Source organism: Heptranchias perlo, chromosome 29 (assembly GCF_035084215.1).
Source record: "Heptranchias perlo isolate sHepPer1 chromosome 29, sHepPer1.hap1, whole genome shotgun sequence".
NCBI classification, from domain to species: domain Eukaryota; kingdom Metazoa; phylum Chordata; class Chondrichthyes; order Hexanchiformes; family Hexanchidae; genus Heptranchias; species Heptranchias perlo.
In genome coordinates, this window is record NC_090353.1 from 19,830,676 (window position 1) to 19,945,491 (window position 114,816).

The 114,816-nt window shown below is 41.9% G+C and overlaps 2 protein-coding genes across 2 annotated transcripts; both read right to left on the bottom strand.

Moving 5' to 3' along the window:
- Positions 1-38,082: 38,082 nt before the first annotated feature.
- Positions 38,083-95,962, bottom strand: LOC137299478 (mucin-16-like). Its single transcript, XM_067968239.1, has 45 exons — positions 95,797-95,962; positions 95,311-95,481; positions 94,838-95,008; positions 94,347-94,517; positions 93,865-94,035; positions 93,375-93,542; positions 92,916-93,074; positions 87,745-87,915; positions 87,255-87,425; positions 86,765-86,935; positions 86,273-86,446; positions 82,907-83,095; positions 81,754-81,897; positions 80,822-80,982; positions 80,665-80,732; positions 78,918-79,087; positions 78,393-78,419; positions 73,133-73,293; positions 72,928-72,995; positions 72,203-72,372; positions 72,011-72,037; positions 71,207-71,361; positions 71,010-71,077; positions 68,751-68,920; positions 68,552-68,578; positions 62,567-62,721; positions 62,411-62,478; positions 60,217-60,386; positions 60,027-60,053; positions 59,248-59,402; positions 59,089-59,156; positions 56,231-56,400; positions 54,331-54,357; positions 51,969-52,123; positions 51,810-51,877; positions 51,057-51,226; positions 50,869-50,895; positions 48,867-49,027; positions 48,690-48,757; positions 46,743-46,912; positions 46,129-46,301; positions 45,832-45,899; positions 44,919-45,079; positions 42,814-42,926; positions 38,083-39,068 (listed from the first exon to the last, which is right to left on the bottom strand). The coding sequence occupies exons 3-45, from the start codon at positions 94,932-94,934 to the stop codon at positions 38,976-38,978; spliced, it is 5,325 nt and encodes a 1,774-aa protein (XP_067824340.1). The 5' UTR covers positions 94,935-95,008; positions 95,311-95,481; positions 95,797-95,962; the 3' UTR covers positions 38,083-38,975.
- Positions 95,963-103,324: 7,362 nt separating this feature from the next.
- On the bottom strand, positions 103,325-112,360 carry LOC137299594 (mucin-2-like). Its single transcript, XM_067968451.1, has 18 exons — positions 112,168-112,360; positions 111,681-111,851; positions 111,189-111,362; positions 110,700-110,870; positions 110,213-110,383; positions 109,723-109,893; positions 109,231-109,401; positions 107,762-107,932; positions 107,270-107,440; positions 107,089-107,154; positions 106,784-106,954; positions 106,297-106,467; positions 105,810-105,980; positions 105,318-105,491; positions 104,829-104,999; positions 104,342-104,512; positions 103,852-104,022; positions 103,325-103,530 (listed from the first exon to the last, which is right to left on the bottom strand). Exons 1-18 carry the CDS (start codon positions 112,358-112,360, stop codon positions 103,325-103,327), a joined length of 3,036 nt encoding a protein of 1,011 aa, XP_067824552.1.
- Positions 112,361-114,816: the final 2,456 nt, after the last annotated feature.

Here is a 114,816-nt window from a genome sequence, read left to right on the forward strand (position 1 = left end):
TCGCCTAATGGATAGAATGAACAATGAAGAGCCTGATGGTGTCTTCTCACCTTCCTTTTTGTACATCTGCCAATTGACTGTGGAATTGGTGAAAATCTAGCCCAATGTGTTAACACATAGGCCTAGAAATTGAATAGCAAGGGAAAACATGTGCGGGGAGAGCAATGCAGGCAGCACGTAAAATCTGTGCTGTCTGCTCATTTCAATAATTGCTGCGCGCAGCCAGCGCTACCCACGCTATTCATCGGCTGCACGTATGAAGTGTGGGGGGGGTGGGTGTGGTGATATCGGGAGGCCATAATGCTACTTAAAAGCAGCCATCGCTTCTTAAAGGGGAGGTGCATTCTGCCTGGAAGAAGTCTATAATGCATCCTTGATTTGAAATTGCTGAAGCAGGGAGAGAGTGGGAACCAAGGTTCTCTGATGTTGCAGTGGAGGCCTTGGTGCAGGAGTGGAGAGGAGGAGGGAACATCCCATATTGCCAGGAACAGGAAGCCCGCCAGGCATCTGACACAGAGGCAGTGGGAGGACAATGCCAACGAGGTCAATGCCAGGAGCATTGATCCTAGCACATAGATGCACTGCCGGAAGAAGTTCAATGATTTGACTAGAGTTGTCAAGGTAACTGCACCACTCATTAATTGCAGCAGTCACAGCACTCCCCTCCCTCACTCCTATTTCAGGAGAACAGCGTCCACGACACCACACAACCCTGCCACGGCAACCTCTGCAAGACTTGCCAGATCATCGACACGGATACCACCATCACACGAGAGGACACCACCCACCAGGTACATGGTTCATACTCCTGTGACTCGGCCAACGTTGTTTACCTCATACGTTGCAGGAAAGGATGCCCCGGAGCATGGTACATTGGCTAGACCATGCAGACGCTGCGACAACGGATGAACGGACACCGCGCAACAGTCGCCAAACAGGAGGGTTCCCTCCCAGTCGGGGAACACTTTAGCAGTCAAGGACATTCAGCCACCGATCTTCGGGTAAGCGTTCTCCAAGGCGGCCTTCGAGACACACGACAACGCAAAATCGTCGAGCAGAAGTTGATAGCCAAGTTCCGCACCCATGAGGACGGCCTCAACCGGGATCTTGGGTTCATGTCACGCTACACGTAATCCCACCAGCAAAAAGGGGGAAAAAATTTATATGTTTTTTAAAATTCTCTCTCTCTCTCTCTCTGCCATTTTGAGTTTCTTTCTGCCTGCCTGTGTAAAAGACACAATGTATATCGAGTGTACTGGGACGTGCTGTTCTCCGTGACTGGCCTGTTTGAATAACAACGACACCTTTTGATTGGTGTGATGCTGTCCCAACATCGTATAAGATATGCGATTTGAGAACCTTTTCATTCATTCATCTGACGAAGGAGATAATCTCCGAAAGCTTGTGATTTTAAAATAAATTTGTTGGACTATAACCTGGTGTTGTAAGATTCCTTACATTTGTCCACCCCAGTCCATCACCGGCATCTCCACATCATCACTTAGGTGTCAGCGTGGCTCAGTTGGTAGCACTCTCGCCTCTCAGAAGGTTGTGGGTTCAAGTCCCATCCCACAGACTTGAACCCAAAATCCAGGCTGACACTCCAGTGCAGTACTGAGGGAGTGCTGCATTGTTGGAGGTGCCGTCTTTCAGATGAGACGTTAAACCGAGGAACTGTCTGCCCTCTCAAGTGGACGTAAAAGATCCCATAGCATTATTTCGAAGAAGAGCAGGGGTGATCTCTCGGTGCCCTGGCCAAAATTTAACTCTCATCCAACATTACTAAAAGTGATTTTCTGATCATTATCACGTTACTGTTTGTGGAATATTGCTGTGCACAAATTGGCTGCTGTTTCCCGTATTACAACAGTGACTAAACTTCAAAAGTACTTCATTGGCTGTAAGGCACTTTGGGATGTCCTGAGGTTGTGAAAGACGCTATGGAAATCCATCTTTCTACCAACACCCTGCACTCTGCTGCAATCAGTACAGCACACTTCACTTAATATTCTTCAGTTCATCCTCACACACAGCACTATTGCAAACTTCACAATCACAACTCATATCTCATGCACACACACTGCCAGCTATTCAACCATGACAGCCACATTCCCCAAACATCTCAAGATTCTTACTAAAACACTTCCCTCTTTTTTGCAGGAGAACATGGCGTATAACACGAGGCAAGAGGCTGCCACCGGTGGAGGACTGGCATGTCCACACATCCTTTCCCCCATTGAAGACACAATACTGGCAGTCATTGGAGGGGCAGAGTGGAGGCCATGGCCACTGGTGACGCTGGAGGATGCGCCAAGCAGGGTTTCTTTATACCTAATCCTCCTTGTCTCTTCTGACTTCTCACTCACCCGACATACTCTGTATGACAAGCTGCAGATGCTTTCAACACACACTTCTCCCTCTCTGCTCTCCCTCACACCACAAACAAACCCTTGCCCCATTTTCATTTCAGCACCTCAGCCAGTGGAGGAAGAGGAGCAGAGTGTACATGAAGATGCACCGTCACTTGATCTGACTCTGGCAACCACCAGCTCAGACACTGAAACCACACGGACCTTAGAGGTTAGGTTAGAGGAGGGATCTACATGTGGTGACACACCGGGCACAAGTGCGCAGGAACTAGGGGGAACAGGTGCCAGCTTGCCGAAGGGAGAGGTCGCTCACCAGTTCTGCTGCAGAGGACTCAGATGCAGACTTCAATGGGCCAGGCTACCAAAGAAGGTTAATGGACATACACCAGGAAATCCTTGGTGTACTGGCATGCCTGCTAGAGAGTTTGCGCACAATGTCGCGGACCATGGATATGCCCACCTCCAACTTGACACAAGGCTTTGCACAGAGCATGGAGTCCAGACTGCTGCAGCCCAGGCCAAAATGCTGCAGTCTGCAGCCAGGTTCTCTAAGCCCAGAGCTGCCCAAGGTTATCCTTCAAGGCCACCTGGAGTGTCCTCAGTGGAAGCTCAGCAGCCTTCCACCTCCAAAGCTGTAGCCACTGGGGAAACACTTCGTAGGAGGCAAAGTTACACGAAAGGCGGCACCAAGGGAACACACAAGGGTTAATAGAGATTTTTTTCTGTAAAGGATGAGATTATTTATTTAATAAATTTGGTTTTGCATTTGGAGATAGTGAAGTGAAGTTTAGACCAATAAGTGTGGAGTGAAGGAAAGCAATGCGATGGTGGTTGTAAGAAGAAAGGTAATGATTGTGGGACTGTTGGTAAATGAGGAATGGGAGATCTGACTTAGTTGAACTGTCCCTTGATGAGTTGGTCCCTTAGAGCTCAAGCAGACAGGGCTCTCTTGGTCACTGCCTCTCCTCCTCCTCTTCCTCCTGAACATTCATTCGCAGGTAGAGGTAAGGGCTGGTCCCTCATGATGGCAAAGTTGTGGAGCTTGCAGCACATGACCACAAATCTGGTTACCCGTTGATGGGTATGCTGCACATCTCCTCTGGATGTTCCTTGTGGCAGCATGCTTCTCATTATAGGCCTGCTGTGCAGCTGTGTGCAGGTTCCTATCTGGAGTCATGAGCCATGTGTGGAGAGGATAACTCTTGTCGCCCAATAGCCAGCCTGTAACTTGGAGGCGTGGTTAGAATAAAGGCAGCACAGAGGACTGGCACAGAATGAAAGAGCTGTGATTGCTGTCGGAATAGCGGGCACTGACCTAAATGATGTGCTGCCTGTGGTCACAAAGCAGTTATACGTTGAGGGAGTGGAATCCCCTACGATTGATGAATATTCCAGGATGCTGATGGGGAGCACGCAAGGCAATGTGCATGCAGCAAATGGTACCTTGCATCATGGGGAAATCTGCCATGCGGGCGAAACCTAGTGCTCTCTTGTTCTACTTCTCCCTGTCAATCAGGAAGGGAGTGTGAGGGCTTCTCATGGTGTAGAGTGTCTCGGCGACCTTCCTGAAACATTAGTGTACTGCTGATGTCACCTGTTGCAGCCTGAAAGAAGTCCGCCAGTTGTAGCTGCAGCAGGGTGACATAGCTTAGTAACAACCTCCTTGGTAAAACATAGATGCCTCGTATATTGCTCCTCAGTCAAGTTGTGGTAGGAGAAGTGCTCTCTGAAGAACCTCTGTGGATAGGGCCTTCTGTTGAGTGCCCTCCTCCTCTTCCCTCTTCTGGCAGCTTGTCCAGGTGGTGGTTTTTTCCTTGCTGCTCCCAATTATGCTCTATTTCCAAAGGCAGCCCTACCAGACCACCCATGTTTACAGCCAGTCAATTTGTGGGGCAAATAACAAAAGGAGTTGCAAAGCACCCAAACCTCTCTCTATGTAGACAAAGTGAACTTGGAAGAGTGCGGGAACTCAGCAAAAAGCATCTGGAACTCAAACAGTAGTCAAAAGTAGTAAATCAGCAACTAAACTGTAAATACTCCTTTAAATAGAATTGGCCAGGGGGCCTTCCTGCCGTGAACCAATGACATAGGTAGGAAATGGGTCGATGGCCTTTAGACATAGTTTCAGGAGCTAGGAAAAAGATTAAAGGTGGTAAACTTTGGATTACTCCCAGTGCCACGTGCTAATGAATACAGAGACAGGAAGATATAGTTTCAGGAGCTAGGAAAAAGATTAAAGGTGGTAAACTTTGGATTACTCCCAGTGCCACGTGCTAATGAATACAGAGACAGGAAGATAGTGCAGGTGAATATATGGCTGGGGAATTGGTGCAGGAGGGAGGGCTTCAGATTCCTGGGGCATTGGGACCAGTTCCGGGGAAGGAGGGACCTGTACAAGCTGGATGGGTTGCACCTGAACAGGGCTGGGACCAGCGTCCTCACGGGGAGGTTAACTAGTGTTGTGGAGGAGGGTTTAAACTAATTTGGTAGGGGGCGGGGAGCCAAGACGTAGCAGCAGAGAGGAGAGACAAGGTGCATAGAATACTAACAGGCAAAAAAGCAACAGAATAAAGAATAGGAATAGAAAGAACAGGAATTAGATGAGGAAAAAAGCAAAGCAGACTGGCATGGTGTTGGAATGCATGTCTGTTAATGCAAGGAATGTTACAAATAAGGTTGATGAGCTGCAGGCACAAGCTGCCACATGGGGTTATGATATAGTGGCTATAACGGAGACCTAGATTAAATATGAGCAGGAATGAGAACTAAACGTTCCTGGCTACAATGTATTCAGGGGGGATACGGAAGGAAAAAGAGCAAGGGGAGGCGTGGGGGGTGGAAGTATTGATCAAGAATAATATTACAATTCTGCAGAGGGACGATATACGAGAAGGTTCAAAGACCAAATCTATTTGGTTAGAGTTAAGAAGCAGAAAAGGAGCTGTTACATTGCTAGGTGTTTACTATAGACCCCCAAATAGTGAGAAGGAGCTAGAGGAGCAAATCTGTAGGCAAATTTCAGAGAAATGTAAAAATAATAGAGCAGTAATGTAAGGGACTTCAATTACCCTAATATAGACTGGGGGAAAAAGTGTAAAGGGCAAGGAGGGTGACGAATTCCTAAAATGTGTACAGGAGAACTTTCTTAATCAGTATGTCTCTAGCCCAACGGGGAAGGATGCAGTGCTGGAACTAGTTCTGGGGAATGAAGTAGGGCAAGTGGAGTGTTTCAGTGGGAGAACATCTGGGTAATAGTGATCATAATATAATTAGGTTTAAAGTAGTTATGGAAAGAGACAAAGAAAAATCAATGGTTAAAATACCCAACTGGAAGAGAGCCAATTTCAGTTATTTGAGAAGGGATCCAGCACAGGTGAACTGGAAACAAAGATTGGCCAAGAAAACAGTAACATGACCAATGGCAGGCCTTCAAGGCAGAGATAGATCTGGAAAAAGCCAAGTATATTCCCATAAGGAGGAAAGATAGGACATCCAAAGCTAGAGCTCCCTGGATGACAAAGGAAATAGAGGTTAAAATAAAACAGAAAAAGGAGGTTTATGATAAATGTTAGGTACAGAATACAGTGGAAAACCAGGCAGAATACAAAGAGTGCAGGGGGAAATTGAAAAAGGATATAAGAAGGGCAAAGAGAGAAGATGAGAAACAATTAGTGGATAACATAAAAGGGAACCCAAAAATCTTTTATAAACATTTAAAAGTAAAAGGATAGTTAAAGGAATGGTGGGGCTGATTAGGGACAAAGAAGGAAATCTTCTTGTGGAGGCAGAGAGCTTGACTGAGGTACTGAATGAGAACTTTGCATCTGTCTTCACAAAAGAAGAGGATGGAGTTAATGTTGCAGTAGAGGAAGAGGGAATAGATACTGGATAAAAATAGTTAGAAAGGAGGTGCTAAATAGGGTGACATCATTCAAAGTTAACAAGTCACGGTCCAGATGGGATGCATCCTAGGTTGCTGAGGGAAGCAAGGGTGGAGATAGCAGAAGCTCTGTCCACAATCTTTCAATTCTCCTTGGATATGAGAGTGATGCCAGAGGACTGGAGGATTGCAAATCTTATACTCCTATTCAAAAAAGGGGAGAAGGATAAACCTGGTAACTACAGGCCAATCAGCCTAACATCAGTGGTGGGAAAACTATTAGAGACCATTGTCAAGGTCAAAATTAATTCTCACTTGGATAAGCATGGATTAATAAGGGACAGCCAGTATGGATTTGTTAAAGGCAAATCGTGTCTGACTAACCTGATTGAGTTCTTTGATGAAGTATCAGAGAGGGTTGGTGAAGGTAGTGCAGTAGATGTTGTATATCTTTCAAAAGCATTTAATAAAGTACCACAAACAGATCTATTCGGAAAATAGAAGCATATTGGTTATCGAACAGGAGGCAGAGAGTTGGGATAAATGGTTCATTCTCGGACTGACAACCAGTAAACAGTGGTGTTCCACAGGGGTCGGTGCTGGGTCCCCAACTCTTTACAATCTATATTAACGATTTGGAGGAGGGGACCGAGTACAAAATTTGCAGATGATACAAAGATGGGAGGGAAAGTAGAGAGTGAGGAGGACATAAAAAACCTACAAGGGGATATAGACAGGCTGGGTGAGTGGGCGGAGATTTGGCAGATGCAATATAATATTGGAAAATGTGAGGTTATGCACTTTGGCAGGAAAAATCAGAGAGCAAGTTATTTTCTTAATGGCGAGAGACTAGAAAGTACTGCAATACAAAGGGATCTGGGGGTCCGAGTGCAAGAAAATCAAAAAGTTGGTATGCAGGTGCAGCAGGTGATCAAGAAAGCCAACGGAATGTTGGCTTTTTTTGCTAGGGGGATAGAATATAAAAACAGGGAGGTATTGCTGCAGTTATATAAGGTATTGGTGAGACCACACCTGGAATACTGCATACAGTTTTGGTGTCCACACTTAAGAAAAGACATACTTGCTCTCGAGGCAGTACAAAGAAGGTTCACTCGGTTAATCCCGGGGATGAGGGGGTGGACATATGAGGAGAGGTTGAGTAGATTGGGACTCTACTCATTGGAGTTCAGAAGAATGAGAGGCGATCTTATTGAAACATATAAGATTGTGAAGGGGCTTGATCGGGTGGATGCAGTAAGGATGTTCCCAAAGATGGGTGAAACTAGAACTAGGGGGCATAATCTTAGAATAAGGGGCTGCTCTTTCAAAACTGAGATGAGGAGAAACTTCTTCACTCAGAGGGTGGTAGGTCTGTGGAATTTGCTGCCCCAGGAAGCTGTGGAAGCTACATCACTAGATAAATTTAAAACAGAAATGGACAGTTTTCTAGAAGTAAAGGGAATTAGGGGTTATGGGGAGCGGGCAGGAAATTGGACATGAAGCTGAGTTCAGATCGGTCAATGCCCTGTGGGTGGCGGAGAGGGCCCAGGGGCTGAGTGGCCGGGTCCTGCTCCTACTTCGTGTGTTCTTTAGTTTTGTGGTTGGGATCAGATCAGCCATGATCTTATTGAATGGCGGAGCAGGCTCGAGGGGCCGATTGGCCTACTCCTGCTCCTATTTCTTATGTTCTTATGTTAAAGGGACAGTGATAACTTGGGTTTGTAATTGGCTAAGGCATAGGATGCAGAGAGTAGTGGTGAACGGATGTTTTTCTGACTGGAGAGAAGTATGCAGTGGGGTCCCCCAGGGATCGGTATTAGGATCATTGCTTTTCTTATATATAAATGACCTGGTAATAGGGAGTACAAATTCAAAGTTTGCGGATGATACAAAACTTGGCAACGTAGTAAACAGTAAGGAGGACAGTGGCAGACTTCAGGAAGACATAAACGGACTGGTGAAATGGGCAGATACATGTGAGATGCAATTTAATGTGGATAAGTGTGAAATGATGCACTTTGGGAGCAACAACATAGAGAGGCAGTATAATGTAAATGGTACTATTTTGAGGGGGAATGCAAGATCAAAGAGACCTGGCGGTGCATATTCACAAACCTTTGAAGATGGCAAGGCAAGTTGATAAGGTGGTTAAGAAAGCGGACGGGATACTTGGCTTTGTAAATAGGGGCATTGAATACAAAAACAAGGAAGTCATGCTAAACCTTTACAAATCACTGGTTAGGCTTCAGCTGGAGTATTGTGTACAATTCTGGGCTCCACACTTTAGGAAGGATGTCAAGGTCTTGGAGAGGTTACAGAGGAGGTTTACCAGGATGATACCAGGGATGAGGGACTTCAGTTATGTGGAGAGATTGGAGAAGCTGGGATTGTTCTCCATAGAGCAGAGAAGGTTAAGGGAAGACCTGATAGGAGGTATCCAAAATAATGAGGGGTTTTGATGGAGCAAAAAAGGGAAAAAATGTTTCCTCTAGCAAGTAGGTCAGTAAACAGAGGTCATAGATTTAAAATAATTGGCAAAAGAACTAGAGGGGGAATGAGGAGAAATGTTTTCACACAGAGGTTTGTTAAGATCTGGAACACACTACCTGAAAGGGTGGTAGAAGCAGATTCCATAGGAACTTTCAAAAGGCAATTGGACATGTACTTGAAGAGGACTAATTTGCAGGGTTATGGAGGAAAGCTGGGGTGTGGAACTAAATTGGACAGCTCTTATAAAGAGCTCTTACAGGCACGAGGAGCCAAATGGCCTCCTTCTGTGCTGTAAGATTCTGTGATTATATGATTCTTTGACCGTTAGTGTTACCTTGTGCTGACCGAGGTCAGCATGTGGCAGCTGAATCACTGAGGCATCCTGCACACAGCACAGCCCCCTCATCTGCATAATTTTCTGCCTCCTTTAAATCTTGCCGCGTGTGCTCTTGATGTGACTGCTACCTCCTGCACCAAAATGGTGACTGCTCACTTATGGTCGGAAATGTGCGCGCATCGTACCCACCATTTGGGTCGTTAGATGGCTGCATAGCACCTGAAATATGGGCGCTAGGCAGCCAAATTTATAGGCCATAGATGACAAACAACAGGGATATTAAAGGAGATAGAAAAATAAATTAAAATAAAAGGAGATTTTCAACAAAAAAGCAAGTGTAAAGTTTACAATTGAGATCTTGTCATGTAATTTACTGAATTTATATAAGCAATGTGGCACTAATGGAATTGATTTAACTGCTAAATTTGTCATGATCTATCCACCAAATAGAGTTGAAAATCACAGTCTCCATATTTTTATCAATAGAAGATTATCATAGGAGTTTTCCTGAATAACAGAAGTCACTATTTGGAATGTAGTGATAGAATTCTATCTTTAGAGATAACCATATATCATAATACCACGGCACCTCAAAGCCAATTTCTACAACAAGCTCAAAGAAATTTTGCATGAGAATTTAAGTTCTGTAGCAAGTCTGTAAATATTGGATACATCAGTACATATATAGGTAGTGTGATTAATATAATTTTATATATCTATTTGTATATTGAGAACCACTATTGAAAATAAGCTTAGCTAATGTTTTAATTTCAGACAACACTATGGATAAAGAAATATGCTGTGATGAGCCTGATTAAACCATATTTCTCTTTATTAGCATTACATTATATTGAATTGTTTTTATTATCAAGGGAAAATAGTGCAGCATTGTTCAGTGCTCAATTGATGGACACCTATGAACGTATATTGTTGTTTCCAAAATCTTTTTATGGATTTGGATTGTTACTAATGTGAAGATTTACAGCTATAAGATATTTTCAGACCATTATGCTGAGATTTGCAATCATTAAGTTGTCTGTCTTTCATACTGATTCATTGCCTGACATTTAGCTGCTAAAAATGAAAAAATAACATTCCACTCAAGGGAGCAGATTGCTTGCGTGTGTGTGTGTGTGTGTAAATGTATTCTGGGATTTTTAATGGTGCTTTGAGGATTGAATTTTGCAACTCTGCATTATTCTGCTAAAATTTTAAAGGAGAATATAGAAATATATATATACGGAGGTAAATACATCGGTCAATATATATATTCTTTTACCTATGTATTTAATTTTTATTCCTTACCATTTCTCAAGCTGAGAATATAAAGTAAGATAGTAAGCAAGATGTACCAGCTAGAGGTAGATATCATGACCCAGAGTTTCCGCTACATTGCGCTGGCTTTTTCAGCACAAAACTTCGCGGAATTTCGATTTACGCTGGGTAATTTGAGTTTCCATGATGTTTTGAGCTGGCTCAAAAATAAATCGGGCTGAAGTCGGCCCTGCCCACAAAACTGGCCACGCCCCACCTGATCGAAACAACAAGAAACAACTCAGCGAGTTTCCACCGATTGTGCCCGCCTGCGACCATTCGAGGAGGGTCCTAAAATTAAGCTCGTTTTCTTAGGTGCCTGCACACTAGTAGGCACATTTTAAACGTTTTTAAATATTAAAAAATATTTAATTTACTGAGAAACTGACTCGTGTACACTAATGAAAGTAATAAATGCTTCAGTATAATTTTTAAAAGTCATTTTCAGTGATTTAAAATCAGTTTACTTACAGGTGGAGGACTAAACACTCTAATTAAAAATGCTTATTGTTTATGATAATCATATTTCCAGCTGTATTAATATAACTGCACCAGTTTACCACTCTTAAATACATCTTAAATACATCAATGAATATTTTTGATTGCAAAAAAAACGAATAAACGGTCATGCTCTGTTAAGCTGCTGGATTGCGCTGATTCATGGATGATTTTATGTTTGTGATTATGTGAATGCATTTTAGCGGAAACTTGCAAAAAAACCCAGCCAGTGCAATTTTCAGGCGCAATTTGCGCCCTAATGCCGATTGCGCCCAATGCGGAAATTCAGGACCCTGGTATTTGGCAGCAATGGAGAGGGGGGATGGGGTTTATCTGCACTTAATGGCAGTCCCGTGCTCTGGTAGATATGGGGGAGAGTCCTGGGCTTTGGTGACACTGTGGAACGATCCTAGGCTTTAGTAGTGGTAGGAAATGATCTGGGGCTTTAATGGAACTGAGGTAAGGGTCCTGGAGCTGAACAGTACTGCTGTGGGGCTGCTGGAGTTTGGCAACATGAGGTTCCTCAATTTCTTTGCCTCTCGATCCTTCCAGGGTGTCACTGATGACATCTCCAGGGTGTGTCAGTTGTCTGTACTAAGTGTATAAGGCAGGTGATTACATGAACTTTCCTCATGACGACAATAGCCAGAATGAGTGGGCAGTGGGTTTCGCCTCTCTGGCTGGCTTCCCACGGGTGCAAGACTCAATCGATTGCATTCACGTGGCAATCTGAGGACCACCACATGAGCCAGGAGTCTTCATAAACTGAAAGGGCTTTCACTCCATCAATGCACAGTTGGTGTGCAACCATTAGAAACAACTTATGCAGGTGTGTGCCAGATTCCCTGGCAGCTGTCATGATGCGTTCATTCTACACCAGTCCAACATTCCAGACCTCTTCCAAACAGGAGACAGACTTAAGGGCTGGCTCATTGCAGACAAGAGATATCTCCTGCAAACTTGGCTCATGATACCTGTGAGGAACCCCACCAACGAGGTGCAAGAGCAATACAATCAGAGCCACATGACCACCAGGTGTGTCATTGAACAAGCTGTAGGCATGTTGACGATGCGCTCAGGTGCCTGGATAGGTCTAGAGCAGCCCTTCAATACTCACCAGCGAAGTTGTCCAGAATCATCGTGGTGTGCTGCGTCCTGCACAACAAAGCACAGCAGAGAGGGTTACAGGTGGAGGAAAACGAAGGCGCTCCTCAAGCATCCTCTGCTGGCGGAAACATTGAAGAAGAGGATGAGGAGGACAAGGAGGACGACGAGGAGGAATATGAAGATGCGGCACCCATCGCCAGACCAGCCGCGCAAATTGCTGTGCGGGATGCCAGGGATGTCCTCATCTCTCACAAGTTCTCTTAATAACTGTGGCAAAAGAGAGATATTGAGATACTCAGGCCGGCTGGCACATCCACCATCACCAACCCCCCCTTTCCACAGAACAGTCCTTCAACCATGCATACACCCATTGCACATCCGCCCAACGGGTACCATCATGTATAGGGATTCATCATGAAGCAAATGAAAGGGTGTGGAAGTGGTGCCAATCAATAAATTTAATGTGAAAATCTAAAAAAAAGGAAAGTTAACAACGTAACATTTCATCAAACACCCTTGTGCATACCCTTGGTGAACCACAATTGCTTTAACTTACGCTTCCTACCGCTTCTACGTGGTGCATCCCCTGTGGCTTCAGTAGAGGTAATGGCTGCTATGATCCCTGCCCTGACTGCTGAGATGCCTTTGGCCTACAACCTCTGGGTTTTGGAGCCCATGAGACTGCTCCACCTGCACCTGTGCAGGGGCAGACTCGGTTATCGGGAGAGGAGGCAGCATTACGGGTACTGGTTGGGGGGGTGGGGGGTGGCGCAACGGGTGAGACGTGGGAGCGCTTTGAGTGGAGTCCCCACTTCCATGTCCCCTTTCACCATCACCCCTCTCTCGGGCCAGCACCACACCACTCCCATCACTCTGCTGGAGAGCAAATCGGTGCACATCTGTGACACATTTTAAGGCCACGGAAAAGGTATCTGTCATACTGTTTAAAGCGGCAGACATGCTGGCTTCCAAAGTATGCACAGCCGAGGTCATGGGCTGAGAGCCATGCTTGAAGCTCAATCGAGGCGGCCACTCTCTCCACTGCAGACATTCTCGCAATTACCTGCGACAACAATCCACTAATGTTGGAGTTGGACTGCTCCATCCTCTCCACTATTGTGGAGAGAGTGCGTGGCATATTCTCCAGTACCTCGCAAAAGTGCAGCTGTACCTCAATCATTCTCATTCTCAATGATGGCCCCCAGGGAGGGGCATCTGTGTCCAGCTGAGCAGAGCTTGGAGCGGACTTTCTACAGCTGCCCCTGCCGCCAGTGTCTGCTCATGCTCACTTGTTAGTGGTGAATCACCAGGTGTCAATCCAACTAACCGGCTAACAGGACCCACCGACGTGCCAGTATCTGCATTGGTGCATGGCTGTATGTCCTGTGACGGTGCACCCTCAGAAGGAATGAGGTTCTGTGAGGAATTGATGTCATCCATCTCTGCACATTCTTCTTGTACACAAGAAGGCCCTGTAAGACAACAGAAAGTGATATGAATTAGTCATGGCAAAGTAACAATCTTGCCAATCACCGTACTCAGGATTCGCATAGTTCAGCCTTTGATGAAATAACGTCATCATGTGTGTGAAAGCTGTATAAGTTCTGTCACCGGGCATATGCGGATTCCTAGTCTCTCTATCGCCGATGGATAAGGATGCAGATGTCCCATTTATCTCCATTGCCTTCTCCTCTGCATCGGAGAGCTGGAAAATTTGTGGAGGGCCACCTCCAGCTCTCGCTATCTTCCTTGTGTTTTGCACTCTCTTCTCCTACCAGGGATGAAAGAACAGACCTGTGAATGACTGAAGGTGACGTATTCGCCCGATGGATGCAGTGCATATGGATCATATTGCATAAGTATTGGGGTGAGTGGCAGTGGTGGCTGGATAAATGGGGAAGTGAGGAAGTGCACAAAAAGTGAAGGATGGTTGCCTCTGAAACTTAAGTGGGTGTGAGGAGTGATGTGATGCAGTATGCTTGCCAAGGCAGAGCGAAGTGGGGGTGGGGGGTGGGTGTTGTACACCACAGGACCGCTTCCTGAACTGCAGCCAAGACTTAGGCACCGTGCTCCTGCTGCTCACCTCTTCTGCCACCTCCAGCCACACCTTCTTGGTAGCCGGACCAGGTTTGTTCCTCCTATTGCTTGGGTAAATTACCTCCCTCTTGGTTCTCACTGCACACAGCAGTCCTTCAAGTGAAGCATCCGTGAACCTGGGTGCTGTCCTTGCTCTCTTTCAATCCATAGCTTTTATGTTTGCCGCTAGTCTATTCTCATACTCTCATACTCTCTCTTTGCCTCAGTTATTTCCTTTTACACTTCTCCTCTGCACTTTCTATATTCAGCCTGGGTCTCACTTGCTTTATCAACCTGAGATCTGTCATACAGCTCTTTTTCTGCTTCTTCTTATTCTTTAGCTCTTTCGTCATCCAGGGAGCTCTGGCTTTGGTTGCCCTACCTTTCCCTCTCATGGGAATGTACCTAGACTGCACCCGAACCATCTCTATTTAAAGGCTGCCCATTGTTCGATTACAATTTTGCCTGCTAATCTTTGATTCCAATTTACCCGGACCAGATCCATTCTCAACCCACTGAAATTGGCCCTCCTCCAATTAAGGATATTTCTCTAGATTGCTCCTTGTCTTTTTCCATAAATAATCTAAATCATATGATACTATGATCACTGTTGTCCTCCTTAAAATCTTTTACCATCCTCCTCACTGTTTGCCAAACCTGCTACATATGTGTCAACAACAAATTTTAATTCTCTATTCCAAGTCCAAATCATCTATAAATAGAAATCAACATTGGATCCAATCGTGTCTCTGAGGTACACTACATCCATCTAGATTAGTGCCACCAATGAGTGTCACAATGGGAATCCCCATTTCAGCTTTAGGGATATGAGGACCAATGGGCATCTGCAGTTATATGTAGCATAGGACTGGCGTAGCCAGTGACAGCACCAGTGAGCTGTGGCCTCATGCCTGCCTTCCCCTTCTTTCAGTGCAGGCCTTATAAGGGTGGTGGTGTGGAATGGCACACCACGCAGCACCTCCTCCACTTCAGTAGCCATCAAACAGGAGGTCAGGTGCTAAACTGTTCTTCAAGTGCCTGCAAACCCATGCCTACACATTGGGTTTCCTTTACCTTTATTTTTTCCTATTACCTCTCAGCTCTTTCCCCTTTGGCAAAGGGTGCTAGTGGGTTGAAATGCCATTGAGGTTTGAGTTCTGCCACTTCCCTTTAATTGTCCTCATCCCTTTAAATTTCACCAGCATGCGATTTTCTGATCCCACCACTAGGCTACTCTTCTGCACCTGTCCAAACACGTACTTGGAGCTGTGAATAATTATATAGAAATGGCTTAATAGCAAAAAAGTACGTCCTATTAGCATGTTACCATTCTGGCGAGATTTGCTTCAGTTCTTAATTATTTAGAACTGACTAACACAAAATTTAAGAAGATCAACCCCTTGGTCTCTGCCTTTATGGTAAAATATTCTTGGGGGAGGGGTAAGAAAGAGAATTTGAAGAGGGAAGATAAAAATGCATGTTTCTTGCATCTCTTTTTTCTGGAAAGCAATATATTTTGTGCAGACTACAGCAAAAGCTAGACTTTGGACTTGGCCTGCGAATGTGTTTGGATGTTTTGTAAAGACATGCAACACCTCCAGATCAGTAGCAGTTCAGCAAAGGGGATAGCAAATTATTAGTTAGGACAGGTATTCATGATAATACTTCTTTTGGTTACCACACCTAAAGCTGGCACTTCATTTAAACCAAAGGGAAGGGCTCCATTGGAAATGAAAGCTAAATGTGTGGTGTGTTACAACCTCTTTTTTTAAAAAAAGCATTAGTTTTGATACCTTATTGGAACTGTTGGCTGTAGTGTGAACAAATATTGGGAAGATAAAAGTGCACATTTCTTGCATCTCTTTTTCTGGAAAGCAATATTCTGAGCACGCTTGCCGTTATTAATGCACAAATCAGTCAGCAACCTGTAGCGAGGAAGAGATACCCCAAGAATTGAGAATCGCCACAAGTTGCTGGCCAATTTGTGCCGCTGTTCACTTGCGAAAAGGGCTTCTGGCGCTTAACCTCCCTGTGATTTTCATGAAGTTGCTGCATTTGCACATTAATTGCCCATTAAACATGCCACAGAAAGTTTAGTAATTAATAGCGTAGGTACCCTTTTAACGATGTGATAATTGTTACTGACTACCAATTAACCTCTCTTGCCCAGAAAATAAACAATTATAAGCATAGAGTCGCATTCCTTCAGGTTGTGATTTGTTTTAGGAGATTTTAAAAATGTCAAATTTTAAATTTTTACATTATTTTTCTTTCTTTTCCTTTCTGTCTCTTTCTCTTTATGTACCTGATTTGACATTGAATTCACCCACTCTAATTCAACCTCCTTCTCAGTCCTTCCTCAGTTTATTTCTCAATCCTTTAATCTTATTGGTTAAGGAGATACACAGTTAGTCCCGTTCTTCACCAAGGTCCCAATGCCCTGTTGCCCTCACTGCACCGTTATCAGCTCACACTTCCAGCAACTTTGTGGGCAGAAAACTTTAAAAGCTAAACATGCACAAACAAGTTTAATTAATGGGGCATTCAACAAAATTTGGCCCATTATTTTAGCATGTTATCACAAAAGTAAAATTTAAATCATAACCGAAACAGAAACTTCTTATGAGGACAACTCAAGGTTTAAGATTCATAAAATGTCATTGTCTGCAAAGCAATAATTTGTAGTCCACAGGAAAATAAAATGTACTTGGGATGGTAGGAATTAATTTTTTATACCATTACAGACATCTTAATATTTTCATTAGGATTCCTTGTTTAAATCACGAGAAATGGGTAGAAACATTAATGTACTTTGTAAAATTGTCATAAAAAATCTGCAGAAAAAAATTAACAGAAAGAAAGAGAGAAATAAAAGCACCAAACTTCAGGCAGCAATTAAACATATAGGGTCACATCTTAGTAATACCAGTATTACGGGAAATGCTAACAGGTAGCCCAGAACCTGGATTGCAGTTGTCATTGTTTAAAAAAAAACAGATTATCTAGTCAGTCATTCATTTGCTGTGCTCATGTTGACTATTAGATTTAATGCACTATAAGCACTTTGGGGAATTCTGGGTGTATGGGTGGATACCTGGAGACAAAGGCTTCTCTCTACAATCTGAGCTGATGATACTTGTGCGCTTTCCCATAAAACCTCTGGAGCGCTGGTACAATGAACCCATTCCACCAGTCATCATCGAGCAAATAATATAAAGGCCAGTAGTTATGGTGCTGAACTAGCAACCCAAAGGTCATGAGTTCAAATCTGACACTGAATTCGGATTCTTGAAATCGGTGATAGGAGGAAGAATATCTGCAGTACAGTCGGCCTCAAATCTCCTGGATAGTGATAGTTAGCCGTATTTTGCACTGTTTCGATGTACAAGCAGGCCTTATCATGGATGGCAGGGAGGAAGAAGGTGACCCAAATCTGCAGGGTCATCAGGCAGACCAGCAAGTGCTGCATCAACATGAAGGGAATGTTAGGGAAAACCCATTGCAGACTGCAAGCGACCTTTATAGACAACTAATGACCATCTGTACACTGCACGAATAGTCCTGCTTACATCTTTCCCCTACCCATCACAAATATGTCCCCATCTGTAGACTCTGCTCTGTGTGCAACACAGCCCTCATTCATTTTGCCTCACCCAAACCAGTTTCAAATTTGCAAAAAACATTCTTGTTATGTGCAGTGACTTGAGTGCAACAACCTTTTTATTTCTGACCCTCCTTATGACTCATGTGCTTATAGATTGATAACACTATGTTTCCCATGAAATCATTCTTAATTGTAATCTGGTTCTTATAATTGCTACCTGAGGGCTAGGAGTATGTGAGGTGCATGGCTGCTGAATATGATGTTGTATCTTGGGACTGACCGGGCCTATGTATCATGGCAGCTGAGTCCTAGGATGGACCTGCTCCAGGCTGCTGGCCATGCAGTCTTGCGACCACATGTGCATACATGTGAGGGGGCTGGCCGGGGAGGGGGCTGGCTGGGGAGCTTGCATGTGCTGCTATCCTGAGAGACAGCAGCATCGTGCCAGCAGATTCCTGGCATGGCATGGATACTGCCTGGCCACTGATCAACAGGAGGGTTGATTTAATATTTTTAATCAGATCCTGAAAGTCCCAAGACATGTTTGTCTTTAGTCCTGTTCCAAAAGCTTGAAGACCAAAGAGACTAACTTCTGTCTCTCAAGGCCTCAATGACAGCAGTCTACATACCCATGGAGGACACATTGAAGATCTTTGGGCCATTGTGGTGGCAGAATCTTCTGCAGATCTGCCTGGGACATGCCGCAGGGTGCACTGCAGGGCTCTGAAGCCTTCCCTCATGGTGTCACTTACACTAGCAGTAGCCTACTCCATTGTGTCTGCTAATCTGCCAGAAATGCTGGGAAAGAAACTGTCATGTGAATAAGAGACACTCTAATCTCACACTCCACAGTTCCCTCTAAACAAAATTTTGATTGGACAGAGGCTCTGTGCACTTAACAAGAATTTGTCTTAATGGCCTTAAAGGAACACAGCACATCATAAATATAATGACATCAGATGTACAGTGCATGTGTAGCATGTGTGTGAAATGCTGAATGTTTTTGCAAAAAGCTTTAGCTTTTTGTTTTAACTAAATTGGTGATCAAATAGATGTGACCATTGAAATCATAGAATCATAGAAAGGTTACAGCACAGAAGGAGGCCATTCGGCCTATCCAATCCGCGCCGGCACTATGCAAGAGCAATCCAGCTAGTCCCACTCCCCCTATCCCCATAGCCCTGCAATTTTTTTTCCTTTCAAGTACTCATCCAGTTCCCTTTTGAAGACCATGATTGAGTCTGCTTCCACCACCCCCTCGGGCAGTGCATTCCAGATCCTAACCATCTGCTGTGTAAAAAAGTTTTTCCTCATGTCACCTTTGGTTCTTTTGCCAATCACCTTAAATCTGTGTCCTCTGGTTCTTGATCCTTCGACCAATGGTAACAGTTTCTCTCCATCTAATCCGTCTAGACCCTTCATGACTTTGAATACCTCTATCAAATCTCCTTGCAACCATCTCTGTTCCAAGGAGGAGAACAACCCCAGCTTCTCCAGTCTATCTGTGTAACTAAAGTCCTCATCCCTGGAATCATTTCAGTAAATCTCTTCTGCACCCTCTCGAAGGCCTTCACATCTTTCCTAAAGTGCGGTGCCCAGAACTGGACACAATACTCCAGTTGTGGCCGAACCAGTGTTTTAAAACGGTTTAGCATGACTTCCATACTTTTGTACTCTATGCCTCTATTTATAAAGCCCAGGATCCCGTATGCGTTTTTAACCGCTTTCTCAACCTGCCCTGTCACCTTCAACGACTTGTGCACATAAGCTCCCAGATCTCTCTGTTCCTGTACTCCTTTTAGAATTGTGCCCTCTAGTTTATATTGCCTCTCCTCGTTCTTCCTACCAAAATGTATCACTTCACATTTTTCAGAGTGAAATTTCATCTGCCAAGTGTCCGCCCATGCCACCAGCCTGTCTATATCCTCTTGAAGTCTATCACTATCCTCCTCACTGTTTACTACCCTTCCAAGTTTTGTGTCATCTGCAAATTTTGAGATTGTGCCCTGTACACCCAAATCCAAGTCATTAATATAGATCAAGAAAAGCAGTGGTCCCAGCACTGACCCCGGGGAACACCACTGTACGCCTCCCTCTAGTCCGAAAAACAACCGTCCACCTCTACTCTCTGCTTCCTGTCCCTTAGCCAATTCTGTATCCATGTTGCTACTGCCCCCTTTATTCCATGGGCTGCAATCTTGATGATAAGTCCACAGTGCAGCACTTTATCAAATGCCTTTTGAAAGTCCATATACACCACATCAACTGCATTGCCCTCATCTTCCCTCTCTGTTACCTCATCAAAAAACTCTATCAAGTTAGTTAAACACGATTTGCCTTTAACAAATCCGTGCTGGCTTTCCCGAATCAATCCACACTCGTCCAAGTGACTGTTAATTCTGTCCCGGATTATCATTTCTAAAAGCTTCCCCACCACTGAGCTTAAACTGACTGGCCTATAGTTGATGGGTTTATTCTTACACCCTTTTTTGAACAAGGGTGTAACATTTGCAGTTCTCCAGTCCTCTGGAGCCACTCCAGTATCTATGGATGTTTGGAAGATTATGGCCAGTACCTCCGCAATTTCCACCCTTACTTCCCTCAGCAACCTAGGATGCATCCCATCCAGACCTGGTGACTTATCTACTTTAAGTACAGCTAGCCTTTCAAGTACCTCATTTTTATCAATTCTTAGCCCAGCCAGTATCTCAACTATATCTTCCTTTAATGAGACTCTGGCAGCATTTTCTTCCTTGGTAAAGACAGATGCAAAGTACTCATTTAGTACCTCAGCGATCCCCTCTGCCTCCATGAGTAGATCTCCTTTATGGTCTCTTATCAGCCCCACCCCACCTCTTACTACCCTTTTACTGTTTACGTGCCTGTAGAAAACTTTTGGATTCCCTTTTATGTTGGCCGCCAGTCTATTCTCATACTCCCTCTTATTTCCTTTTTCACTTCCCCTCTGAACTTTCTATATTCTGCCTGCTTCTCACTTGTGTTATCAACCTGACATCTGTCATACGCCCCTTTTTTTCCGTTTATCTTACTCACTATCTCTTTTGTTATCCAGGGAGCTCTGCCTTTAGTTGTCCTACCTTTCTACCTCGTGGGAATGGGCCTAGACTGTACCAGAATCATCTCCTCCTTAAAGGCAGCCCACTGTTCAATTACAGTTTTGCCTGCCAATCTTTGATTCCAATTTACCTGGGCCAAGTCTGTTCTCATCCTATTGAAATTGGCCCTCCTCCAATTGAGTATTTTTACTTTTGAGTGGTCCGTGTTCTTTTCCATGGCTATTCTAAACCTTATGATACTATGATCGCTGCTCCCTAAATGCTCCCCCACTGACACTTGCTCCATTTGGCCCTCCTCATTCCCTAGAACCAAGTCCAGCAATGCCTCCTTTCTTGTTGGGCCAGAAACGTACTGGTTAAGAAAGTTATCCTGAACACATTTCAAAAATTCCTCCCCCTCTATGCCCCTTATATTATTATTGTTATCCCAGTCTATATTAGGATAGTTGAAGTCCCCAGCTATCACTACTCTATAGCTTTTGCACCTCTCTGTAATTTCCCTGCAAATTTGCTCCTCCATCTCCTTCCCACTAGTTGGTGGCCTATACAATACACCCAGTAGTGTAATGGCACCTCTTTTATTTCTTAACTCTAACCAAATAGACTCTGCCCTTGACCCTTCCAGGACATCCTCTCTCTCCAGTACTGCAATATTCTCCTTAATCAATATTGCCACGCCCCTCCTTTCTTTCCCTCCCTATCTTTCCTGAACATCTTGTATCCAGGAATATTTAGTACCCAGTTCTGCCCTTTTTTGAGCCAGTTCTCCATTATCGCCACGACATCGTATTCCCATGTGGCTATTTGCGCCTGCAGCTCACCAACCTTGTTTACCACCCTAACCCTAACCCTAACCCTTGTTTACACACATGCACTGCAAACCAGTCTTAGACTTTCTTGTACTCTCTCAGTCTGATCCCACCTAATACTGTACTATTACTTTCTCTAGTGCTATCTGTCTCCCCCGATCCTTTGTGACACTTGTTTCTCCTTTCCATTGCTACATCCTGATGCCCATCCCCCTGCCAAAATAGTTTAAACCCCCCCCCCCCCCCACCCACACACACAGCACTAGCAAACCTCCCTGCGAGGACATTGGTCCCAGCTCCGTTGAGGTGCAACCCGTCTGGCCTATACAGGTATCACCTTCCCCAGAACTGGTCCCAATGCCCCAGGAATCTAAAGCCCTCCCTCCTGCACCATCTCTCCAGCCACGCATTCATCTGCTCTATCCTCCTGTTTCTGTACTCACGAGTGCGTGGCACTGGGAGTAATCCAGAGATTACAGTCAGTCACATTCAATACCAGGGTGAATGAGTTGAATGGTATGGTAGCAACATGTCAGAAATGGGCATTCAGTCATAAGGCTGCCTCTAGCTTATACTGACTTGTATTTGAATCAATATTGGGGTGATATGGCTGCTACATAACATGATGATTATTAGAGTATGAGACATGATATGTTGTTGATGGACAAATTGAATATTAATTGGGATAACCTGACCGTGTCACATAATTGAAATGGTACAATATACTGCAAGGATAGTACACATGCCCTGTATAAATGGTTTGTGTACCGTATGCAACAAATGACAAACATTCACAAATGTACGTGGTGCGTTTTACACAGGTAGCAATACTAAATTCAATAGCCCCAAATGGCCTTAGCTATGTACTTTTTTTTATCAACTGTCAAGAACAGTATAATTAAAAGTGCTGTGACCATACCTGACCTCCTTTTGCACTGCTCCATTCTTTTTACTATACAGACTTAGAGAACTAACAACCCTTTGGACACACCTGCTTCACACTGTCAGCTTGTTTTGTAAAGTATTTTCTGGAAAAACATGTTTGAGATATTATGACCTATCAAGGGAGTAGCACCAGCTGCCTCTCCCTTTAAAATAAAAGAAACAATATAAAGGGATTTACAACTTTGCTGGAACTTTCTCATGCATTGGTAGAATGCCACAATATGCTGCATATTCTACAGATAGCCATTGATTAAACATTTTGCAGCAGGACCAAAAAGTGTGGTTTTCTTCTTTCCGCACTGTTCTTTTACAGGAGTAATATTGTACAACAATTTCCAGGTTATATATTTGATGCTAATAATTCAAATGATCTGACCTCACAAAATTGCATGCAGTTAGCTTAGTATGCTGCGAGTCAGGCAGCTAGTCTTTGCTGGGATCACAAAATCAGGACTAGTAAAAGAGCTGAGCCCTATAGATCAGAAAGGTTCCAGCTTCATTCCTCAGTATGTGCTGGTTTCTTTCTGGTCAGGGTGTGATAGTTGGCCTCACTACCCCAGCTGAGTGGAAAGTCAGCCAGGATTCCACAGTCTATACTGAAAGTACTTTGGGAGGACAGGACTGGGCTTGGTAGTGATTCATCCTTTGTTCAAATAACCTTCTGACATTCATGGATAAAAGAAATGCAGTAGATTTAGTGTATTTAGATTTTCAGAAAGCATTCAGTAAGATGTCTTACAGGAAACTTGTAAAATTTCAGAAATCACTTATAAGAGGAATTGCAGCAGTATGGATAGAAAATTGGTTGACAAAGGTTAGAGAAAGATTAAACATGATGTACATTACAGATCAATGCTGGGTCCACCTTTGTTCTCAATATATAGATATTTTTGGACTTGGGCATAAGGAATATGATATTGAAATTTTCTAATGACTAGAAAATCCATTGAAGTTGGGTATGATGCTGGCAGTTATGCTTGGATAGCACCTGCTGCAGAACTGCATCACTGACTCCATTGAAGTCCATGAGGTCAGAGGATGGGTCTGCAGGTATGAGCTTTCATCAGTTTTGGGGTGCATCTGCAGCAATCAGTGCCCCCTACGAGGACCCCGTAAACACCAACAATAGCTGGCCAGTCTGGAGGACGTGCTAGGTTCCCCCTCCTGGAAAGAGAATCTGAGTGCCTAAGAGACCCTTTTATGAACTGACTACTTAAAGCTTCCCCAAAATATTTATGCACCCTCACCTTCGGGGATCCAGACCCTGGACCTCAGGTGGGCCCCACATCCATCGGGATCAGGCAGCTACGCCTGGTAAGACTAGGCGTGCCTGCAGCGGTGGTACACTCAGACTCTGAAGGCCTAGGAGCAGGAAGTCCTGATTTGGGAAGTCCCCATCCCTGGCTCCACCCCCTAACACCGATGGCTTTGTATGAGTGTGCAGAAGTCTACCCCCACAAGGTGATTCTGAATGTAAGGTTGAGACCAAGTATATCACAATGTATTGTGGGACTCCGCTGGATTATCCATGCAACTTCTGGACCTATATCATTCGAACGGAATTGCTCATAAATATGGGAAAAACATTTTAACAACATAATATCGCACACAATTAACTGTCACATGCAAATATGACTAGGTTTATTGGCAAGCCCAGGTATAGTTTTGCACAATGTGTAATATGATTTTGTTATGATAAGTAACAAACATAGGTGTGACCACTCAGTATCAACACTTAGTATTTTGCATTAGTGCCCCAGGTAAAAAACAGATTTAATGCCACATTTTCCAAATGTCCATTCCTAATTATGAATCATGTAATTGATTAGTCCAATACTGCAAATATCCAAATTGTGTGTTTCAAATGTCTCTAACTACTTGTGGTTTGAGGAATATCAGAAAAGTCTTGAGCTTGGGTTCATGGGGCTTTTCAAAGCTATCATTCTAGCAGCTGGATAAACGGGTCCAACCAGTTAATGCTGATGTACCTTTGCAAGCAATCAACCATTGGAACTCCAAGAGTGAAGCTTAAGGCTGACTCCCTTATGTGTAATAAAGAATGCCACATTTTGAAGCTGGGCGGGGATGCATAACGTATCAGAATTATTTATGACTGAAAGCAAAATTGAGCAAATAGCATGCTAGAACTAAGGGGCGAATTTAACCCTTTAACCATTTAACAGTGGGTAGGCAGATAAAATTGCCCAAGTTACTTACCCGCCCTGGAGACGCTGGGAGCTGACAAGTTTGTATTTTAACTTGCTCTGCTCAGATGGCACCTAGGACACCCGCCTAAAGCCAGTGGGGTCCTTTTTAAAACGTGCATGTCGGCTATTGATGATGTAATCGGGACCCAACTTCAATTTTTACTGGAGGCCTGAGCGGGAAATAGCAAGGAATTTCCCACCAGGCCAATCCAGCATGGCAGTGGATCGGCGCCAGAAGAGGCCGTGATCTTGTACCCCCTCCTGATGGTGGGACCGCCCAGCACATACCTGCTCAGCAAGTGTACTCCGGGCCATACAAATCAGTGCCACATCCTGACGACATCTCACCCAGAACAGGTGGGAAGTCGGCCTGCCGGCATTTAAATGAGATACGGAAGTTAAAATACACCAAACCTTTTTTTGGTTGCAGCGGGTGAGTTTTGAACTGACACCAAAATTCACCCGTGGGGGCCCCCAAGTTAAAATCAGAACCTTTTTGTAAGTCCCCATGATGGAAAAGACAGGACAGTGTTAAAAACCTGCGTCATTATTAGGATCACTAAGATAACAATAAATTTTGGGTGGGGGAGCGGTGCGGGAGTAAGGAAGGTTGAATGTAACTGTGGTACATGAAGAGAATACACTGTGGGGTGGATAATATTACAGAGGGAGCCAGCTCTTTGGGTGCCACGTGCACTTGTATTGCTATGAGGTGACCTTGCACAGTTATACAATATCAGCTCCTTTTCATAATATTGCAATGATTCCAAAGCGTAGAGGGTGAAGCAAATTAAGCTTTATCTGGTGCCAGCAGTTCTTGAAGGGATGCTGGCTGACTTAAATCTGTGACTCTAAAGTGGGGTAGTAATGGTTACAAGAGTGTCAGAATGACCTACAACATCCTTCCAGGTTGCAATTTAGAAGGTACTGCATGGAGGGGTTGTTCTTTTTTGAGATGAGTGGCAGCCCCTCTGAAGAGTGGTGCAACAGCAGTCTGAATGGAGGTAGCAGAAAGAATGAATTCTGTCCAAATCCTGGGAGCAGACAAAAAAAAATGTTGCTGGTCTTGGAAAGGTTTTTAAGATAAATGTTTTCACACTTTGCTTAAGTTTACAATGTTGTCTTACAACACATCTTCGCAGCACTTCACTGCATGCTTGGTGGAGCATCATGAAAAGAGAATGTACAGCACACTGGCAGTTGTTTACCAACACTCCAAATGGGGTGGAAGAGAACTTGAGGGTACATCTGACTATCACACTGGCAAGGCCAAGCCTATGGTGACTGCTAGCTGTATATGCCACTTGCAGCAGGTGGCATAGCTTGGCATCTGACAGCCTGCTGACCCAGAGTCAATGTAGCAAGTTCCACCTGGCCATTGTAAGTAGGTGTGGCTCTGCCTATAAGTGTGAATTGGAGGATATTGGCAACTGGTGCAGCCTGATTTGTTTGTTATCTCTCCATTGCTCCTCCTTTTCTTCCTCCAAAAACATAAGTAAAAAAAGATTCCAATTGAAAAACCTATTGTCCTAATATTGTGGGCATATCAAAAAATGGCAGTGCCAGAGCACTTGGCATAAATTCACCTGACCAACTAATTGGAAACAGGAAAGAGACAACAAAAAGTTCAGAATTAGCCTCAGAATGCTGCTACAGTTCTAAATATAGGGCTTTTCAAGTGCAGTAAACAGCATATCCGAGAAACCTTGGATGCCAATTTTATATAGGCAGGGAGGTGACTGAGCACTGTGCCAGTGTAAATACTTAGAATTTGTTTGGATATCTAAATTACATCTTTGGGGCCTAATTCTGTTGATAGTAGAGAACTTGACTAGAAAATTGAATGTGGAATGGGCAGATATCTAGAATAACAGACTGCTGTCAATTTTTCCCATTGGTTATAACCACTTTATGCCCATTAATCAGCCGCAACTGACCAGAAAAATCGACCCTCTCATGTTATACGTTTATAGGAGGAATACTACAGAAAGCAAAATCATCTGTTGGTCTAGAAACTAATAGCTGCTGTCAATTGCGCAGCCATGGGCAAGACAATTATAGTCAATTGTTGCCTCCCTATAGAGACTGAACCTTCAGAGACACTGCTGATCTAATGCCCCTAAGTAATTAAAGTGTGGTTGGTGTACACTTTCAGGTTGTTGTCTCTTACATCCTGTTAATCCCTTAACACATAAGCAGTGTATAACTGAAATGTACTATTCATGTACATTTATATGTAGCTTCTAATTATTGCTAGCCACATTCTTGGCTTCAGATCTTGGCTGCAGGCAGAGTTCATAGAGCTTCCAGAAAGCTCGAAATGACTAGTAAAGAGAAATGGCTGCAATCTGGTTTTGTTAGTTTCTCTCAGAACACTTTGTATGAAGACAGAGGATACCACACCTCTGTTATGAAGCAATGTTCAAAAATTCCAATTACCATGGTTATTATCAGGGTGACAGCTACATCTGAGAGTGGGTGCGGAGACTTATCTTGACCTATGAGTTATTGTTAGCAGTACGGCTTCTCATTTTGTCTTCACACTTTCTCACCATTAGTGGGCATTAAGCAGTTTTCTTTGCATATGAATGTGCATAACTTACATATTTCATTTGTCCACAATATATTACATTTCAATATTAAAATTCACATTTATCTTAACCATTACATAATATTACAACATTTTACATCTCCATGCACTTTCTGTTTATAAAACCTAACCTTCTATTGTCATGTTTTTGTTGCAATGTTATGTCACCTTTTTCCTTTATAACTTCCTTGGTTCACATTTATAATGCAAGTTGGCTATGTAAACCTGTCATGCTATAATTACACCTTCTGGCCAGTGGTGGCACTGCAGTGCTTCAGTTTTGCATCTCCCCGGCGACCTGCCTGTATTGCAGAGAAACTCCAACACTCCAATCAATTCTGTTCTCTGCTCCCCAAATTGCTGTAAGTATTTTACATTTTATACTTTTATCTCCATAAGCTGACACTTACCTTTGCCTTTAACAACTTTTTTGTCTTTGCTTTTGCTTTTTGCATCTCAACACTTTACAAATGGGAGAACATCAAATGTGAGTGATAGTAACACAGTTCAAAGGCAATTTAAGAATATCGGCATTTCTCACCAGTTCATGCATTGAACTTTTTACTTTATGAGGGAAATGTAGGCCCACAAATTCGGCCATGCAGCACCCGTTTGTAGGGTGGTAAATGACCTACTAAGCACCTTATACGGTGGGCAGGAAGCACATGCATCACATGCCATATTGGATAAGGTAGATACACTGGCGGCAGGAGTGCACATCTCCGACATTTAAAGCGCAGAATCATTTATTTAAATTAGGGTCCTGCGCGTTTTCGATTTTCTAATACCCTAGTGCTTCACTCACCATATGCTGAACCCGCACAACACAATGTGATGCTAACTGGCAGGAAGGCCCCTAAACTTAACTGAATGTGGAGCCAGGAGGAGCAGGAATGCCCCGGCCTCCGCTACCCCTACCTTCTATCCCCACCCCCAGCCACTGCTACCTGCCCGATCGCCTACCGCGATCTACAGGGGTCAATGTTTACTCATTCCCAATTAGTAGAATATGCAGCATACTGTGATATTCTGACAGTGCAGGAGAAGCTTCCAGCAAAATCTCTTCAGAATTTTAAGTAGATTTAAAACCTTTCATTATGTTTTAAAGCGAAAGGCAGCCGGAGCCAATGCCTTGTTAATTGATACATTCCACAACAGGATCTTCCAAAAAACACTTCAGAATCGTCCAACAAAGCAAGCTAACTGTACGAAATGCCTGTCCAATGGGTTGCTAATGCTGTACGTGTAAACCATCCTATTCCATTTTTTTAAAAATAGGGTGCTGTAAGAAATTCTTCTTCGAACAGCAGGAAAAAAGACAGAAGTGATCTTAGCATTTACAACAGGTACTAGTCTCGGATTAGAATATGATGCAGGGTAGCAAGAGTTATATTAATGTGAAAAATTGCCCAGGTATGTCCTGTCCACAAAAAGCAGGACAAATCCAATCCGGCCAATTACCGCCCCATCAGTCTACTCTCAATCAACAGCAAAGTGATGGAAGGTGTCGTCGACAGTGCTATCAAGCGGCACTTACTCACCAATAACCTGCTCACCGATGCTCAGTTTGGGTTCCGCCAGGACCACTCGGCTCCAGACCTCATTACAGCCTTGGTCCAAACATGGACAAAAGAGTTGAATTCCAGAGGTGAGGTGAGAGTGACTGCCTTTGACATCAAGGCAGCATTTGACCGAGTGTGGCACCAAGGAGCCCCAGTAAAATTGAAGTCAATGGGAATCAGGGGGAAAACTCACAAGTGGCTGGAGTTATACCTAGCACAAAGGAAGATGGTAGTGGTTGTTGGAGGCCAATCATCTCAGCCCCAGGACATTGCTGCAGGAGATCCTCAGGGCAGTGTCCTAGGCTAACCATCTTCAGCTGCTTCATCAATGACCTTCCCTCCATCATAAGGTCAGAAATGGGGATGTTCGCTGATGACTGCACAGTGTTCAGTTCCATTCTCAACCCCTCAAATAATGAAGCAGCCCGAGCCCGCATGCAGCAAGACCTGGACACATCCAGGCTTGGGCTGATAAGTGGCAAGTAACATTCGCGCCAGATAAGTGCCAGGCAATGACCATCTCCAACAAGAGAGAATCTAACCACCTCCCCTTGACATTCAACGGCATTACCATCGCCGAATCCCCTACCATCAACATCCTGGGGGTCACCATTGACCAGAAACTTAACTGGACCAGCCATATAAATACTGTGGCTACGAGAGCAGGTCAGAGGCTGGGTATTCTGTGGCGAGTGACTCACCTCCTGACTCCCCAAAGCCTTTCCACCATCTACAAGGCACAAGTCAGGAGTGTGATGGAATACTCTCCACTTGCTTGGATGAGTGCAGCTCCAACAGCACTCAAGATGCTCGACACCATCCAAGATAAAGCAGCCCGCTTGATTGGCACCCCATCCACCACCCTAAACATTCACTCCCTTCACCACCGGCGCACTGTGGCTGCAGTGTGTACCATCCACAGGATGCATTGCAGCAACTCGCCAAGGCTTCTTCGACAGCACCTCCCAAACCCGCGACCTCTACTACCTAGAAGGACAAGAGCAGCAGGCACATGGGAACAACACCACCTGCACGTTCCCCTCCAAGTCACACACCATCCCGACTTGGAAATATATCACCGTTCCTTCATCGTCGCTGGGTCAAAATCCTGGAACTCCCTTCCTAACAGCACTGTGGGAGAACCGTCACCACACGAACTGCAGCGGTTCAAGAAGGCGGCTCACCACCACCTTCTCAAGGGCAATTAGGGATGGGCAATAAATGCTGGCCTCGCCAGCGACGCCCACATCCCGTGAACGAATAAAAAAAAAGTCGCCACATTGCCCTTGTGCAGGAACAATGGTGGTTACATTTTTGTGTTTGGCCAGAGCGGACATAAATGTTCAATATAAATCGTTCCCAGGCAGGCTACTGGACATTTTTAAAACATGGGTTCACACCTGGCTATAGTTGCATTTCATCTTGGATGTCTCTTCAACTTTTCTTGCCTAAGTGTTCTTTGGGTGACTTTAAACTTAAATTGCACTGCACAGCCTGCATTGATACAAAGGCAAAAATCTATCTGGTCTTTAAAATACATTTGGCTATATTTTCTGCATTTAGAAATGGGAATATTAATCTTCCAATTTCTAAACATTTTAAAATTAAAGTGCTTCTGACCTCTGTTTTCCACTCATGGAGATAATTTTAACCCCCAAGAACGGGTGGGTTGGCGGCAGGTCAGTAGCCAAAATTGTAGATTTCATCAGCGGGACCACAGCCCGGCTCCAACCGTCCACCTCAGGGTTTAACCCAGATGCGTTTGGATGCATCATGAAATGCCTTTAACATAACCTGCATAGGTTTCCCATGGTTTCTCAATCATGCCAGTGGTCTCTCATTCTCTCAGGCAAACGTTTGACTGAGAGTTCTTCTAGTGTTGAGACTGAGAATTCTTTGTTGAGACTGAGAGTTCTTTGTTGAGACAACTTTAGGAAGACTTTGGAGCCTCACAAACTGACAAGATTAGAATGGGGGGCGCAATGGATATAATCGAGAGGGCATCTGAAGAGGAGGAAAATGAACGTCCACGTCAGCCACATCGTGCTGTGTTGGGATCTGCAGGTGCACAAAACAGAGGTGCCATTTAGGACCGAGATGAAGAAAAATTTCTTCACTCAGAGGGTTGTGAATCTTTGGAATTCCCTACCCCAGAGGGCTGTTGATGCTCAGTCGTTGAGTATATTCAAAACTTAGATCGATAGATTTTTGGACACTAAGAGAATCAAGGGATATGGGGATACAGCGGGAAAGTGGAGTTGAGGTAGAAAATACAGCCATGATCTTATTAAATGGCTCAAGGGGCCATATGGCCTACTCCTGCTCCTATTTCTTAAGTTCTTAAGACAGAAACAGAATCCATATGGATTGAGACAAAGGATAAGAAGGGATCGATCGATCGTGTTAATAGGTATATTCTACAGACCACTCAATAGTGGAAGGGAAGTGGAGGAAGAAATATGTAGGCAAATCTATGAAATGAGTAAAAAACATTGAATAATAATCATGGGAGATTTCAACTACCCACAAATAAACTGGCAAAAAGAGTTAGGGAAAGGGGAATGGAGTTTTTCAGTGTGTACAGGACTCCTTTCTTACCCAGTATGTGAGAAGCCCAACAAGAGAGGAATCACTGCTGGATCTAGTAATGGGAAATGAACCAGAGCTAAGAGGAGTAAGCGTAGGGGAACATCTAGGCAAGAGCAATCATAACATAATACAGTTTAAAATAATAATTGGGAAAGACAAGGGAAAGTAAGACAAAGACCAAAGTAATTAAAAAAAAGCTAATTTTGAGGGGATGATAATGAGCTAAGGAAGGTAAACTGGAAAAAAATGTTGACAAAGAGATAGAACAACTGTGGAAAATATTTAAAATGGTGATCAATAGAGTTCAGGAGAAATATACTCCTCTAAAAAACAAGAGTAAACTAGCCAATAATGAAACAGCATGGATGAATAAAGAGATAAGGGTAAAATTGAAACTAAAGAAAAAGGCATACACTAAGTACATAGACAATAAAGGAGAGGATGACAAAAGGGAATATAAAAGAAGTAAAAAAAATAGGAAAGTAAAGAGGAACTATGAAATTAAATGATCAAGGAATATCAAAAGAAATAGTAAAGTATTCTACAGACACATCAATAACAAAAGAAAAACCAGGATAGATATAGGGCCACTAAGGAATACACAAGATAAATTCATAGGTAATGACAGTGAAATAGCAGAAATATTGAATAGTTACCTTGCCTCAGTATTTACCAGGGAGACTAAAAAGGTGGGCATGACGTTAGAAGAAGAGATCAAAAAAGATGTAAAAACATTTAAGTTGGGGGGAGATATTTGATAAACTAATCAAACTTAGAGAAGATAAAACCCCTGGTCCAGATGGATTGCATCCTGGCATATTAAAAGAAGTTAGGGAAGAGATAGCAGAAGCACTATTGCATATATATAAAAAATCATTAGAAAAGGGTATACTGCAAGAGGACTGGCAGACAACTAATGTTATTCCTATATTTAAAAAAGGACATAGAACAAGTCCAGGGAATTATAGACCAGTTGGCTTATTGCTGATGGTAGGAAAGATAATGGAATCTTTACTCAAAGGTAGAAAATACAGCCATGATCTTATTAAATGGCTCAAGGGGCCATATGGCCTACTCCTGCTCCTATTTCTTAAGTTCTTAAGACAGAAACAGAATCCATATGGATTGAGACAAAGGATAAGAAGGGATCGATCGATCGTGTTAATAGGTATATTCTACAGACCACTCAATAGTGGAAGGGAAGTGGAGGAAGAAATATGTAGGCAAATCTATGAAATGAGTAAAAAACATTGAATAATAATCATGGGAGATTTCAACTACCCACAAATAAACTGGCAAAAAGAGTTAGGGAAAGGGGAATGGAGTTTTTCAGTGTGTACAGGACTCCTTTCTTACCCAGTATGTGAGAAGCCCAACAAGAGAGGAATCACTGCTGGATCTAGTAATGGGAAATGAACCAGAGCTAAGAGGAGTAAGCGTAGGGGAACATCTAGGCAAGAGCAATCATAACATAATACAGTTTAAAATAATAATTGGGAAAGACAAGGGAAAGTAAGACAAAGACCAAAGTAATTAAAAAAAAGCTAATTTTGAGGGGATGATAATGAGCTAAGGAAGGTAAACTGGAAAAAAATGTTGACAAAGAGATAGAACAACTGTGGAAAATATTTAAAATGGTGATCAATAGAGTTCAGGAGAAATATACTCCTCTAAAAAACAAGAGTAAACTAGCCAATAATGAAACAGCATGGATGAATAAAGAGATAAGGGTAAAATTGAAACTAAAGAAAAAGGCATACACTAAGTACATAGACAATAAAGGAGAGGATGACAAAAGGGAATATAAAAGAAGTAAAAAAAATAGGAAAGTAAAGAGGAACTATGAAATTAAATGATCAAGGAATATCAAAAGAAATAGTAAAGTATTCTACAGACACATCAATAACAAAAGAAAAACCAGGATAGATATAGGGCCACTAAGGAATACACAAGATAAATTCATAGGTAATGACAGTGAAATAGCAGAAATATTGAATAGTTACCTTGCCTCAGTATTTACCAGGGAGACTAAAAAGGTGGGCATGACGTTAGAAGAAGAGATCAAAAAAGATGTAAAAACATTTAAGTTGGGGGGAGATATTTGATAAACTAATCAAACTTAGAGAAGATAAAACCCCTGGTCCAGATGGATTGCATCCTGGCATATTAAAAGAAGTTAGGGAAGAGATAGCAGAAGCACTATTGCATATATATAAAAAATCATTAGAAAAGGGTATACTGCAAGAGGACTGGCAGACAACTAATGTTATTCCTATATTTAAAAAAGGACATAGAACAAGTCCAGGGAATTATAGACCAGTTGGCTTATTGCTGATGGTAGGAAAGATAATGGAATCTTTACTCAAAGATGTAATAGAAAAACTAGAAAATGAAAATATAATAATCAGCACGGATTTCAGAAGGGAAAGTTATGCTTAACCAACCGTATTGAATTCTTTGAAGAAGTAACGGCAAGAGTAGACAAGGGTAATGTAGTAGATGTAATATATTTGGATTTTCAAAAGGTCTTCAATAAGGTACTGCATTGTAGATTCATGACTAAGGTCAGAGCATGTGGAGTCAGGGGACAGGTAGCAGAATAGATAGCAAGCTGGCTACAAAACAAAAAACAGAGAGTCGTGGTTAAGGGTGGCTACTCAGACTGGCAAAAGTTGGAAAGTGATGTTCCACAGGGATCGATGCTGGGACCACTGTTGTTCACAATTTACATTAACGATTTGGACTCGGGAATTGGCAAATGAATTTCAATATAGATGTGTGAGGTGATGCATTTTGTTAGGAAAAATAAGGAGAACACTGCTTGGATAATATGGGGGGAAAATTGGTTAAGGGTCTGCTCTGGGTGATGTTAGCATGATGCGCTAACACCCCGCGCCCGATGGACCCTGGGCAGGCAAGACGCAAGTTTGGTCCCAAGGGAGCACTTACCTGCAATCGGCGTTCCTTTCCAGGCCTTGCACATGGAATCAATGCAATTCGCACTTTCCACCACCACTGGAGGGAGCTCCATCTCTTAAAGGGAAGATGTTTCTTCGAAATCTCTTAAAGGTAGCTTGTACCTGTTATTTGCTGAAAATAAAATGCAGTCTACTGTCTGCATGGAGTCTGAACAGAAATCAGACATCGTACTAGTAAAACACAGATGCAGATCCCATCCCTATGTTTACACATTGATGAGTTATGTTAAAACATTGAATAAAGGTTGCACATTACTTAATCCCACATCCTCCAATCTGCACTCCAGACCTCACCAATCTGCCGATCTGAGTTGGTACGCCTGCGAGAGCGCATGCACCAAGGTTCTCTGCTGATGCACTAGGTACCTTGGGTGCAAGAGGTGGACAGAAGGAGAGACATCCTATATCTGCAGTGGGGGCGGGGGGTGGGGGTGGCAAGAGGCCCTCCAGACATATACTCAAAAGACAGTGGGAGGCAGCGGGGGACGAAGTCAATGCCAGGTGCACAGCATCATGAACATGGATACAGTGCAGGAAGAAGTTTAATGCTTTGACATGAGTGGGCAAGGTGAGGTCAACTGTCATGTGGCATCTGCTACCAACTGCACCACGCACTACACCCCCCATCACCCACATACCAATAAACTCTTTCCATCAGTACTCAACTCTTCCAATCAGATGCATCCTCCTGCCCTTACACATTACCACTGTTACAAGCCGCCCACCCACAACTCACAGGCCACACACACTGGCAGCTATTCACCCATGACAGGCACACGCCTCGCTTTCGTGCAGGAGAAGGGGGCACATATCAAGAGGCAGCAAGTGGCAGTGGCATTTAGCCCCAGTGAGATCATGGTGGACCTGTGACCTAACTCCATATACCCGCCTTAGCCCCATATGCCTTAATACCCTTGGTTCATAGAATTCTATCAATCTCAGATTTAACATTCACAAGTGAGCTAGCATCAACTGCCATCTGTAGAAGAGCGTTCCAAACGTCTCCCACCATTTGCGTGTAGAAACATTTCCTAACTTCACTCCTGCACGTTCTGGCTCTAACTGTTAGGCTACGTCCCCGCGTCCTAGTATTGAAGTCTAGGAGACATCCAAAAACGTTTACAAATGTCTTGGCAGCCGGAGGCAATAATCCAGCCACTAACCTGTAAATCCTGCATGGTTCCTTTAAATAGCATCGATGGGGGGGTCCTCTAGGCACTCTAAGACACGTTCAGATGGTCGAGGTTAAGACTGTGCGTTGAGTTGAGTGTTAAGTCCCAAAATGGTGTCTAACACTTTAAATCAGCGTTGCACACTGATTGAAGCCATTTTCTCCCTACTTTACATGATTCCAGCGTTTCTTATCTGCGCCTGCGCAAACTCCTATACCAAGATGGCATCTGACGCACGTCACGCGGAGGAAATTTGCGTGCGCATCCAAAACGCCATCTTGGATGTCGGAGAGGCTGTGTAGCGCCGAAACAATGGGCACTACATGGCCCAATTTAGCGCCCTAAGAGTCTATAAAGGGTAGAGGAGCAAAGGAATCTCAGAGCACAAATCACTAAAAGTAGTGATGCAGGTTAATGAAGCCATAAAAAAGGCAAACCAAATACTGGGGTTCATCTTTAGAGGGATAGAATTAAAAAGCAGAGAAGTTATGTTAAACTTGTATATTACTTGTAGACCACACTTGGAGTATTGTTCACCATTCTGGTCCCCATATTATAAAAAGGATGCAGAAGCATTGGAGAGGGTGCAAAAAAGATTTACAAGGAAGATACCAGAACTGAGAGGATATACTTATCAGGAAAGGTTGAACAGGCTGGAGCTCTTTTCTCTCGAAAAGAGAAGGCTGAGGGGTGACCAGATAGAGGCCTTTAAGATAATGAAAAGGTTTGATAGGGTAGACGTAGAAAAAATGCTTCCACTTGTGGGGGAGACCAAAACTTGAGGTCATAATTATAAAATAGTCACGAATGAATCCAATAGGTAATTCAGGAGAAACCTCTTTACCCAAAGAGTGGTAAAAATGTGGAACGTGCTGCTGCAAGGAGTAGTTGAGGCAAATAGTATAGATTGATGTAAAGGGAAGCTAGATGAGCACATGAGGGAGAAAGGAATAGAAGGGTATGCTGATAGAGTTAGATGAAGTAGGGAGGGAGGATGCTCAATTGGAGTATAAACACAGGCATAGACCAGTTGGGCTGAATGGCATGTTTCTGTGCTGTAGACTCGATGTAACTCAGAGTTTCCCAACAACAGTGACTATGCTTCAAAAGTACTTAATTGTCTGAAGCACTTTGGAATGTCCTAATGTTGTGAAAGGTGCTATATAAATGCAATTTCTTTATCAAACAAATTATATTGATTGAGATGTTTGAAATTTGTATGAGTCCATTTACCATTTATAGAGGAAAAGCAGGCTCCCTTTATGGCTATTGTACTCATTTCAGAAATCAGAAACACGGTGCATTGGGGCAGAGACTTGGTGTAATGGGCCGACATCCACTGTTCCTCTGTACTGCAGCCCAAAAATAGGTGCACTTGTCACGCTAAACATCGGAGAATTAGCCCTATTTTCTGTTCATAAGATAAGAAAATATAGGGCCAATTTTCTCATTTGTACCTGGGGAATGCCCAGTTCCTAGGTGCAAAGTGTAGAAAAAAGGTGTGAAGATGTGTGATGCTGGGCCTCTGCCGCCTTTGCTTTACCAGGAATTTATGAGGTTTTCCTGGATGGGGCCAGGTTGCTTGTGCCTGGAGCAGGCAGAATAATTGTAATGGCATTTAAATGGCACTGGATGGATGCCCTTTTAGAGAAGTGCCCAGAAGAAGCAGGTGGTCAGCCTTGCCCTAGTCCCGCTCAGATTGGAGGTTCTGATTGGGGCTGGTGGCATCATCAACAGGCAAGTTTCCTCTTTTTTTAGCTACCGCAGAAGACCTTTAGGGCTGGAGGCCTTGTGGCTGCTGCAGTCATTGGCCACTACCATTGTTGCAGGCCTCTCAGTCCTGCCCCAGCAGCTGGATTTCTGCCTGCTCCAATTCTCAGTGGGGGCCATTGTAAGGGATGAGCCTGCATTGTGGGTTATCCTAGGGCTAACGCCTGGGTGAAAGGGGGAGGAAAATTGGGTTGTTATCTTCATTCTGATTACTATCAATTTTGATTAAAGAAAATGTGTAATTCTAATATAGGTTACAAAATTCAGCATATAATGTGGCTGTTAAAAAATTAAATACAAAATACAAAGCGTAGTTTATTCTTGGGTTTCATTATGTGACAAGACTTACAAAAATAGAGAGCTTTGGAAATGTTCAGCACCCAGAAAAATAAGGTTTATATAAATACTTTGATGTATTTCTTATATCATCTAAATTATTTTTAAATTGATTGTTTTTATAAATATATAATGGAACTATCAGATCACAACAGTAAAAGTTACTATCAAAGTGCATATCCTTAAGGTCTGACTGGTGACAATAAGTTACTGCAACTGATTCACATAAGAAACACCCATGATTCAGAAACACTCAACTGTTTGTAACTTTTGAGAGCATTTTGTTTGACTTTAAGTATAACTGAACATTCTGTCACCAATGAGAATTCTATTTATTCCTTGTGTGTAGAATCTTAAATGTATCACTGAGGAATGCAGAACATCTGAGGTGTATACTCTTTTATTTAAATATGTGAAAGTGAATTGTGCAATCACAGCACTACAATAAAACACCTTAGTAGATTACTTCCCAGCTATTAAGGAAGCTTACAATGAATCAGCAGCACAAAAAGATCATCTAGAAACTCCAGATAAATCTTTGAAATGTACATTATATCCAATTTAGATACAGAAGCTTCCAGTGCTATTCATCACTACTTTGTTCATTTCTTAAAATATTTAACAAATCTACTGAGTGAAATCATTAATTTTGCCTGATATTTATAACAATCATTATTTACATTTTATTATGCTTTTTCTTTCCTGCTTTTGGGCAGAAGAATTTAGCTTTCAGTGAAAAGCATACATCCTCAATTTTGAGCCCAATATTGTAGGTCCCACTTGTAATCTGTGCATCTGCCGCTGAAGGGGTTGGTGTCCTGCTTTGAGGGCCACTTCCCTCTTTCTGGGAGGTGTGTGACAGTCACAATACCCATATCTAATTTTTCAGAAGAATGAAGAATTTGGGCCCCTTTCCAGGAAGGCTGCTTTCCTTATGGCAGCTGTAAGGAAATCGGCCTGTCAGCATCTGACGCCTAACGTCTGCCTTCACAAAAGTTCCGCATGCACGCTTCATGCAGGAAATCCTTCAGGTTCACACCTCAGAATTCCCCTCTGCCTGCCGCTATTGCACCCCAGAAGCCCCGAAAGCATCATAGACAGGCCAACAGACATATCTAAAAATCAGAGGATGTGTAAAAATAATTTAAGTTTTTACTACAGTGCATTTATTTCAGTTTCAAGAGAGCTCTGGTTTTAGTTTAGTACATAATTACTTTAAGCACTCTGTAATTTGCATGATTGTTATTTCTTCGAAATATTTCTTATCAGTGGTATTTCTGATGTGGAAAGTAGATTCCAGCAGGGTTTTGCATCACGCTGTAGGATCTGTGATACTTCTTTTTCAAACAAAATGCAATCTGAAAGTTTAAAATGTTATCTGTTAGTAAACATACTAGATATTACAATTTGTTATGTAACATTATATAGCTCTATAAATAAAATTCTGTTACATTATCTGAATGTACCAATGTGAACAACAGCTGCCTCTCTCATCAACCGAGTACAGCTCAGCTCTCTATTCACTTTGGTTTGTTAAATAAAGGTGACCGTATTCTATTCTGCAGATTGTACTTTTAAAATTGAATAGCTGAAGGGCAATTTACTGTGACACACTCGTATGAGTTTTGCTGCTCGTGTTCATGGAGGTAACTGTTAAAAGGCTCCAAAAACTGGAAAATCAGTGATCACAGTCAAAGATTTAATGCTGATCCCAATTTTCTGCCGTTAAAACATAAGTTATCAGGAATAGGATTTTGGCATTAGTTCAACACCCACTGCTCATTCATGCCAGTTAAAGACTTAGGAGGTGATACTAATGTTGATTAGTGTCTTTTGCCGCTGGGCAATATTTATATACATGGCAACAATGCAAGGCTCCAGGTGTCAATGGATGCTATGGGGATAGACGAACAATTTAAACGGCAGCATTGCCTAATGCAATTACTGGGCAATCTTATGCATTGGTCAAAGTGAGATTTTAAATGTTTTTTTTCCAGCTTGACGCCCTTGAAAATACTAGGCTGCGATAGGTGCTTGAGGCCGACTGCAGCCATTTTCATCCCCCTCCTCCCCCCAGTGAGCTTCGTAATGGATGCAGAAATCCTGCCTGGAGCTCACATGGAAATATGAAAAATGGCCTGACCCAAGCAAATCGGCCAGGGTTAGGAATGCAACTACGGGGCAGGCGGAACACACACCCCGAATTTATGTTGGGATTCTGCCGGCGCGGAAAATCCTGGCCGTGTTCTCTCCAACAAAAATGCTGCAACGAAGGTGAATGTTAGAATTTCGACAGCAATCGAGTGTGGCAAGAGCTGGAGGACAGGTGTAAGCGAAGGCTCATAACCACCTATATAAATTAGACCGGAGGCCCAGGTCCAACTACCTGTCATAAATAAACTGTCTTTCAGCTGGAGAAGCTTTTAGCAGGGAACTGACTGAACTTGTGAGGAGTGGATTCAGTAGTGAAGTCACCTGACGAAGGAGAAAGCCTCCGAAAGCTTGTGATTTTCAAATAAAACTGTTGGACTATAACCTGGTGTTGTAAGATTCCTTACATTTGTCCACCCCAGTCCATCACCGGCATCTCCACATTCAGGAGGACAGACCTTGTCGGCTGTAAACCTGACCTGGCCCCACTCCCAGGGAATCTGAAGAGCAGCTCATGTGGTATATTGTGAATCTCATTATATTTGTCATAATACATTTTCATTATATTCATTAATTGCAACAATCTAGAAATGTTATTTACTTTTTAATAACTAGTCAGTTTCTTTGCAATGAAGCAGTTTAATTTTAAAACGTGTTTGAAGTGCCAGTGTGTATTTTCAGCAGTCCAATGCATCATTTCAGAATGTGCACTGCTGACAGATACAGTACTATAGAAACCTTTACACTAATAGTTTATCCCAATTCATATCCAATTCATTCACTTTGGAGAAAGTCAGAGAACTGGTACTTGAAACATATCTCTGTTTAAAATTAAAGTCATGATGTGGAGATGCCGGTGATGGACTGGGGTTGACAATTGTAAACAATTTTACAACACCAAGTTATAGTCCAACAATTTTATTTTTAATCCCACAAGCTTTCGGGGGCTTTCCCCTTCCTCAGGCGGTGTGGAAATGACATTTTCGAATCCTTCGCATTTTAAGATCACAAAACAATGCCTGGTGATTACTGCCCGTTGCCAAGGCAATCACAGTGAGCAGACAGAAAGGTGTCACCTTATATTCGGTGGCCTTTTTAGGTGACACCTTTCTGTCTGCTCACTGTGATTGCCTTGGCAACGGGCAGTAATCACCAGGCATTGTTTTGTGATCTTAAAATGCGAAGGATTCGAAAATGTCATTTCCACACCGCCTGAGGAAGAGGAAAGCCCCCGAAAGCTTGTGGGATTAAAAATAAAATTGTTGGACTATAACTTGGTGTTGTAAAATTGTTTAAAATTAAAGTGCTGGTGAGTGGGGAAACCAACGAATGGAGGAATCATGAAACTGCTGTAATTTGTGTCAATTTATTTATTGTGAATATAACTAGTTTTGCAGTATTTCCTTTGTGAGCTGCTGTTGGCATTTCATGGGAGCGGGGCTGCCTCAGGTTGGTAATTCGCTCACTGACAGGTAAATAATGCCAGTAATGGCAAACCCTCCCCATCTCCTCACCCTCAAACCTAGGATGTTTTCTGACCCACTTCCTCAACACAGTAAGCTCCTTTGACTTTTAAATAATCGAGTCCCACAGGACATTCAAATGCTGCTTCACCCAGATATTACATTCATTTCAACTACTCTTAATTTGATTTTATGCTCTCAGTGGCTAACCTAATGTCCTTTGATGTTCCTCTTATTGGTTAAGTAGCTGTTATGCAACTTGAGAAGTGTGAAACCTGCCAATTTGGATTGATGAGATTTCCAGCATTAAATTTCCCTCCTAAAAAATGAATATTTCTCCCAATTTAATCATTCTGGTGAAAATTACCCCAAAACAAACCCTCATACAACCAAAAGCGGAAAATAGTCACAAACAGCATTAGTGCTAATGGTCAAAACATGAATTTTGATCAAAACTTCCAGTAACAGGAAAAAACTGAAAATATTGGAAATTTAAAACAAAAACAGAAAATGCTGGAAATATACAGCAGGTCAGTCAGTATCTGTAGAGAGAAAAGATAGGTTGACATTTCAGGAGTGAGGACGTTCTTCAGAACTTTAAACCATTAGATGAGCAAGAATTTAATAGAATTAGAACAAAGAAAGGAGGAGGAGGAAGAGAAAAATGAGCGTTCTCTAAACACCAGATGGAGGAAATTAAAGGGTTGAATGAACTGCAATAATCTCCAGTCTAGTATACTACATTCACTGTTCATGGGCCAGTCTCCTTTGCCTCGGAAAGGTCAAACAGAGGTTAGGTGACTGTTTTGATGAAAATCTTTGTTCTGCAAGTATGATCCTGACCTCCCTGTAGCTCACCATTACAACTCCCACTCATATTCCCACTTTGACCTCTCCGTATTTGGGCTCCTACACTGTTCCAACTAAACTCAGGAATAGTATCCCATCTTTCTCCTGGGCACTTTGCAGCTAATCTCTAGCCTGAATATTGACTTTAGTAACTTCAGACCTTCCCTATATTCTTTAAAGTAGGAGGTGCTGGTGATATGATGGGCTCTATTGGTGTCCCTCCCTCTCTCTCATTTGCTTATCTTAGTTTCCGGTTTTGAAGAAAGGCTCTATCTGGAACATTGACCTGTCTTTTCTCTCCACGGATGCTAACGGACCTGCTCGGTGTTTCCAGCACTTTGTTTTTGTTTCATATTAAGGGCAGGCTTTTCTTGAAATATGCTACTTCTTCTTAAGAAGAACTAATAGATTTCATTCTGTACTTAAATTAAAATAATAATGATCAATAATTATGTGCTGTTAAACCTTGGAGACGAATGATCCTTGTGACTGATTTGACCAATGATCTTAAAAATATCATATCTAGGTCATGGTCTTGGTCATACACTCCATGAATTATTTTCCATTATATGCTGCACATTTCTACACTTTAGCACTGCAATGAGACACTGCAAAATATTGAAAAATCAGATGTACTTACCAATAAACACAAGAGGAAGAGTAGAAATAGAATGAGCAGTATGCCCAGCACGATGAGTATGATTCCCCAATATGGTATTTCTATTTTGTCAGTAGTGATGGGGGCTTTAGCTTCTGCATAAAATAAATGCAGAACAATTAATAGTGAAAATGTAATTGAATAAAATCTTATCACACCTGTAATGGATAATAATTTAAATTGGTGTGTAGTGTTCAACCCAGTTAGGTAATGGTTTTGGAACTACATGGGGTAATTCTGCGATCCCGTGCTTCCAGTGGGGTCACCCCAGCTGAAGGGAGCAGGAGTCAGAGATCGAGCTACAACACCATAGCTCTAATTCTCTGAGCAAGGTTCCCCACTGGGAATGTGGGATCATGGAATTTTCCTTTGTATGGCCTTATTTGAATGAGTTCAGATATACAGTATGTCAGAAAAATGTTTGCAACTCAGTTTATCACAAATAATAAAAGATTGCTTTGAAAAGATTGTTCAATGTCAACTTTAGCTGAATCCAAACTGACTTACCTGTGTTGTTAGATTGCTATGGTAACCAGCTCCAGTACCATAAATCTAAATATGATGGACTATATAATACTTTCTAAAATAGTTACAGACATTGTTATACCACAGATATCATCTCAGGCCAGTACCTTTATAGCAGAAGAAGCAGCCAGCTGACTCAAGTTATACTGCCAGGTGCTTGTCAAGCTCTGCCCAGAGATAAAGGAGCTCTTGGCATGCATATAAAAAGGGTGTCCAAACTATTTGGGTCACATGTGGCCCACATGCCCCATCAATACATCATATGAAGCACTGTTGCCTTGTTGGTGGATAAACACTAAATCATAACACCCAGATCTGTTGGTAACCGCAGCTTGAGATATCAACAAATTAATGGAACATTGATTTAAACTTTACATGACCCATGAGACAATGTGGCATGCACCTAGGTCGTCCAGAACAAAAAAGTTAGCACACGCTTGGCATATAAGGACTGGCCAGTTAAATTTTAAGGTGAACAGAAAGCTGATGGGTGCAGAAGCTCAGTGCTATCATTAAATACATTCAATTAAAAAAACTTGGTTCTGCGCAAAGCTGAAGCTATACTGCAACAGGTGTGAAACTGAAGCAGCGCAGACTATCACCTGGTCTTGCAATTCTCATTTTCAGTAGGATAGGAGTCAGATTGATTCCTGAGTTATAATGCTGCTCTTTTGCAGATGGTCATCTAAAATTATTTTGATTTTAATTTTCCTGAAAGCAGCAACACGTAAAATATACAAGTTTTATTTATAATTGATTGTATTTCAACATTTCATCTATTTTTCAGCAATTATATTGGTTATGACATTATTTTGAAAATTCTTTTTAAAAGTTGTTGATAGGCTTAGCATTTATAATGAATAACTGACTTTGCCAAACAAATGTTTATTGCTAATTCCCTCAAGCCCAAGACCTCAAAAGCTAAAAAAAAATTGATATTACCAATCGCTGGATAGCTTTTTCAGAATCTCACCCTTGGCAAACAAATATGTCTTTACAGAGAATCTATAATCACTACCTTCGTAATAAGCTATGTAACTCAATAATAGAGGCCGAAATTGAAATTTGGCCAACTTGTCAGGAAGGGGACCGAACTGGGGCATGCCGACTTACCTAGTCCGAAGGCAGGCCGGGAACGGCACAGACTTGTATCCTGAACCTGTCGGCCGAAGTAGGGTGACAGAGTTTCCTTGGAGGTGAACTGGAGGCAGTCCTTCAAAGCTGCGTTGGCTGACTTCAAAATGATTAGGGGTGGGGGCCTGATTCTCTTGATCCCCCCCTCCACTGGCTTTGCCACTGCTTGCACCCAAGCTGGGAGATGCTACAGCTCCTGATTATTAACTCCTTACTTGGAGCAACTGAGATTGAGAGCTCTGTCTGTGTGGTATTAAACAATCCTGCTCAACACCACTATGTGAACCGATTTCCCCCCCCCCCCAAAAAAAATCACTTCTGTCCACTTTTTGCAGAATAATGAAACAGCCCAGATTCTCGTTAATTAATAATCAACATGGAAAGATGGAAATCTTTAGAAATAAATGCAACTAAAGTTGATACTTTACCCACTGCCAAACTGTTATTTCGCAACTGGTAGATTTTACCAAGCAAGTTGGTTCCATTTGTTCCAGTGGAAAATTCTGTTCTGACTTTTTGTACCGTCACTGGTTCATTTGCAGCATTTGGGTTGAAGTAGCATGTGCAAATACTTTTAACTGATCCAATTCTATTGGAAAGAATGGAGGAAAAATTGATTGTAGAAGGAAACCATTCATAACCTAAAATGACCCGACTAACTTGAGCACGCATATAATGCCCTAATGTTACATTCAAGATTCAGTGATTCAGTATATATTACAAATGTTTACATATCAAGTTAAGTTTGAATCAAAGTATGTTGTCCTTTCAAGACTATTCAAAATATTTGTATATGTACAGCAAATATAGTAATAGTTGATCTATAATTTTCACTGCATCATTATGTAATTTACCCTAGAGAAATTCAGGATTCTATCACACACCACAGCACAGTCTGAGGTCACATTCTGGGATTAATTTTCATGTCTGTTACACCCCATGTGACACAGTTCACAGGGTATAATGACTCAGAAAACTGTCTGAAGACCTATAACTCTGGGTCTACACCCCTTTTATGTGAGATGCACATTTTCAGGGATCCTGGAGGTGGGTACAAGATTTTTTAAAAAAATTAAAGTAAGTAACAAATGCCAAGTACTTGATATCTGAACTGAAACAGATACCAGAGATTGATCAGCAACATATGACTAAGGAATTGTTTAACTGTCAGTATGTAATACTATCTACAATTGAATTTAGCTCCTGGCACAAGTTTAAAAATTGCATTAATAAACATAGTTCACGAACCAGTTTTGGATTCTGTTAATGTGCTGGATCGCTGAAAGGTAATTTCTTTGTTTTATCTCAACAGCACCCAACATGCAAAAGAAATCCTCTTACCTCAGTCCTGTAACTTTACAAATGCGGAAGCTGTCCTTTAAAGAGCTGTTCTTGAATAATCCCGCGAGCTGCAAAAGATATACAATAGTAAGTACAGATCGCATACTTTTCAAGAAATGTGAAATAAATCTTACAGAAAATGTAACAAAGATTTATAAAGTATATTTTTAACAAAAATGCACACATTAAGAACTGAATAATGCTTCACTTCGAAAATTTACTTGAAAGTAATTGATGCATCTGGCCTCCTGCAAAACAGGCTTAAATTTCAAGCAGTGACTGGAAAATGGTCCTTACCATTTTGGTCACATTGGCAACTATGCTTTGATATTCAGGGGAATTTGGGTCATTAAGTTCTTCAGTAAAATTTCTGTTTATTATTGTGAAGTTAAGTTCAAATGATAGGTCTCCTTCTCGTAATGCAGGTATAGATATAGTTGGTGTTGTAGTTGGTTCCAATTCTTGATAACCTGAAATTAAGATGTGAAATGTAAATATGTTGCCCAGGGTTTCAGCGAGAATATCACTTATTATTGAATATCTTAAGTGTTCCAGTTTCAAGATTACAAATCGATTCATAATTCAGTTATTGTTTTCCTGAAAGTGGGAAACAGATCGTCTTTTCATTTCCTAGGAGTAATCTACAGTGAGCCCTTTATTATCTCCCCTCTCATTATCTCCATCTTGATTATCCATAAAAACTTAGTGTGGATAATTGGAGATCAGCAGGAGTAAGGGCTGCCACCGTGTTATTCTGTGTAACACTGAGGGCTTTGGAGTAACCATGGCTCATAACTACAGAAAACTATTTGGGGCCAACCTAATTTTAAGGTTTAGCTGTGAAAGGATTGCAATGTAATAGTGTTTTGCTGTTCAAGTTATATTATCATTTAATTTGAATCAATACGTACCATTTACAAAGAGGCTGTTTTTGTTCAGTGAATATGCTCCTAATGCAGTGATTTTCTTAGTGTTTTCTCTGAATTCATTGTAAGCAGTGACTTTATCAACTCCTGGAACAGTGAGATCATTTTTAAAAGAACATAGTGTTTCAACTTTAGTATTGCCTCGATTTGCAGGACTGTGGAAGGAAAGGGAACATAGAATTCATGAAAATCATTACAAAATGCAACACTAATTTATTAGCACTAAAATATTAATATTTCTAGACATTTTGCATTAATACATAAGGATCTTTTGTAAAGTAACTAAGATCACATTAACTGTTTATAAATATTACAGAATAATGCTGAAATAAAATGTAGATTGATAGATTAAAATTGGTCCATTGAAGTGGGCAATGGCTATTTCAATATTTAATTAACAATAGAATATAAAATATGATTTGTAATGAGGAAATTATCTTCTCCTGAGCTAGAACTGGGAAAGACAAGCAGCGAGCAGAAGTTAAGATACTTTACAACTTCAATGAGTAGAAAATTAAAGCAGCCTGTTAGCGACATCAACAGTCTTCTTAAAACTGATTTTCCTCTGGTTAAATATTAATTAACAGTTTTGAACAAATAATTTTTTATATATATTAAAAGTCGTAAATAGCAAGAGGCAAGTTGCTTTTAAAATCTTTTCCTGACACTGGCTTAAAGATTTTCTCCAAAGATATAGCCCTAAAAATCTACAGCCATTCTGGCGGACTCCCGCCCAAGACCTTCCACTCACCTTTACAAGGCCCTCGATGTAAGGGGGCGTGGCTAGGACAAGGGCTTCCTAAGTTGGGAGTTCCTGCTCCCTGGCCCTCATTTAGGACCTGGTGCAGCATCAGCACTGTACACTGGTCCCACCCACGCCTAACTCACTGAAACCAATGTAATTAATTTTTAAAGCAGCTCCAGACACTTAGGGCCATCAGGGCTAGAATCAGCTACTTCCCGGGGGGACCCACCAACCCCCCACCCAACCCCCCACGCCCCCCCCCCCACCCACCAGGCCAGCAAGCTTCTATGGTCATACCTGGCATCTTTGGTGGTTATTGAGGCCCAGCCCTGGAGCCCCCCCCTACGAATTCTGGCGGGGTCACCTGCAGAGTTCAGTGGTGTGACCCATAATCATGCCCCCGTAGATTTTTGGGGCCTATATTTTTCATTATATACATATATCACACATGTGGTTTCCGATTATGCAGTTGCCTTTCTAATAATTAAACTGAACAGCAGATGAACCACTTATCGTTTTCACTATAATGATGTCATGCACAACACAGCAAAGTTTCCATAGCACAGTTCACATCTCAGTGTGATTTACACTATACACTGAGAGTGAAGGGCGAATGACCAAAATTCATTTCTTAAGTATGTTTACATGATGATTATGGCCATTATTTTCATTCCGAAAATTGAAAGCTTTAATAAACTGAAATAAACAAACGTTTTAATTGTAGATGATCGCTTTGCTGAACACCTCCATTCTGCAGAGTGTGACTCCGAGATCCCTGTCCCTTTTCATTTCAATTTCCCCTCCTGCTCCCATTCTGTTTCAATGAAACTCAATGCACGTGCAAGAAAAACAGCTTTTCTTCCTGTTGGACATTTTACAGCCCTCCAGCCTTAATATTGATGTTTCAGCCATTTAACCACCTTTTGTTTTCCACTTAAGCACCTTTTGTGTGGGGGTGTGTGAGTGTGCGTGCGTGCGTGCATTTTTTAAATACTCGTCATCTGTAATATCTTCCACTTCTGACACGGGGGCCTCATTTGACTGAATTGCTGAAAGTTTCCAGCATTTTCTGTTTTTCTTTTAAACACATTAAGATATTTATTTTAAAGACATCACAGTCCTCAAAATATGTTTCTATAGAAATATTTTGATGCAGACAATGAGCAGTCAATAGAAATTAGTTTTACCTGAAAGATACGAGTTTACAATTTGAGAATGTTTTCTTTATCTTGCTCTTTCTGTACAGATTGTTGAGCTACAAAAAAAAATCAACAGTGAATGTTTTAGAGAGAGGAGCATCAATCTACTGATATAAATCAGAATGTATTGATAATCAATAATATATAATTCCAGAATAAACTTACCACATTAATAACATTGCTTGATGTAGATGTATACTCAGAGGAATTAATATTTTGTAAATCTGATGTGAATGTCAAATTATTTATTGTGAAAGTGACATTAAAATCAATGGGTCTTCTCCCCTCATTTGGTTGTAGTGTCACTACCACAATGGGTGCTTCAGCTACAAGGAAAAGGAGAATAAATAGTTACACAGTGTATACAACAGAAATCAGGCATTATGTAATAAAAAATTTCCTAACTTCATTAATTATACTTGAAATAAACGGTTGTGTCTCTAAAATAAAGTCTTGCCCATTACCTTCTTGAACTCTGGGCCTAGAAATCAGATCGCGCCCAGAACCGGCCGCACAGGGGGCGGTGCGCTATTGTTACTATTGATTTGGGCAGCATGCAATGTTTCTGCTGCCTGATCATTTTAATCAAGCAGGCGTGCAGCCAGCATGACTCACACTACTCATTGGCTGCATGCCTGTAGAGGAGGCTGGATATCGGACTTCTATGGCAGCCAGAACCTTTTAAAGTGCACTTTGGCTGCAGACACCAGGGGAACACTTTTGCAATCAGAGGTATGGTTGAAGCAAGCGCTGATAGAGCACAAAGGTTCTCGGATGCTGCCTTGACTGTGCAGACAGTGGACAAGGGGAGGGATATCCTCTTTCCCCCCACCCTAGAGGCAGGAAGCCTCCCAGGCACTAAATATGTCGGCAATGGAAAGAGATCGCAGAGTATGTTAATGCCAAGAACCTAGCACCCAGGGCGTGGTTGCAATGCAGAAGAAGTTCAACAACCTAACTAGAGTTGTCAAGGTAAGAATACTGCTTTCTCATTCTCTACTCATACATCTGTCACTTACAGCCTCATGAATCACTTGACTCCCCACCCTCATTTTCCTTCACTCTTCTACAATCACTGCATCACATTTCACTACACTTCCTTCTCCTGATACTCACATACTCACCACTATTCCAGCCCTCACTTACCCACACCTCACATCTTTCACACTGTCTATCAGCTGTTCTACCGTGACAGGCAAATTGTCCAAACACTTCACAGGACTCTCACTTACACACTTCCTTCTTTCTTGCAGGAGAAGGTCCGCACACAACTCAAGACAGCAGGCTGAAACTGGAGAAGGAAGAGCCTTCCTGCAGTCCCTTTCCTCCCTCGAAGAAAGCGTTCTGGCTCTCATGGGCAGGGGCAGAGCCGAAGCCGTGGTGACTGGCAACACTGGAGGAGATTTCACGCAAAGTTTCTTCATGCCTAATCCTCTTTCTCCCTTCTGACTTCTATCTCATTCCACAAACTCTGCATGACAAGCTGCAGATGCTTTCATCACCCACTTCTCTCTCTCTGCTCTCCCTCACACCACAAGCCAATCCTTCGTCCGCTCTTTCATTGCAGGTGCTGAGACTGTGGAAGCTCCTGTGCTAATGGAGGAAGAGGAGGCGAGCCTTCCTGAAGATGCACCATCACTGAATCTCACCCCCACAAGCATCAGCTGAGATACTGGCACCACATCTACTTCAGAGGCTAGGTTAGAGGAAGTGTCTACACATGATGACTCATTGGACGCAAGTGTGCAGGAGCTAGGGCAAGGGGATACGACACCACAGGTGTCAGCTCGCCGGTGGGCAAGATTGCATACTAATTCTGCTGCAGAGGACTCAAATGTTGACTTTGATGGCCCAGACTACCAAAGAAGGCTCTTGGGCATATACCACTCAAAATAAAAAACAAGATCACAAGACTGCCAAGTATAAAGAAGCAACTGCTACAAGTAGCATCCGTTAGCTCCCAGCTCCTGATTATATTTGTGCCTGATTACTGAACAATTGGATATTTCATCAGTAATCCAATAGCTCTGAACCGCAGAATGCATTCCCAATAAGGTGGGTGTATTTTAATATATATAAATAGTGATTAATAAAGGATTTGTAATGTTGTTGCTCACTATAATGAAAAGAAACATTAATGAAAAACAGAAACAGAAGCCGTACTCACTGGGTGAAGGAGCTGATTCATGGTAACCTGAAAAATCAATAGCATGTGTTATGTATGAAATGAGCCAGGTGGAAAATCAATATTAAATAGTGGAATAAAATTAATGTGTATGATTGAAATATTTTTGATTAAATTAGATTTAGAATTAAATCTAATGGAATAGAATATCTCCTTTAAATGCTAAATACCATTTACGTAGAGGCTGTTATTGTCTAGTGAATATGTTCCGAAGGTGGAGATGCTCTTTGTGTGGTCTCTGAACTCGTGATACACAGTAACTTTATTAACTTCCTGAGGAGCAGAATCATTTCTGAAAGTGCAGACTGTGTACACACTGGTGTCATCAATATTTGCTGGGCTGTAAAGTAAACAGATATACAACTAAGTGAATCAGAAAACATTATTTGAAATTCTAGTAAGAGCCATAAGCTTTAATGGTTTGTGTGCATTAATTTAAAATATTGGGGCTGAAATTCACAATGTGTTATATCTAATATGTCTGTCAGCTGTGTGTTAAAGTGAGCTGGTCTGAAGTAGTAAATGGGGTTAAATCATGCTGATTGACTGACGGTTGAACATTTAGGGGGTTAATTACACGATTAACCCACACTCGTTCATTGCGTTGCAGACAGCACGTTAAATTCGTGCTGCCTGCTGTTTTACATGATTGCTGGTGAACCAGCACCACCAGCGATGTTCATTGGCTGCACGCATCAAGGGGGCCTGATATCGCGAGTGGCTAGCACTACTTAAAGGCAGCCTGCACCTCTTAAAGGGGAGGTGCATTGTGGCTGCAAGAAGAGCAGACTGCGTACACACTTGTGCTACCAACATTTGCCGGACTAAGACAAAAAGAAAAATAATTGTGCTTATCAACTCAACAATAATTTGAAAATTGTCTTGATTAAAAACTGATTAAGTTTAATATCAACATTCCTTACCTGAAAGAGAGAACTCTGCAACTTGAGAATGTTCTGGTGATATTGCTGTTAGTAAACAGTCTGTTTAACTAAAGGAAAGGAACAGGTACAGTTTTAGAGAGAAAGTAATATATTTAATTAAAATATATGTTAGTAATAATTATTAAATTGTCAACTGACCTGGTAAGCAATAATATTTGATGCAGATTTGTGCAGTGCAGAACTGGAATCTTGTAGACTTGCTGTCAGGGCCAGGTTAGTTATAATGAAGGTCACATTGAAATCAAAGGGCTTTGCTTGCAGGTTTGGAGTTGTGGTCACAATTGATGATATCGCTATCAAGAAACATAAGTAAAGCATTAATTTGTGAAAAGAATAAATGTTAACATCCCTGTAACAGCATTATTTGGACTGCAGAGAGTGGAGACAAAATAAACCAAGAATGTAAACCACATCAGAATCTTCCATGCTTTGGAGCTGGAGCTTCTTGAGCTTTGGAGGAACTGCTTGGTCATAGGCTAGCCCAGTATTTTCTCTCATAACATGTCAGATGGTATATAGTCAATCTTGTCCCATTGTCTTGGATCTGAGTGGTTCCCTGAGTGCACACAATGTCCTTTTGTGCTAGATGAGTCCCCCTGTGATGTGGTGTAATATCTTACTTAGTGCAAGTGCATTGAGAAAAAGCGTACTATCTTTAGAAAAAAGATCCACAGCAGATCATACAAAATCTGAAATCTGGGGCCCGATATTAGGAGGGAGGCGGATTGCCAGCAGGGGGGTCGACTGGGCGCGTGGGTAACCCGCCCAGTAAAATCGGTGGGTTCCCCACGCGGTCGTAAGTAAATTGAAGCCACTTACCTTGGCTTCCGGGTTTCGTGCTGGAAAGCTGCGCAGCGGGCAGACTGCGCACCCGCATCATTGGCTGTCAGCTGGAGGAGCCCCATTTAAAGGGACAGTCCTCCACTGACTGATGCTGCAGAAAGGAGCCAAAATTACAGCATGGAGAAGCCCAGCAGGAAGGCTGCTCCCATGTTAAATGCTTCATTCCAGGTCCTACTGGATGGGGTGAGGAGGAGGGGGAGGATAGAGATCTTCTCCACGGCGGATGAGTGGAAGTGACCTGCCTCTGCCACCACGAAGGCCTGGCTCGAGGTGGCAGAGGAGGTCACCAGCACCACCAACATATCACGTACCTGCATACAGTACAGGAGGCGCTTCAATGACCTAACCAGGTCAGACGAAGTGAGGACACTTACTCATTCCCCTACACTTCGTCTGCCCCATCACCACCCCCACCCCACATCTCCTTCTGCACTGCCAACACTAGTCTATCACATCGCTCCTCACACCCACTCAAAGCTCATCCTCATCTTACCTGCACTTACTCACCTCCCCAGCACTCATTCCACCACTACCACTCAACCCAATCCTCATACAATCTCATGGCTCTGTCTCATACTCACCCTCTGATGCATCTCTTTCACAGTCAGCCTCACCCCACCTGCCACTACCTGTGCTGCAGCCACAGGGCATGCATCACGTATGTGTAGTAGGAAGCGTAAGGCAAACGTGTCGGGAGCATGAAGGGGATGCACAAGGGTGTTTGAGGGTTTGTCATGGTTTTTACTTGTATTTGATTTCTGATTAACTCACATTACATATTATATTGTCATCACTACTGCCACGTCTTGGCCATTCTTGACTGGCTTGTGCAATAAGGCCCTTTCATGAGGTTCTCCATGAACACCCTTGATGCCACCCATTGGGTCACCCTACAGTGGGTGTATGTGTAGTTGCACGACTACTTTGTGCAGCTGCCTGTTGCACAGCACTGTGTTGTGTAGCTTCACGTGGCGGAGGTGGACGGCATGCCTGGCGAGGCTGGTGATGTTGCTCGTCCTCCAATGGAGAGATGAATGCAGCAATGGACCCCCCCCCCCCAAATCCTGATGGTGTGAGTGTGAGGGGGTCCACGAAGTAGGTAAATGTGTTTGGACAGCAGAGTTTAGGGTCTGATTTAATAATTTGGAGTGTGGCAGGCAAAACTTTGTCTGAGGTGACAGAGTGCGCTGCTGCAATGAATGAGGGTTTACCCTGCACCTGTTAAATGGAGCTTTGCAGTTGCCACTGGCTGCTGGCTACAACACGTCTGTTTGAACAGGGAGTGTTTCCCCCAGCGTGGGAAACACGCTCTGGGTAGTCCAAAATCCGAATCCTCCTAAAATCTCCAACTAATGAGGTCTGTAAATGACCTCAAGTACCCAGATAATGATCTTAAGTGGGATCCCGCTGGCTTTGATTGCTGGTAGGAGTCCCGCATGCGGGGGCTGCACGCGCACCGATTCGTGTCATTGGGGAACCCGGAAGTGGGCGGGTTGGAGCCAGGCTCCGGACCCGCTCCGGGAATCCCCAATTTTAGGAGCCCCCCCGCCACGAATGCACCCGCTCGGCCATCCAAAAATTGATCCCCTGGTGTTGACACATACCCGAGCATGCGTCGAAAACTGTTAAAAATAAAAACAAACAGAACAATACTTACTGGGTAAAGGAGCTGATTCATGGTAACCTGAAAAAACAAACATGTATTTGAATGAAATGAATCAGGCGGAAAGGCATTATTTAATAGTGGAATAAAATTAATGGATTTGTTTGAATTGTTCTTAATAATATCAAATATATGTATTCAAGCAGATAGAATAAAATCTAATGGAGATAGTTATACTTTTGGGTCTTTTCTAATCCTCTGACGGTAGATTATTTCGGCTCTTGTATCTTAGATCATTCTTGGGGATGAGCACAACTTCCCAAATTTTCAGGAGTGTCTATCTTTGCCTCAGCAGTTAGGCAAGCTTCCTGTAACGTACCCAGACAAATGAACAGCAAACCCTTTTTGGTAATTGTTTTTCGGTACTGGACCATCTTATGGAGTTCAGATGGAAGATTAGCCATGATCTTATTGAATGGCGGAGCAGGCTCGAGGAACCGTATGGCCCATACCTGTTCCTAGTTCTTATGTTCTTTGGGTCTGTCACTTTAATCTTCAAAACTGGAAGAGCATTACATTAAACCTCATTTCTGGTTTAAAGTATGAAAGAAATTTATCCCACAAAAAATGAATGCACAAATGATCTCATAGTTATATATTTACAGTGAAAAGTCTTTGATCTGACTCAAATAGACAAATTAAAGAAAATATCACAACTCTAAGAACTAACTTAGTCTTTTATAAAACATTTTTAAATACCATGTTTCTCCTTTCATTGAACAATTTCAAACTGCTAGTCATTTTCAACTGTCACTTTGCTTCTCTGAGACTTCAAGAACAGCCTTTCTCATTGGAATTTTCAATGGTCTTGATTCAAACACAACAGCCTAGCAATTGGATCGCGCTGCGCTTGTTTTACAGGTTCCATTATGGCAGGCTACGGGCGCCCACTTATTCTGAGCCGGAAGTGCGGCACCCGCCATATTGTGAAAGGCTTCGGCGTAATTGTCCAGGGCTGCGCCTGAAACAGGCATTCGGCCCTTTGCATATAACACCTGTTTCAGGCCCCCTTTGCAAAATTGAAATGTGCATGACTGTAGCATGTGTCGTGCATGCTGGGGTCAGTTTCTTCAGGCGCTTGGCAGCCAAACCAGCTGCCCTTAAAGGGACTGCTGGAGGCTGCGACCAGATGGTAACTTTGAACTTTTTTTACTTAAGTTATTATGGAGCCGGGAGGAGCCGGAGTGCTCCTCCTGTTCCCACATTAGATCCACGGGCAGCTGCCAGACACTTCGCAGCCCCTCCCTATTACTTCCTCCCCCCTTCTCCCATACTCTCCTAAAGACCTCGGTAGCCATCTGAGCTGACTGATCTTGCTGCCTTCTGGGACGAGCAGCAATAAGTAAATGAGGCTGGAGGATCAATTTGCTGTGGTCCTGCCACCGGCCTGATCAGATACGTGTAGCATGCTGCACCAGCGTCACACCCCAATTTAGGCGCAATCCAATTTCTAGCTCATTTTCTCCTTTATATCCTGAGAAAGAGCTGCTGAGATATGGAGGATTTTGAATGTTTGCCTGTCATATTCATTAGGGAACTGTCATTTAAAAAAATGGGTTAGGTCTTAGAGTCGTGATATTTTTATTATATTGACTACTTGAGGAGTCAGATAAAAGACTTTCACTTACATAACCATGATATCACCTGTTTGCTTGTTCACTATTTGTGTAATAACCAATCATGAGGTCTATATCTAATTGAAAAGTGTGTACTAGACAACCTTTCATCCTGTTACCAGGAGACCACAATAAGAAATCATGCAACATTGTAGTGGGATGGACCTGATGAAAGCCATTGGCTTTTGCTGACTGTTAACTCCTTAAGCACAACAGCTGCGTTTTAAAGACAAAGCCACTAAGTCAAAATGTAGACAAAAATATGTAATTCTGGATACCATTTATGTAGAGGCTGTTATTGTCCAGTGAGTATGTTCCTATGGTGGAAATGTCCTTCGTGTTGTCCCTGAACTGGTGGCACACAGTAATTTTATTAACCTCCTGAGTAGATGAATCATTTCGGAATGTGCAGATTGTATACACACTGGTACTACCAACATTTGCTGGGCTGTAAAATAAACAGATATTTAATTAAGTGAATTAGAAAACATTATGTTGAAATCAGGTTAGCTTCCATGCTCTTGTAAGCATCAATTGATAATATTAGGGTTAAAATTCAATGTGTTACAGCTAATATGAATGTCAGCTGAGAACTCTTGCTGAACAACACCTCCCACCTCAACACCGACTGTTTGCATTGTGCTCTGGAAGGAGGCAACTGTTTGAGGAGTATCCTCCAATTGATAGCTTGCACCATCAGATAAGCATCTTTGAAAGGGATTGAAAGGTTTGGCCTGCTGAGTCCCACAATCCTGCCCATCTGCTCTCTGTGCCTGCTGTTGAAGGCAGCCCTTTTTTTTGTAAAGGAAAGGCAAATGTGCATTCACTGTGGAAATATTCTGTGTGGTGTATTAGCAGTAGCTCTTCTGTTTTATGACCTTGTCCAGAACCTTTGTGATGATGTTTGAAAACTGGCTAAGTGCATTGTATATGTAAATAATCATAGTCAGTCTATAATCTTACTGATTTGCATCTGATTAGTGATTAAACAGCCTCGCTTTTTAATCCCGGGTGGAATGCAGCAAAGCGAGTGGTGTGCCCGTCAGGGAACGGGAGGAAGCAAACTCGGACCATTTTAACGGCCGGGCCTCATTTGCATGCCGCTTGCCAACCTCCTGACCAAAACGGTTTAGAAGTCTGTGGAAAGCACTTCCACTTCTCCTGGCCCACAAGGAAACTTTAAAAAAATAATTTGCCTTACTGGGCCTCTTCTAGCCCTGGCAGCTATTTCCGGCAGGTTTGGCCTGAGCAGGGAAACTATAACTGCTCCCCCACTCACCCCACAGGTTAAAATCGCAGATCAGGCCCAATGCTGTCATCGGAGCCCAATCTGCATATTGCAAAAGGACCCCGCAGCCTTCCTGCAGGTGTCCCACCCGCTTTAAAATTGCAGGCAGTCAGATCGTGGTGGGCACTGCCTGAGTGCAAGAGTAACTTCAACCTGGCTATTTTTCTGTTTTCAACACAGTTCACGCAATGTTAATACAATCATTGCATTAGTCTTGGCTCCAGCCTCTTACAGTTTGCTAATTCTTCACATTTTAACTATTTACTTCTGTTGCTTTTGTTTCAAGTTGAGGGATTTAGTACTGGGCAATGGAACACCTACAATTTCAAGCACTCCCAGGTCAGGTATAGCACAGCTAGATGAAGAGATATCCTCCCTTTATTCTGCCTCACAAATGTGCCTCAAACCCAACCTCAGAAGAGCATCATCCACACGTCCCCCAAAAATACACAAGGACGATCTTGCTCAGTTATTTATAGGGAGCCTATTAAAGAAAGCGCACTCCATGTCATTTTTTATACACTATTAAAGTGTTTTTAAACCAGTGGAGAGAATTGGCAGAGTTCCAGTATGGAACAGAGCAAGAGATTGTAAAAAGTGAGTTCACTGTTTTAGTCCTTATAATGCTGTTGGTGCATCGGCAAACCTTATTTGGATGGGAAAGGAAAATGGCCAAGTAGGTCTAAAGCCATAGCAGGATAGCTGCTAGAACCCAAAACCCCAGGTGGCAGAGTAACCCTGATCTCACTGAGGCTCACAGTGTGAGGAGGCTATGTCAAAGAAGCAATAGATGAATTGTGCCTTCTCCAGGAAGCAGACCCGCAGCTCAGAAGAAACATCAGTATTTCAGGTATTGTAATAGTGGAAATACCATTGAACTTTTTTGCCACAGGCTGCTACCAGGAAATGGCAGGATATTCGGCAAAGGTAAGTAGATTTGTCATTCACAACTACATCTCCCAGATCACAAATTGATCTGTTGATGAATGTACTAAAATCAGTCCCAGCTCACAAGCAAAGAAGTGGGCGCAAAGTTTTTCAATTCTTTTCCGGGACATAGGGTGCCATTAACTCCTCTAATGTTGGCATTCAAGCACATGTGTAACGTCTGAATTCTTCCAAGAACAGATCAGCAGGCCACTCGAGAAACATCCAAATGTTGCGTGATAACTGGCAAATCATTCATCATTCCTGAGAGTGTTTACAAAAAAATGGCAGACTTACTTTATGTCTGACTACATGCAAACACCCAATTCAGGTTCAAGCACAGTTCGATGCAGAGAAAGTCTCCCTTTTCTCTGCCCCACCAATGTACCTCAAAGCCAACCTCAGAAAAGCATCAGCCATACATCCCACCAAACACATACAAGGAGCAGCTTGCTCAGTGTTTTAAAGGGAGTCTATTAAAGAAAGCACACTCTATGTCATCTTTTATATGCTGACATGGAGCAACAAATTACAAATTCTCAAAAATATTGCTCAAAACTGTATAAAGTTTTATCTTCAGTAAAAACATTGATTAGATTAGTAATCCAAAGATTTTCTTGGGTACTTGTTCAGGAAAAGCTCTCATATTAATCTATGCAGTGATTGACATCGGATACCCCAAACAAGTCGACTGTTTGGTGAGCTATAGGAAATCCATGCTGCTTTCAGCAGCAAGAATTTAAATAGAAAACAGAAAAACAAATTTAATTTCCAAAATATTAATGATATGAGCACAGAAGCAACAATCAGAATTCTGTAGAATAACTGGAAATTTTAACCATTTAAACATTTTTGCAATATTAAGTATTTTACTAAACTTTGAAACAAATACTAATGAGGTTTAATATCAACATTCTTTACCTGAAATTGCCAACTCTGCAGCTTGAGAATGTTCTGTTGATATTGCTGTTAGTAAACAGCTTGTTCAACTGAAGGAAAGGAACAGTCACAGTTTTAGAGAGAAAAATAATGTAATTAAGTAAAAGATATATTTGTAATAATTAAAAGTTGTCAACTGACCTGGAAAGCAATAATATTTGATGCAGATTTGTGCAGTGCAGAACTAGAATCTTGTAGACTTGCTGTAAGGGCCAAGTTAGTTATAATGAAGGTCACATTAAAATCGAAGGGCTTTGTTTGCAGGTTTGGAGTTGTGCTCACAATTGGTGATATTGCTGTCAAGAAACATTAGCAAAGCATTAAACTGAGAATAAAACATCTCTTGTGACTGCATCATTTGTATTAAAGACATTGGAGGCAAAATAAACCAAGAATATACAAAACCACAGCAGAATATTTCAAGCTGGTGTGAGAACTTTTTGAGCTGTGGTGACACCGCTCACTCAAAGGATCATCCAACAATTTTTCTATCATGTATGCAATTGATCATGCAATAGATTGATAATTTGTGTAGAAAATTCTCCTGATTTTGTTGAGTCTCTTACTGACTTGGAGTCTTCTGCTTATTTTTAAATGTGAGTTGCTGGTCTAATTGCAAGTACTATCTGCTGCTCCTGTTCTAGTTACTCACAGCTTTAGTATCAGTCTATTAACATGCCTCACATAAAGAAGACAGGATGACACAGATAACACAGAATCTCTGGTTATACCTTCAAAACATTCTCAATTCCAGAATGGTCAAATAGGAATAGGAAAAATGCATCAGCCCTAAATGGGAAACATTGCATCCTCAATACATTTGGTAATGTACAATCATGGATTGATAAAAAAATTCCTTTGTTGTTACCCACTGTATTAAGGGAAATGTTAAAGAAAAAGAGAAACAGAAACATACTTACTGGTTGAAGGAGCTGATTCATGGTAACCTGAAAAATCAAAAGCATATGTTTTCTATGAAATGAGTCAAGTGGAAAGTCATCATTAAAGAATGAAATAAAATTCATAGGTTTGGTTTTGATCAGATTAGCACATTCAAGTTGATAGAATGGAATCTAACAGAACAAAATATCTCCTTTAAATGCTAAATACCATTTACGTAGAGGCTGTCATTGTCCAGTGAATATGTTCCGAAGGTGGAGATGTTCTTTGTGTGGTCTCTGAACTCATGATACACTGTTACTTTATTAACCTCCTGAGGAGCAGAATCATTTCTGAAAGTGCAGATTGCGTACACACTGGTGTTATCATTATTTGCCGGGCTGTAAAATAAACAGACATACATCTAAATGAATCGGAAAACGTTATTTGAAATTCTAGTAAGAGCCATAACCTTTCATGGTTTTGTGTGCATTAATTGAAAATATTGGGGTTGAAATTCCTCAATGTGTTATACCTAATATGTATGTCAGCTGTGTGTTAAAGTGAGCTGGTTTGAAGTAGTAAATGGGGTTAAATCATGCTGATTGACTGTTGAACATTTAATTTATACATTGAAATTCCTTTGTCCAGGGATAGCATATGTTTAAAATAATGCATTAAATGTCCATAGCCCTGGTGTGTTTGCATTGACATGGCATCAACATATTTTTGCTGATGTTCTCGCCATTGCTCTTGGAACCAAATTTGTTTAACACATAGAGCTGATAACAGGTTTTTGGTTGATTAGGGGATTGTTTAACACCAATTTAAAGTGACTGTGCAAAGTCATCCATACTTTCCATCTCACCCACTTTGTATTAGTGCTGCATACTGTAAAAGTGATTTTAAGCCAGTGAAGAGAGTTGGCAGAGTCCCAGGATGGATCAGAGCAGAAGAGATTGTAAAAAGTGAGTTAACTGTTTTAGCCTTTATAGTAGCGTTGGTGCATCAGCAAATCTTATTTTCCTGGATATGTTGGAGGAGGAGGACAAGAAAGGAGAATGGCCAGGGTGGTCTAAAGCCATAACAGGAGAATGGCTAGAACCCACAATCCAAAGTGGCAGAGCTGAGGCTCACTGTGTAAGGCTGCTATGTCAAAGAAGCAATAGGTGAATTGTGCCTTATCCAGGATGCAGATCCGCAGCTCAGGAGAAACATCCGTACTTCTACTATCAGGAATTGTAATAGTGGAAATGCCATTGAAATTTTTTGCCACAGGCTGCTACCAGGAAATGGCGAGAGACTCGACAAAAATAAGTAGATTTGCGGTTCACAACTACATCACCCAGATCACAAATTGACGTGCTGATGAATGTATTAAAACCTGTGCCAGCTTACAAGCGAAAAAGTGGTTGTCAGGGTTTTTCAATACTTTTCCGGGACATAGAATGCCATCTCCTGTAATGTCATTCATGTGGAACATCTGAATACTTTCAACAACAGAAAAGCAGTCCTCTCGAGGAACATCCAAATGTTGCATGACCACTGCCAAATCATTCATTATCTGATCTTCCACAAAGTGTACCGAGCAAAGGTGTACATTGCTGAGAGTGTTTAAAAAAATGGCAGAAATTGTAACCCCTACTTTATGTCTGGCTACATGCAAGAATAATTTCACCCCCAATATTTCTGTTGAAAACACGTATTGCACAATATTGATATAATCACTGCACTATTCATGGTTTCTGATTCATAGTTTGTTAATTAATAACGTTTTTAAACTATCTGTGTCACTTTTGTGCTCAAGTTGAGGGACTTTAGTACAAGATAATGGAACACCTTCCTTTCAAGCACCCAATTCAGGTTCAAGCATAGTTAGATGCAGAGGAAATCTCCCTTTTCTCTTCCCCACCAATGTGCCTTAAACCCAACCTCAAAAGAGCATCATCCATATGTCCCATCAAACACATACAAGGACCAGCTTGCTCAGTATTTTAAAGGGAATCCATTAAAGCAAGCACACTCTATGTCATCTTTTATATGCTGACATAAAGCATAAAAATTACAAATTCTCAAAAATATTGCACAAATATCTTAATTAGAAACATCGATTAGATTGGATCTTTGCTCAAGAAAATCTCCCCTTTTAATCTATGCAATGATTTAAATCTCACACCCCAAACAAGTCGACTGGTGAGCTACAGGAAATCCTTGCTATTTACAGCAGCAGGAAATTTAATTGATGTCTAACAGAAAAATAAATTGAACTTCAATAATATTGATGATCTGAGCACTGAAACAACAATCAGAATTCTGTAGAATAACTGGAAATTTTAACCATTTTAACATTTTTGCAATATTAAGTATTTTACTAACATTTTCAACAATTTTGAAACAAATACTGATGAGGTTTAATATTCCTTACCTGAAATTGCCAACTCTGCAGCTTGAGAATGTTCTGTTGATATTGCTGTTAGTAAACAGCTTGTTCAACTGAAGGAAAAGAAGTCACAGGTTTAGAGAGAAAAATTATGTAATTAAGTAAAAGATATATTTGTAATAATTAAAGTTGTCAACTGACCTGGAAAGCAATAATATTTGATGCAGATTTGTACAGTGCAGAACTGGAATCTTGTAGACTTGCTGTCAGGGCCAGGTTAGTTATAATGAAGGTCACATTAAAATCAAAGGGCTTTGCTTGCAGGTTTGGAGTTGTGCTCAGAATTGGTGATATTGCTGTCAAGAAACATTAGAAAAGCATTGCATTGAGAATAAATCATCTCTGTGACTGCATCCTTTGTATTACGCAGAGTGAAGGCAAAATAAACCATGAATATGGAAACAACAGCAGCATATTTCAAGTTGGTGTTAGAGCTTTTTGAGCTATGGTGACACTGCTCACTCAAAGGGCCATCCAACAACTTTTGCAATTCAATAGAATCTGCTCTAACCACTGATCATTTTTAAAAATTGATTCATGGGATGTGGGCGTCGCTGGCGAGGCCGGCATTTATTGCCCATCCCTAATTGCCCTTGAGAAGGTGGTGGTGAGCCGCCTTCTTGAACCTCTGCAGTCCGTGGGGTGAAGGTTCTCCCACAGTGCTGTTAGGAAGGGAGTTCCAGGATTTTGACCCAGCGACGATGAATGAACGTCGATATATTTCCAAGTCGGGATGGTGTGTGACTTGGAGGGGAACGTTCAGGTGGTGTTGTTCCCATGTACCTGCTGCTCTTGTCCTTCTAGGTGGTAGAGGTCGCGGGTTTGGGAGGTGCTGTCGAAGAAGCCTTGGTGAGTTGTTGCAGTGCATCCTGTGGATGGTACACACTGCAGCCACAGTGCGCCGGTGGTGAAGGGAGTGAATATTTAGGGTGGTGGATAGGGTGCCAATCAAGCGGGCTGCTTTGTCCTGGATGGTGTCGAGCTTCTTGAGTGTTGTTGGAGCTGCACTCATCCAGGCAAGTGGAGAGTATTCCATCACACTCCTGACTTGTGCCTTGTAGATGGTGGAAAGGCTTTGGGGAGTCAGGAGGTGAGTCACTCGCCGCAGAATACCCAGTCTCTGACCTGCTCTTGTAGCCACAGTATTTATACGGCTGGTCCAGTTAAGTTTCTGATCGATGGTGACCCCCAGGATGTTGATGGCGGGGGATTCGGCGATGGTAATGCCGTTGAATGTCAAGGGGAGGTGGTTAGACACTCTCTTGTTGGAGATGGTCATTGCCTGGCACTTGTCTGGCGCGAATGTTACTTGCCACTTATGAGCCCAACCCTGGATGTTGTCCAGGTCTTGCTGCATGCGGGCTCGGACTGCTTCATTATTTGAGGGGTTGCAAATGGAACTGAACACTGTGCAATCATCAGCGAACATCCCCATTTCTGACCTTATGATGGAGGGAAGGTCATTGATGAAGCAGCTGAAGATAGTTGGGCCTAGGACACTGCCCTGAGGAACTCATGCAGCAATGCCCTGGGGCTGAGATGATTGGCCTCCAACAACCACTACCATCTTCCTTTGTGCTAGGTATGACTCCAGACACTGGAGACTTTTCCCCCTGATTCCCATTGACTTCAATTTTACTAGGGCTCCTTGGTGCCATACTCGAGCAAATGCTGCCTTGATGTCAAGGGCAGTCACTCTCACCTCACCTCTGGAATTCAGCTCTTTTGTCCATGTTTGGATCAAGGCTGTAATGAGGTCTGGAGCCGAGTGGTCCTGGCGGAATCCAAACTGAGCATCCGTGAGCAGGTTATTGGTGAATAAGTGCCGCTTGATAGCACTGTCGATGACACCTTCCATCACCTTGCTGCTGATTGAGAGTAGACTGATGGGACGGTAATTGGCCGGATTGGATTTGTCCTGCTTTTTGTGGACAGGACATACCTGGGCAATTTTCCACATTGTCGGGTAGATGTCAGTGTTGTAGCTGTACTGGAACAGTTTGGCTAGAGGCGCGGCTAGTTCTGGAGCACAAGGCTTCAGCACTACAGCCGGGATGTTGTCGGGGCCCATAGCCTTTGCTGTATCCAGTGCACTCAGCCGTTTCTTGATATCACGTGGGTGAATTGAATTGGCTGAAGACTGGCTTCTGTGGTGGTGGGGATATCGGGAGGAGGCTGAGATGAATTGTCCACTCGGTACTTCTGGCTGAAGATGGTTGCAAACGCTTCAGCCTTGTCTTTTGCACTCACATGCAGGACTCCGCCATCATTGAGGATGGGGATGTTTGCAGAGCCTCCTCCTCCCATTAGTTGTTTAATTGTCCACCACCATTCATGACTGGATGTGACAGGACTGCAGGGCTTTGATCTGATCCGTTGGTTGTGGAATCGCTGAGCTCTGTCTATAGCATGTTGCTTCCGCTGTTTAGCATGCATGTAGTCCTGAGTGATCATTCGTAGGCTGATCATTCGGTTGATTGCTTCTTTGTGTAGAAAATACTCCTGATTTTGTTGTGCCTCTTACTGACTTGGAGTCTTGTGCTTATTTTAAGTTTTGGGCTGCAGGTCTAATTCCAAGTATTAACTGCTGCTCCTACGCAAGTTACAGCTTTAGTATTAGTTTATTAGCACACCTAGTGAGGAGTTTACTAACGTGGAAGATAAGGGAGTGTCTATGGATGTTATTTATATGGACCTCCAGAAGGCATTTGATAAGGTTTTACACAAGAGAATGTCAACAAAAATGAGAGTGCATGGAATTGGAGGTAACCCACTGACATGGGTAGGGAATTGCTTAGGAGGTAGGAGACAGAGGGTAGGGATAATGGGTATGTATTCATTTTGGCAGGGTGTGACTAATGGTGTCCCCCAGAGATCTGTACTGGGGCCTCAGCGTTTCACTACATTTATAAATGACTTAGACAAAGAAATAGAGAGCTGTATATCCAAGTTTACTGATGACACTAAGTTAGATGGCACAGTAAATGGTGTAGATGGGAGCAGAAAGTTGCAAAAGGATATTGATAGATTGGGCTCGATATTAGGAGGGAGGCGAGTTGGCAGCGGGGGGTCGACTGGGCACGTGGGTAACGCGCCCAGTGAAATCGGTGGGTTTGGACGCGATCACAGCCTAACTGAAGGCACTTAACTTGGCTTCCTGGTTTCGCGCTGGAAAGCTGCGCAGCGGGCGGACTGCGCACCCGGATCATAGGCTGTCAGCTGGAGGAGCCCTATTTAAAGGGGCAGTCCGCCACTGACCGATGCTGCAGAAAATAGGCAAAATTACAGCATGGAGCAGCCCAGTGGGAAGGCTGCTCCCAGGTTTAATGATGCCTCACACCAGGTCTTACTGGATGGGGTGAGGAGGAGGAGGAGGAGGAGGGAGATCTTCCACCCGGCGGACAGGAGGAAGTGGCCTGCCTCTGCCACCACGAAGGCCTGGCTTGAGGTGGCAGAGAAGGTCACCAGCACCACCAACGTATTACGCACCTGCATAAAGTGCAGGAGGCGCTTCAATGACCTAAGTCGGTCAGCCGAAGTGAGTACACTTACCCATTCCCTTACACTCCGTCTGCCACATCACTGCCCCCATCCCACATCTCCTTCTGCACTGCCAACACTACTCTATCACATCACCCCTCACACCCACTCAAAGCTCATCCTCATCTTACCTGCACTTACTCACCTCCCCAGTACTCATCCCACCACTACCACTCAACCCAATCCTCATACAATCTCATGGCTCTATCTCATACTCACCCTCTGATGCATCTCTTTCACAGTCAGCCTCACCCAACCTGCACTACCTGTGCTGTAGCCACAAGGCATGTATCACATATGTGTAGTCGGAAGCGTAAGGCAAACGGACCATGAGCATGAAGTGGATGCACAAGGTTGTTTGAGGGTTTGTCATGGTTTTTACTTATATTTGATTTCTGATCAACTCACATTACATATTATATTGTCACCACTACTGCCACGTCTTTGCAAATTTTGTCTGGTTTGTGCAATAATGCCCTTTTCTGAGGATCATCATGAAGACCCACAACTGATGCTACCCATTGTGTCACTGCAGAGTGGGTGTAGGTGTATTTGCAGGGCTCTTTTGTGCAGACGACTGCGAGACGCCGGCGATGTCCCCAGTGACACACTGGAAGGATGCGTAGGAGAAGTTATTGAGGGCAGTGGTGACTTTGACAGCGACAGGTAAGATGGTGCTCGGGTCGGCCGGGAGCAGCTCGGCATGTAGGAGGCTGCAGATGTGTACAACTACATGTTGAGTGACTCTGAGCCTCTCTGTGCACTGCTGCTCAGAGAGGTCTAGGAAGCTGAGCCTCGGTCTGTAGACCCTGTGGCGAGGGTAGTGCCTTCTGCGACACATCTCTCTCTGCGGTTGCCCTCCCTCCTGCTGTGCAGGTGGATGTGTCACAGCACTGTGTTGTGGAGCTCCACGTGTCTGAGGTGCACGGCGTGGCCGGCGAGGCTGGTGATGCTGTTCGTCCTCCGAGGAGGTCATGACTGCAGCTATGGCAGCCCCCATCCGCAAGATATACATTTGAGGGGGTCCACAAGGTAGGTAAATGTGTCTGCACACCGGGGTTGAGGTTGCAAGTTTGTGAATTTTCTTGTTAGGAGGAGGGTGGTGGAGGCTAAACTTTGTCCAAAGTGACAGAGTGGCCTCCTGCAATGAGTGAGGGTCTCCCCCCACACCTGTCAAATGGACCTTTGCAGCTGCCACAGGCTGGTGGCTGCAACACATCCATTTGAACTGGGAGTGTTTCCCCCAGTAGGGGAAATGCTCTCAGTTTAGTTGAAAATCCCATCCCTCCTAAAATATCCTACAAATCAGGTCTGCTAACGACCTGAACTATTACATTAATTGCCTTAAGTGCGATCCCGCCGGCTTTAATTGCCGGCGGGAGTCCCGCATGCGGGGACTGCGCGCGCATCTAAGTGCGTCACTGGGGAACCCAGAAGTAGGCGGGTTGGAGCCGGACTCCGGACCCGCCCCGGGAATCCCTGATTTTCGGAGCCCCCCCCGCCATGAACCCACCCTCTTGGACTTCCAAAAATCGAGCCCATTAAGTGAGTGTGCAAAACTGTAACAGGTGGAGTTTAATGTCGGGAAGTGTGAGGTCATCCACTTTGGACCTAAGAAAGATAGAGCGTTTTCTAAATGGTGAGAAGCTAGGAACTGTGGAGGAGCAGAGAGATTTAGGGGTCCATGTACAGAAATCACTAAAAGCTCGTGAACAGTTACAAAAAATAATTATAAAGTCTAATGGAATGTTGGCCTTTATCTCAAAGGGTTTGGAATACAAAGGGACTGAAGCTATGTTACATTTATATAAAGCTCTAGTTAGACCCCATCTGGAGTACTGTGTTCAGTTCTGGGCACCGCACCTCAGGAAGCATATAATGGCCTTGAGGGGGTGCAGCGCAGATTCACTCGGCTGATATCAGAGCCAAAAAAGGTTAAATTATGAGGACAGGTTGCATAGACTAGTTTTGCATTTCCTTAATATAGAAGATTAAGGGGTGTTTAAGATGATTAAAGGATTTGGTAGGGTAGATAGAGAGAAACTATTTCTTCTGGTGGGGGAAGTACAGAACACGGGGGCATAACATTAAAATTAGAGTTAGGCCGTTCAGGGGTGATATCAGGAAGCACTTCTTTACACAAGGTAGTGGAAATCTGGAATTCTCCCCCAAAAAGCTGTTGACGCTAGGGCAATTGAAAATTTCAACACTGAGATTGATAGGTTTTTGTTCGGCAAGGGTATAAGGGTTACGGAACCAAGAAGGAGTCAAGGTATAGATCAACCATGATCTAATTGATCTCGGGAGGCTGAATGGCCCACTCCTGTTTCCATGTTCCTCACATAAAAGAGACAGGATGACATAGCATACACAGAATCTCTGGTTAATCCTTCAAAACCTTCTCAATTCCAATGTTTAACTAAATGGTCAAACAGAAATGGGAATGATGCAATAGCCCCACGAGGAAACATTGCAACCCCAGTAAGTTGGGTGTATTGACAATATATAAACAGGGATTAGTAAAGAATTTGCTTTGTCGCCCACTGTAATAAAAGAAAATGTTAAATAAACAGAAACCATACTCACTGGATGAAGGAGCGGATTCATGGTAACCTGCAAAATCAAAAGCATGTGTTTTCTATGATACGAGTCAGGCGGAAAGTCATCATTAAAGAATGAAATTCAGGGGTTTGGTTCGTTCATTCTCAATTTGAACAGATTAATACATTCACGTTGAGTGAATAAAATCTAACAGAACAAAATATCTCATTTACGTGCTAACTACCATTTACGTAGAGGCTGTCATTGTCCAGTGAATATGTTCCTAAGGTGGAGATGCCCTTCGTGTTATCTCTGAACTCGTGGTACACAGTAACTTTATCAACCTCCTGAGCAGCAGAATTATTTCTGAAAGTGCATACTGCGTACACACTGGTGCTCTCAATCTTTGCCGGGCTGTAAAATAGACAGATATACAATGAAGTGAATCAGAAAACATTTAAAATTCTGGTTAGAGCCATATACTTTCATGGTTCTGTGTGCTATAATTTAAAATATTGAGGCTGAAATTCCTCAATGTGTTGCTTCTAATATGTATGTCAGCTTTTGTGTTAAAGCGAACTGGTTCGAAGTAGTAAATGGGGTCAAATCATGCTGAGTGACTTCGACTGTTGAACATTTAATGTGCACATTGAAATTCCTTTGTCCAAGGATATTATTTGTTTAAAATAATGTGGGAAGTGTCCTTAACACTGGTCTGTTTCTATTGACACAGCATCAGCACATTTTTGCCTGTGTTCCCACAATTCCTCCTGGAACCAAATTAACACACACAGCTGATAACAGTTTTTTGGCTCATCAATGAGCTTGCTAAACATCAATTCAAGGTAACTGTGCAAAGTTATTTATACTTTCCATCTCACTCACTTTGTATTAATGATGTATACTATAAAAGTGGAGTGGGTTGACAGAGTTCCAGCATGGAACAGCGCAAGAGATTGTAAAAAGTGACTTAACTCTTTTAGTCTTTACTGTAGCATTGGTGGATCAGAAAACCTTATTTTCCTGGATATGTTGGAGGAGGAGAAGAAAGAACAATGTCCAGGAAGGTCTAATGCCATAGCAGGAGAACTGCTAGTGCTTACAACCCCAGGTGGCAGAGTAACCCTGACCTCACTGAGGCTCACTGTGTGAGAAGGCTATGTCAAAGAAGCAATGGATGAATTGTGCCTTCTGCAGGAAGCAGACCCGCAGCTGAGGAGAAATGTCCATACTTCTGATATCAAAGAATTGCAATAGTGGAAATGCCACTGAACTTCTTTGCCACAGGCTCATTCAAGGAAATGGCAGGAGACTCGGCAAAGATGAGGAAGTTTGTAATTCATAACTACATCACCCAGCTCGCAAACTGACCAGCTGATGACAGTATTAAAATCAGTGCCAGCTTGCAAGAGCAGAAGTGGCTGTCAGGGTTTTTCAATACATTTCCGGGACATAGGGTGTTATTAACTCCACCCATGTTGTCATTCAAGCACATGTGCAACATCTGAATAATTTCAAGACAGAAAGGCAGGCCACTTGAGGAACTTCCAACTCATGTCTGACCACTGCTAAAACATTCATGATGTGAGCTTCCAGAAAAGTGTATAGAGCAATGGTATACAATCCAGAAAATGTGTTAAAGTGTCAGAGATAGTAACTCCTACTTGTTGCTCTGTTCACATGCAAGAATAATTTCACCCTCAATATTTTTGTTTTCAGCAGATATCACACTATATTAATAAAATCACTGTACTATTCATGGTTTCAGAGTCTTACAGATTATTAATTAATAACTTTTCTAAACTTTTTATTTGTGTCATTTTTTTTGCTCAAGTTGAGGGACTTTAGTACTGGGGAACCTTCCTTTCAAACTCCCAATTCAGCTTCAAGCACAGTTAGCTGTAGGGGAAACCTCCCATTTCTCTGCCCCACCAATGTGCCTCAAACTCAACCTCAGAAGAGCATCATCCACACGTCCCCCAAAAATAAACAAGGACCAACTTGCTCAGTTTAAAGAGAGTCTATTAAAGAAAGCACACTGCACGTCATCTTTTACAGACTGATAAGGAGGATAAAAACTATAAATTCTCAAAAATATTGGAGAAATATTGCGCAAAACAATATAAACTTTTATCTTTAGTAGAAACATCGAATGGTCAGTGACCTATTTATTACAGAAGATTCTCTTGGATCTGCGTTCAGGAAAATCTCCCTTATTAATCTATGCAATGATTTAAATCTCCCACTCCAAACAAATCGACTGTTTGGTGAGCTACAGGAAATTCTTGCTGTTTAGAGCAGCAGGAGTTTTAATAGACATCTATCAGAAAACAAATTGCACTGCAATAATATTAATGATTTGAGCACAGAAACAACAATCAGAATTCAATAGAATAACTGGAAATTTTAACCAATTTAACAATTTTTCAATATTAAGTATTTTCCTAAACAATTAAACAATCTTGAAACAAACAAGATTAGGTTTAATATCAACATTCCTTACCTGAAAGAGAGAACTCTGCAACTTGAGAATGTTCTGTTGATATTGCTGTTAGTAAACAGCTCGTTTAACTTAAGGAAAGGAACAGTCACAGGTTTAGAGAGAAAAATAATGAAACTTGATTAAAATACAGATTTGTGATAATAAAATATTGTATGAGATTTAAATATATTTTTGAAAGTAATATGTCATTATCCAACCTGGTAAGCAATAACATTTGATGCAGATTTATACAGTGCAGATGTGGAGTCTTGGAGACTTGCTGTCAGGACCAGGTTAGTTATAATGAAGGTCACATTAAAATCAAAAGGCCTTATTTCTATGTTTGGAGTTGTGGTCACAATTGGTGATATCGCTATTAAGAAAAATGAGAAAAGCATTAAATGGAGCACAAAACATCTCTCTAATTGCATCGTTTGTATTGCAGAGAGTGGAAGCAGAATAAACCAAGAATATGGAAACCACAGCAGAATATTTCTAGATGGTTCCAGAACGTTTTGAGGTGGGGTGAGACGGTTCACTCAAAGGACCATCCAACAATTTTTTTCTATCACATATGCAATTGCACTGAAATGGTCTTATCAATTGATCATGCAATAGATTGCTTTATGATGGAGAAAGTCCTACTTTTGGTGAGTCTCTTACTGACGTTGGTTATTTTAAAATTCGTGCTGCAAGTCTAATTACAAGTACTATCCGCTGCTGCTGTTCTGGTCACACAGCAGTTGTATCAGTTAATTAACATGCCTCACATAAAGCAGACAGGATGACACAGCACACACAGAATCTCTGTTTAAACCTTCAACACATTCTCAATTCCAGAGTTTAACTAAATTGTTCACCAGAAAAAGGTGCACCCACTCTAAACGGGAAACACTGCATCACCCATACGGTGAGGTTATTTGACAAAATGTCAACAGATATCAGTAAAGAATTTGCTTTCTTGTTAACCACTTCAATAAAAAGAAACATTAATGGAACAAAGAAACAGAAAGCATACTCACTGGGTGAAGGAGTTAATTCATGGTAACCTAAAAAATAAACAGCATGTGTTTTGTATGAAACATGCCAAGAGGAAAGTCATCATTAAAGACTATAACAAATTTCAAGTTTTAAAAATAATTAACTAAATTCAATCTGAATAACATATTGAAACAGATAGAATGGAACAGAATATCTCTTTAAATGCTAAATACCATCGACGTAGAGGCTGTTACTGTCCAGTGAATATGTTCCTAAGGTGGAGATGTTCTTTGTGTTGTCTCTGAACTCATGGTACACAGTAACTTTATCAACCTCCTGAGCAGTAGAATCATTTCTGAATGTGCAGATTGCGTACACACTGGTGTTACCAACATTTGCCAGGCTGTTAAAACAAAATGCATTAAGGAGGTTAACTAAATGACAAATGTTGTTCTGAAAAGATTATTGGTAATCAGAATTAGCATTACTATCCTCACCAATACTGTATGTAATTCATTACATTTGCAATCATCCTCTGTACCAGTAATTAAAATAATTCCTAATCATTCACTGTTCTCGAAAGACAAGGTTAAAACACAAGTGCCTTCCCTCCATTACTGAATAAACCAAACGTCAAAAAGATGAAGCGGAAAATGGTGGAGGAAACAAGTCTGTGGCTACTACTTCAAATGTCATTTGGGTGAAGTTATGATGATGACTAAAACGTACCCGTGTAAAGCAAATATAAAACAACAGCATCAGGGAACACTGAACAGTATGCACAACATTCTGCCAGAGGATATTTCTTTGTGAATGGCACATTGTGCAGTATTAGCAATTGTAAACTTTTTTACATTGTGCAAGAAATTATTACCTGCTCGCCCTTAAACAGTGCGGGCTTTTATTTATAATTATTGTTGATACAGATATTCAATATATAATGGTGAAATCTCCTCACCTGAATGAAACAGCTTTACAACTTGAAAATGTTGCATTAATCTTGCTCTTGTTGTACAGGTCAGTGAGCTGCAATAAGTTCACAATCCCAGTGTTAGAGGGAGAAGCTCTCAATGCTAGTAAAAATATTTTTGTTAATCAATCAATATCACTAACATATCTGGAAAGTAATAATTATTATTATAATTGTGCAATATATTGGTTACCTGGTGAGAAATAATATTTGTTGCAGAATTGTACAGCGAGGAAGTGGAATCTTGTAGACTTTTTGTAAACGCTAAGTTCGTGATAACAAAGGTCACATTGAATTCAATGGGCTTCACTTCGAGGCTTGGAGTTTGTGTTGTGGTCACAATTGGTGGTGTTGCTATCAGGAGACATTAGGAGAACATTAGACTGAGAATACAACAATCATCTCTATATTTGAAACGGGTACGGTAGCATAGTGGTTATGTTACTGGACTAGTAATCCGGAGGCCCAGACTAAAATCCGGAATCATGAGTTCAAATCCCACCACGGCAACTGGCAAATTTAAATTCAATTAAATAAATAGTAATTTAAATCTGGAGTTAAAATACTAGTGGCCATGAAACTACCGGATTGTTGTAGAAAACCCATCTGGTTCACTAATGTCCTTTAGGGAAGGAAACCTGCCGTCCTTACCCCGTCTGGCCGATATGTGACTCCAGACCCACAGCAATGTGGTTAATTCTTAATTGCCCTCTGAAATGGCCGAGCAAGCCACTCAGTTGGAAAATCTCGCTACAAAAAGTCATAAGAATAAAACCGAACGCACCACCCGGCATCGGACCACTAGGCACCGGACACGACAAAGGCAACCAGTTGACCCTGCAAAGTCCTCCTCACTAATATCTGGGGACTTGTGCCAAAATTGGGAGAGCTGTCCCAAAGACTAGTCAAGCAACAGCCTGATATAGCCATACTCACAGAATCATACCTTTCAGCCAACGTCCCAGACTCTTCCATCACCATCCCTGGGTATGTCCTGTCCCACCGGTCGGACAGACTCACCAGAGGTGGCGGTACAGTGATATACAGTCAGGAGGGAGTGGCCCTGGGAGTTCAATAACATTGACTCTGGACCCCATGAAATCTCATGGCATCAGGTCAAACATGGGCAAGGAAACCGCCTGCTGATTACCACCTACCATCCTCCCTCAGCTGGTGAATCAGTCCTCCTCCATGTTGAGAAGCACTGAGGCTAGCAAGGGCACAGAATGTACTCAGGGTGGGGGACTTCAATGTCCATCACTAAGAGTGGCTCGGTAGCACCACTACTGACCGAGCTGGCCAAGTCCTGAAGGACATAGCTGCCATACTGGGCCTGTGGCAGGTGGTGAGCGAACCAACACGAGGGAGAAACCTACTTGACCTCGTCCTCACCAATCTACCTGTCGCAAATGCATCTGTCCATGACAGTATTGGTTGGAGTAACCACCGCACAGTCCTCGTGGAGACGAAGTCCCGTCCTCGCACTGAGGACACCATCCAACGTGTTGTGTGACACTACCACCATGCTAAATGGGATAGATTCAGAACAGATCTAGCAGCTCAAATCTGGGCATCCATGAGGCACTGTGGGCCATCAGCAGCAGCAGAATTGTATTCCAGCACAATCTGTAACCTCATGGCTTGGCATATTCCTCACTCTGCCATTACCAACAAGCCAGGGGATCAACCCTGGTTCAATGAGGAGTGTAAACATCCCCATCCTCAATGATGGCGGAGTCCAGCACGTGAGTGTAAAAGACAAGGCTGACGCGTTTGCAACCATCTTCAGCCAGAAGTGCCGAGTGGATGATCCATCTCGGCCTCCTCCCGATATCCCCACCATCACAGAAGCCAGTCTTCAGCCAATTCGATTCACTCCACGTGATGTCAAGAAACGGCTGAGTGCACTGGGTACAGCATACATCCTAGCTGTAGTGCTGAAGGCTTGTGCTCCAGAACGAGCCGCGCCTCTAGCCAAGCTGTTCCAGTACAGCTACAACACTGGCATCTACCCGACAATGTGGAAAATTGCCCAGGTATGTCCTGTCCACAAAAAGCAGGACAAATCCAATCCGGCCAATTATCGCCCCATCAGTCTACTCTCAATCATCAGCAAAGTGATGGAAGGTGTCGCGACAGTGCTATCAAGCGGCACTTGCTCACCGATGCTCAGTTTGGGTTCCGCCAGGACCACTCTGCTCCAGACCTCATTACAGCCTTGGTCCAAACATGGACAAAAGAGCTGAATTCCAGAGGTGAGGTGAGAGTGACTGCCCTTGACATCAAGGCAGCATTTGACCGAGTGTGGCACCAAGGAGCCCTAGTAAAATTGAAGTCAATGGGAATCAGGGGAGAAGCTCGACACCATCCAAGATAAAGCATCCCGCTTGATTGGCACCCCATCCACCACCCTAAACATTCACTCCCTTCACCACCGGCACACAGTGGCTGCAGTGTGTACAATCCACAGGATGCACTGCAGCAACTCGCTAAGGCTTCTTCGATAGCACCTCCCAAACCCGCGACCTCTACCACCTAGAAGGACAAGAGCAGCAGGCACATGGGAACAACACCACCTGCACGTTCCCCTCCAAGTCACACACCATCCCGACTTGGAAATATATCGCCGTTCCTTCATTGTCGCTGGGTCAAAATCCTGGAACTCCCTTCCTAACAGCACTGTGGGAGAACCGTCACCACATGGACTGCAGCGGTTCAAGAAGGCGGCTCACCACCACCTTCTCAAGGGCAATTAGGGATGGGCAATAAATGCCGGCCTCGCCAGCGACGCCCACATCCCACGAACGAATAAATAAAAAAAGAACACCTTTCCTTTGGAGGCAAAATCAGCGAAAATGTGAGTGAATGCCTGTAAATTGATCATTAGCTCATCTGTTGGTTTTAGTTCTAGAGTTCCTCACTTAATGCATTCAATACAAGACAACTTTCTGATGTTTGCTGTGCCGAGTTATAACTTTAATTGGATACAAGTTAAACAGCATTGTGCTATTGGTTTATTTCCCTCACAGGAAATAAGATACTCTTGAATATGTTTTCCCTTTTGAGGCAGCGAATTTATTTGGAACAATCTGTATTGTTCTCATTGAAACAGAAGTTGCTGATTGTCAGGATATTCTTTTGAATGAAATTTTCTTTATTGTTAAGTAGATACAACCAACTTAATTGAAAGATGTGGCAGGGCAATCTCATACTGTTTATGTGCTGTAAATTGTAAACAATTTTACAACACCAAGTTATAGTCCAACAAATTTATTTTAAATTCCACAAGCTTTCGGAGGCTTCCTCCTTCGTCAGCTGACGAAGGAGGAAGCCTCCGAAAGCTTGTGGAATTTAAAATAAATTTGTTGGACTATAACTTGGTGTTGTAAAATTGTTTACAATTGTCAACCCCAGTCCATCACCGGCATCTCCACATCATATGTGCTGTAAAGCTGAGAGAACAAGGAATATCCAGGACCACTGAAGACCAAGCAATCATCAAAGCTGTTTCCTCCAGTAATCTGTCCTCCTAACTTAATATCCAGCTATATTTTGACCATCACCTCTTTTTTTGACTCTACTGCCTTGTTTGGCAGATTCTTCTAACCATTTATTACTCCTTGATGCTTTTCCTTTTCTCAATTTACTTCTCACTAATTTCCAATCATGTTGTCTGGTCCTACACTTTTGGTTTACTTTGAAGTACTTTTCTGGCTTTACCTTATCTACACCATTTCATATTTTATATACAAACAGGGGTTGTAAAGCTACTTCGTGGTGATTGGAGTAATAATTCATGGTAATTTTAATTAACTTGACATTTATTGGAAGGTACACGTCGGTTAATACACTAATCACATCTTCCCAGCAAGGAGATGCACTCATAGGGAACATAGGTTGTAGATAGCGCTACAAAATAATAAGATTATTACTTGGTTCCCTTTGGTGCAGTAATACTCACCATTCAGATCTCTCGTGTATGATATTTTTTTTATCCATGAGCACAAATTACCAGAAAGATAGATTGAGAGGTTTGAGCCTTGGGGAGATTGTGTGAAACTATTGCTGATATCTGAACACTACTTTGAAATTGAGGAGAGATTCCACTTGCAGCAGTATATCTAATATATTACCATTATGTTGTAACATACTACTTTGCTGCTTGAGGGTACAGTAGCTGTTGTCCATGCTTACATTTTGCCACCGGCAGCACTGGGCACAAGCTGATATGGTCTGCTTGTTGGTGGTGTTGACTAGTTTAGCCTTTAGATACAACCAGTCTGAGTGTCCACTGTCCGACCACTGAATGGATTCTGTGGTGGCATTTGATTTTTACTTCCTTTGTAGCCTCTAAGGCTCTTTGAGAGAAAATGTTCTTTTCTCATTTGAATATAAGCGTTATTATGCAAATCAATAAAATTGTTACTTTAGTTTATTTACTTACAAACAATGGTTCTGAAATGATGCCCTGGACTATTAGTGTACGACTGTACAGCACAGAAACAGGCCATTCAGCCCAACTGATCCACGTTGCTTATACTCCACATGAGCCTCCTCTCACTCCAATTACATCTTCCCACTCAGCCCCCATATCCTTCTATTCTCTTCTTCCTCAATAAATTCACCTGAAATTCCACTCTCTGATATTTTAGCAGACATTAAAACCCATTTATTTTGAAAGGGTTAATATCTCTGCTAAAATAGGAGAGAGAAGTTTCAGATGAGCATGTTAAACATTCGTACACTAATATTCCACTGTATCATCTCATGACCTATCTCCTCCTGCACCTGTCACTGACCAACTGGGGAATATGACCAGAAGGACAGTTGTGTTTGATAATTACTTTTCTGCACAAATTCATTTCATACATAACCCAGAAGTAGATTGCATTTTATTACATAGGGGATTTAACTAAGTAGATTTTTCGTATCTGATCAGTAAATTGAGATGTAGAATTTTCTGGATATCATTATTAGATGGTTCTTTTTTCAATAAAGAAAGGAATGACTTTGTATAATACTCACAGTTACAATGTAGTGATTGTAATAAATAAACAGGCACCTGAGTTAAAAAGTGTAGCCACTGGTTATACTGACTGGATGATCATTTATCCCACTCACCAGACCTTTCAGCAACTGGGATTGTTATTTCTGAGTTTTAAAAGTTTTTACAATGTGTTTTCAACCAATACATTTTACAAGTCCTGGACATCAGTCATATTTTAGCATCCAAATTAAATAATATGAGGAAAATTTATCCTGTGTACTAGTTGTAACAGAATCCTGAACAAATCTCTAAAGAATGTGCTTATGATTTCACTATGTCTAACTCACAGAGGAAATCTTCCCCATATGATCCTCGTCTCAGGTCAGGCTGTTGTAATTCAATGTTACCTTTGTAGCGTTATTAAAGGACAATATTAACTGAACAGAGAAATAATGATCGTACTTACTGGTTAAAGCAGCTGATTCATGGTAACCTGAAAAAATAAATATATTCAGAAAGGATGACTTAAGCCTTTAGAACTGAAATTATTACATGAATTTGATATAAATGATGTTACCAGAGTCAGATACATGAGTTGGATAAGATGTTTCACATTTTGTAAGTAATTGAATGTTTCAAAATGGTATAATTGGGGTCTCACCATCAACATCCTTACTAAAAATGAATGTTACAATAACCTGTGCTTTGTCCCTTTTATCTCATTGACTTAGGAATGAATAAATAAGAGCCAGCAGACCAGGGTTGAGTGAGCAAGAGCCAGCAGAGCAGATGAGAGTCAACAGATCAGGAGTGAATGAAAGGCAGCAGACCGGGAGTGACAGAGAACCAACAGACCAGGGGTAAGGGTAATCAGGGGACTAGGAAGGACAGAGCATCACTAGCGAGAGAGATGGTGGCCCACAAAATAAAGTTTTAACTAGTTACAGTGCAGGTAAAAATAAATCTTTATTTAATTAAAGTGAGCATATACCATCAATGAAGAGGCTGTTGCTGTCCAGTAAATATGTTCCTAAGGTGGTGATGTTTTTTGTGTTGTCTTGGAATTCATGGTAGAGTGGAACTTTATCAACTTGCTGGGCAGTAGCACTCTTTATGAAAGTACAGATTGCCTCAATTGTACTGTTACCGTCACTTGCAGGTCTGCCACATACAAATACCAGGTGGTTAATTAGTTTTAAAATCTTAAACATAATACTGAATAACTGAATAACTGTCAACATTAGAAAGGTATGTTTCTGTATAATTTGTTTGCAGAATAGATTTTTTAAATCAACTGAATAATCATTATTTCTTTAATGATGGTACATTACATGACATTTGAAAATACAGTGAGGATCTTGCACAGTTTTGTATATTTAGGTGGCTGTACACATTGATAAGGCTGAGGTTATTCATTGGCAGGAGGCTTACTACAGAACTCAATGCAGGTTAGTGGATGTGCTGCACTTGTCTTCCCTGACCTAGGTTCCTGAAGCAGAATTGTATTGAAGTTGCTTGATTAAATGAGTAACTCCTATGGAGCACAAGGACATGGATTTGATCTACTTTTCTGCTGTATTGCTGAAGATTGTTGGTTCAAACTCTACTCCAGAGACGTGAGCACATAATGTAGGCTGGCACACCAGTGCAGTACTGAGGGAGGTGCCGTCTTTCGGATTCAATGTTAAGCTAAGGCCCTGACTGATGACCTGGTCATTTAATTCAATGCTATTTTGTTTGTGGGACCTTGCTTGTGTAAATTGGCTGCCGCATTGCCTATATCACAACAGTCAATTTTTCTTTCTTTCTATCTTTCTTTCTTCTCCTCTTTAGAGGAACTGAGTGAAAAATTAAAAGGAATATCAACAACGGGTTGCTGAAGCCCTTCAGTAGAATGTCAGCATTGGTGGAGGCCTGGGGTCAAGTTACCTGACCACCTCTCACCCATGGTATTTGTGATCAACAGATTAAATGTTGCTGCACAGCAATATACAACAAGACTTCATTTCCAAAAGGGTGATCTTCACATGGTTCACCCATTGTGTTGGATTCACCATGATTCATGAGCCATGGGTGAGGATGGGTCACTCTGTTGGAAGTGTTCGCCATCATTGTCCAATCATCTAAGAGGACATTCCTGAACAGCAATAGTTCATTCAAAATCCTGTGTACCTGCTACATTAACCTCTGAGGCTCGAAGAACATATTCCTGCTATTTATAATCTCTGTTCTTTTTCGGTAATCTTGAATAAGATAATAATTAACATGTATATTAACATTGTTCTGTCAAATCCAATACCCTGAGATGGTCTCTGCCCTATTATTTTTGGCTGTTTGCAATCTAATAATGTAGGAGTTCATGTTGCATCCCCTGTTTACCTACAAGTACATTATTCAATTACTGAGGCAGTCATTCTCTAGGAGTAGGCACTACATGCCAAGATGTACGAAATATATCACAGTTATACACTTATGGTAATTTGGAGTAGCTTTTGCTCTGTGAGGCAGATAGCAGGATGAATTCTGTTAAGTTGCCGAAGTTTGGGTGTGTGGTGATTGCAACAATGCAGTTAGGGAATTACCTCATCAGATTTTGACAGCGGTTGAAGAATTTTCTTACACTCTTTGTGTAACTTGATTTTTTTTGCATAATATAATAAATACAGGTCATTTGAGCATCAATATAAGTTGTGCATTCATTTAACTTAGAACTTTCACAGTAATAATTCATTTCTTACCTGAAAGATACAGACCGACAATTCGAGAATGTTGAATTTACTTTGCTATTGTTGTACAGATTATTGAGCTGTAGGAAATTAAAATTTAACATTTTAATACAAGATGTATAATGAAATATAACATTTTCTTCCCTAATGACTTAGATAATATACTTACCTTGTCAAGAATGTTGCTTGATTCAGCCGTGTACAGTGGGGAACTGAGATTTTGTAGACTTGGTGTGAATGGCAGTGTGAGCACATTGAAGGTTACATTAAAATTTTTTGTCTGAGTTTCTTGAACTGGTTTGTCTGTTACAGGTACAATGGGGGGTTCCACTATAAAAGAAAGAGGTGCAAAGCAAGAAGAAAAATTTAAAAATTAAAATCCATAAAAATCAATCCAAAAAAGGATTAGGAACATAACAACATAAGAAATAGGAGCAGGAGTAGGCCATATGGCCCCTCGAGCCTGCTCCGCCATTCAATAAGATCATGGTTGATCTTCAACCTCAACTCCACTTTCCCGCCCGATCCCCATATCCCTTGATTCCCTTAGAGTGCAAAAATCTATCTATCTATATTACAGCTTATCAGGAGAGATCTTTCTGGGTGTGCGCCCAGGCGCACTGGATATCAGAAATTGGACAAGTCAGAGCACACGCCCATAGAGGAACCCGCCCCATTTTCTTTCCTATGCAGCCATGAGCTGCAATCGTCTGATTTGCCAATATTCACAGTATCCAGGTGATGGAGTACACCTGGGTGGAGACCCACGGAAAGCTCCCTGTTAATTCCATTTAAGATTTAATCAGATTCCACCCACAGCCCGCTAACCCAAAGCTAATGCAGCCCAGCCTTCAAAATGCACCGGGCCTCCTGTCGGGTCTATCGGGCGGCATTCTGCTCAGGGGAAATACCTACCCCCATCTCTCTATACTTCAAAACCTCATGGATATTTCAAATCAAAAATAAAAGTAAATCATTTCAAATGATGGCACAAAAATATACTTTTCAGACAAAAAGCTCAAGATAATTGAAAGAATCTCTACATAAATATACCATACTTAATACTCTTATTCATGATCTCTCAGTTGTTCCTGTCTGTACCTGTCATCATGCTGGTTGTTTGTGTTGTGGATGCTTCACTGGAGATCACAAGCACTGCTGAGGTTGTTTCAGGTACAGTTGTGGAGGTTTGAATAGATGTGGAAGGTGTTTCTGTTGCTGATGGTGTCAGACTAGATGATGATTCTGTTGAACATTCAAACTGTTACACCAGTGCTCATGCATCAGACGGTCATCCTTTTTTGTTAAATATCAGTTCCATTGTAAAGTTTCAGAGACCCATCAAGCTGATAACCCAGTTAAACTGCTAGAAGGACATAAACTGGTCCTTGTGGAGCAGCTTGTCTACTTCAGTGACTCCCTTCTTAAAGCTGTTCCCTTCCCATGTGAAGAATTGTAGTTGTTGCAGGCAAATCTTTCAGGATTCAGGAAATATGTTCATTGAACTCCTGGGATGTGAGCAGGCAGGTCTCAAAAGAAATAGAGTCGGAAGGGGAATATGTTTCTCTTCATAGTGCTCTCAGTGATCAGGCTATTGGGCCCAATAGGTTTGTGTATATACTAATGGGCTGAGAATTTTAATGCTACAATTATAACTAGGTAAGTTTGTATCTGTCCATAAACAGGTTTCTTATATTTAAGTCCTGAGCAAAGACCATGCCCTTTGATTTGGAGTAACTGAGTCTGTCGTCTGAGAGCTGGCTGAAATCTTTAGTAGTTTATAAAATACCAGAGAGGGAAGTAGTGAGGTTGGTCATATAAAGCAGAAAGTTATGCACTGCATGGGTTAATTCTCATGGACATTGCTATGGGTTATAAAGCTAGGGGAGCAAGGGAGACAAAGAGCATTCCTGCCCAGACTCTCATTGGAAGAGGAATGCAGTTGAAGTGTAACTATTAGTTCTTATTACAGATGAGTGCAGAAAAGTAACACATTTAGAAACATCATCCGAACACACTGACAAAGGTTACCCTTTTGAGAACGAAAAATGTAAATTTCCACTTCTTCCAGTCAAATGCTTTCTCTACCAGGGCAGGTACAATTGTGTTGTTTTACTGAAGCACTAAGTTGAATAATCATTTGGTATTGTGTGTCTCAAGGTGTCCTGATATGAAACCGATATAGTTTCAGGAATTACCCGTGGCTACTGAGAAATGTGCTGGTTTTTGTTCTAATACTGCCAGTTGATTTTACCTGTTGTTGCTGGTCTTGCTGATGTCTGTGCTGTGGATGTTTCCCCAGAGGTCCTTGCACTTGTAAACACTGTTGTTCTTGCTGACCCAACGTTAGCACTGGAGGTTTGTGTTATTGTGAGAGATGTTGCTGTTTCTGCTGTAGTGGAAAATATTTCTGCTGCTGCTGGTACAGAAGTAGCTGATGTAGCTATTTAAACAAAAAAAAAATTCAGCCTTGATCGTGATGGCAGTGCATCAGAAATACAATTTGCGATATTGTTTTATACTAACAAAAATATTGTAGGGTAGAAATTCAGTGATATGCACACCCAGGTGGGAACGGTGTGAAGTGGGGCATTCACCTGATGTAATGTGCATTGCCATTTCTGCCTGAACTTCTGTATTCTACTCTCATTGCTCATCTCATATGTTCAGTGAGCTCCTGCTCACACAGTAAGCTACTTCTGAAAACTCACACACAGGAAGGGGGTATTTGCGTTGCTGCCGCAACTATTTAAAGACTACCAGAGCCATTTTGTAGGGAAGTCACGTTTTCAGCCAACAAATAGCGTCTGCGTATAATTGACGAAGCGCAACAGGAATCAAATTCTCCACTTTGCAGATGATGAAGTGGAGGTCCTGCTGCATTAGATGGGTGTGGGACGGCTGCCCTGTTTGGCACTCCAGGACACCCCCCCACCAGAGGAGAACAGGATAGCTTGCCAATGAAGAGATTGCAGACAAGGTCAGTGCTGTGTACACTTGACCTGGGACCAAATGTGGAAGATGATAGACCTTAAGAAAAATACCAAGGTAAAGCTACCAACAGTACCATATGCCAGTTAGATGGCTCAAGTATATGTATCACAAAGAGTTACCTGTCAACATTTACTGCTGTCCCATGTTACAGCAGGTCAAATCTTCAAGCTGCAATGTACAACTGGAACTCTTATTACACTGACATCTTGACACAAGCCATAGCCCAGAAACTATGCTCCTTTATGGGGTAAAATTCAATGTTGGCACAGCAGGGGGATTTAATGTTAGGAGCAGAATCCGGTTCTGCCAGACTTTTACCCATGCAATTCCCACACAGCAGACCTGGGGTGAGGGTGGATGTTTCTCTGCACAGCCCTTCATATCCTAACCTCAGCTTGGACTGTATATGGGGGTTCCTGGGCCCTCCGGAAATCCGGCTAGATATGCTGCCGTAAGGCCCATCGGCAGAAAGCAGGCATAGGTGCTGCTCTGAGCTGCAAGAAGGCGCTACCTAAAACAGATAAAATGGTATTTGACTTGGTTGCTCCTGTAGAACCATTACTGATGCAGGCACCTGCCGCTATTACAGTAATGACCTTGCCCTTGGTGGCAGGGAGGCAAAAGCGGCAGGCAGAAGTTCTGCATCATCACACGTTCCGTGGGGGAATTTCTGCTTTCATGTTTTAATACAAATAAGCTGCACAGTGTAAGTTCATTGACTCACACACATCATGTCATGCAGTGGCAATTCTGTGTCACAGTGTGTGCTCTTCAAGCTTCCAACATCTCAATATTCAATCTCTGTTAGCAGGAAAAGTTGTTTAAAAAAGGTGGGAGTAAATATAGGCAGGGTAAGGACCCCAATTTTCTGCCCATTGACAGCTTTTGAGATGGCCACAGTTGACAATATTGGCAGCAACAGCACAGATGGATTGGGGACGCTGAAGCCCAAGCTCAGATCGAGCACCATCCTGCTATTGTTACATGTTCTGACTGTCCTCATTCGCTTTTACATAGGCACAAGCACAACACCATGACATGCAGTATATTGCCATGTAAGCACAGTTTAAAGCATTGTCTTGCAGCTAGCATTTTAAGGTATGGTCCTTATCTATTTATTCATGCTTGCCACAGCATCCATTCAACAGTCGAGTGCAATAGAATCAAGCAGTACAACACTGTATTGCTTGTATTACTCCACTTGTCACAAGTGCATCTGTAAGGACTACCAAATGGAGGTGGCAGTGGAGGAGCTGGAACCTACTGAAAGAGGCCATTCAGCCCATCGTGCCAGTGAAAAAGCTATCCAATTAATCCCACTCCCATGCTCTTTCCCCATGGCCCTGCAAATTTTTCCTTTCAATTACATTTCCAGTTCCTTTTTGAAAGTTACTATTGGATCTGCTTGCACCATCCTTTCAGGCAGTGCATTCCAGATCATAACAACTCGCTGCGTAAAAGAAATTCTCCTCAGCTCCCCACTAGTTCTTCTGCCAATTATCTTAAATCTGTGTCTTCTGGTTACCAACCCTCCTGCCAGTAGAAACAGTTTATCCTTATTTACTCTATCAACACTGTTCATAATTTTGAACACCTCAATTAAATCTCCCCTTAACCTTCTCTGCTCTAAGGAGAAAAATCCCAGCTTCTCTACTCTCTCCACATAACTGAAGTCCCGCATCCCTGGTATTCTGGTAAATCTCCTCTGCACCCTCTCCAAGGCCTTGACATCCTTCCTAAAGTGTGGTGCCTGGAAGTGATCATAATACTCTAGCTGAGGGCTAACCAGTGATTTATACACGATTAGCATAATTTCCTTGCTTTTGTACTCCATGGGGGTGATTTTAAACCCCAAGAACGGGTGGGCAGGAGGCGGGTGGGAGTTGAAAACAGTTATTTTTTGGGTTGCGACCACAACCCAGCTTTATTTCCGGGTTTAACATCGGCGTGGAAAAGTACAGGCTTCCCACTGGGAATGCCAAGTCCAAAGATTTTGCGGTTGCGACCCGAAAAAACTACTGTTTTCAACTCCCACCTGCCCCCAACCCACCCGTTCTTGGGGTTTAAAATTACCCCCAATGCCTCTATTTATAAAGCCAAGGACCCTGTATGCTTTTTCACAGCCGTATCAATTTATCCTGCCACCTTCAAAGATGTAGAGAGCCATAATACAGGACTTCACAGACCTAATTGCTGCTGTTGGGTATGCTTCTACATAGATCAGTGGTCACAGTGTCTAGCTGTAGAAGCATGGCTGGAGTAGGCATGGATGTGGCTGCTTTCTCTCAAGGAGACAACCCATTCAGTCTACCTGTGAAAGTGACAATAGATGCTCCAGAAAACAGGCAAGACCAGTCAGGCACCACAGTAAGAGATGTCGCTGAAGCAACTGAAGGACCATCTCAGAGCCACCACAAGAAAGCAACCTTAATTCCCATGGAAAGATTAGAAAATGAAGCGCTCACTATCAATGCGCTCATTCAAATCAACTAAGCATGCATAATGAAACTCTTAAGCAAAATGTTTGGGAGCTGTATCAGCTGGCGGAAAATAGGAGCCAAGAAAGGACACACTCCATATTTCAAGTGAAATTAAACTGCTAATGAAAGTGTGCTAGAATATTCACCACGTGTTATTGAAGTGACTGGTGCTATTGAGATAGTCGTTGATTCAGTTGTCGATGCTTGAGTAGAGCTCTCCGAATTTGTTGGTATTGTTGTACCTGTTGAGGTGGGAGCCAATGTAGAGGTCGGTGCTGCAGTGGAGGTCTGTGTACTTGCAGTCGATGTTTCTGTTGATGCTGTGAAAGAAGTTGATGATGTTATTGAGGCAAATATAAAACTTAGAACAACTTACTATTAATTATGCATTAAAGACAAATTGCTCTGTATTTTTAACACCTACATATAATGCGAATTACGCAGTAATATAACATATTCATGTTGCAACAGCAGCAGAGTGTTAAGTGACAATTGCATGTGATTCTCTGCTGCATTATTGTAGCTGACAACACACAACAATAATATTTTGTTATTATTTCTTAGATATGTTTCCAAACTTGCATTGATTGAAAGGAATCAGAATTAAACTGCTGATAAAAGTGTGCTGGTATACTCACCGCTTGTAGAAGTGAGTGGTGTTGTTGAGATTGCTGCTGATTCAATTGTCAGTGTTTGAGAGGAGCTCTCTCTAGTTGTTGGTACTGTTGCATTTGTTGAGGCTGGAGCTGATACAGAGGTCGGTGCTGCGGTGGAGGTTTGTGAACTTGCAGTTGATTCTTCTGCTGTTGCTGCGAAAGTAGTTGATGTCATTATTGAGGCAAACATAAAACTTGGAACAACATACTATGAATTATGCATTAAAGACAAATTGCTCTGTATTTATAATACCGAGATAGCAAGTAAATTACGGAGTAATATAGCATATCCATGTTGCAACAGCAGCAAAGTGTCAAGTGACAAATATATAAGATTCTCCGCTGCATTATTGTAGCTGACAACATACCACAACAATATTTTGTTATTATTTCTCAAATATGTTTCTAAACTTGCATTGGATTGAAAGGAATCAGAATGAAACTGCTGATAAAGGTGTACTGGTATACTCACCACTTGTTGAAGTGAGTGGTGTGGTTGAGATTGCTGTTGATTCAGTTGTCACTGTTTGAGAAGTGATCTCTGTCGTTGTCGGTACTGTTGTACTTGTTGAGGCGGGAGCTGATGTGGAGGTTGATGCTACAGTGGGGGTCTGTGTACTTGCAGACGTTGCTTCTATTGTTGCTGCGAAAGTAGTTGATGTCATTATTGAGGCAAACATAAAACTTGGAATAACATACTACAAATTTTGCATTAAAGACAAATTACTATCTATTTTTAACACCCAGATATAATGCAAATTATTTGGTATTATAACATATCCATGTTGCAACAGCAGCAAAGTGTCAGGTGACAAATGCACAAGATTCTCCGCTGCATTATTTTAGCTGACAACACACCAGAACAATATTTTGTTATTATTTCTCAAATATGTTTCTAAACTTGCATTCGATTGAATGGTTTTTGAATGAAACTGCTGATAAAGGTATACTAGTAAACTCACCACTTGTTGTTGAAGAGACTGGTGTTGTTGAGATTGTTGTTAATTCTGTTGTCGTTGCTTGAGTAGAGCTGCCTGTAGTTGATGGTATTGTACTTGTTGAGGCGAGAGCTGATGTAGAGGTCGGTGCTGCAGTGGAGGCCTGTGTAATTGCAGTCGATGCTTCTGTTGTTGCTGTGAAAGTATCTGATGTCATTATTGAGGCAAACATAAAACTTGGAACAACGTACTATGAATTATGCAATAAAGACAAACTGCTCTGTATTTTAATACCTAGATACAATATAAATTACTCAGTAATATAACAAATTCATGTTGCAACATCAGCAGAGATTCAAGTGACAATTGCATGTGATTCTCCACAGCACAATTGTAGCTGACAATATACCGCAATAATATTTTGTTATCATTTCTCATGTATATTTCTAAACTTGCATTAGATTGAAAGGAATCAGAATTAAACGGCTGATAAAAGTGTACTATTATAGAATCATAGAACCATAGAATGTTATGGCACAGAAGGAGGCAATTCGGCCCACCGTGTCTGTGCCGTCCGAAAAAGAGCTATCCAGCTTCATCCCACTTTCCAGCTCTTGGTCCGTAGCCATGCAGGTTCTGGCACTTCAAGTGCACATCCAAGTACCTTTTAAATGAGTTGAGGGTTTCTGCCTCTACCACCCTTTCAGGCAGTCAGTTCCAGACCCCCCACCACCCTCAGGATGAAAAAATTCTCCTCAGCTCCCCTCTAATCCTTCTACCAATTACTTTAAATCTATGCCCTCTGGTTACTGACCCCTCTGCTAAGGGAAATAGGTCCTCCCTATCCACTCTATCTAGTCCCATCATAATTTTATATACCTCAATTAAATCTCCCCTCAGCCTCCTTTGTTCCAAAGAAAACAACCCCAGCCTATCCAATCTTTTCTCATAGCTAAAATTCTACAGCCCTGGCAACATCCTTTTAACTCTTCACTGTACCCTCTCTAGTGCAATCACATCTTCCCTGTAATGTGATGACCAGAACTGTATGCAGTACTCAAGCCTAACCAATGTTTCATACAGTTCTAGCATAACCTCCCTGCTCTTATATTCTATGCCTCGGCTAATAAAGATGATGTGGAGATGCCGGTGATGGACTGGGGTGGACAAATGTAAGGAATCTTACAACACCACGTTATAGTCCAACAGTTTGTTGGACTATAACCTGGTGTTGTAAGATTCCTTACATTCGTCTAATAAAGGAAAGTATCCCGTATGCCTTTTTAACCACCTTATCTACCTGTCCTGCTACCTTCAGGGATCTGTGGACATGCACTCCAAGGTCCTTTTGTTCCTCTACACCTCTCAGTATCCTTCCATTTACTGTGTACTCCCTTGCCTTGTTTGCCCTCTCCGAATGCATTACCTCACACTTCTCTGAATTGAATTCCATTTGCCACTTTTCTGCCCAGCTGACCAGTCCATTGATATCTTTCTGCAGTCTACAGCTTTCCTCCTCACCATCAACCATGTGGCCAACTTTTGTATCATCTGCAAACTTCTTGATCAAGACCCCACATTCAAGTCAAAATTATTAATATATACCACAAAAAGCATGGGACCTAGTACTGAGCCTTACGGAACCCCACTGGAAACAGCCTTCCAGTCGCAAAAACCCCCGTCAACTTTTGCTTCCTGCCACTGAGCCAATTTTGGATCCAACTTGCCACTCTCCCTTGGATCCCATCGGCTTTCACTTTTTTGACCAGTCTGCCACGTGGGACCTTGTCAAAAGCCTTGCTAAAATCCATGTACACTACATCAAACACGTTACCCTCAACCCTCCTTGTTACCTCCTCAAAAAATTCTATCAAGTTAATCAGACACGACCTTCCTTTAACAAATCCATGCTGACTGTCCTTGATTAACCCGTGCCTTTCTAAATGACAATTTATGCTGTCCCTCAGAATTGATTCCAATAATTTGCCCACGGCCGAGGTTAGACTGACTAGCCTATAATTACTCGGTCTATCTCTTTCTCCCATTTTAAACAATGGTACAATGTTAGCAGTCCTCCAATCATCTGGCACAACGCCTGTAGCCAGAGAGGATTGGAAAATGATGGTCAGAGCCTCCGCTATTTCCTCCCTTGCTTCTTTTAACAGCTTGGGATAATTTTCATTCGGACCTGGTGACTTTCAAAAATGCTAAACCCCTTAATACTTCCTCTCCCACTATGTTTATCCCATTTAATATTTCTCTCCCCTCATCCTCCTTAACTACAATCTCTGCATTGTCCCCCTCTTTTGTGAAGTCAGATGCAAAGTATTCCTTAAAAACCATACCCACATCTTCCACCTCCACATATTTAGACACCTTTTTGGTATCTAATAGGCCCTACTGTGTCCTTAGTTATCCTCTTTGCTGTTTATGTACTTATAAAATATTTTTTGGGCTTTCCTTACTTTTACTTGCCAGTATTTTTTCATGCCCTCTCTTTGCTTTCCTAATTTCCTTTTTAATTTCACCCCTACACTTTCTATACTCCTCTAGGCTTTCTGCAGCATTGAGCTCTCGGTGTCTGACACAAGCTTCCCTTTTTTGCCTAATCTTACCCTGTATGCTCCTTGTCATCCAGAGGAGGGCTCTAGATTTGGCAATCCTACCCATTTTCTTTGTGGGAACATGTTTATTCTGAACCCCTTGAATCTCCCCCTGGAATGCCTCCCACTGCTCTGACACTGATTTACCTTCAAGTGGCTGTTTCCAGTCCACTTTTGCGAAATCACTTCCCAGCCTAGTAAAACTGGCCTTTCCCTAATTTAGAATTTTTACTCCTGTTCTATCTTTGTCCTTTTCCATAACTATGCTCAATCGAACTGAATTATGGGGCGACATTTTAGCACCCGCTATCGGGTGCGTTCCTCCCGGGGGGGCTCCGAAAATCAGAGAATCCCGGAGCGGGACCGGAGCCCGCCCTGAACCCGCGCACTTCCGGGTTCCCCGCTGACGCGCCGGCGTGCGCGCGCAGCCCCCGTTGGTGAGAATCCCGCAGGCAATTAAAGCCAGCGGGATGCCACTTGAACCTATTTATTTAGGTATTTCAGGTCATTAACTGACCTGATTAAGGGATTATGTGAGGAGGGGTGGGATTTTAGAGCAAACTGGGACTGTTTCCCACACTGGGGGAAACACTCCCAGTTCAAATGGACGTGTTGCAGCGTCAGCCTGTGGCAGCTGCAAAGGTCCATTTGACAGGTCGGGGGGGGGGGAGACCCTCACCCATTGCAGGAGGCCACTCTGTCACTTGGGACAAAGTTTGGCCTCCACCACCCTCCTCCTGACAGTCAAAGTCACCGACCTGCACACTTACCCCGGGGTCCGGAGACATGTACCTACCTTGCGGACCCCCTCAGATGTACATCTTGCGGATGGGGGCCGCCGTAGCTGCAGTCATGACCTCCTCGGAGGGCGAACAGCATCACCAGCCGATCCAGCCTCGCCATCCACGCCGTCCACCTCTGACACGTGGAGCTCCACAACAGAGTGCTGTGACACATCCACCTGTACAGCAGGAGGGAGGGCTACCACAGAGAGAGATGCGTCGCAGAGGGCACTACCCTCGCCACAGGGTCCACAGACCGAGGCTCAGCCTCCTGGACCTCTCTGAGCAGCAGTGCACACGGAGGCTCAGAGTCACTCGACATGTAGTCGTGGACATCTGCAGCCTCTTTCATGCCAAGCTGCTCCTGCCTGGCCCGAGCACCATCTTCTTACCTGTCGCTGTCAAAGTCACCACTGCCCTCAACAACTTCTCCTCCGCATCCTTCCAGGGTGCAACCGGGGACATCGCCGATGTCTCTCAGTCGTCTGCGCGAAAGAGCCCTGCAAATACACCTACACCCACTCTGCAGTGACACAATGGGTGGCATCAGTTGTGGGTCCTCATCGTGATCCTCAGGAGAGGGCATTATTGCACAAACCAGACAGGATTCGCGAAGACATGGCAGTAGTGGTGCCAATATAATATGTAATGTGAGTTGTTCAGAAATTCAATATAAGTAACACCCATGACAAACCCTCAAACACCCTTGAGCATCCCCTTCATGCTCACAACACGTTTGCCTTATGCTGCCTACTGCACATATGTGATGTATGCCCTGTGGATGCAGCACAGGTAGTGGCAGGTTGAGTCAGGCTGGCCGTGAAAGAGATGCACGAGAGGGTGAGTATGAGATAGAGCCATGAGATTGTATGAGGATTGGGTTGAGTGGTAGTGGCGGGATGAGTACTGGTGAGGTGAGTAGGTGCAGGTAAGATGAGGATGAGGTTTGAGTGGGTATGAGGGGTGATGTGACAGAGTAGTGTTGGCAGTGCTGAAGGAGATGTGGGGTGGGGGCGGTGATGTGGCAGACGGAGTGTAGGGGAAAGACTACGTGCACTCACTTTGGCTGACCTACTGAGGTCATTGGAGCGCCTCCTGCACTGTATGCAGGTGGGCGATATGTTGGTTGCACTGGTGACCTCCTCTGCCACCTCAAGCCAGGCCTTCCTGGTGGCAGAGGCAGGCCGCTTCCTCCCGCACCTCCTCCTCACCCCATGTATTGATACCTGGAGTGAGGCATCATTAAACTGGGAGCAGCCTTCCCCCTGGGCTGCTCCATGCTGTAATTTTTGCTATTTGTTGCAGCATCTGTCAGTGGAGGACTGCCCCTTTAAATAGAGCTCCTCCAGCTGACAGATCTTTCTGCGCATGCGCAGCCCACCCGACGTGCAGATCAGCAGTGGGGAACCCGGAGGACAAGGTAAGTGGATCCAATTAGTGGATTGGATGCTACAATCGCGCGGGAAGCTGACTAATTTCACCGGGCGCGTTACCCACCGCCCGATAGCCCCCCCGCCGGGAACCCGCAGCCCTGCTAACATCGGGCCCATGATCACTACCACCAAAATGCTCTCCCTCTGATACTCCTTCCACCTGCCCAGATTCATTCCCTAAAACTAAATCCAGAACTGTCCCATCTCTTGTTCAGCTTGCAACGTACTGGCTTAAAAAGTTCTCCTGAATGCAATTTAAGAATTCTGTGCCATCTATACCTTTTGCACTGATTGTTTCCCAGTTAATATAAGGGTAGTTGAAATACCCTACTATTACTGCCCTATTGTTTTTGCACTTCTCAGAAATTTATACTGACCACCGGTTGAAGTGAGTGGTGTTGTTGAGATTGTTGTTGATTCAATTGTCGATGTTTCAGAAGTTGTTGGTACTATTGTACTTGTTGAGGCGGGAGCTGATGCAGAGATCGGTGCTGCAGTGGAGGTCTGTGTACTTGTAGTCGATGTTTCTGTTGTTGCTGTGAAAGTAACTGACGTCATTATTGAGGCAAACATAAAACTTGGAAAAACATCCTATGAATTCTGCATACCAGACATATTGCTTTGTATTTTTAGGACCTAGCAAAAATGGAAATTACTCAGTAATATAACATATCCATGTTGCAGCAACAGCAAAGTATCAAATGACAATTGCTCCGCTACATCATTGTAGCTGACAACATACCACAACAATATTTTGTTATTATTTCTCAAATATGTTTCTAAACTTGCATTAGATTAAGGTATTCGAATGAAACTGCTGATAACGGTATACTCACCACTTGTTGAAGAGACTGGCGTTGTTGAGATTGTTGTTAATTTAGTTGTCGTTGCTTGAGGAGACATGTCTGTAGTTGATGGTATTGTACTTGTTGAGGCGGGAGCTGACGTAGTGGTCGGTGCTGCAGTGGAGGTCTGTGTACTTGCAGTCGATGTTTCTGTTGATGCTGCGATAGTAGTTGACGTGATTATTGAGGCAAACATAAAATTTGGAACAACATACGATGAATTTTGCATTAAAGACAAATTGCTCTGTGTTTTAATACCTATATATAATGCAAATTACTCAGTAATATAGCACATCCATGTTGCAAGAGCAGCAGAGTGTCAAGTGACAATTGCAAGTGATTCTCTGCAGCACAATTGGTGCTGACAACATACCCCAACAATATTTTGTTATTATGTCTCAACTTATGTATGTTTCTCAACTTGCATTGATTAAAATTAATCAGAATTAAACTGCTGATAAAAGTGTACTGGTACACTCACCACTTGTTGAAGTGATTGGTGTTGTTGAAATTGCTGTTGATTCAATTGCCGATGTTTCAGAGGTGCTCTCTGTAGTTGTTGGTGCTGTCGTACTTGTTGAGGCGGGAGCTAATATAGAGGTCAGTGCTGCAATGGAGGTCTGTGTACTTGTATTCGATGCTTCTGTTGATGCTGTGATAGTAGTTGATGTCGTTATTGAGGGAAACTTAAAACAACATGCTACAAATTTTGCATTAAAGACAAATTGCTACGTATTTTTAATATCTTGATATAATGCAAATTATTCAGTAATATAACATATCCACGTTGCAACAGCAGTAACGTGTCAATTGACAAATGCATAAAACTGTCCGCTACATTATTTCAGCTAAGAACAGACCACAACAATATTTTGTCATTACTTCACAAATATGTTTCTAACCTTGCATTAGATTGAAATGTATTTAAATGAAACTGCTGATAAAGTTTACTAGTATACTCACTTATTGTTGTTGAAGAGAGTGGTGTTGTTGAGATTGTTGTTAATCCAGTTGTCGTTGCTTGAGAAGAGCTGTCTGCAGATGATGGTATTGTACTTGTTGAGCCGGGAGCTGAAGTAGAGGTCGGTGCTGCAATGGAAGTCTGTGTACTTGGAGTCGATGCTTTTATTGATGCTGCGATAGTAGTTGATGTGATTATTGAGGCAAACTTAAAACTTGGAACAATATACTACGAATTTTGCATTCAAGACAAATTGCAATGTATTTTTTTACATCGAGATAGAAAGCAAATTACTCAGTAATATAACACATCCATGTTGCAACAGCAGCAAAGTGTCAAGTGACAAATGCACAAGATTCTCTGCAGCATTATTGTAGCTGACAACACACCACAGCAATATTTTGTTATTATTTCTCAAATATGTTTCTAACCTTGCATTAGATTGAAAGGAATTCGAAAGAAACTGCTGATAAAAATATAGTAGTATACCAACCACTTGTTGTTGAAGAGATTGTTGTTGTTTCGATTCTTGATAATTCAGTTGTCGTTGCTTGAGTAGAGCTGCCTGTAGTTGTTGGTATTGTACTCATTGAGATGGCAGTTAATGTTGAGGATGGTTCTGCAGTGGTGGTCTGTGTATTTGCAGTCAATGCTTCTGTTGTTGCTGTGGGTGCAATTGATGTCGTTATTTAGGCAAACATAAAACGTGGAAGAACTCACTTCAAATAGTGCATTGAAGACAAATTGCTATGTATTTTTAACACCTAAATATAATGCAAATTATTCAGCAATATAACATTAAAGATTCAAAGGCAGCAAAGTAGAAGGTGAGAATTGCACATGATTGCAGCTGATAACACACCACAACAATATCTTGTTATTATTTCTCAAATATGTTTCTAACCTGATATGAGATTGAAAGGGATTCAAATGGAACTGCTGATAAAGGTTTCCTAGTATACTCACCGCTTGTTGTTGATGAGTCTGGCGTTGTTGAGATTGTTGTTAATTCAGTTGTCGTTGCTTGAGTAGAGCTGTCTGTAGTTGATGGTATTGTACTTGTTGAGGCAAGAGCTGATGAAGACGTTGGTGCTGCAGCGGAGGTCTGTGTATTTGCAGTCGATACTTCTGTTGTTGCTGCGAAAGCAGTTGATGTCATGATGGAGGCAAACATAAAACTTGGAACAAATACTACAAATGATGCATTAAAGATGAATTGCTCTGTATTTTTAATACCGACATAGAATGCAAATTACTGTTTAATATAACATTCATGTTGCAACAGCAGAAGAGTGTTAAGTGACAATTGCATGTGCTTCTCCACAGCACAATTGTAGCTGACAACATACCACAATAATACTTTGTTATTATTTTTTAAGTACGTTTCTAAACTTGCATTGATTGAACGGAATCAGAATTTAAATGCTGATAAAAGTGTGCTGGTATACTCACCATTTGTTGAAGTGAGTGGTGTTGTTGAGATTGCTGTTGATTCAAATGTCAATGTTTGAGAAGTGCTCTCTGTAGTTGTAGCGACTGTTGCACTTGTTGAGGCTGGAGCTGATATCGAGGTCGGTGCTGCAGCGGAGGTCTGTGTACTTGCAGTGGATGCTTCTGTTGTTGCTGTGAAAGTAACTGATCTCAGTATTGTGGCAAACATCAAACTTGAAAAAACATACCATGAATTATGCATGAGAGACAAATTGCAATATATTTTTAACCTCCAGATAGAATGCAAATTATTCAGCAATATAACATATCCATGTTGCAACAACAGCAAAATGTCAAGTGGCAAAGTCATAAGATTCTCTGCTGAATTATTGTAGCTGACAACACACGACAATAATATTTTGTTATTATTGCTCAAGTATGTTTCTAAACTTGCATTAGATTAAACAGAATCTGAATTAAACTGCTGATAAAAGTGTGCTGGTATACTCACCACTTGTAGAAATGAGTGGTGTGGTTGATATTGCTGTTGATTCAATTGTCAATGTTTGTGAGGTGCTATCTGCAGTTGTCGGTACTGTTGTACTTGTTGAGGCGGGAGCTGATATAGAGGTCGGTGCTGCGGTGGAGGTCTGTGTACTTGCAGTGGATGCTTCTGTTGTTGCTGTGAAAGTAACTGATCTCATTATTCTGGCAAACATAAAACTTGAAAAAACATACTATAAATTATGCAGAGACAAATTGCTTTGTATTTTTAACCTCCAGATATAATGCAAATTACTGAGTAATATAACATATTCATGTTGCAACAGCAGCAGAATGTCAAGTGACAATGCCATCAGATTGTCTGCTGAATTATCGTAGCTGACAACATACCACAATAATATTTTGTTATTATTGCTCGAGTATGTTTCTAAACTTCCATTCGATTGAACGGAATCAGAATTACACTGCTGATAAAAGTGTGCTGGTATACTCACCACTTGTTGAAGTGAGTGGTGTGGTTGAGATTGCTGTTGATTCAATTGTCAATGTTTGAGAAGTGCTCTCTGCAGTTGTTGCTACTGTTGCACTTGTTGAGGCGGGAGCTGATACAGAGGTCGCTACTGCAGTGGAGGTCTGTGTACTTGTAGTTGATGCTTCTGTTGTTGCTGTGAAAGTAATTGATATTATTGTGGCAAACATAAAACTTGGAACAACATACTATGAATTATGCATTTAAGACAAACTTCTCTGTATTTTTCAGACCTATATAGAATGTAAATTAGTTACAAATATAACATACCCATGTTGCAACAGCAGCAGAGTGTCAACTGACAATTGCACGTGATTCTTCGTAGCACAATTGTAGCTGACAACACACGACAATAATATTTTGTTATTATTGCTCAAGTATGTTTCTAAACTTGCATAAGATTAAACAGAATCTGAATTAAACTGCTGATAAAAGTGTGCTGGTATACTCACCACTTGTTGAAATGAGTGGTGTGGTTGATATTGCTGTTGATTCAATTGTCAATGTTTGTGAGGTGCTCTCTGCAGCTGTCGGTACTGTTGTACTTGTTGAGGCTGGAGCTGATATCGAGGTCGGTGCTGCGGTGGAGGTCTGTGTACTTGCAGTGGATGCTTCTGTTGTTGCTGTGAAAGTAACTGATCTCATTATTGTGGCAAACATAAAACTTGAAAAAACATACCATGAATTATGCATGAGAGACAACTTGCTATGTATTTCCAACCTCTAGATATGATGCAAATTACTCAGTAATAAAACATATCCACGTTGCAACAACAGCAAAATGTCAAGTGACAAAGCCATAAGATTCTCTGCTGAATTATTGCAGCTGACAACAAACCACAATAATATTTTGTTATTATTGCTCGAGTATGTTTCTAAACTTGCATTAGATTGAATGGAATCAGAATTAAACTGCTGATAAAAGTGTGCTGGTATACTGACCACTTGTAGAAGTGAGTGGTGTGGTTGAGATTGCTGTTGAATCAATTGTCAATGTTTGAGAGGAGCTCTCTGCAGTTGTCGGCACTGTTGTACTTCTTGAGGCTAGAGCTGATGTTGAGGTCGGTGCTGCAGCGGAGGTCTGTGTACTTGTAGTTGATACTTCTGTTGTTGCTGTGAAAGTGATTGATCTTATTATTGAGGCAAACATAAAACTTGGAACAACATACTACGAATTATGCATTTAAGACAAACTGCTCTATTTATTTTTCATACCTATATGCAATGTAAATTAGTTACAAATATAACATATCCATGTTGCAACAGCAGCAGAGTGTCAACTGACAATTGCACGTGATTCTTCGCAGCACAACTGTAGCTGACAACACACGACAATAATATTTTGTTATTATTGCTCAAGTTTGCTTCTAAACTTGCATTAGATGAAACAGAATCTGAATTAAACTGCTGATAAAAGTGTGCTGGTACACTCACCGCTTGTAGAAGTGAGTGGTGTGGTTGATATTGCTGTTGATTCAATTGTCATTGTTTGTGAGGTGCTCTCTGCAGTTGTCGGTACTGTTGTACTTGTTGAGGCGGGAGCTGATGTCGAGGTCGTTGCTGCGGTGGAGGTCTGTGTACTTGCAGTGGATGCTTCTGTTGTTGCTGTGAAAGTAACTGATCTCATTATTGAGGCAAACATAAAACTTTAAAAAACATACTATGAATTATGCAGAGACAAATTGCTTTGTATTTTTAACCTCTAGATATAATGCAAATTACTCAGTAATATAACATATCCATGTTGCAACAACAGCAAAATGTCAAGTGACAAAGCCATAAGATTCTCTGCTGAATGATTGTAGCTGACAACAAATCACAACAATATTTTGTTATTATTGCTCGAGTATGTTTCTAAACTTGCATTAGATTGAATGGAATCGAATTAAACTGCTGATGAAAGTGTGCTGGTATACTGACCACTTGTTGAAGTGAGTGGTGTGGTTGAGATTGCTGTTGATTCAATTGTCAATGTTTGAGAAGTGCTCTGTGTAGTTGCTGCGACTGTTGCACTTGTTGAGGCGGGAGCTGATGTTGAGGTCGGTGCTGCAGCGGAGGTCTGTGCACTTTTAGTTGATGCTTCTGTTGTTGCTGTGAAAGTAATTGATCTTATTATTGAGGCAAACATGAAACTTGGAACAACATACTACGAATTATGCATTTAAGACAAACTTCTCTGTATTTTTCATACCAATATAGAATGTAAATTAGTTCCAAATATAACATATCCATGTTGCAATAGCAGCCGAGCGTCAACTGACAATTGCACGTGATTTACGGTTGAGAAAGGCATGGATGTTAGGGAACTTGGGGAAATAAATAGTGATGTCTTGAGGAGTGTACATATTACAGAGAGGGAGGTGCTGGAAGTCTTAACGCGCATCAAGGTAGATAAATCTCCGGGACCTGATGAAATGTATCCCAGGACATTATGGGAGGTTCGGGAGGAAATTGCGGGTCCCCTAGCAGAGATATTTGAATCATCCACCGCTACAGGTGAGGTGCCTGAAGATTGGAGGGTAGCAAATGTTGTGCCTTTGTTTATGAAGGGCGGCAGGGAAAAGCCTGGGAACTACAGACCGGTGAGCCTGACATCTGTAGTGGGTAAGTTGTTCGAGGGTATTCTGAGGGACAGGATCTACAGGCATTTGGCGAGGCAGGGACTAATTAGGAACAGTCAGCATGGTTTTGTGAGAGGAAAATCATGTCTCACGAATTTGATTGAGTTTTTTGAAGGGGTAACCAAGAAGATAGATGAAGGCTGTGCAGTAGACGTGGTCTACATGGACTTCAGCAAATCCTTTGACAAGGTACCGCATGGTAGGTTGTTACATAAGGTTAAATCTCATGGGATCCAAGGTGAGGTAGCCAATTGGATACAAAATTGGCTTGACGACAGAAGACAGTGGGTGGTTGCAGAGGGTTGTTTTTCAAACTGGATGCCTGTGTCCAGCGGTGTGCCTCAGGGATCGGTGCTGGGTCCGCTGTTATTTGTTATTTATATTAATGATTTGGATGAGAATTTAGGAGGCATGGTTAGTAAGTTTGCAGATGACACCAAGATTGGTGGCATTGTGGACAGTGAAGAAGGTTATCTAGGATTGCAACGGGATCTTGATAAATTGGGCCAGTGGGCCGATGAATGGCAGATGGAGTTTAATTTAGATAAATGTGAGGTGATGCATTTTGGTAGATCGAATCGGGCCAGGACCTACTCCGTTAATGGTAGGGCGTTGGGGAGAGTTATAGAACAAAGAGATCTAGGAGTACAGGTTCATAGCTCCTTGAAAGTGGAGTCACAGGTGGATAGGGTGGTGAAGAAGGCATTCGGCATGCTTGGTTTCATTGGTCAGAACATTGAATGCAGGAGTTGGGATGTCTTGTTGAAGTTGTACAGGGCATTGGTGAGGCCACACTTGGAGTACTGTGTACAGTTCTGGTCACCCTATTATAGAAAGGATATTATTAAACTAGAAAGAGTGCAGAAAAGATTTACTAGGATGCTACCGGGACTTGATGGTTTGACTTATAGGGAGAGGTTAGACAGACTGGGACTTTTTTCCCTGGAGAGTAGGAGGTTAAGGGGTGATCTTATAGAAGTCTATAAAATAATGAGGGGCATAGATAAGGTACATAGTCAAAATCTTTTCCCAAAGGTAGGGGAGTCGAGAACGAGGGGGCATAGATTTAAGGTGAGAGGGGAGAGATAAAAAAGTGTCCAGAGGGGCAATTTTTTCACTCAAAGGGTGGTGAGTGTCTGGAACGAGCTGCCAGAGGCAGTAGTAGAGGCGGGTACAATTTTGTCTTTTAAAAAGCATTTGGACAGTTACATGGGTAAGATGGGTATAGAGGGATATGGGCCAAGTGCAGGAAATTGCGACTAGCTTAGTGGTATAAACTGGGCGACATGGACATGTTGGGCCGAAGGGCCTGTTTCCATGTTGTAACTTCTATGATTCTATGATTCTTCGCAGCACAACTGTAGCTGACAACACACGACAATAATATTTTGTTATTATTGCTCAAGTATGTTTCTAAACTTGCATTAGATTAAACAGAATCTGAATTAAACTGCTGATCAAAGTGTGCTGGTATACTCACCACTTGTTGAAGTGAGTGGTGTTATTGAGATTGCTGTTGATTCAATTGTCAATGTTTGTGAGATGCTCTCTGCAGTTGTCGGTACTGTTGTACTTGTTGAGGCTGGAGCTGATATAGAGGTCGGTGCTGCGGTGGAGGTCTGTGGACTTGCAGTGGATGCTTCTGTTGTTGCTGTGAAAGTAACTGATGTCATTGTTGAGGCAAACATAAAACTTGGAACAACATACTACGAATTATGCATTTAAGATAAGTTGCTCTGTATTTTTAAAACCGATATAGAATGCAAATTACTGAGTAATATAACATATCCATGTTGCAACAGCACCAGAGCGTCAACTGACAATTGCATGTGATTCTTCGCAGCACAATTGTAGCTGACAACAAACCACAATAATATTTTGTATTATTGCTCGAGTATGTTTCTAAACTTGCATTAGATTGAATGGAATCAGAATTGCACCGCTGATAAAAGTGTGCTGGTATACTCACCACTTGTTGAAGTGAGTGGTGTGGTTAAGATTGCTGTTGATTCAATTGCCGATGTTTCAGAGGTGTTCTCTGCAGTTGTTGGTGCTAATGTACTTGTTGAGGCGGGAGCTGATCTCGAGGTCGTTGCTGCAATGGAGGTCTGTGTACTTGCAGTGGATGCTTCTGTTATTGCTGTGCAAGTAACTCATCTCATTATTGTGGCAAACATAAAACTTGAAAAAACATGCAATGAATTATGCATTTAAGACAAACTGCTCTATTTATTTTTCATACCGATATAGAATGTAAATTAGTTACAAATATAACATATCCATGTTGCAACAGCAGCAGAGTGTCAACTGACAATTGCACGTGATTCTTCGCAGCACAACTGTAGCTAACAACAAACCACAATAATATTTTGTTGTTATTGCTCGAGTATGTTTCTAAACTTGCATTAGATTGAATGGAATCAGAATTAAACTGCTGGTAAAAGTGTGCTGGTATACTCACCACTTGTTGAAGTGAGTGGTGTGGTTGATATTGCTGTTGATTCAATTGTCAATGTTTGTGAGGTGCTCTCTGCAGTTGTAGGTACTGTTGTACTTGTTGAGGCGGGAGCTGATATAGAGGTCGGTGCTGCGGTGGAGGTCTGTGTACTTGCAGTGGATGCTTCTGTTGTTGCTGTGAAAGTAACTGATCTCATTATTGTGGCAAACATAAAACTTGAAAAAACATGCTATGAATTATGCAGAGACAAATTGCTTTGTATTTTTAACCTCTAGATATAATGCAAATTACTGAGTAATATAACTTATCCATGTTGCAACAGCAGCAGAATGTCAAGTGACAAAGCCATAAGATTCTCTGCTGAATTATTTTAGCTGACAACATTCCACAATAATATTTTGTTATTATTGCTCGAGTATGTTTCTAAACTTGCATTAGATTGAACGGAATCAGAATTGCACCGCTGATAAAAGTGTGCTGGTATGCTCACCACTTGTTGAAGTGAGTGGTGTGGTTAAGATTGCTGTTGATTCAATTGTCACTGTTTGAGAGGTGCTCTCTGCAGTTGTCGATACTGTTGTACTTGTTGAGGCGGGAGCTGATGTAGAGGTCATTGCTGCGGTGGAGGTCTCTGTGCTTGCAGTTGATGCTTCTGTTGTTGCTGTGAAAGTAACTGATCTCATTATTGAGGCAAACATAATATTTGGTAGAACACGTTGAATTATACATTAAGGACAAATTGCTCTGTATTTTTAATACCTAGATACAATGCAAATTACTGAGTAATATAATATATTCATGTTGCAACAGCAGCAGATTGTCAACTGATAATTGCACGTGATTCTTCACAGCACTATTGCAGCTGACAACACACAACAACAATATTTTGTTACTTTTTGCTGAAGCATATTTGCAAACTTGCATTAGAGAGAAAGGAATCAGAATGAAACGGTTCATAAGGGTGCACTAGTCTACACACCACTTGTTGTGGAAGTGAGTTGTGTTGATGAGATTGTCGTTGATTCACTTGTCGAAGCTTGAGTCGTGCTTTCTGTGGTTGTTGGTACTGTTGTAATTGTTGAGGCGGGAGCTGATACAGAGGTCGCTACTGCAGTGGAGGTCTGTGTACTTGCAGTGGATGCTTCTGTTGTTGCTGTGAAAGTAACTGATCTCATTATTGTGGCAAACATAAAACTTGAAAAAACATACCATGAATTATGCATGAGAGACAACTTGCGATGTATTTCCATCCTCTAGATATGATGCAAATTACTCAGTAATATAACATATCCATGTTGGAACAACAGCAAAATGTCAAGTGACAAAGCCATAAGATTCTCTGCTGAATTATTGTAGCTGACAACATTCTACAATAATATTTTGTTACTATTGCTCGAGTATGTTTCTAACCTTGCATTAGATTGAATGGAATCAGAATTAAACTGCTGGTAAAAGTGTGCTGGTATACTCACCACTTGTTGAAGTGAGTGGTGTGATTGATATTGCTGTTGATTCAATTGTCACTGTTTGAGAGGAGCTCTCTGCAGTTGTCGGTACTGTTGTACTTGTTGAGGCGGGAGCTGATGTTGAGGTCGGTGCTGCAGCGGAGGTCTGTGTACTTGTAGTTGATACTTCTGTTGTTGCTGTGAAAGTAATTGATCTTATTATTGAGGCAAACATAAAACTTGGAACAACATACTCCGAATTATGCATTTAAGACAAACTGCTCTGTTTATTTTTCATACCTATATAGAATGTAAATTAGTTACAAATATAACATGTCCATGTTGCAACAGCAGCAGAGTGTCAACTGACAATTGCACGTGATTCTTCGCAGCTCAACTGTAGCTGACAACACACGACAATAATATTTTGTAATTATTGCTCAAGTTTGTTTCTAAACTTGCATTAGATTAAACAGAATCTGAATTAAACTACTGATCAAAGTATGCTGGTACACTCACCGCTTGTAGAAGTGAGTGGTGTGGTTGAGATTGCTGTTGATTCAATTGTCAATGTTTGTGAGGTGCTCTCTGCAGTTGTCGGTACTGTTGTACTTGTTGAGGCTGGAGCTGATATCGAGGTCGGTGCTGCGGTGGAGGTCTGTGTACTTGCAGTGGATGCTTCTGTTGTTGCTGTGAAAGTAACTGATCTCATTATTGTGGCAAACATAAAACTTGAAAAAACATACTATGAATTATGCATGAGAGACAACTTGCTATGTATTTCCAACCTCTAGATATGATGCAAATTACTCAGTAATATAACATATCCATGTTGCAACAGCAGCAGAATGTCAAGTGACAAAGCCATAAGATTCTCTGCTGAATTATTTTAGCTGACAACATTCTACAATAATATTTTGTTATTATTGCTCGAGTATGTTTCTAAACTTGAATTAGATTGAACGGAATCAGAATTGCACCGCTGATAAAAGTGTGCTGGTATACTCACCACTTGTTGAAGTGAGTGGGGTGGTTGAGATTGCTGTTGATTCAATTGTCAATGTTTGAGAGGTGCTCTCTGCAGTTGTCGGGACTGTTGTACTTGTTGAGGCGGGAGCTGATGTAGAGGTCATTGCTGCGGTGGAGGTCTCTGTACTTGCAGTGGATGCTTCTGTTGTTGCTGTGAAAGTAACTGATCTCATTATTGTGGCAAACATAAAACTTGAAAAAACATACTATGAATTATGCAGAGACAAATTGCTTTGTATTTCTAACCTCTAGATATAATGCAAATTACTGAGTAATATAACATATTCATATTGCAACAGCAGCAGAATGTCAAGTGACAAAGCCATAAGATTCTCTGCTGAATTATTGTAGCTGACAACAAACCACAATAATATTTTGTTATTATTGCTCGAGTTTGTTTCTAAACTTGCATTAAATTGAATGGAATCAGAATTAAACTGCTGATAAAAGTGTGCTGGTATACTGACCACTTGTTGAAGTGAGTGGTGTGGTTAAGATTGCTGTTGATTCAATTGTCACTGTTTGAGAGGTGCTCTCTGTAGTTGTCGGGACTGTTGTACTTGTTGAGGCGGGAGCTGATGTCGAGGTCATTGCTGCGGTGGAGGTCTGTGTACTTGCAGTGGATGCTTCTGTTGTTGCTGTGAAAGGAACTGATCTCATTATTGAGGCAAACATAAAATTTGGTAGAACACACTGAATTATACATTAAGGACAAATTGCTCTGTATTTTTAACACCTAGATACAATGCAAATTACTGAGTAATATGACATATTCATGTTGCAACAGCAGCAGATTGTCAACTGATAATTGCACGTGATTCTTCACAGCACTATTGCAGCTGACAACACACAACAACAATATTTTGTTACTTTTTGCTGAAGCATATTTGCAAACTTGCATTGGAGAGAATGGAATCAGAATGAAACGGTTCATAAGGGTGCACTAGTGTACACACCACTAGTTGTTGAAGTGAGTTGTGTTGATGAGATTGTCGTTGATTCACTTGTCGAAGCTTGAGTCGTGCTTTCTGTGGTTGTTGGTACTGTTGTAATTGTTGCGGCGGGAGCTGATGTCGAGGTCGCTACTGCAGTGGAGGTCTGTGTACTTGCAGTGGATGCTTCTGTTGTTGCTGTGAAAGTAACTGATCTCATTATTGTGGCAAACATAAAACTTGAAAAAACATACTATGAATTATGCATGAGAGACAATTTGCTTTGTATTTCCATCCTCCAGATATGATGCAAATTACTCAGTGATATAACATATCCATGTTGGACCAACAGCAAAATATCAAGTGACAAAGCCATAAGATTCTCTGCTGAATTATTGTAGCGACAACAAACCACAATAATATTTTGTTATTATTGCTCGAGTATGTTTCTAAACTTGCATTCGATTGAATGGAATCAGAATTAAACTGCTGATAAAAGTGTGCTGGGATACTCACCACTTGTTGAAGTGAGTGGTGTGGTTGATATTGCTGTTGATTCAATTGTCAATGTTTGTGAGGTGCTCTCTGCAGTTGTAGGTACTGTTGTACTTGTTGAGGCTGGAGCTGATACAGAGGTCGGTGCTGCGGTGGAGGTCTGTGTACTTGCAGTGGATGCTTCTGTTGTTGCTGTGAAAGCAACTGATCTCATTATTGTGGCAAACATAAAACTTGAAAAAACATACTATGAATTATGCGGAGACAAATTGCTTTGTATTTTTAACCTCTGGATATAATGCAAATTACTGAGTAATATAACTTATCCATGTTGCAACAGCAGCAGAATGTCAAGTGACAAAGCCATAAGATTCTCTGCTGAATTATTTTAGCTGACAACATTCGACAATAATATTTTGTTGTTATTGCTCGAGTATGTTTCTAAACTTGAATTAGATTGAATGGAATCAGAATTGCACCGCTGATAAAAGTGTGCTGGTATACTCACCGCTTGTAGAAGTGAGTGGTGTGGTTAAGATTGCTGTTGATTCAATTGTCACTGTTTGAGAGGTGCTCTCTGCAGTTGTCGGTACTGTTGTACTTGTTGAGGTGGGAGCTGATGGAGAGGTCATTGCTGCGGTGGAGGTCTCTGTACTTGCAGTGGATGCTTCTGTTGTTGCTGTGAAAGTAACTGATCTTATTATTGTGGCAAACATAAAACTTGAAAAAACATACTATGAATTGTGCAGAGACAAATTGCTTTGTATTTTTAACCTCTAGATATAATGCAAATTACTGAGTAATATAACATATTCATGTTGCAACAGCAGCAGAATGTCAAGTGACAATGCCATCAGATTGTCTGCTGAATTATCGTAGCTGACAACATACCACAATAATATTTTGTTATTATTGCTCGAGTATGTTTCTAAACTTGCATTCGATTGAACGGAATCAGAATTACACTGCTGATAAAAGTGTGCTGGTATACTCACCACTTGTTGAAGTGAGTGGTGTGGTTGAGATTGCTGTTGATTCAATTGTCAATGTTTGAGAAGTGCTCTCTGCAGTTGTTGCTACTGTTGCACTTGTTGAGGCGGGAGCTGATACAGAGGTCGCTACTGCAGCGGAGGTCTGTGTACTTGTAGTTGATGCTTCTGTTGTTGCTGTGAAAGTAATTTATATTATTGTGGCAAACATAAAAATTGGAACAACATACCATGAATTATGCATTTAAGACAAACTTCTCTGTATTTTTCAGACCTATATAAAATGTAAATTAGTTACAAATATAACATACCCATGTTGCAACAGCAGCAGAGTGTCAACTGACAATTGCACGTGATTCTTCGTAGCACAATTGTAGCTGACAACACACGACAATAATATTTTGTATTATTGCTCGAGTATGTTTCTAAACTTGCATTAGATTGAATGGAATCAGAATTGCACCGCTGATAAAAGTGTGCTGGTATACTCACCACTTGTTGAAGTGAGTGGTGTGGTTAAGATTGCTGTTGATTCAATTGCCGATGTTTCAGAGGTGTTCTCTGCAGTTGTTGGTGCTAATGTACTTGTTGAGGCGGGAGCTGATGTCGAGGTTGTTGCTGCAATGGAGGTCTGTGTAATTGCAGTGGATGCTTCTGTTGTTGCTGTGAAAGTAACTGATCTCATTATTGTGGCAAACATAAAACTTGAAAAAACATGCTATGAATTATGCATTTAAGACAAACTGCTCTATTTATTTTTCATACCGATATAGAATGTAAATTAGTTACAAATATAACATATCCATGTTGCAACAGCAGCAGAGTGTCAACTGACAATTGCACGTGATTCTTCGCAGCACAACTGTAGCTAACAACAAACCACAATAATATTTTGTTGTTATTGCTCGAGTATGTTTCTAAACTTGCATTAGATTGAATGGAATCAGAATTAAACTGCTGGTAAAAGTGTGCTGGTATACTCACCACTTGTTGAAGTGAGTGGTGTGGTTGAGATTGCTGTTGATTCAATTGTCAATGTTTGTGAGGTGCTCTCTGCAGTTGTAGGTACTGTTGTACTTGTTGAGGCGGGAGCTGATATAGAGGTCGGTGCTGCGGAGGAGGTCTGTGTACTTGCAGTGGATGCTTCTGTTGTTGCTGTGAAAGTAACTGATCTCATTATTGTGGCAAACATAAAACTTGAAAAAAAATGCTATGAATTATGCAGAGACAAATTGCTTTGTATTTTTAACCTCTAGATATAATGCAAATTACTGAGTAATATAACTTATCCATGTTGCAACAGCAGCAGAATGTCAAGTGACAAAGCCATAAGATTCTCTGCTGAATTATTTTAGCTGACAACATTCCACAATAATATTTTGTTATTATTGCTCGAGTATGTTTCTAAACTTGCATTAGATTGAACGGAATCAGAATTGCACCGCTGATGAAAGTGTGCTGGTATACTCACCACTTGTTGAAGTGAGTGGTGTGGTTAAGATTGCTGTTGATTCAATTGTCAATGTTTGAGAGGTGCTCTCTGCAGTTGTCGGTACTCTTGTACTTGTTGAGGCGGGAGCTGATGTAGAGGTCATTGCTGCGGTGGAGGTCTCTGTACTTGCAGTGGATGCTTCTGTTGTTGCTGTGAAAGTAACTGATCTCATTATTGAGGCAAACATAAAATTTGGTAGAACACACTGAATTATACATTAAGGACAAATTGCTCTGTATTTTTAATACCTAGATACAATGCAAATTACTGAGTAATATAATATATTCATGTTGCAACAGCAGCAGATTGTCAACTGATAATTGCACGTGATTCTTCACAGCACTATTGCAGCTGACAACACACAACAACAATATTTTGTTACTTTTTGCTGAAGCATATTTGCAAACTTGCATTAGAGAGAAAGGAATCAGAATGAAACGGTTCATAAGGGTGCACTAGTCTACACACCACTTGTTGTGGAAGTGAGTTGTGATGATGAGATTGTCGTTGATTCACTTGTCGAAGCTTGAGTCGTGCTTTCTGTGGTTGTTGGTACTGTTGTAATTGTTGCGGCGGGAGCTGATGTCGAGGTCGCTACTGCAGTGGAGGTGTGTGTACTTGCAGTGGATGCTTCTGTTGTTGCTGTGAAAGTAACTGATCTCATTATTGTGGCAAACTTAAAACTTGAAAAAACATACCATGAATTATGCATGGGAGACAACTTGCGATGTATTTCCATCCTCTAGATATGATGCAAATTACTCAGTAATATAACATATCCATGTTGGAACAACAGCAAAATGTCAAGTGACAAAGCCATAAGATTCTCTGCTGAATTATTGTAGCTGACAACATTCTACAATAATATTTTGTTACTATTGCTCGAGTATGTTTCTAACCTTGCATTAGATTGAATGGAATCAGAATTAAACTGCTGGTAAAAGTGTGCTGGTATACTCACCACTTGTTGAAGTGAGTGGTGTGATTGATATTGCTGTTGATTCAATTGTCACTGTTTGAGAGGAGCTCTCTGCAGTTGTCGGTACTGTTGTACTTGTTGAGGCGGGAGCTGATGTTGAGGTCGGTGCTGCAGCGGAGGTCTGTGTACTTGTAGTTGATACTTCTGTTGTTGCTGTGAAAGTAATTGATCTTATTATTGAGGCAAACATAAAACTTGGAACAACATACTCCGAATTATGCATTTAAGACAAACTGCTCTGTTTATTTTTCATACCTATATAGAATGTAAATTAGTTACAAATATAACATGTCCATGTTGCAACAGCAGCAGAGTGTCAACTGACAATTGCACGTGATTTTTCGCAGCACAACTGTAGCTGACAACACACGACAATAATATTTTGTAATTATTGCTCAAGTTTGTTTCTAAACTTGCATTAGATTAAACAGAATCTGAATTAAACTGCTGATAAAAGTGTGCTGGTACACTCACCGCTTGTAGAAGTGAGTGGTGTGGTTGAGATTGCTGTTGATTCAATTGTCAATGTTTGTGAGGTGCTCTCTGCAGTTGTCGGTACTGTTGTACTTGTTGAGGCTGGAGCTGATATCGAGGTCGGTGCTGCGGTGGAGGTCTGTGTACTTGCAGTGGATGCTTCTGTTGTTGCTGTGAAAGTAACTGATCTCATTATTGTGGCAAACATAAAACTTGAAAAAACATACTATGAATTATGCATGAGAGACAACTTGCTATGTATTTCCAACCTCTAGATATGATGCAAATTACTCAGTAATATAACATATCCATGTTGCAACAGCAGCAGAATGTCAAGTGACAAAGCCATAAGATTCTCTGCTGAATTATTTTAGCTGACAACATTCTACAATAATATTTTGTTATTATTGCTCGAGTATGTTTCTAAACTTGAATTAGATTGAACGGAATCAGAATTGCACCGCTGATAAAAGTGTGCTGGTATACTCACCACTTGTTGAAGTGAGTGGGGTGGTTGAGATTGCTGTTGATTCAATTGTCAATGTTTGAGAGGTGCTCTCTGCAGTTGTCGGGACTGTTGTACTTGTTGAGGCGGGAGCTGATACAGAGGTCATTGCTGCGGTGGAGGTCTCTGTACTTGCAGTGGATGCTTCTGTTGTTGCTGTGAAAGTAACTGATCTCATTATTGTGGCAAACATAAAACTTGAAAAAACATACTATGAATTAAGCAGAGACAAATTGCTTTGTATTTTTAACCTCTAGATATAATGCAAATTACTGAGTAATATAACATATTCATGTTGCAACAGCAGCAGAATGTCAAGTGACAAAGCCATAAGATTCTCTGCTGAATTATTGTAGCTGACAACAAACCACAATAATATTTTGTTATTATTGCTCGAGTTTGTTTCTAAACTTGCATTAGATTGAATGGAATCAGAATTAAACTGCTGATAAAAGTGTGCTGGTATACTGACCACTTGTTGAAATGAGTGGTGTGGTTAAGATTGCTGTTGATTCAATTGTCACTGTTTGAGAGGTGCTCTCTGTAGTTGTCGGGACTGTTGTACTTGTTGAGGCGGGAGCTGATGTCGAGGTCATTGCTGCGGTGGAGGTCTGTGTACTTGCAGTGGATGCTTCTGTTGTTGCTGTGAAAGGAACTGATCTCATTATTGAGGCAAACATAAAATTTGGTAGAACACACTGAATTATACATTAAGGACAAATTGCTCTGTATTTTTAACACCTAGATACAATGCAAATTACTGAGTAATATGACATATTCATGTTGCAACAGCAGCAGATTGTCAACTGATAATTGCACGTGATTCTTCACAGCACTATTGCAGCTGACAACACACAACAACAATATTTTGTTACTTTTTGCTGAAGCATATTTGCAAACTTGCATTGGAGAGAATGGAATCAGAATGAAACGGTTCATAAGGGTGCACTAGTCTACACACCACTTGTTGTTGAAGTGAGTTGTGTTGATGAGATTGTCGTTGATTCACTTGTCGAAGCTTGAGTCGTGCTTTCTGTGGTTGTTGGTACTGTTGTAATTGTTGCGGCGGGAGCTGATGTCGAGGTCGCTACTGCAGTGGAGGTCTGTGTACTTGCAGTGGATGCTTCTGTTGTTGCTGTGAAAGTAACTGATCTCATTATTTTGGCAAACATAAAACTTGAAAAAACATACTATGAATTATGCATGAGAGACAATTTGCTTTGTATTTCCATCCTCCAGATATGATGCAAATTACTCAGTGATATAACATATCCATGTTGGACCAACAGCAAAATATCAAGTGACAAAGCCATAAGATTCTCTGCTGAATTATTGTAGCGACAACAAACCACAATAATATTTTGTTATTATTGCTCGAGTATGTTTCTAAACTTGCATTCGATTGAATGGAATTAGAATTAAACTGCTGATAAAAGTGTGCTGGGATACTCACCACTTGTTGAAGTGAGTGGTGTGGTTGATATTGCTGTTGATTCAATTGTCAATGTTTGTGAGGTGCTCTCTGCAGTTGTAGGTACTGTTGTACTTGTTGAGGCTGGAGCTGATACAGAGGTCGGTGCTGCGGTGGAGGTCTGTGTACTTGCAGTGGATGCTTCTGTTGTTGCTGTGAAAGCAACTGATCTCATTATTGTGGCAAACATAAAACTTGAAAAAACATACTATGAATTATGCGGAGACAAATTGCTTTGTATTTTTAACCTCTGGATATAATGCAAATTACTGAGTAATATAACTTATCCATGTTGCAACAGCAGCAGAATGTCAAGTGACAAAGCCATAAGATTCTCTGCTGAATTATTTTAGCTGACAACATTCGACAATAATATTTTGTTGTTATTGCTCGAGTATGTTTCTAAACTTGAATTAGATTGAATGGAATCAGAATTGCACCGCTGATAAAAGTGTGCTGGTATACTCACCACTTGTTGAAGTGAGTGGTGTGGTTAAGATTGCTGTTGATTCAATTGTCATTGTTTGTGAGGTGCTCTCTGCAGTTGTCGGTACTGTTGTACTTGTTGAGGCGGGAGCTGATGTCGAGGTCGTTGCTGCGGTGGAGGTCTGTGTACTTGCAGTGGATGCTTCTGTTGTTGCTGTGAAAGTAACTGATCTCATTATTGAGGCAAACATAAAACTTTAAAAAACATACTATGAATTATGCAGAGACAAATTGCTTTGTATTTTTAACCTCTAGATATAATGCAAATTACTGAGTAATATAACATATCCATGTTGCAACAACAGCAAAATGTCAAGTGACAAAGCCATAAGATTCTCTGCTGAATGATTGTAGCTGACAACAAATCACAACAATATTTTGTTATTATTGCTCGAGTATGTTTCTAAACTTGCATTAGATTGAATGGAATCGAATTAAACTGCTGATGAAAGTGTGCTGGTATACTGACCACTTGTTGAAGTGAGTGGTGTGGTTGAGATTGCTGTTGATTCAATTGTCAATGTTTGAGAAGTGCTCTGTGTAGTTGCTGCGACTGTTGCACTTGTTGAGGCTGGAGCTGATACAAAGGTCGGTGCTGCAGCGGAGGTCTGTGCACTTGTAGTTGATGCTTCTGTTGTTGCTGTGAAAGTAATTGATCTTATTATTGAGGCAAACATGAAACTTGGAACAACATACTACGAATTATGCATTTAAGACAAACTTCTCTGTATTTTTCATACCAATATAGAATGTAAATTAGTTCCAAATATAACATATCCATGTTGCAATAGCAGCCGAGCGTCAACTGACAATTGCACGTGATTTACGGTTGAGAAAGGCATGGATGTTAGGGAACTTGGGGAAATAAATAGTGATGTCTTGAGGAGTGTACATATTACAGAGAGGGAGGTGCTGGAAGTCTTAACGCGCATCAAGGTAGATAAATCTCCGGGACCTGATGAAATGTATCCCAGGACATTATGGGAGGTTCGGGAGGAAATTGCGGGTCCCCTAGCAGAGATATTTGAATCATCCACCGCTACAGGTGAGGTGCCTGAAGATTGGAGGGTAGCAAATGTTGTGCCTTTGTTTATGAAGGGCGGCAGGGAAAAGCCTGGGAACTACAGACCGGTGAGCCTGACATCTGTAGTGGGTAAGTTGTTCGAGGGTATTCTGAGGGACAGGATCTACAGGCATTTGGCGAGGCAGGGACTAATTAGGAACAGTCAGCATGGTTTTGTGAGAGGAAAATCATGTCTCACGAATTTGATTGAGTTTTTTGAAGGGGTAACCAAGAAGATAGATGAAGGCTGTGCAGTAGACGTGGTCTACATGGACTTCAGCAAATCCTTTGACAAGGTACCGCATGGTAGGTTGTTACATAAGGTTAAATCTCATGGGATCCAAGGTGAGGTAGCCAATTGGATACAAAATTGGCTTGACGACAGAAGACAGTGGGTGGTTGCAGAGGGTTGTTTTTCAAACTGGATGCCTGTGTCCAGCGGTGTGCCTCAGGGATCGGTGCTGGGTCCGCTGTTATTTGTTATTTATATTAATGATTTGGATGAGAATTTAGGAGGCATGGTTAGTAAGTTTGCAGATGACACCAAGATTGGTGGCATTGTGGACAGTGAAGAAGGTTATCTAGGATTGCAACGGGATCTTGATAAATTGGGCCAGTGGGCCGATGAATGGCAGATGGAGTTTAATTTAGATAAATGTGAGGTGATGCATTTTGGTAGATCGAATCGGGCCAGGACCTACTCCGTTAATGGTAGGGCGTTGGGGAGAGTTATAGAACAAAGAGATCTAGGAGTACAGGTTCATAGCTCCTTGAAAGTGGAGTCACAGGTGGATAGGGTGGTGAAGAAGGCATTCGGCATGCTTGCTTTCATTGGTCAGAACATTGAATGCAGGAGTTGGGATGTCTTGTTGAAGTTGTACAGGGCATTGGTGAGGCCACACTTGGAGTACTGTGTACAGTTCTGGTCACCCTATTATAGAAAGGATATTATTAAACTAGAAAGAGTGCAGAAAAGATTTACTAGGATGCTACCGGGACTTGATGGTTTGACTTATAGGGAGAGGTTAGACAGACTGGGACTTTTTTCCCTGGAGAGTAGGAGGTTAAGGGGTGATCTAAAAGAAGTCTATAAAATAATGAGGGGCATAGATAAGGTACATAGTCAAAATCTTTTCCCAAAGGTAGGGGAGTCGAGAACGAGGGGGCATAGATTTAAGGTGAGAGGGGAGAGATAAAAAAGTGTCCAGAGGGGCAATTTTTTCACTCAAAGGGTGGTGAGTGTCTGGAACGAGCTGCCAGAGGCAGTAGTAGAGGCGGGTACAATTTTGTCTTTTAAAAAGCATTTGGACAGTTACATGGGTAAGATGGGTATAGAGGGATATGGGCCAAGTGCAGGAAATTGCGACTAGCTTAGTGGTATAAACTGGGCGACATGGACATGTTGGGCCGAAGGGCCTGTTTCCATGTTGTAACTTCTATGATTCTATGATTCTTCGCAGCACAACTGTAGCTGACAACACACGACAATAATATTTTGTTATTATTGCTCAAGTATGTTTCTAAACTTGCATTAGATTAAACAGAATCTGAATTAAACTGCTGATCAAA

Coding starts and splice junctions, on each gene's coding strand:
- LOC137299478 (XM_067968239.1), bottom strand. CDS start 94,934: ATGAGTACAATACCAACAACTACAGGCAGCTCTACTCAAGCAACGACA. Junction 46,302..46,742: donor AAACAGCCTCTTTGTAAATG/GTACGTATTGAT, acceptor TCTTAATTTCAG/GTTATCAAGAATTGGAACCA. Junction 39,069..42,813: donor TCTTCCTCTTGTGTTTATTG/GTAAGTACATCT, acceptor TTAAACTTTCAG/ATTGCATTTTGTTTGAAAAA.
- LOC137299594 (XM_067968451.1), bottom strand. CDS start 112,360: ATGAGATCAGTTACTTTCACAGCAACAACAGAAGCATCCACTGCAAGT. Junction 107,155..107,269: donor ACCACTCACTTCAACAAGTG/GTGAGTATACCA, acceptor GTGTGTTGTCAG/CTACAATTGTGCTACGAAGA. Junction 104,513..104,828: donor ACCACTCACTTCAACAAGTG/GTCAGTATACCA, acceptor TTACTTTCACAG/CAACAACAGAAGCATCCACT.